We start from the raw sequence: 121,896 nt of genomic DNA on the forward strand, positions 1-121,896 counted from the left end.
TTTGGAGGAAAACTTCCCCAGCCTAATGAATGAAAACCAGGCAACCATCTAAGAGGCTGAAAGAACACCAGCACAATGGGACCCCAAGAAGAAACACCAAGGCACCTAATAGTTAAACTATCCAACTTTGAGGAAAAGGAGAAAATCATGAGAGCAGCTAGGGAAAAACAAGCAATCACATATAAAGGTTCCCACATAAGAATATGCTCAGACCTATCAGCAGAAACTATGAAAAAATGGAGAGAGTGGAGTAACATATTCCAAAAACTGAAGGAAAACAACGCAAATCCAAGAATACTCTACCCAGCCAAATTATCGCTCAAGATCGATGGAGAAGTAAAAGTCCTCCCAGACAAGGAAACACTCAAAAAATACGTTACAACAAACCCAGCCTTAAAAAAGATCCTTGCCGACTCAGTATGGGCAGAAGAACAACACTCACCAAGCATAAATAAGAGATCGCCACATAGAACAACCTCACCCAGAGCACAACAAAGAGAAAACAGACCGCAAGATAGCAATGGCTCAAGGATGGAAAGAAGTCAAGAATGATACACACACAAAACACACTAATGAGAAAGGAAAGTAGGAAAACTCCCAACACAAAAGGTATAAAATGACATCACAGAGTCCGCACATGGAGATAATAACCCTGAATATCAATGGCCTAAACTCAGGCATTAAAAGACTGAGACTAGCAGAATGGCTTAGAAAACACAACCCATCAATCTGCTGCCTACAGGCGACACATCTCAAGGCTACAGACAAAAATAGGCTGAGAATCAAAGGCTGGAGAAGGACCTACCAAGCAAACAGCAATACAAAAAAAGCAGGGGTTGCAATCCTTATCTCGGATAAAATTGACCTCAAAGTGCAAACCATAAAAAGAGATAAGGAGGGACACTATATAATGCTCAAGGGAATCATAGACAATGAACCACTAAGCATTATAAACATATAGTCCCCGAATGAGAGACCAGCTCAATATGTCAACCAAACACTCCAAAAGATTACGAAAGAAATCACAGACTCGACAATTATAGTGGGTGACTTCAACACACTACTCACTGAGAAAGATAGATCACAGAGAAAGAAACTCAACAAGGAGACTAGAGAGCTAAACTCCACAATTAGACAATTTGACCTGATAGATCTTTACAGAGCTTTTCATCCAAATATAAAATTTTTCACATTCTTTTCAAGTCCCCATGGCACATCTTCGAAGATAGACCACATGCTGGAACATAAGGCAAATCTACATAAACTTAACCACATTGAAATAATACAGACCTCTCTCTCTGACCACTGTGCCATAAGACTGGAAATCAACAAAAGGAAGACAAAGAAAATAAGAGCAAATAATTGGAGGATGAATAACTCTCTACTGCAAAAGGAGTGCATACTGGTGCAGATCCGAGATGAAATCAGGAAATTTCTAGAAACCAACAAAAATGAGCACACGACGTACCAAAACTTATGGGACACAGCAAAGGCAGTCATCAGAGGAAGGTTCATAGCAATATATGCACACCTAAGAAAGAAGAGAGACTCATGATTGATACGCTGACACAAAATTTACAAAAACTAGAGCAGAGTCAGCAGGACAATCCTATTAATAGCAAAAGAAAAGAAATTATAAAAATCAGGGCAGAGATCCAGGAGAGGGAAAATAAGAAAACTATTGGGAAAAATTAATATCACTAAAAGTTGGTTCCTTGAAAGGAGAAACAGGATCGATAGACCATTGGCAAACCTAACCAAAGAAAGGAGGGAACAAATCTCAATAGCAAGAATAAGGGATGAAAGAGGGGTCATTACAACAGACCCTAATGAAATTAAAAGGATAGTTACACAGTACTATGAAGGATTATACTCCAATGAATTCAACAATTTGGAAGACATGGACAAATTCCTGGAAAAACAATCCCTCCCTAGACTATCCTCGGTGGACATCAAGAATCTCAACAGACCCATAGTAATAGAAGAAATAGAAAAGGTTACCAAGGGATTACCAACAAAAAAATCCCCTGGACCAGATGGCTACACTAGAGAATTCTACCAAGCATTCAGGGAAGAACTAACACCAATCCTACACAAACTTTTCCAGAACATAGAAAAAGATGGCAAACTCCCAAACTCCTTCTATGAAGCTAGTATAACTCTGATACCCAAACCGGGCAAGGATCCCACAAGAATCGAGAACTACAGACCAATATCCCTAATGAACATCGATGCAAAAATCCTTAACAAAATAGTAGCCAACAGAATACAAAAGTATATAAAACAAATAATTCACCATGACCAAGTGGGATTCATACCAGGGATGCAGGGATGGTTCAACATACGAAAGACCATTAGTATTATTCATCACATTGACATGAAAAAGTATAAGAATCACATGATAATATCAATAGACGCAGAAAAAGCATTCGACAACATCCAACACCAATTCCTGTTTAAGACACTAGCGAAGATAGGAATGGAAGGAAAGTTCCTCAAGACAATACAAGTTATATATGAAAAACCAACAGCCAAAGTCATAGTCAATGGAGAAAAGACTAACACAATCCCACTGAAAAAGGGGACCAGACAAGGATGCCCCTTGTCCCCACTCCTATTTAATATCGTGCTGGAGGTTTTAGCTAACAGCATAAGGCAAAGAAGTGACATCAAAGGTATTCGTCTGGGGAAGGAAGAGGTGAAACTATCGTTATTTGCAGATGATATGATTCTATATATGGAAAATCCCAAAAATTCCACAAGGGGAGTACTGGGAGCAATAGAGGAGTTTGGCAGAGTGGCAGGATACAAGATCAACAAACAGAAGTCAATCAGACTGTTATACACATCAGATAAGACCACAGAAGAAGAGATAAAAAAAAGGTGGTACCCTTCACAATAGCCAAACACAAATTGAAATATCTAGGGATACACCTGACTGAAAAAACAAAAGATCTATATAGGGAAAACTATAGAACACTATTACAAGAAACCAAGAGCGACCTCAACAAATGGAAGAATATCCCATGCTCTTGGATTGGAAGACTTAATATAGTTAAGATGTCAGTTCTGCCAAAAGCACTATATAAGTTTAATGTCATCCCGATACAATTACCATCATCTTTCTTCAAAGAAATGGAAAACTGATTACCAACTTCATATGGAGAAGGAAGAAGCCCAGAATTAGCAGAGAACTCCTCAAGAAGAAGGACACCATGGGAGGGCTTGCTTTACCTGACTTTGGCACACACTATACAGCCACAGTTCTCAAAACTGCATGGTATTGGTACAATGACAGATACTCAGACCAATGGAAAAGAACTGAAAACCCAGAAATAAAGGCATCAGCATACAGACAGCTGATCTTTGATAAGGGCCCCAAAAATATCAAATGGGAAGCAGATTCCCTCTTTAACAAGTGGTGTTGGGAAAAATGGATATCAACATGCAGAAAAATGAAGCAAGACCCTTATCCCACTCCATGCACAAGAATAAACTCAAGGTGGATCACAGACCTTGAAATTAAACCCCAGACAATTAGGGCCTTCAATGAGGGAATTGGGACCAACTTGAGAACTTTGGCACAGGGAAAACACAGGCTATCAGAAATAGGGAAGGACACAAACACAGAGGAGGCACAAATTGACAAATGGAATATTCTGAAGATAAAACACTTAAGAGAGTAATAAGAGTGTCCACAGACTGGGAAAACATCTTTAGCAATGACACATCAGACAAAGGCCTTATTACTAAAATCTAGAATACTCTGCTAGCTTCTAAAAAGAAAAAAACCAATAGCCCACTTGAGAGGTGGGCAAAGGACTTGAACAGAAGTTTCACAGGGGCAGAAATCCAAATGGCCAAAAAACATATGAGAAAATGTTCCCAATCTTTAGCCATAAGAGAAATGCAAATTAAAACAACAATGAAGTACCACCTGACACCCTCAAAGGTAGCCCAATTCAAAAAATCAGAAAGCAACAAGTGTTGGAGGGGCTGTGGGGAGACAGGAACTCTCATCCACTGCTGGTGGGCCTGTAAGTATGTACAGCCACTATGGAAATCAATCTGGCGATACCTAAAACAGATGGAAATAGAGTTACCATATGACCCAGCAATCCCCCTACTGGGCATATACCCAGAAGAGGCAAGAAACAAACCAAGACCAGACATCTGTGCTCCAATGTTCATTGCGGCACAGTTCATAACTTCAAGGAGCTGGAAGCAACCCAAATTTCCATCAACTGATGATTGGATTAAAAAACTGTGGTATATACATACAACGGAGTACTACGCATCACTAAAAAGCAGTGATGAACGTATGAGGCACATAACAGCATGGGAAGAACTGGAGGAAATTATGCTAGCGAAGTAAGTCAGGCCCCTTCCACTTCCCCCACCTACCAAAATAAAAAAATTAAAAAAATTTTTTAAAGCGAAGTAAGTCAGGCACAAAAGGACAAGTACAACATGAGCCCGCTGAGGTAAGTATTTAAAAAAAAATGCAAAAGTGGCATAGGGGAAAAAGCTACTGTATACAAACATTTTTGGGGTGAAGACAGTGTAGTATGGCAGAGACCAGATCAAAACCAGGGATGCACATGGTAGACAACTGGGGAGGAGGTTGGAAAGGAAAATAAAAGGATGAATATAAGGAAGAAAAAGGGAGTGGGGCATGGGGCACTAACCCACCCAAAGGGAGGGTATTGTTTATATCTCCACAGGGAAAGTGGAACCAGACTTCAACCCAGTGCTGCAAGGTGTGAATGCAACATCCTGGCGTGGAGTAGGGAACCGGTGGAGAGGTCTGGGAGGCTGGCCCCAGCACCAAAAATTAAGTGGATTCCTGCCCCTCCCCCGAGAAGAATTTGTTTCAAAGGACAACATTGATTCTGTAGCTCTGGGAGATGGACATATCTGATCAGAGCACAAGGGAGCAGATGAAGGGGGAGGAGGAGTGGAGCACAGCCTGGCCCACCAGGCCGTGAGGATGATGTTTCTGACTAGAGCAGCCAGTCCACAGAGAGAACAACATGACTGGCCCCACTATGAGACATGATGCCCCTCAGTGACCAAAGGCGATACAGGGGACAGTACCGGAGACACAGTGTGTGAATTGCACCTGACCTGATCCGACCACACCAAGGCAAAGCACTGGGGGAGTGTAGCAGAACAGGAAGGGAATGGAGTGGCAATGTCCCGAGGGAATGCTGAAAGTGGACTTTGGGGGCAGGGCATGGTGCCCCAACAGACTGGACTGGAAAACACTCCTAAGGGCCAACAAACAATCCTTGAACTAACTACAAGCTTTTCTTTCTTGATGTGTTTTGTTTTGTTCTTTGTCAGTGGTTTGTTGTTGTTTTGTTGTCTGGTTGTATACTGATGCTTTGTTTTCCTCTGTCTTGTTTTCATGCATGTTATTGTCTCCACAGGTCTGTCTAAATAAGACAGGCTGGATGAACTATCTGGAGAAAAAACAACGGGACCGACAGTTCAGGGGGACTTGGGATAGGGGGAGGCGGGGGGATAAGTAAGTGATATTAACAAACACAGGAACAAGGGAACAACATGGGACCCAAAATGGTGGTGAGGGGGGAGTGGCAGGCCAGGAAGGGAATGATCAAGGGTAAGGTTACGTAAAGAAGAGGTATAGTTGTAACCCAGGTGGGGATGGAGCATGGTAGTAGGACAGGAGGAAAGTCAAGGGAGATGGAGGAAAGAGCTAGGAGTCAAAGGGCATTTATAGAGGTGTAGACAAAGACATGTACATGCAAATATATATATATGAGGATGGGGAAATAGATCTATGTGTCTATATTTATAGGTTTAGTATTAAGGTGGAGGAAGGACCTTGGGCCTCTACTCAAGCACTCCCTCAATGTATTAATACTTTCTTTTATTAAATTGGCACTCTACTATGCTCACCCTCCCGACACAACCCTGAAGCCAAAGCGGGTGAACAAGTAAATATGGTGAAGAAAGCTTATGTTGCCCAGCTATCAAAAGAGATAGTGTCTGGGGTCTTAAAAACTTGAAGATAAACAAGCGGCCATTTAGTTCAGAAGCAACAAAGCCCACATGGAAGAACACATCAGCCTGTGTGATCATGTGGTCCCAGAAGGATCAGTTATCAGGCATCAAAGAACAAAAAATCATATCATTGGCTGCACACCTCCATGATACGATTGCCGAAGACAAACGGGTGCATAAGCAAATGTGGCGAAGAAAGCTGATAGTGCCTGGCTATCAAAAGAGATAGTGTCTGGGGTCTTAAAGGCTTGAAGGTGAACAAGTGGCCATCTAACTCAGAAGCAACAAAACCCACATGGAAGAAGCACACCAGCATGTGCGATCACGAGGTGCCAAAGGGACCAGGTATAAGGCATCATTTTATATATATATATATATATATACCATAGTGAATGAAGGGGGAAGTGCAGAGTGGAGACCCAAAGCCCATGTGGCAGCCACTGGAGATCCCCTCACAGAGGGGTTTAGGGGAGGAGATGGGTCAGTCAGGGTGTGATGTAGTACCGATGAAGAATACAGCTTTCCCCCAGATTCTGGATGCTTCCTCCCCCCAACTACCATGATCTGAATTCTACCTTGCAGGACTGGATAGGGCAGAGGTTGTACACTGGTGCATACGGGAGCTGGAGGCACAGGGAATCCAGGGTGGATGATACCTTCAGGACCAGGGGTGTGAGGGGCGATACTGGAAGAGTAGAGGGTGAGTGGGTTGGAAAGGGGGAACCGATTACAAGGATCCACATATGACCTCCTCCCTCGGAGATGGACGGCAGAGAAGGGGGTGAAGAGAGACTCCAGATGGGGCAAGATATGACAAAATAACAATCTATAAATTATCAAGCGCTCACGAGGGAGGGGGGAGCGGGGAGGGAGGGGAAAAAAAGAGGACTTGATGCAAAGGGCTTAAGTGGAGAGCAAATTCTTTGAAAATGATTAAGGCAAAGGATGTAGGGATGTGCTTTATACAATTGATGTATGTATATGTATGGATTGTGATGAGTTGTATGAGCCCCTAATAAAATGTTAAAAAAAATACCAAAGATGCTATTGTTTTTATTTATTTTAATCATTCTATTGGAGGTTCATACAACTCTTTTGACAATCCATCCATCCATATGTCAAGCCCTTTTGTGCATTTGCTGCCCTCATCTTTCTCAAAACATTTGCTTTCTACTTGAGCCCTTCATATCAGTTCCTCATTTTCACCTCCCTCCCCCCCTCCCCCTTAAACCCTTGATAATTTATCAAATATTATTTTGTCATATCTTACACCATCTGACGTCATCCTTCACCCACTTCTCCATTGTCCATCTCCCAAGGAAAGGTTATATGTAGATCCTTGTCATCTGTTCCCCCTTTTCTCCCTCACCTTCCTTCCACCCTCCCAGTATCACCACTCTCACCACTGGTCCTGAGGGGTTCATCTGTCCTGCATTCTCTGTGTTTCCACTTCCTATCTGTACCAGTGTACATTCTCCAGTTCAGCTGGATTTGTAAGGTAGAATTGGGATCATGATAGTGGTGGGGAGGAAGCATTCATAACTAAAATTGTATGTTTCATCATTGCTAAACTGCACCCTGACTGGCTTGGCTCCTCCCCACGGCCCTTCTGCAAGTGGATGTCCACTCTCCCACAGATGGGCCCTGGGTCCCCACTCAACAATCCCTCTCATTCACAATACTATGATTTTGTTTTTGTTTTTGATGCCTGGTACCTGATACCTTCGACGCCTTTTGATCTCACAAGCTGGTGTGCTTCTTCCGTATGGGCTGTATTGTTTCTCAGTTAGATGGCCCCTTGTTTATCTTCCAGCCTATCGGACTCAGATTCTATATATTTTGATAGAGGGGCACCATCAGCTTTCTGTTTTTATTTTTTAAGACCATTTTATTGGGGACTCTTGCAGCTCTTATAACAATTGTATCAAACATACTTGTACATATGTTGCCATCATAATTTACTAAACACTTACTTTCTATTTGAGCCCGTGGAGTATCAGCTCCTTTTCTTTCCTCCCTCCCCCTTCCCACCATCATGACCCCTTGATAAATGATGTTATTATTATTTTCATATCTTACACTGACTGCTGTCTCCCTTCCCCCATGGTTTCTGTAGTTCATCCCCCTGCGGGAAGGGGGTTATGTGTAGGTCATTGTGATCAGTTCCCCCTTCCTCCCCTCCTCTCCCCACTTTACTGCTACCCTCCTGCTATCACTACTCCCATTTCTGTTCCTAAGGGGTTTATCTGACCTTGATTTGATGTGTCACAAACTCTTATCTTTACCTGTGTACAGGCTCCGATCTAGTCCAATGTGGAAGGGAGGACTGGGGTCATGATAGTGGGGGGTGAGGAAGTCTCAAGGAACCAGAAGAATATTGTGTGTTTCATCAGTGCTATATTGTGCTCTAGTTGACTCATCCCTTCCTTGTGACCTTTCTGTGAGGGGCTGTCCCATTGTCCACAGATGGGTTTTAGCTCTGCTCTGACCCTCCTCATTCTCAACAATGTGATTTTTTTGGTTGTTGTTTGGGGTCTTCTGGTGCCTGTTACCTGATCCTGTCGAAACCTCATGATCACCCAGGCTGGTGTGCTTCTTTTGTGTGGGCTTTGTTGCTTCCCTGCTAATGGCCACTTGTTTAACTTCAAGCTGTTACGACCCCAGATGCTGTGTCTTTTGATGCACCCTCAGCTTTCTTCACCACATTTTCTTGTGTACCCACTTTGTCTTTAGTGATTGCGCTGGGAGGGTGAGTATCACAGAGTGCCAGGTTGGTAGAACAAAGTGTCCTTGCATTGAGGGTGGGCTTGAGCAGAGGCCCAGATGCTAGTTTATCTGATAGCCAGGCACCATCTAAACTCTTTGCCACATTTTGCCATAGTATATGAAAATATGGTTATGCTCCAGGGAGATGATAGATAAGACTCGCCACCATAAATTAGCATGGAGGTCTCCAAAGGGAGCCCAAAGCAGATAAAAACACAAGCAAACATAGAGCCAGGAATAGGTTTAGGGCTTGTACTAAATCCTAGGTTCCGTTGAACAACAATTAGTTCTTACATCATGGCCCTGCTCAATACTTGCCTTCAGGAAGGAAACACAGATGGTATGGTTACTATAGCTTTGTGACAGTCTCTCAGGGGCAGTTCTACCTTATCCTATAGGGACTATGAGTCACATCAATTTGATGGGAGTGAGCAGAACATAAAAAATAAAATTGGTGGTGAAAATTTTTTCGAAGCTGCCTGACATGTTGCCACCCACTGATCTATTTGGCCTTGCTACAACCCCAAAAAGCACCTTACAATCTTAAAGTCCTACCTGGATAATCCTTCACCTTCAGGGCCTATACTTCAATGACAACTAGATTTTATTCAATTTCCCCCCACAAATAGTTATAAATATGCATTAGTGATGATTTGTAGATTTTTTTAACATTGGGTAGAAGGCTATCCTATGAATGTGCTTTTGTAGCAAAGAAGTTTCTTGAAAACACTATATACACGTGGGGAACACTAAGATTCTTTGTATTGATCGGGGACTCATTTAATAGGTCAAGTCATCCAATAACTGGGTCGTTTACTCAGATATCAAAGGCTGCAGCGCCCCTATGATCCTCAGTATTCTGATGTAGTACAGAGAACAAGTGGAATAAGAAAAAGTAAAATATCAAAACTTCTGAAACTGTAAATTATACTGACTAAATTTATCCTTCCTTTAGTTCTTTAAATCTACCCTATTTGAATCGCACAAACTCACCTGCTGTGAAATAATTACAGTGAGATCCATGGTTCTTTTCCTGCTGTCTGCAGTAACACGAGCATTGTTCCACCTGAATCGCTAAAGCAGTGCCAGTCTTTCATCTCGCTCTCTATAAATACCTGTCGCAGGTGAGAGGACCCTTTGACAAAGAGAGCCCAGACCCCTGAAAGCTGCCTATCATTGCCTCCGGAAAATAAGCAGATTGGATGACACATAAATTAAAGCCTTCATAGAGCTTCACTGGCTGGGACTATATTTAGTCTTCCTCATCAATCCATGTGAATCAAAATGAAAGAGCATAGACCCTCGGATCCATTTGTCATAGTTTTTAAAAGGCTGAGAATCCTCTTTGGACTAGCCAGCCCACCTGAAAATTGAAGGTTCCATTTAAATGCCCTGTGGATGACAGAAATGACAAGGTAAATTGCTTGGCCAGGCCTGAAAATGCTCCTAATTTAACTTTTTCTTCTTTTCACTTTTGCTACAGTTATACTTCTGCTAATATGTTCTTAGACTAGATGCATGCTTAGAATCACAATTTGTAAAAGTTTAATTGTTATATATGTGATCCCCTCCCATGCACAACTCAGTCTGGCCTTCCGTGGGGGGCTTTCCACTACAGCGATCGATCTGACTGGGTTGCTCTGCATCTGCGGATACCACAGAGGAATAATGCGTTAGGACAGGTGCAGGGGCAATGAATTATTTAATGTGGTCAAAATCCCTAGCTCCCATCAATCATGGTACTCCCTAGAAGGTGGGGGAAGATGCTGAAAGGATTAGCCAGTGAGTCCCTGTGAATGCCATCCTGCTGTGCATAAAATGAGCCCTCTGAGAATAAGGAGCAGAGAGAGCTCATTACCGGCCAGAGTCAGGAGTGGAGTGCATCCTCCAAACCAGACATCCCTGCAGATCCAGAAAACAGCTCGTAGATCCAGAAAACAGCTATAACATCAGAGAAGCAGCAGCAGAACTGGGAACTAGTGCATGGAACCGAGTGATGGATTTCCCACCCATGGGACAAGTAAAACTGGGTGCTTTGAGACAGACTTTTGAAGTAAGGTGCCTCTGGACACTTAACTGAGGAAATTGGACTTACTGACACATGGAAGTGGACTTTAGTGACTTGCGTTGAAGCTTACTAGAGTGGGATGCTTCTGGGTACTGAATTCAGGGAGTTGGGCTTTTCTGACCCTTGGAGCTTGAGCGGACTGCCTTCAGGATGTGCCTCTCATAGAGTGTATGCCCTTTGGACATGTATTAGCAGACCTGAAAGAACTTTGTCACGTGTCCTGATAGACAACTCAACCCCGAGCATGTCTCACTGGCATTACAACTTGTTAACTTCCTTAACAAACCCTTCAATCGTGAATGTTGTCAGTGAGCTCTGTGTAGTCATTATAATGGACATTAGAACCAAGAGAATTGAAGTAAAGGACGTTATTGGAATATGCGCTCTGAGCCTCAGCTGAACTCCAGGCTGTATTTGAACTGAACTTCCTGTACCAGCTAATGTACCCATATTGGGGGCTTGGTGAGCTCAGTGTTTCATGGGCCTTATCATTTTGTGGCAGTCTTCACAAATCAGTTAGGAGATTAAGATATTGTAGAGCATTTGGAAATAGTGACCGAATACATACAAATTGCCCTAATTTTCAGTGTGCGCGTACTTTAAGAGGTCAATACCAAAATACTAATGATGAAAAAATAGAATAGCTCTTGACAATTCTCAGTACAGCTGCAAAGGGTACATGCCCCATTATAGAATCTGATCTCTGTGTCAATATACTTCTGACAACTGTACTATGTTAATCATATGCAAGTATCCTGTAGTATCTCATCTAAACTGCTCTGTTCTTTCCTTAACTGAAATGACAAGGCTTCTTGTAGTGACGGCAAAAAAATTGCTACTTTGAGAACCTTTATATACCTTCTCATTCTCATTATTGTATGTATATTGGTGTCATTTTGATTTAACTTGGTGCCTTCGATTCATGAAATGCTGTACTTCAAAGCCATAAACGCATGCTGGTTCCATAGACTTTCCCTGATTGTGTTGTTTAACCGCATCCTTTTTGCCTCCCTGAGTGTAAATGAACTCATCATTCTTCCCTGATTGAGAAATGTGCCTCACACATGGCCTTCTCTATTCACATGTTCTCCATAAAACCACCTAGCCCGAAAGATGAAGTTTTTCAGTTCAGTAAAGCAAAGAAAATAATGTGTATTACTAAAAACAATGCCCTTGCATGAGAAAGGCCAGTCCATTGTAGACTATCAGCATCCTTCAACAGAAGCTTGATCAAAAGGGGGAAATGTAAAAGGAAAGTTTCAAACTGGAGGCACTCACATCAGACATAAGAATGCTTGGGCTGATAGGCATTCAAAAGGTCAGGATGTAAAATGTTTGAGAGGAATGTGTCCAGATGTAAATAATTTGTTACCAAGAAGAAAAATGTGTTCATGATTAGCATCATATGTATCCCCAAACCAGCTGACACCACTCATCTTGGTACTTAACGCCCCTTCCCAACCGAGTGGCTGGCTTTCCATTTCAAAGGCCTTTATGCTGAGAGTGATCCTTTTGACAAGCACTAGCCCATTATCTTCCTATTGTTCTCTAATTAGTGCAGTCCCTCCCCTTTCCATTTGAACACAAGAGTACTTTGAATTGTCTATCTGGAAACTGTATGTTTCCTCAACGAAACAGAGTCTGAGATTTTATTTTCTGACAAACCACCGCTAACCAATCAGGACTCATCTGCTCAGTTTAACTTACTTCAAAATTTCCCCTGGATCCCAAATTAGAAAATGCCCACCAGCCAATCCCAAATTTGGACCAATATCCCTTCCTTGCTCTAGTGCGTCTGTACGTACGAAATTCGTCCACTTTTTAATCCTGCCCAGAACTCTTTTGTGACTTCTAGCCCAGAGGTTCCCCAATCCATGGATTGAAAAATAAAGCTTATGAGTTTGTACCAAATTTAACATTGTGAGCATTTTAATTTTTAGCGTGCCTCGATAGGATAAAAATGACCATTTATAAATCCTGCATCAATTTTTTAACAAAAGAAGTATAACAACTGAGCATAAAAGATTTGCAGATAATATCAGAGTTAGATAGGAGGCATTTTGTGAATAGGAGACCCAGGCCCAACTGATCTCCCCTTCTCTGCCCCAACCACTTCATCCCTCCTTGCTGGTCTAAGAATGTCTTCTCCAGAGGAAGGGGCAGGAATGGGGGAGCATGCGTGTGTACCCAAGGAGAAGACACTGGGCGTGGAAGGCAGTAAACTGGTATTTAAGCCCCAAGCTGGGGCTGCATTTGGAGAGCAGCTTCCCCAATCTGTGGGTGAGCAGGACCAGATGACCCCCATCTCTTTTTTCAACAGCTCTCACAGCCTTGGAGCCCATCCAATCCAATCTTCTATTAATTTGTGAATGGCATTTCTTTGACCCTGGGATCACTGCCAAGGTTGCACTGCTTGCTGCAGGGGCAGGTTCCCATGCTCCGCCTTGGGCCCCAGGAGTACTACCAGGCCTGCCTGGGCTCACGGGGGTGCTCACTGGGCCCTGAGAACAGGAGCAGAGAAGTGGGAAGGCATGGGGGGAGGCGATAGAGAGACCATTATGAATATAAGCAGAAAGAAATTGAGGCACTCATCTCTGAAAGAGCAGAACTGAGGCTACCTGGCTTTGAATTAAAGCAGCAGTTCTCAACCTGTGGGTTACGACCCGTTTGGGGGTCAAACGACCCTTTCACAGGGCTCGCCCTATTCATTACAGTAGGAAAATGACAGTAATGAAGTAGCAACAAAAATAATGTCATGGTTGGGGGTCACCACGACATGAGGAACTATATGAAAGGGTCATGGCATTCAGAAGGTTAAGAACCACTGTATTAAAGGCACAGCCTGGTAGCAGTCTTTCAGGCCCAGAGCTGGCCTGCTTGGCCAGGGCCTACAGCTGCTCTTTGTCTGGAGAACGCAGCTGGAGCCCGTGTGCTAGTCCTGGGGTCCAGGAAGCAGCCTGCAGGCTGACTTGGTTAGACTCCAGGCTGTCGGGTCTGGCCAGGGAATAGAAGTCTCTGGCAGAACCTCTGGATTCCTGGGTGTGTAATGAGCACAGGGCAACGGAAGAGACTCTGCCCACAGTTCCTGCACTTCCACGTGGCTGAGACCAGAGCAACACCCAGGGATCATTCTTTAATTCATTTATCAAATTGTCACTAAGGACTGCCTCCGAGCAAAGGTTTATGCAAGCGGGCTTCAAAAGCCTGTGCGAAATTTCCACCATCTTTTCATTCCATTTTCCAGGCACTCTTTGAAACCCTCCTATTTGGCATCTTACTCAAGGAGGGGAGACTGCTCCTGGGTGGAGGGAGAGGTGGGAGGCGACTTCGGACTTCCCTGTCCAGTTCTCTCTTCTACCTCGGTCTTAGTCTCAACACATTGACTAAGACTAAGACTAAGCACATAGCTTAGTCTCCTTCCTAGTTTTCAAAGCAAGACAAGAGGATTGAGCCTGAGGGGTGCTTTATCTCTGCAGAGGCTGGAGGGTGAGAGACATGTGTTTGTTCTTCTAGAACAGTAAGGCACAAGATGGGCAAGCCAGTGTGTCGGGAAAGGAGGACCAGCCAGATTCCCTTCCAGAGTCCCTATCCTTCTTCTGAACTACAGAAGCGAGCCAAGGAACGAGGACACGGAAGAATGGAGACGTGTTTAACATCAATTTACTCAATGAAACGGCTTGTTTGGTAACTCAGAAACAATCAGCGATTTCACATGATTCACACCATGATGTGTCAGACCCATTGCTTTCTGGAACTTGTACAAGACCTGGCAGCTACTGGCCATTATTCCACATTAGACATTAAGGACTCAGCCCAAGTTCCCCAGTGGAGTATGTTCCAGAGTTGGGCATAGACCCTTCTCGTTCTAATAACCCAGTGCCAGCCTCCCCTGGGTCCTTTCAGTCCTCTCTCCTGTAGCTGTCCCACCAGGTTCCATTAAGCGCTTCTCCAGGTGACCTATGGGCCCAGAGATGGTGAAAGCTCCCTTCTCCTCTGGCACCGCTGACATGCATCATCTCTTGATGGTTGTCCCCAACCCTGCCCATTCCGTCTTTGTTCCTGTACAGACATTCCATCACTTGTCCTGTTGGGTGTGCCTTCTTTCTCACAGGGTTCCCTACAGAGATACTCAACTTTGTGTTCTCCTCTCCCAGCTTTGACACAGGTGCCTTCCTAGACCAGGTGCTCAGTGACCTCCCAGGTCTCTCCGGTCCACCCCACTCCCCCTCACTCCTCAGCGTCTCTCAACTCTATTCCCCAGCCCCCCTCCACTAGTAATATTACAACAAAGCCGCCGAACAGATCAACTCCTGACAGCTTCATGTGGGTCGGAGTAGAACTCTGTGCCACAGGTTTTCAATGGCTGGTCTTTCACAAGTAAATGGCCAGGCCCTTTGCCCATGGGGATTCATGGTGGGCTTGAACCCCCAACACGGGGCTCCCTCAGTCTTTTCCATTGCAGGATCCAAAAGATGAGGGCCCTTGAATGGCCAGCTCAGCGCTGAGACTTTGGAACTGCAGTACTTTGAGAAGCTATAACAGCTGGTCCTAGATGGAGGGGAGATCAAGTAGACCAGGAGTAGGATGCACCTCAAGTGCCATTGAAATGGTTTAAGGGTGAGGCCCCAGGGCTGAGTGGTTTCAGGGAATGGAAATAAAGAGATGGTTCTGAGTTTTTGAGACGCTTGTAAGACTGTGTGGATACGGAGACAGTGAAAGGAGGAGCCAATGGTTTGACCCAAATGTTAGAAATGATGGTGCATCAAGTCCCTCAAAAAGGCAGGAGGAAGTGTCGTTTCTGAGAAGAGGGCAGGTGTGCCTGGTTCTGGGGACGCGCCAGGGGCGCGTCGGACGCACCAGTGTGTATCTGACTCCACAACCTAAAACTTCACCTCGACTCGGGGCGCATGCACACTCCGGCTGGGAGGGGGTGTGTGTGCAAAAGGAACTGGGTCCCTGGGTTCTCCACAGCTCAGCTGCTGACTGGTCTGAGGAAAGCCACACCATTACTTTCAGAACTGTCAGGGGGAACTACAGTGTGTGCCAAGAGAGTCAGTCAGCAGAGAATAACGTTAGCCTCTGTGGGCAGGCCTTACTGGCAGGTAATGCCAGGGTGGACAGTCACCTGAGGACGCCTTTCTCTCTGTGTGTAAAGCCCCATTGGAAGAAATCTCCTGACAACTCCTTCCAATGCTTAGAAAGTCAGCCAACATGGAACATTCGCGTGAATGTGGCGCCATCTAGTGATTCCAGGTCCACTCGTGGTCCTTGCGAAGCGTGGTCCTGGCTTCTCTTGGGAAGCCAGGTTGCCTTTTCCACAGATTCTTAGATTTTGGTGAGAAAATGTACACAGGGGGCTTGCTAAAAAAATGAAGATTCGTGAGACACAGGTCTGCAGGATTTAATTTGCTTTATCTGAGATGAGATCCAGTCATCTGCTTTCCTGACTAGTGAGGGAGAATGCTGGACCACACTTAACAATGACCCTCATGAAGGCACTTGTCTTCTAAGATGTGTCCTGCTTGGCATGGATAACTACATACATTTGTGTGACATTGAGAAGGATGCTTTCCTCTAGTAAAGTGTTAGGTTCAGGCCAAATCGCCGGCTCTTCGGAGTTGTTTGGTATCTCTAGAAATAAACCCCACAGATTAAATATTTTATCTCATAATCCTTTATCCCAAGATACATCTCCAAGCCCCAGATAGCTTGTTAATCCTGCTTTTATTTCCTTTAGACACCAAACCAGAAAACTGGAAATTATCCTTAACTCTACTGTCTTCCTTATTCCCCCACAGCCACTCAGCCAAGGATTTTATACTGATTTTGCTGAATAAATTCATGTCTTCTCCTCAGCAGTCTCATTATGACTTGAGCTCGGCCCTTCTCTACTGCTTTTTAAACGTGTATTGTGCATTAGAGGGATGTTTACAGAGCAAATGATCAGGTTCCTGTTCAACAATTCATGCACATTTTGTTTCAACTCATCCTTTGTCATCCTTCATTGTATCATCAATTATCCCACTTCCTCCGTGTTTCCACTATCCACTCCTCCTCCTTTTTAAAAAAAATCATTTTATTGGGGGCTCATACCATTCTTATCACAATACATACATACATACATACATACATTGTGTCAAGAACATATGTACATTTGTTGCCATCATCATTCTCAAAACATTCGCCTTCTACTTGAGCCCTTAATATCTGCTGCTCATTTTCCCCTTCCCTCCCCGCTCCCCCTACCTCATAAACCCTTCATCATTCATAAGTTATTATTTTGTCATGTTACAAAACATGACATCTCCCCCGCCTTCTTCTCTGCTGTCCACCCCCCAGGTAGGAGGCTATACGTAGATTCTTGTAATCAGTTCCCCCTTTCTACCCTACATTCTCTCCACCCTCCAGGCATCGCCACTCTCACCACTGGTCCTGAAGGAGTCATCTGTCCTGGGTTCCGTGTTTCCTGTTGCTATCTGTGCCTAGCCAGATTTGTAAGGTAGAATTGGGGTCATGATAGTGGGGGAGGAAGCATTTAAGAACTAGAGGAAAGTTATATGTTTCACTGTTGCTACCCTGTACCCTGACTCCTCCTTCTTTCTTAACCAACTGAACTTTTCCCTTGGGTAAATGCTGGCCTTTTGATCTTGAACAGTTTGCAGAGGTGAGTTCCGTTCCAGACCTGAAACATGACTAAGGGTCTTACTCGTGGGGGTTCCATCAGGAAGCCTGCTCTAGTTTACGATTTTGAGCGACGTTCCACGTTTTTCTTCCACCTGCTACTCGGTAGACTGGAATGTAAATTATTTCCAGGGAAGTGGATATGGTAGCCAGGCTCCATCCACTTCTTTTGGATCACAGGGTTCTGAAGGTTGAGTTTGCCTGGCCCATTTGTCTATTGGACTAAGTTGTCTATCTTTTGATTTCCATCTCACTCCTTCCTTTGGGCAGGGAGAGGTCAATAGGTAGTTGCACCCTAGGCGGTGTTTAAGACCCCAGGCACTATGCACCAAAGGAGCTTGTAGAACATTTGTCTTTGTGAACCATATAATGCCCATTGACCTGAGGTCCCCTGAGTTGCCAGGACCTGTGATTCGTTCCCTCAAAATGTTTGGTTATGTCTAGGAAGTTTCCATATCTTTCCCCTTGTATGCTCCATCACATTTATGGATGGGTATATTTGTATCAAAGGTATATATTCTCTGTCCAACCTATAGTTACTCCAAGTCTCCACACCACCCCGTGTCAGCCTGTGTGTTTATCCAAGCAGCTACTGAGAGATCGTGTAAACAATATTGGTCTGTGTGACCTTGGGCTCTCGCAAACCTCTCCATGTCTTTCCCTTGCTCCATCTCATTTGCCAAGCTCGCTCCACTGCTGATGGCTTTCCCTTCACCTAAGTTAACTCTTGGCTGCCCGCTAACCCAGTGGTTCTCAACCTGTGGGTCGCGACCCCTTTGGGGGATCGAACGACCCTTTCACAGGGGTCGCCTAAGACCATTGGAAAACTCATAAATATTTTGCAATATATAATTACATATTGTTTTGTGATAAATCACTGCTTTAATTATGTTCAATTTGTAACAATGAAAATATATCCTGCATATCAGATATTTACATTATGATTCATAACAGTAACAAAATTACAGTAATTAAGTAGCAACTAAAATAATGTGATGGTTGGGGGGGGGGGGGTCACCACAACATGAGGAAGTGTATGAAAGGGTCGCGGCATTAGGAAGGTTGAGAACCACTGCCTAACCCGTGGCTTCCCCTCCTTCCCTCCCTGCCCCTCCTTTCCCGGGTAACCATCAAAGAATCATTTATTGTAGTCTGAAAACATACACCATTTTTTATAGTAGTGGTTTCATACAATGTCCTCGGTGGCTGACTAATTTCACTCAGCATAATGTCTTCCAGGTTCATCTGTGTTCTGAAGTGTTTTGAATATTCCTGATTATTTTTTAATGTTTTGTAGTATTCCACTGCATACACTAAAGTATATCTATCCATTCTTCCAGGGATATGTGGTTCTTTCCTTTTTGTTATTTATGTGATGGATTGCATTGATTGTTTTCCTAATTCTAGAACCTCTTTGAATACCTGATTTGAAAACCAGGTGGTCGTGATGATTTGTGATTTTAAACATTTATTGTTAGATTCTAATTGCTAGGATTTTGTTGAGAATCTTAGCATCTGTGTTCAAGAGAAATAAAAACTCTATACTTCCATTTGTCTCTGCCTGGTTTGGGTGTCACTGCAGAAAATGGGTTCAGACATTTTCTACCCCTTTCTACACGCTGGGACAGTTTAAGGACAACTGGTGTCAGCTCTTCTCTCAACAGCTGGTAGAATTCACCGGTGAAGTCATCTGCGCCCAGACGTTTTTGTCGTCATTGTTGTTAGTACTTTGCTATTTATTTTTTAAATGACCTAATCAATTTCTTTTTTGTTATGAGCCTGTTCAAATTTTCTACTTCCGTCTTTAGGTAGGTAGTGTAATTCTGGAAACCGGCCAATTTCCTCTAGGTTTTCAAATTTGTTGGAAGTTCAGTCTGAGAAACCCACAGGGACAGCTCCACCCTGTCCGACAGGGGGGCTAAGAGTCAGGACCAACTTGATTGAAGTGAGTTTGATGAGGAGAATTTGGTCTATGCACACAACCTAAGTACTAGTAAGCATCTCAAATTCCCATTTTTCACAATATTATTCATAATTTACTCTGATCCACACAAAGATTTCTTTGTGTAGTCAATGAAACACAGGTAAACTTTCTGACAATCTCGGCTATCAGCCAAGATCCACCTGACACCAGTCGTGACATCTGACTTGAATTTCAGGTAGTTTCTGTTGTTGTACAGCTGCCTCTGTTTTGTTTTGTTTTTTAATTCTCTTCAACAAAACATTTCTTTCCTGTGATATTAATGATGATGTTTAATAATTTCCTCACTTTTGCTAAATCATCTTTCTGGAATGAGAACCATCTCTTCAGTCAGTTTGTCAGGTAGCAGTTTTCCAACTTTCTTGGCATAGATGAGGGAGCACTTCCAGTACTGGATCCATTTGTTGGATTGTTCCCATTGGCATCCTTTCCATTTCTGCATCCTTTTTTCCACCAAACTCTCAGTGCAGTTTGGAGTTTTTCCCTCAATACTATCAGTTCTTGATCATGAAATGGTTCAATGTTGTTCCTCACTTCTTTTGGGGGATAGTGACTCTATGCATTCTCTACATCTTTTTCTTCTTCTTTTTAATGTTTCCTATGTCACTCAATAATTTTCCCGCAGGATCCTTTACATTTCACCCTCAGCCTTGTTTTTTATTCTTCTTCAGGTGTTTCAGTTTGAGAACTGCTGGGCATATCTTCCATTGCAGTGTTTACACATTCCCTTACAACTTAATTCTGTCTTCTAAAGCCACTCCCTGAAATATTCTGTTCAGCACGTTTACTTCATCATGTAACGATTCGCTTTAGCTACTCTATTCCAGAGCAAGTGACATGATCTCTTCTGACACCCATCTGGTCTTTTCTATCTTTGCTGAAGGTTTAAGTCTTTTACGTCATGCAGGATGTTCTTGATGTCATCCCACAGCTGGTCAGGTCTTCTCTCACTAGTATTCCATGCATCAGATCTGCTCTTGATGTGACCTCTAACTTTAAGTAGGATATATTCAAGGTTGTGTTCTGACCCTCACAGACTTGTTTTCGTTTTCTTCAGATTCAAAATTGACTTGCAGATGAGCAGTTCAACAATCGATCCCTGGTCTTGTTCTCGCTGATCATATCGAACTTCTCCATCATCTCTTCCCACAGTTGTAGTCAATTTGATTCCTGTGTATTCCATCTGAAAAGAGCCACGTGTTAGTGGTCATTTATGTTGTTGAAAAAGCATTTGTAATGAAAAGTCATTGGTCTTCCACCATGTGACCTCCAGCTTCCCTTCTATCATGACGACCATATTTTCCAACTACTGAGCCTTTTTTGTTTCCAAGTTTTACATTCCAATACATCTTGATTGCTTGTTAGTTCAATTGCAGACTGATGAAGTTTGGTAGAAATCTTCAATTTCTTCCTCATTGGAATTAGTGACTGGTGTGTAAATTTGAGTAATTTCTATATTAACTGGTTTTCTTGGTAGACATATAGACATAGACAGCATTACACTTCAAGACATATCTTGAAATGTTCATTTTTGTTATGAATTCAATACCATCTCTTGAATGTGTCATTCCAAGCACAGTAAATCATATTATTATTCCATTCAAACGGCCAGTTAGTAAAGTCTATTTCAGCTCACTGATGCCTAGAATATCGATTTTTATGTGATGACTCCCAATTTTCCTGATTCACACTTTGCGTTAGACAGGGTTCTTTAGAGGAACAAAACCAGTATACTTATAATGATAGATAGCTAGATAGATAGAGCATAAGATATAAACAGCTAATTTTAGTCCACAGAGCAGTACAAATGGCTCAGTTCAACTCACTTCCATGAGACAGTTAATACACTGGCAGTCTTTCAACTCATGAGGGTTGCTAGGTGCAAGTCAAGGAAGCAGACAGCTGAGTCTTCTGAAGAGCAATACAGGCAGTCTGGCCACAGGCAGCAAACAATAGGGTAGATCACCAACTCAGCCAGATGACAGGGTCTGACAGTCCCCAACTCAAGTGATGCATCCACCAGCAGTGTGGCGAAGCAGGTCTTGAAGGAATCTTAAACTAGAGGAACACAGTCCATGGGTTGGGTGTCCCACAGGTAGTGTAGCTCACAAGAGAACTAGCTGAGGTAGCTGCACACTGGTCCCATCATCAGAGAACAAGAGACAGAAAAGTGAGGCTCACTGAGCCATTTATCTCTTTTCCCTTCAATTAAACTGCAACCTTATTAACCCCACATGTGTTTATTGGCCAGGTTGGCACAATAATCCTACCTATCACACACTTTATGTACCCGTCATTGCTATTATTAATGGGTGTTTGCAGCTATTTCGTCTCATTTGGATCCATACCCCATCAGCAAATGAAGATCTGAAGGAACCAAAAACTTGGCTCCATCTACCCCATTAGTGTCAATGATGCTTTGAAGAGTAGTGTAACTTCAGTTTGAGGAGACAGTTCTTTCCCCATCATCTTTTGAGTGCCTTCTTCCACTGGGAGAAGCTCATCTTCTGGCACTATGTCAGATAATGTTGTGCAACTATCCTGATAGTTTCCTTAGAACTTTCAGTGCCCTTCCCCCCCCCCCGAAATGGGTGCCTTTACCTTCTTCCTAGTCTACTATTTACTATAGCACCCCCAAATGTTAAAACTTAAGTAGAAATCTAACAAAATATGTATTGATTCTGTATGCTGGAAATCTCAAAATGCTAATGAAAAAAAATCCAAGAATACCTAGATAAATGGAGAAATATACTATGTTGGTGGACAGAAAGACAAAATTATTAAGACCATAGTCCTCTCAAAATTGATTTACAGAGTCAATGAAATGCCATAAGGAGCTATTTTGTTACAGTTTCTCCGCAATTGATTTTTTGGTGCTTATTAAACGTCAATGAGGCTCCTGCAGCTCTGATTAATAAAATGAACCACGTTTCCCTAATGGACCTATAGAGAAGCTTGCATCTTACAGTTAAAGACGATGCATTTTCTTCATTTACATATAAAATAAATTCCAAGAAACCATAGCTTTAAAAAAATCTGAATTCTTAAAAACTTAGAAACTTATTTCTTAATAGTTCATGGGTCTAAAAGTTCATCATATGGGAAATTAGGTGTTACTTATATTTTAAGAAATCAATCTCTGTGCCTTCTCAGCTTTCAACTACCTCTTTCTTGTTCCGTGGTCCACTCATTCCATGTTGCCTCTACGTCATGGGCTTCTATGGAATATGTCGATAACGGGTAGCAGGGGAGCTTCATGAGGCTCCATGAAGGACCTGGTGATGCAGTTTGTAAATGCATGCTCATGAATCTTGGCAAATGGCAACTGAAAGGTAAACAGGAGTTGGGAAGATAAATTCAGCGCCTTTTCCTTTCATCGCTACTCTAAGGTAAGACTCCTCCATATAACCTACATGAAAGAAGAAAAAAATGCAAGTCAACACTGTGTTAGCCTGGGTAAACTAGGGAAACAAGTCCACAGAAACACATATGTATAAGAGAGAATTTTATATTAAAAGTACATTAAGAAAGCATCCCAACCCAGTGCTGCCCACACCCATAAGTCCAACATTAGTCCATATGTCCGACACCGATCTACAAAGTCCTCCTCCATCTTACAAACCACACACAATGACATCAACTGCAGGAGGAAAGTTGAATCAGTGAGCATGTAAGCATCTCAGTGCTGGCAGGGGTCTTCATGTGGCTGCTCCAGCACCCAGGGCTGCATTGGTGTCGGTCTGTGTAGCTTCTCCTCAGGGATGTCTTGTAGGAAGTGAGCCTTGCCAGCTGAAGCAAGGCACTGGCTAAGGCAGCTGCACCCTAGTCCAACCATCACAAAGCAAGAGACCTGAGAACTCGAAAGGTGAGGCTTACCTAGTCATTGATCTTGCTGCTCTTTAATTGATCTCACATGTGTTTATCGGCTAGGTTGGTGACCTGCCTTACTGTTTGATGCCTATGGCTGAATAGCCTAAATTGCTCTACAGAGGACTACCCCATGGCCCTCAAGACTTGAAGGACTCTCAGTGTGTTAGCTGTCTCACAGAAGTGAGTTGCACTGAGCCATTTGTACTGCTTTATAAATTAATTAACTGTTTATTTCTTATGTTATATATCTATCTGTCTATATAAATATATATGTAATTATTAGTGTCCTGGTTTTATTTCTCTAGAGAACCCTGTCTAACATAAACACTTCGAACAAGCACGGCTGCTGAGCATCTAGCTGCCTTTGCCTTGGGAAGCAGGGTACTTCACGGTTCACCCCACAGTTCACCCCCACTTGTCTGTCCAGAGGTGGTACTATGTTGGTGTAAAAGGTGCTGTAAAAGAAAAAATGGTCGATATTCTGTTCTTGTCTTCTGCTTATTTTCTAGTTGGATTATTTTTTTCCTCTGTAGATATTGCAGCTTACTCTACACTTTAGAAACTAGCCTTTGTCTGTTGTGTCATTGCTAAAGATTTTCTTCCTTCCATAGCCCATGGATCTGTTCTTTCCTGGTCACATAAATCACATAGATTCGTATTTTCAGTAGGTTCTAGCTGTTATTTTGGCTTTAACTGTGTGTGTTTCCTTTTTATAATTAATAGTATATGTTTGCTCTGCAATAGAACCCTTCCGCTTGCCCCTGGTTTCTCACTGATGATCTTTATAACTCTAGCATTTACATGTAGGTCTTTCATACATCTTGTGCTTATTTTTGTATATGGAGTAAGGGACATTCTGGCTATATTTCTTCTAAGACCGATCAGTTTCTCCTTTTGGCAGTTCATGGTACTTTCAATATTCTCCAGCACCACAATTCAAATGCATCTTTGGTAAATTGTCCCTTCATATCTTGAGCCCATATTTTGATTGGGTTATTTTTTCCCTTTTTAAGATGCTGTAGTTTTCTTTTTTTAAAGAATTATTTTATTGGGAGCTCTTACAGTTCTTATAATAATCCATACATCAATTGTAGCAAGCAGATTCGTAGATATGTTGCCATCGTTATTTTCTAAACATTTACTTTCTATTTGAACGCTTGGTACCAGCTCCTCTTTTTGCCCTCCCTCCACTCCTCCCACCCTTGTGACCCCTTGATAAATGATAAATTATTATTATTTTTAATCTTATACTAACTGCTGTCTCCCTTCTCCTATGGTTTCTTCTTCCCTCCTCTCTCCACCTTCCCCCTACTCTCCTGGTATCTCTACTCCCATTTCTGTTCCTGAGGGGTTTATCTTACCTGCATTCTATGTGTTGTAAGCTCTTATTTGTACCTGTGCACATACTCTAGTCTAGTCCACAGTGAAAGGCAAGACTGGGGTCATGAGGGTGGAAGGTGAGGAAACCTCTAGGAACCAGAGGAATACTGTGTGTTTCTTTCATGCTATACTGCACCCTGGTTGATTCACCCCTCCTCGTGACTCTTCTGTGAGGGGATGTCCCATTGTTTACAGATGGGTTTGGGGTCTCTGCTCTGACCCTCTTCTTCCTCAACAATGTTTTTGTTGTGGATCTTCTGATGTTTGTTACTTGATCCTATTGACCCCTCATGAAGACACAGGCTGGTGTACTGCTTCCATGTGGGCTTGTTGCTCTCTACTAGATGGCCACTTGTTTAACTTCAAGCCTTTAAGACCTCAGATGCTATATCTTTTGATAGCCAGGCACCATCAGCTTTCTTCACATTTGCTTGTGTATCCATTTTGTCTTCAGCAATCATGTAGGAGGGTGAGTGTCGCAGAATGCCAGGCAGGTTGTTAGAACAAAGTAGTCTTGCATTGAGGGAGGGCTTGAGCAGAGGTCCAAAGTCTGTCCACTTCCTCAGTGTATTGTCATATAAATATGTGTACACATGTCAATGCCTCTATTTTTATGAATTAATATATTTACATAAGTACACACCTATGTTTATAGCTCTATCCATAGCTTTGCTTCCTAGATCTTTCCTCTGTTTCCTTTTACCTTAGATATTGGACATTGCCCTTTATCTGATGTATCATTACTGAATATTTTTTCACAATCTGTGGGTTCTCTGTTGACTCCTTTGATGAGGTCTTTTTATGTGTATGAAAGGCATATTTTAGTAGGTGCCCCAGTTTTTTATTGTGTCTTCTATAATGTGGATTTTTTATTATGTTCAAATTTTGTTCATTCTTGAAAAGAACCAACTTTTTTGTCTTGTTAATTTTTCCTTTTTTTCTGTTTTCCTGTTGCTTTATTTCCACTCTTATCTTTATGATTTCCTTTCTCCTGTTGGTTAGGGGTTTATTTTGTAGCTCTTGTTCTAGTTGCTGGAGATGCTGAATAAGTCATTGATTTTGGTTCTATGCTCATTTTTCATGTGTATGTTGATTGTTATGAATTACCCTCGGATAATTCCTTTTGTTGTGTCCCAAAGGATTTGTTATGTTGTATGTTTCTTCCTTTCTTCAAGGAATGTTTAAATCGTATCACTTATTTTTTACTTATTTCTTCTATTATCCAGTCTTTTAAAAATAGTATGTTTTTCAGTTTCTGTGCATTTGATTTTTGTGCCTGTTTTTCTCTATTGTTGATTTATAGTTTTATAGCATTGTGGTCTGAGAATATGTAGTATAGAATATCAATATTTTTAAATTGGTAAGGCTTGCTTTATGACCTCTAGCATATGGTCTATTCTACAGAATGCTCCATGAACGTTGGAAAATCATGTATAGAGTGCTGATGTTGGGTGGCATGCCTGTATGTCTAGGAGATTAGGTAAGCTCATTGTGCTGTTTAGTTCCTCTGTGCCTCTATTGTGTTTCTTCCCTGATCTGTCTTTTCTTGAGAACAGTGTACTGAAGTCAGATCCTAAGGCACCTAAGATATCACATTTCACTACATATTCCTTTACCTCACTCTTTCTCTCAACTTTTAGATAACATGTTAATCTTTACCTCATATTGTGTTTTCAAAGATCCTAAAACTACATAAAAATAGATCATAATAAAAATACAACATATCAAAACTTTAAAAATGCAATGCAAATTATTTAACAGGGAATGTTTGGGCTTTATATATATTAGGAAGAAAATTAAAATGAATGAGTTCACTTTGCAATTGCTTCACGTGTCTACAAAAGTTAGATCATGAAAGAGGAAGGCAGGAAAATGCCATTTGCTGGCAAAGAATATTAGACATAATGTCAGAAAAATGAAGAAACCCATCTTAGAAGAAGGAAACAGAATGCTCCCTAGAAAGGAGGCTGGTGAGACTGCAGCTGACTTACTTTGAACACATCATCAAGAAAGATTAATTTCTGTAGAGGACATCATATTTGGTATAGTACAGAGTCCATGAAAACGAGGAATTCCCCACTGAGCTAGATTGACATATCAGTCACAAAAGAGCCACAAACATTCAAATTATCATGAAGATGGTGAAAGATTGTGAAATGTTTTATTCTCTTACATATGAACTTTCCCTGGGTTAGAAACAACGTATCAGCAGTAAACAACTATCCAGTCAAGATGACTGTTGCTGTTAGTAACCATGGAGTTAATTCTAACAAGAAAAGGAATAATCCAAAGGATAAATCCAAAGAAAATCAAAGGAAGAAAATAATAGTTAAGAGAAGGAACTGGTGGGGGCCAGCTCCGATCCCAACTACGTGGACCCCTCCCCCACAAAGAGCACTTCAGAGGACAGAGCTGAAGCTACAGCTCAGGAGAGGGAGCACATCCCTTCGGGAGCAAGCAAAGAGGGAAGGAAAGAGAATGGAACACATCCTGGCTCACAAAACCCCGAGGACAATATTCCTGCTCAGAGCAGCCGATGCAGAGAGAGAACCATAGGACTGGCCCCACCATGAGACAACACGCTCCTCACTGACCCATATTGATATGGGGGACAACACTGGCGGCAGTGAGGAAAGTGTGCCTGATCTGACCCCACCACACCAGTGCGAAATGCTAAGGGCTTGCAACAGAACAGAAAGAGGAGCAAAGTAATGAAGTCCCCAGGGAATACCAAAAATAGACTTTGGGGTCAAGGTGAGGCACCCCATCAGACTCTACTGGAAACCTTTTATAGGCTTTTCATTTTTTGTCATTGGTTTTTGTTATTGATCTTGTTTTGTTGTTGTTGCTTTGCTCTACCTTGTTTTTGTGCTTATTATTGTCACTGCATCTCTATTTAGATAAGATAGGTGGGAAAAACAATCCAGAGGAGAAAACAACAGACCGATAGTTCTGGGGGAACATGGGAAGGAGGGGACAGGGGAAAGGAAGGGGGGTGTTAACAAACCCAGGGACAATGAAACAGCAAGTAACCTAAAATTGATGGCAAGAGGGTGTAGGATGCCTGGTGGGGCTTAATTAAGGGCAATGTAGCTGAGAGGAATTACTGAAACCCAAATGAAGGCCAAATATGATAGTGGGACACGAGGAAAGGAAAACGAAAGAGAGGAAAGAACTATGAAGCAAAGGGCATTTATAGAGGTCTAAATACAGGCATGCACGTATGTCAATATATTTATATATGATGATAGGAAAATAGATTTATGTACATATATTTATATGTTAAGTATTAAGGTAGCAGATGGACATTGGGCCTCTACTCAAGTACGCCCTCAAAACAAGGATACTTTGTTCTAATAACATGGCTTTCTGTGAAGCTCACCTTCCCTGACAGGATTGCTGAAGACAAAATCAGTGCATAATCAAATGTAGTGGAGAAAGCTGATGATGCCCAGCTATTAAAAGATATAGCATCTGGGGTCTTAAAGGCTTGTCGTTAGACAAGCAGCCAACTAGCAGGGAAGCAATAAAGGCAACATAGAAGAAACACACCAGCCTGTGTGATCATGAGGTGTTGACAGGAAAAGGCATCAGAAGTTCAAAAACAAGCAACCAAGTCTATGTGAAGAGGTGTGAATGTAGTGGAGATCCACAACCCACCTGTGAGATAATTGGACAGTTCTTCTCAGGAGGGCCACATGGAAGGATGATATAACCAAGGTATGATATAGCACTGATAAACCACATAACTATCCTCTAGTTCTTTAATATTTCCTCCCTTTACTATTATGGTGTTAATTTTTTATATTAGAATTGAGTATGTTCATTTGTTTATTTAAGATCATTCAATACATGAAAGTCAAGTTAGGTAACACTTCAGAAACAGTAACAGGAGTAATGGTTCCCTACGGGTATGGGAAGAGGTGGGGAATTGGGGGTGGGTGGGTGGGGTGGGGGAAGGGGCAGAACAGGAAGCTGATAGTATTGATGATGACATAACCCCATTTGAGGGAAGTAAACAACAGAATTTAATGTGAATGTATACACTGGATGGTTAAGACACAGTCAAAAGAAGAAGAAGAAATACATTTTTAAAAAAAGGTTCTTGGGGGGTAGGGAGTGAGGGAGGGGGGTAAAGGAGAGCTGATATCAATGAGTTCAAGAAGAAAGAACATATTTTGAACCTGATTGTGGTAGCAATTATATAATAATTTCTGGTGTGATTGAACTATGCAATGTTACGGCATCTGTAAGAACTCCCAGTAAAATGATTAAACATTTTAAAACAAAAAGATTAGATGTCTAGGTACTTGTATATATCTAGTAACTTGATTGTATTTCTGAGTTCTCAATTCTAATCCATTAGTCTTCATGTCTCGTCATACCAATACCAAGCTGTTTTTATTACCTACTCTAGACTAGATTGTAAAGTCTGGGAGTGAAAGGTCTCCTACTTTTATTTTTAGTAGTGTTTTGTTTATCTTATGTTTCATTCTTTTCCATATAAAGTTGGTGATTTTTCCATTTCTTTGAAGAATTGTGCTGGGATTTGTATCAGAGCTACATTAAATTTATGAAGTGATTTTGGTAACATTGTCACTACTTTCGTTTTCGTATCCAGGAGCATGGGGCAAGGTTTCATTTGTGCAAGATTGTAGAAGTGCTCTATACTAGTCTTTGTATAAATCTTTTGTTTTGCTGCTAAAATTTATGCCTAGATATTTTTCTTTAGGTAGTATTGTAAATGGTAATAGTGTTTTTTTTAATTTCCTATTTGGTGTTATCCTTAATATACAAGAATCCAACTGATCTTATAGCCTGCTAAGTTGCCAAAATTTTTAATTAGTTCTAGAAATTTAATCAAATTTGGGGTTTTTCTATATACGGACTTATATCATCTGCAAATAAGGAGAGTTTTGTTTCTTTTGTGCCAATGTGGATGCCTTCTTGATGGCTTATAGCTCTGGCTGAGACTTTCAGGATTATATTTAATAAAATTGGTGATAGAGAGCAACCTTGTCTGGTTCCTCTGTGAAGGGGAATATTTTCTGCTTCTTTCCATTAAGTGTGATGCTAGCAATTGGTTTCAAATATATGGCCCTTATCATATTAAGGAATTTCCCTTCTATTCCTATTTTATCAAGGATAAATATTGAATTTTATTAAAATGTCTTTTCTGCTTCGATTGATATAATCATATGGTCCTTATCCTTTCATTTGTTTTGTGGTGAATTCTATTGTTTGTCTAATGTTAAATCATCCTTGCATATCTTATATGAATCCCACTTGATAGCGATATATTATTTTTGATGCTTGCTGAATTCTTTTGGCTAGAAGTTGTTGAAAATGCTGGCACCTATGTTCATCAGAAATATAGTTTTCAATTCTGGTGATGTCTGCCTGGCTTAGGTGTCAGTTATTCTTATTTCACAAAATGGCTTGTCCATTTTCATATTGTGCAGTAGTTCAGGTAGGATTGGCATTAACTTTTCTTTAGATATTTGGCAGAATTCCCCAGTAGAACTGTCGGTCCATCTGGTCTAGACTGCAACTCTGGATAGGCGTAGGAAGCGCCCGTATTTCTGATGGTTTCAAACTGCAGACCTTGCTGTTAGCAGTCCAACGTGAGACCCGCTGTGCCACCAGGACCCCCAGGATAATAGCAGCCCCCAGAAACAATCTCTCTATATACAACCTCCAAAAACAATGTAGATAAATAAGAACTAATAAGATCCCCATTTGCCCCGCCTATACTAAAAGATCCATGATATGAAAGAGAAATAAACTTAAGAAGCACATGCAATGAGGAGAGTCAGCTGTAGAGCCACTCGGGAGTAGAAAATCCGGCAGGTTTTTACAGAAAAGAGATGCACAAGACCCAGCTGGTGGCAGAATGTAAATGATGTGCACCGGAGTGCAGGTCAGAAGGGACGCGCTCCCTCCTGAGTGGAGAAACGCCAGCAGTAAGTTTGAGACCAAGTGGAATAATGCAAAACAACGGTATTCGGGAAGGTCCACTTTAGGAGCAGACGGGAGTAACGTGGACAGAAGAGGAATGCGCATCAGGAGCAGATAATATCATAGGATCAGAAGGCATGCCGCAGATGCTGCCGGGTCATTAAAGAAACGGAAATTCACTGTACCAACAGCAGAGGGCACTGTTGAATTAAGAAAGCCATAAGCCAAAGTCAGCCTGGGCTTCCATGATGGGAAGAGGGAAAAACCAAGACAGGGGTCTATTTATCACCCAACTGCTCTAAGTGACTCGGATTACTCTTGCTGGGCACCCCTTGCAGACTCTAGAATGTAACATTGTTTCCCTCGGAAGAGTTGGGAAAGCAGATGCTGCAGAGTGTTTCCATTCAGAGACACTGACATTGATTCAGGACAGACTGAGCAGCGTGGACTTTTCCATAGCTGTGACCTTCAAGTCAGATCTTTCTTCCGCGGTACTTCTGGGTGCATTTTAACTGCCGACTTTTGGGTCGTAGCTGCTGAGCGCACTACCCAAGGAGAAGGTTGTCTGAGGGCGGTGTTGAATCGACTGACTCTGTCTCTACGTGGCCATCGTGGAATTGTACCACTGGGATCTCCCTTCAAGAGAGAACGTACCACTTAGCTACAGGAAGCACGCTTAGCACAAGACATGTGCTTTCTGTTCAGTTGCAGTGTCTTCAAGAGATGCTTCCAGCTATTGAGCCAAAGACATAGTCCTTTGGGGCAACGCCAAGGTAACGCATGAGCATGACGGGGATCCCGGCCCGGAGAAGAACGTCATCCTTGGTGAAGCAGAGGGGCAGCAAAGAGCAGGAAGGCCGTCAACAAGCTGCATGCATTGACACAGTGGCCGTAAGGATGGGCTCAAACAGAAGCACATTTGTGAGGCTGGCACAGGACCCGGCAGTGTGTCCTTCTGTTGTACCCGGGTCGCCATGAGTCGGAACCAACTGGAAGGCGCCTAACAACAACACAGCCATAGAAACGCAACTTAAAGCAACAGTGAGCGGCGCTCCTGCCTCATGAGGTGGCAGAAAAGCGTGAGAGCAAGAAAAGCCAACGGCAGACAAGGCCTGGAGCCATTCTGCTGGGCCTCATGAACACGTGCCTAGCCTATCATGTCCTACTTCCTTTTTCTCATATGGAGAAAGGTAGATTGTGCTAGAAAACTACAAATTATAGTTAAGTGGTTTTAAAAAAATCTAACGCAAAATATTAAAGTTGTAATTTTATCAACTGAATTTCTTTTAAGCTTAACCATTTTATTCTGTTTACAAATCTTGTACTTATAATGAATCTTTCACATTTCTATCTGCTCTCTGATCAATGTTTAACTTTAAGAGCCCTGGTGGTGTAGTGGATAAGTGTTGGGCTGTGATCCCCATGGTCAGAAGTTTGAAACCATCAGAGTTCTGCAGGGAAAGGACTGGGCTTTCTACTCCTGTCAACACTAGTGACACATCTTGCACTTTGAAATCCTTCACATTTCTATCTGCTCTCCGACCAATGTTTAACTAGCTTAAGTTTACTCAATTAAGTCCTTAAACATTTACCCCACTTAGGTTTTAGGTAATCAATTACCTTGGGCATTTAAACCTACATGCTCAAACTCAATGTAGTTGACTCATTCCATCCAACTGCCTCTCAAGGCAGTTAACAAGCAAAATTATTGTTGGTAATTACACTACTTTTGTAAATCAAATTTGAAAATGTGACAAATTTGATTCTCTTCCCCATTTCAAACATCATAAAACATAAAGAGAGAGAGAGATCACAAACAGAACAGTGATTTCAAGCCTTGTTACCACTCCAACATAAAGACCACCCACCTGGAAGAATCAATTCTGCATTCATTTTTTATCATCTCCATTTTTGTCTGTAGGATCCCTGGTGGTGTAGTTGCTATGTGTTTGGCTGCGAACTTAAGGTCGGGAGTTTGAAACTACTAGCTGCTCTGCAGGAGAAAGGCTGAGTCTTCTCCGTCTGTAAGGCGTTAGTTCGATCCTGCCCTATAGGGTTGCTATGAGTAGCATCGACCCGATGTCAGTGAGTTTTGAGGTTTAGTTTTGCTTGTGTTCCAGTCTAGCATTACAGACTGCTCCCCTAAGCAAGAGAAACAAAATCATAATCTCTGATCCTCTCCTAGATGAAGATTGCCTAGTTTTACTGCCTTGTTTGAGATACTTCTGCGCCTTCTCTATTACTTGCTCATCTGTCTCATTGCGTACTTTGCCTGCAGTCCTGTGTTACCGTGTGCGGGTATATGTGCAAGTGTGAAGAGACTATAATGCTAAGCAGGCCTGGAGTCTCATTCATAACCACGGGCTATTTACAGATCTTGGGTTTGCATGTTCCATTAGAGTTTAATCATAAAGCACTTGATTAGGGAAAGGTTGTGATCTCTAGTGGAGTGATCTAAGTCCATTTTAAGTCTTTGACATAACCTCACATGCCATCTGAGTTCTTCATGCTACTTCCCTGATGTTCCCTACCCATTAAAGCAGCAGTGTGGCTATGCTTAAACCAGTCCAGGCAAGCCAGGGAGGGGCAAGTCGCCAGCAGGAAGAGGGTGGTTAAAAGTAAACTAGGATGCAGAAAGTGCTCACCACAAACGAGGGAACTTGTCTGGGCATTTACTGAAAATAGCCTATCCGACACATGTCCTTTAAGTTAGAGACTGGGAGTCCTGGTATTATTGTGGAGCCACCTTGTGGCGATGACTCGGTGTTGCGTGAACAGAATTTATAGCCCCGAACATCAGGTAGCCATGTGGTAGAAGCTTCAGAATTAATCATGGCCTTTCCCTTGATTCGGCCGTCCTGCCTACAGCAGTGATGCATTGACCTGTCACCCACCAATCATGATCTTGCAATGAATTCCTTGTTCTCTATTGTATGCAATGAGCACCGTGACTCGGAATCAGAAGACTCCATTGGCTGCTGCACTGTGTGCATGGTGATCGTTTCCCTCATCTAGGATGATTGTCTTTGTTTGACGCTTCCTAAATGGGTCTCTAGAAAGTATGTTTGAATCTAAGGTCTTTTCCCATCCCAACACAACATCCTTCTATTTACACTTTAACTTCTTGCTTAATTTGACTGCTTTTGTTTTTGCATTTATTGACATTTCCCCCATAAATCCTTTTTTTTTTTGGTGACAACTTCAAATGCTAACAGCACTCTTTATGTCTTTCTTGGAGAAGTTAAATTTCCACCTCATTAGTGCCTCTCAGAAAGGCCACAAATCATAGACTAGAGGATCTGGAAGTCAAAGAGCCACTTCCTTGTGTCAGCCGTTGAACTTGAAGCCAGCACTGCCTGGCGTAGCTTTGATTATGATGCAAACAAGGAGACACCCCCCTTGAGGAAAGGCAAAGGGTGATCTTAGGCAGTGGGGCTTTCAGGTGTTTGCTGCCAAAGGGAACAGGCTACCCAGCTGCTGGGGTGGTCAGGCTCAGAGTGTGAGCTTGGGAATCCATTTCTCAGAACAGTCTTGCCCAGCTCAGTAGCCCATAGTCTGCCTCCTTTTCTTGTGAAGCGCAATGGCCACCTGTTTCCATATGGGCCTTCATCCATCCCCTGTAACCAATGGCAGAAATCGATTGCAGTTTATTTAATACACGATCTGAAATGCTTGCTCTGCTCTAGGAGTCCTGGCTTGCACGCTGTTCCGCAGAAGTTGTAAGTATACCACCAGCCCGGGGCCTTGGCATTTATTCTCCTTTCTTCCCCCAGCTCTTCCCAGATTTGTCACACACACCCCTTGGCTTCCTTTCTGAAAGAGAGCGTCTTGACTGCTCCGTGTAAAACTGCAGTGACCTTCACAGGACTCCTTCCCCACTTTGCAGCTCCCCAAGCACATAGATAACAGACCGCGCTAGCTGCCACTGAGTGCCGTCCAACTCATGGTCACCTGAGAACAAAATGGAGCCTTGTTCTGTTCCCCTCTCTTGATCACTGGCAAGTTCACATTCATCACGGCTTCCACTGGGCCATTCTATCTCATGGAGGCTTCCCCTTGCCCTATTCCTCCTCTACCTCATCAGTCTCTTTCTCCAGTTACTGATCCCACCTAAGGACTTGTCCAAAGCAAGTAAGTCAGGTAGTATTTTGTGGTGATCGGTTAGGTTTTTAAAGATCTGTTAGGCTCATTTTGGGAAATAGATCACCAAACGTTTCTTCCCAGTCTGCTTTAGTCTCAAAACTCCACTGAAGTCTGTCCACCATGGACTGAGTGGCCTTGCTGGTGTTTGGAATACCAGTGGTATAGCTTACAGAGTCATAGCCACACACAAGCCACCACAAACTGACAGACGCGTGGTGGCCAAAGCCCTTGCCATCTGACATGCACTGTAAGTGTGTATGTGTTATCTATTTCCTATCACCCTGATCTAGACTATGACCCCCATGAAAGTAGGGATTTGTTTTGTTGAATGATACTTGGTAGTTGATCAATAAATTATTTGGTGAGTGAATCAACAAATAAGCGGATCTTGTAGCAGGCCAGGCACTGTACAACACATTTGATGTGCGTTATCTCATTTATTCATAACAAGCCTGTAAGATGGTATTATGGATTGAATTGAGACCACCAGCCCCACCTCTGCTACACACACATATGAAAAATACTGACGTCCCAACCCTTGGTAACTCCATTCATTGTACAGAATGGAGTTAGTTGAGAATAGATTGGACTCCTAACTCAATGGTATCCTTATCAAAAGGGGAAAGGAGATACAGACCAGCACAGCAGTCATGTGAAGACAGTGAACAAGATTGGGATTATGCTACCTACCACAGAAGGCCGGTGGGTAGGAAAATGGGGGTGGGGAAGAGGTGGAGAGACAAGGCAGAAGACTGCCTGAGAGCCATTAGAGAGTATGACCCTGCCCACACTCTGATTTCAACCTTCTGAACTGTGAGAAAATGAATTTCTGTTGTTTTTAGCCAGCTAGTTGGTGGTGCATTTTTAAGGTAGCCCCAGGAAACCTATACAAATGGGTATCACTATCTTCCATCTGCAGAGGAGGAAATGAAGGCTTAAGTGGGTTACAATGGAAAATGAAGGATCAATGTGCTCATGGCTTATAAGTGGAACAGTCAGGATTTGAACTCAATTCTGGACTGTATGAATTCCATTCTGACAACTCAGGCTCAAAGGAAAATCAGCTCAAAGGAAGAAAACATATTACCCCTCTTCAACAGATTTCCATTTTAAAAGACACAAGATAAAAAACTAATAATTTAAATAAATAAATAAATAAATAAAAGTCACAAGATGGGCAACATGCTGAAGTGCTGAGTCTCTAATGGTGAGATTTCAAAAGTCTGAAACTAGACCCTCCTCTACCTCTCAAGCCAGCTCACATGGGTGACTCGATCTTTTCTTCTTTCTGTGCCTGCAGATGAGGTGGTTCTGCCCACGCTTCACACAGCCAGCCCAGAAGAGCATTCTTCTCAACGTGGGCAGATTCTTGCGGATGTCAGATGCGTCTTGGGCAACGAGCAGAGCATGTGATCTGTGCTGAGAGCATGTGGACTCCAGCTTCTCTGCGATGTGTTTACTGGGAGACCTGGGCAAAACAGGCAGCTCCTCTGAGACCCACAGTGCTCCACCCACTCACAGCATGATGGTGAGGTTCAGGGGACGCTTAGGCAGATGCATGGTGAAGCATTGTCCCAGTGCATGCTGCGATTGTTCTGCTGGGGCAATTCTCAATCATTTGTACCTTATCTGAAAAAGTAGTGCTGATAGAGAAGACTTGTCTCTCCAGGGTTGCTGTAAACTCACAATAAAATTAGCAATTCATTGATGTCTGACTCTTTTCTTTGGAATACCCTCTGGAGTTGTCTCACACCTTCCTTTGCTGGGTTGCTCACCTTCTGTCTCACACATGCCCCCTTGCTGTCATGTCACACCCATTATGTGTATAGTTTCTGTTTTAGTCTCTGGCTATGTCTGTGGAGCCATGTTTTCCATTCATTTACATGCCCTATTCCTCCATCAAGGAGCCTTGGTGAGACCATGGTTCAGTGCTCACTGTAAACCAAAGCCCAAACCAAGCTCACTGCCATGGCGTCAATGCAGACTCGTAGCAACACTATAGGACAGGGTAAAACTGCTCCCCATAGTTTCCTAAGCTAACTGTTTATGGAACTAAAAAGCCCTGGGCTGGTGGTTTCGAACTGCCTTCCTTGTAGATCTCAGTCTAACACATATCCACTACGCCACCTGGGAACCTGCTAACCAAAAGGTGGGTAGTTTAAACCCACCAGCTGCTCAGCAGGAGAAAGACCAATCTGCTTCCCTAGCGAGTGCAGCCTTGGAAACCCCAGAGGCACTTGTACTGTGCGTGGAAATTGACTCCTTGGCAATGGGACTGTTTTCCTCTCCTCCCCTTTGAATAGGAAGAAATGTTGGGAGAGGACAGCCTTGTCAGGGTAGGGTGGGCATTTCAGGTACAGGAAGCATCTTGAAGACCATAATGGGAAAAAAGGAACGGGTGTGTTTAAGACAGGACTTCAAACTGGTTGGAACCACATCAGAAATGGTTGACAAAGCAAAATTGAGACAGACCCAACTTTTAAAATTTGAGTGAAGTGGAACTATAACCCAAACTGGGAAAATTATGGGTTTAAGTCATGGAATGGGAGACCCAGAAGTGATTAAATGAGTCCTTTTATGAGCCTGATGCAGGAGACTAACTGTATTATTACCAGAAATGTGAAGAATAACTCATATTCAAAGCAATATGGTCAGCTTCCATCTTTGAGCTATGCACCATTATTTCCAACTCTTTCATTCACGAGATTTGCCAGCTGTACAATGCACCCATTGCCCTTGTTTGAGAAGAGGGACATTAAGTGTCTACCAGGGAATCAACCCGTATATTTTCCTCTGTCTGTTCTTGTTCTAGTTCACCCCACATTTTAAAATTCGGACCTTCTCCAGTTGTACTTCATTACCAGGACTGAAGTGGTTCAAGAAATGACTATTAGTAGCCGAGGTGGATGGTTCCAGAGGGTTGACAATCGAAGGTAGTGAGTACTGTGGAAAACAGTAGAACCAGATGGTTAGTGGTGAAATACTTATTCTTTATCCCATACAAAGTGGAGAGTTTCCATCCTTCTTCCTGAATGTAGTGGAGCCCTATGATACATGCGCCCATCACAGTCATTTTTTAAAAGTTCCTGTCAAATCAATTCCAGCTCATGATGACCCATGTGTGTCAGAATAGAACTATGTCCCATACTCATTTTAGAACGGATATTTTTCAAAAAGAGAATGGCAGGACATATTTCCATGCTCCCTCAAATGCCCAACTTTTGGGTTAGCAGCCTGTTTGCACCAACCAAGGACTCCACAATACTCTTACACACCCTCCCTTCCCTGCCCTGTGCAGCTAAACTCCTGGTTAGTGATGCTTCAGAAAGGTTCGGATTAAAAAGAAAGTTCGGATGCTTTTTCTTGATCAATGGAGTTTTTTTTCCTGGAAAAAAACAGAAGCCAAACTCACCTACAGCTATCAAGTTGATTCTAACTCATAGAAATGATACAAGATAGTGTAGAGCTGCCCTTTGTGGTTTCTGAGACTCCAATCTTTCTTAACAGGCCCAGAAAGCTTCATCTTTGTCCCAAGGAAAAACCCATGGGTTTGAATCTCTGGTCTTACAGTTAGCAGACCAACACTTAGCTCAATGCTTCACCAAGTCTCCTTTCCTTTGATTGAACTATTAAGATCTCATGCCCAAGCAGTCTCTGTTTCCCATGCCCTCTCATGTCCCAGGAACCCCAGGCTTTTGCATGTAGCCTCCTCTTACCCAACCCAATTAAGACCTCACACAGTTCCAGTAACATTGGCATTCCAGTTTCACAACCAGCCAATCTAGGAGTATAAACTTTCTGGACACCTTATGTGCCTGTGTGTAAAATAGGAAGCACACTTCTTGTCATCAGAAAAAGGATACTTCAACAATACAAAAATCAAATGAAGAAATTTCTGAGAATGAAGAAAGTTGAATAAATGTAATTTCCATCCTAACAATGAGTAAAACAACTAGAAGACCCACTAAATGCAACATCCATGGATCCTATGACAAAAATAAGATTATAAAGCACGCGGGTAAGGTAATTCCAAAGAGGTACAAGTTCCCCACGGGAGAGATGGGCGTACATCAGCTCTCTCTCTCCTTTGGCAGAATATGTGGGAAAGAGCTAGCTGCCAAATGAACGAGTAAGATAACCCACCTACGACTGAGACTGCCCAAGACCAGACCACTAATCCAGCACCGAATAACAAGACACTATCCAAACTAAAAGGCAAAGGGAAACCTGAGTGGAATGAAATAAATGTGTAAGAATTGTGAGACAATATCAAATAATCTAACAGAAATGCAACCCAGATCCCACAAGGAAAGGAGGAAGGAGACAGTGCAGAAGAAATGTTTGATGACATAATTGTCAAGTATTTTCTGAAAACCATGAAGAAAGTGTTCTGAAACTCATTGTGGTGATGATTGTATAACTCTTCTTGATGTGACTGAAATAGTGAATTGTATATGTGGATTATATGCCAATAAAACTGTTGGAAAAAATAGAATAAAATCCATGACACCATAGATTTAAGTTTGGAAATACAGCAATATTCTGTTCAAAAGCAGTAAAAGTCAAAAGAAAATGGAGTGATATCTTTAAAGAATTGAAAGAAAAAAACTGTCAAAACAAAATTCTATACCAGAAAAACTATATCTCAAAAATGAAGAGTGATAATGACTTTAGGAGAATTAATATCCTTCAGATTTGAAGCATAAGAAATGCTCAATTTTAAGCTATTCATGTAAAAGTTGTATAATATCAAATCGAAATATAAATAAACTAAAAAATGAACGCATATATTAAAAGATAAACATGAAGGTAAATAGAAAAATATTTTATATTGATATTAATTGGATTAGATACTTGCCTAACTAAAGTTAAAAAAGAAGATCAGTCATACATTGTGAATTGCAACAAATAAAAATAAGATATATAACCAAAATAACATAAAAGTATTGGAAGGAGAGCTAAGAAGTACATTGTTAGAAATTTCACATACATCATGAAATGGTATATGATTTGCAGTTGGATGTGGTAATGATGTACATTGTCAACCCAAGACCCACCACAGTGACTCAAATTTTTACAATAATGTTTTGTTATGCTTTTATTAAAGCTTACACAGTAAATTAAGTTCCCACTTAACAATCTCTATGCATATTATTCAGTGGCATTGATACTTTTTTTCCCCACGGTATGCCAATATCATCATTATTTCCAATCTAGTTATTCTGTTTCCATAAGTCAATCTTCCCAGCCCACTCACTCTTTCATTTCCCTCTCATCTTTGCTTTAGGAAAATGTTGACTATTTCATGTCATACAGTTGATTTATGTATTTTAATAAAAGAGATTACAGATGATGCTGTATAATTTTTCAGTTCTATTATTTAACTGAGAGGTAATCTCTGAAAATAGTTTTCAGTTCCAAGTTTAAAGATATAAAAGAATTTTAAAAGCACCTGCCAAATGAACAAATAATACACATAAAATAAAATCATAAAGATAAGATGAATATAAATGAAAGCAGAGAGAGAAAACATGGGGGGGAGGAAACAAAAGATGCAACCAAAAGATGCATACATGTAGCAATATGTATGGTAGATGTAAAACCAACCTCATCAATAATTATATGTAAACAGTCTAGGATTTCTGCTTTCATTCAAGATGTAATAACTGACCAGGTTTACCCTCCTGCTTGATACTACAAAAGCAAAATGAAACAAAAACCTGGAAAAAATGTGCAAAAGCAATGATTTTCAAGACACCAGACATTAGGTAATAGATGACAGTGTTCCCTGAGAGACAGGGAACAACCGAACCTGGACCTATTCTTGCCCAACAATTATTGCTACAGATGCATTTCAAGCACCCCACGACTACCTAAGTTGAGTAGGCAGAGTTGAGATTCCAGTGAGAGTAGATTATCTCAAGGAAGAGCCCTGGTGTTGTGATGGCGATGTCTTGAGCTGCTAACTGCACGGTAAGTGGTGTGAAACCACCAGACGCCTAGATGGAGAAAGTCGGGCTTTATGCTCTCGTAAAGAGTTACAGTCTCAGAAACCCACAGAGGCAGTTTTACCCTGCCCTACAGTTGTGTGAGTCAGAATCAACTTGACAGCAGTGGTTGTGTTGGGTTTAGGGAAGATTATTCAAAGGAGCCTTCATGGCACATTGGGCTACTCATTGAACTGCTAATTACAAGGTCAGCAATTGAAACCCCCAGCCACTCCTTGGGAGGATGAGACTATTTCCTCCCCTAAAGATTTAAGCTCAGGAGTCCCAAGGACACCATTCTACCATGTCCTCCTGGGTTGCCGTGAGTCAGAATTGACTGAAGAGCAATTGATTTGGTTTAATTTTGTCTGAAATCTATGAATCATCTGTCAGCTTGTTTTACTTTAGTGGCTTATGTGTTACTGTGATGCTGGAAGCTAAGCCATGGGCATTCCAAAGACCAGCAGGATCACCCAGAGTAAGCAGGTTTCAGAGGAACAGAATGAGAAGGAATAGGCCATTCACTTCTGAGGAATTGACCACTGAAAACCTTATGAAGCAGTGGAACACTGTCTGATATAGTGCAAACGATGAGCCCATTAGATCAGAAGACACTAAAAATAAGACTTGGGAAGGGTTGCCTCCTCAAAGAGGCATTGATCTAGTGACTTGGATGGAGTAAAGCTTCAGGGATCTTCATTTGCTGATTGGGTCCAATTCAAAATTAGAAAACAGCATGCAAGTATCCATGAAAACTTAGAAGGTGGAATGCACAAAGTATGAATCTAGGAAAATTAAATCGGCAAAAATAAAATGGAACACTAAAGATCAATATTCTAGGTATTGATGAGCTGAAATAGACTGGTTTTGGACAAACATATGATTTACTATGGTAGCAATGACAAATCCAATGGCAAATCATTTTTAAAAGAACATTCCAAGATCTATCTTGAAGTACAAAGCTGTCTGTGATATGATAATATGTATACATCTATTAGAAAATCCAGCTAGTGCAACTGTTATTCAAATTTATGCACCTGCCTGTAACGCCAGTAATGAAGAAATGGCAGAATTTTCTAAATTCTTCAGCTTGAAATTGATCGAACATGCAATCAGGATGTATTGATGATTATTGGTGTTTGGAATGCAAAAAATGAAAACATAGAGGAAGGAAAATATGGGTTTGTGATAGAAACAAAACTGGAGTTCACATGATGGAATTTTGCAAAATCAACAACTTGTTCATTGCAAATAGCATTTTCAACAACATAAATAGTGACTCTAAATGTGGATCTCATCTGATGTAATGTAAAGAGATCAAATTGACCACAGCTGTGAAAAGAGATGTTGGTGATGCTCATAATATTAGCAAAGCAAGGCCGGAGACTACCTGCAGAACAGACCACCAATTGCTCATATGCAGATTCAGATTGAAGCTGAAGAAAATTAAAACCAATCCACACGAGGAAAAACACAACCTTAAGAATATCTCACCTCGGACATTAAATGGATCTTGGTTAAAAGCACAGAATACTAGAAAGATGAGTATACTTGTGTTTTAATGACTACGCAAAGGCATTTGACCTTGTGAATTTTAATGAACCATAGACAACATTGAGAAAAATGGGATTTCCAGAATACTTTATTGTGTTCATGGGGAGCCTGTATATTGGCCAAGAGACAGCCATTTGACCAGAATAAAGGACAAATTCATGGTGTGAAAATCAAGAAAGCTGTGCATGGGGTTGTACCTTTTCACCTTCCTTATTCAGTCTAGCTGCTGAGGAAATAGTCTGAGAACTGCACTTGAGGAATCTTTATTAACAATCTTTGAGCTACAGATGACACAACCTTGACTGGTGAAGGCAGGAGGACTCGGAGCACTTGCTGGTGGAAATCAAAGACTAGAGCCTTTACTTTGGATTACAACTCAATGTAAAGAGAATCCAAATTCTCACAACTGGGCCAATAAAAAGCATCGTGATAAATGGACAAAAGATTGAAACTGTCAATAATTTCATCTAGCTTGGATCAGCCATCAATAAATCAAATGACATATTGCATTGGGCAGATATGCTATATAAATTCCCTACCATCAAGTTGATTCTGACTCATAATAACCCAGTAGAGCAAGATAGAACTGCCCCTGTGGGTTTCGGAGACCTTTTGAGAGTACAAAGCCTTGTTTTTTTTATCTCATGGAACAGCTGGTAGTTTTGAACTGCCGACCTTGCAGTTAGGAGCCCAACATGTAACCACTAAACTACCAGGACTCCTTCTGCTGTGCAAGACCTCGTTAATGCTGAAGACAGGCTATCACTTTGAGGACTAGAGTGCACTTGAGTCAAGCTTTAGAATTTTCGATTGCCTCCATGTATGTGAAAGTTGGACAATGAATAAAGAAGACTGTAGAAGAATTGATGCATTTGCATTACGGTGCTGGCAAAGAATAGTCAAAATTCAATGAACTGCCAGAAGATCAAACAAATGTGCCTTGGAAGTACAGCCAGAACACTTCTTAGAAGCAAGGATGGTGAGACTTCATGTCATGTGCTTTGGACATGTCATTGGGGGCGATCAGTGGCTGGTGACGTCATCGAGCTTGTTAAAGTAGAGGGTCAGCAGAAAAAGAGGAAGACCCTTTCTGGCTGGATTGACACGGTGGTTGCAACGTAACGATTGTGAGGATGGTGCGGGACCAGAGAGTGTTTCTGTCGTACACAGGGTCACTATGAGCTGGAACTAAGTAGATTGAACCTAACAACAGCTCAAGTTATGGCACGGAAAACTCAACAAGAGAGAGCTCCCCCGAGACACATCTTGTAAATCTGCCGAGGGTCCTGTGAGTATTCTGCAGAGAGGGTACTGGTGAGTGCATGCATGTGAATCTGCGGAACTCTTGACTCTGGGAAACACTCTTGAGATTGGGAGGGGGTTACCTAACAGGATTATAGGAAAGAATACTCAAGCCCTGTACTGATAGCAACAGTATCTGTACCCCTCGCCAGGTTGGCGCATTAGATAGAATACGCAGAAAATGTTTCCTCAATAGTGGAAATAAGCCTGATAGGAAACAGGCCTCTACTTCCACCTAAGGTATGCTAAAATTGAGATCTGAGAGTATCAAACTGTTTTCAGGTAATTTTACTGCATCTCCAGACAAAGCTCAAGAATATGTGTGTGATTACAACAATATCCAGTACTCAACCTTTGTGAAAAACAAAATGCATTCAAAAGCCCACAGCTGTCAGGTTGATAGCAACCTGTACAACTGCCCCTAGGCGTTACAAGGCTGTATATCTTTGCAGAGGCAGATGCTCATCTTTCCCCCCAAGAGCAGCTGGTGGTTTAGCAGCGGGGAGTTTTTACCACCGGGCCGCCATCAGCCAGCAGGCATGCTGAAGCAGGAAAACATGATCAATAAAGAGGAGAGAATCAATCATTCCTTAAAACATGACCCAGATGATTTAGCTGATAAGGACATTAAAATCATTTTAATAACTGCATTCCACCGGCATGGGTTTGGATTTATGGCAGGTCCTATCCCATGGGCCTCTCAGAGTGTCCCAGGCCAAAGCAAATTGTAACCCCGAACCATTGCCTGGCTTTACCCCATGGGCTTCAGGCACTGAAGCGGGTTGCACAGTGAAAAAAAAAACTGCATTCCATATTTTAATTTTTAAGAGAAACATAGAATCTTTAGAAAATATTCTAATCAAACTTTTAGAGAAGAAAGCTGCAACATCTGAAATGAAAGATACATCCGATGGGGTTAACCACAGGCTCAGCACAGCGGAAGTAAAGACCGACGAATTTGTGGTGGTGAATTCTTTCCAATTGTTCTTGCCTGAGAAGGGGGCTTTATCTCACTTTGGTTTTGAAAGGTCATTTCACTGGGCACAGAACTATACTATATAGACTTCAACCTAAACAGCGTTCATCTTTCAGTACTTGGAATATGACACTGCCCGTTTGCTTGCTTATTTTGTTGAATTTGCAAACTAGCAATTGCTGTTATCTTTTTCTATTTTTAAGATTTTTCTTTTTATTATTAGTTTTAAGCAATTTGATTCTGATGGGCTCTTGGTGCAGTTTCCTTCATATTTCTTGTGCTTGAAGCTTTTCATACCTGAGCGCTTTTACCAAATTTGGAGACTTGAGAGCCGTATTTCTTTATTCTGACCCTTCCTGGGAGAATCCTAGTTTATGCCTATTAAAGCACTTGAGGCTGTTCACAGCTTGCTGATCTATTGCCCACTTATTATTCCTAATTCTTACTTTTCTCTGCGTTCAATTTTGCTAGTTGATTTTGGCATGGGTGGTATAATGGGTCATATGGTCTGTCTCGCTATGATCTCACCTTTCCTACCAAATGATCGGGTAGAACTATGCAGATGAAGTACTGTGCTCCACCAAGGGGATTGGAGAGCATGCTGATAATGCAAATACGGTTCACGACACCTTTGCGGGGATGGTACCACGCAATCCACGTGTATGGGACCTCTGAGAGGGGGATTGGTTGCTTTTGTCATCCTGCTAAGCTTAAAATGAGCCATCCCAGAGATGAACAGAAAGACCTTGCCAGGAATAAAGGTCAGATATTGAGAACGTCCTTTGGACTCAGAGGCCCAGTACTAAGAACTTCCTAGAACTGGGAGACAGAGAAATAAGATTGTAGCACCGGACAAGGCAGCAAGAAGCATTGGCACAGTCGCTGTCCTTAGTCAAAGCTTACGCAAAAGCAGGCGACCAGCACACGATGGTCTAGTGGGCTCCCTAGACCACAGAGTAAGGTAGCTATAGTGGGTGTGCTGACCCGCGGAATGAGAGAGCTGAGAACCTTTGGTAGGAGGCTTCCTGGAGGAGTGGGTACCCCTGGAGACTTATCAGAGAGCTAAACAGCTTTGTAACCCAGGCCTGGTTGCCAAGCAGGGCAGAAGCCAGCCCAAGGAGCTCAGGGGCCATGCCTACAGGCATATCTGAGGAACTGTCCTGACTGAAGACCTGGGTCCTGAGTCATTCTGGATCCTCAATCTACTAGTTCCCTAGTGAGTCCCATAATTGTGAGTGTGGGTTCTGAGTTCTGCGTGGACATTGCAATGAATGACCAAACCCAGCAGAGAAGCAGAGCGAACCGTGGAGAAGGGCTGGTGGAAAGAGGAGGCATGTCGATGGGACTCGACCTAGGCCTGAGGTAAACAGCTGTTCCTTCTCCTTTGAAGTTAAAGGAAGTCATACAATCAAGTTCACGACTCTTCTTCTTCAGTATCTAATCTTTCATTAGCTATATCTGGTGTCTTTTTAAAAATTTTATTTCCGACATCACAATTTTCATCTCGAGGAGCTTGACTTAGATTTATTTTATAGCTTCCATTCCTCCATGACCACATTCTAGCTTATTCACTATGAAATCAAATTAAAACTGCTGTTTTATATGTAATGCCTCTACTCTCAACTATGCCAGTTTTTCTGATAGATTTTCTCCTCTTTATGGGTTATGGTTCTCCTGCTTCTGCGCATGGGGTCCCAGTTATTGTGCGTTTAACCCGTTGGGTGCTGGGTAGTTCTGTATTCCACAATCAGTGTCGAATTTTAAGTACACCAACTAGTTGAAACCACTTCACCTTTTCAGATCTTACTGCCAAGCTTGATTTGGCAAACCAGAACTGCATTGAGAGCCCTAGTGACACAGTGGGTTATACATTGGGCTCCTAACGTCAAGGTCAGCAGATCAAAAGCACAAACTATCCCATGGGGGAAACGATGTTTTCTGCTGCTGCAAAGATGTACAGCCTTAAAAACCCACAGGGGCAGTTCTATTCTGTCCAGAGGGTCACTCTCTGTCCAAATTAACTCAACGGCAGTTAGCTTGTATTTTGGAGAACACCACATAGCGAGTGTTCTTGGTCCCCTCCCCACCCTTCCACCCTCCCACTCTGAAGCAGGGACTTTCTAGTTACAGTACCAAGTGCCCCTGATTATCAGGTATGCTAATCTGGCTGGCCGTTTGCTTCCTTCTTCAAGCTTGAGGTGTTGTTCTCTGTAATCCATTCCGAGGGTTCTTCACCTACATGTGCTGTGCATTCTCATCTGTATTCTCTATATGTAGAGCTCTGTTTATATGCAGGTCTCTCATCTGGATTACTCTTCCCTGCAAACTCTAGTCTCCCTGGTCTTCCTGGACGCCCAGCTCTGACTCTTCAATGCAGAGAGACCACGAAACTCTCCTTGGGTAGCCCATCCCTCCACTACACACATAAAGGAAGGGCAGAAGAAACCCACTGCGGTTGAGTAGGTTTCGATTCATAGCAAGACCATGTGTTATACAATAGATCTTCTCCACAAAGTTGTTAGTTTTTAATTTTAAAATGATAGATTTATTGGGATATAATTCACATATCAATGATCATTCAATCAATCATTCTTCAAGCAATCAGTAATCATTGAATCAATCATATTAAGAAAAGTTGGGCTGTCATTACCCCAATCAAATTTCAGGACACTTTCTTCTCATACTCATTACTGTTAGCTCCCCATTGCCCCATGCCACCGCCCATGCCCCCGCCCATGCCCCCGCCCATGCCCCCGCCCATGCCACCGCCCATGCCCCCGCCCATGCCACCGCCCATGCCCCCGCCCATGCCCCCGCCCATGCCACCGCCCATGCCACCGCCCATGCCACCGCCCATGCCCCCGCCCATGCCACCGCCCATGCCACCGCCCATGCCCCCGCCCATGCCCCCGCCCATGCCACCGCCCATGCCACCGCCCATGCCACCGCCCATGCCACCGCCCATGCCCCTAGGGAATTATTAATCTAGCTACTATCCCTATAGACATACTTACCCTGGGTCTCATATGCAGAAATCTTACAAACACACACAAGAAGCAAACAAACAAAACTCAACAATAATGGCAAAGCAAAACAGGAAAACTACAATTGAAAAGAAAGCAGAAAATATTTAAAAACTGAAACAAGTTTAAGATGGGTAAAAAGGGAGGTCGAATCATAAGGTGTTGCATTTTAACCTAACTATATCTGCCACAATTGACGTAAAATACCCTTTATCTGATAGCAAGGCTATGTATACCCCTGGACCATGGTCAGAGGGGATTCACTTGTTTAATTAAAAGCCTTTAAGACCCCAGATGTCATATTTTTTTAATAGCTGGGCACTATCAGCTTTCTTCACCACATTTTCTTCAGCGATCATGTCAGGAAGATGAGTATCTGATGTGTTTTTTTAAGCATTTAAGTTCAGAACATAAATTTATATTTCTTTTTATAATCACAAGAAGAAATTTTGTTATGTCTTAGAATTTAAAATTGATATATCTTTCCAATTTTCTCCTAAACTGGAAGGCACATGAATAACGTTGCAAAGAAATAATTTGAAGAAGGAAAACATAGCAAGAAAGGAAAGTGGTGGAAGCTGGGGCAGGCAGGAATCAGGAAGGAGAATAAAGAAACCAAAGGACATCCGCCTTAGTTATCTGTGACCAGTGTGGTGCAGTCCCTCAGGCTGCGTTTCATCTGACTTTTCTGGCTTTGGATACGTCCCTTAACCTACTTGATTCTTTCTTGAAATTTCCATCTGTTTACCTCATCTGTTACCTATATAATTGTCCTACATTACTGTCCCCTGCATATTAACCATATTTGTTTTAACTTCTCCATGTGACCATTTAACCTATTAGCCCCAAATCAAACCCTCTGCTATCAACTCCATTCCTAGTGACCTTCTTTCTGAGGTTTCCGAAGCTGTAAATCTCTGTGGGAGCAGTTAACCTCCTCTTTCTTCTGTAGAGTGCTTGGAGTTTACCCAAGCAGTTTACCCAACAGGGATCTTAACCTATTAGAGATTCTGTAAAATATCCCCACCACAGGGTTACCAGGAAAATATCATTAAATAAAATTATAGCTAAAAGAGTCCCCAAATGCCAGACACATAATTACAATGTAGTAAATGTTAGTTTCTTCGGTCTGGTCAGTTATATAACACGCAATCAGTAAAGAGACACTCTGATCCTTAACACCAGATCACTGTGGTGTCTCCCACCCCTCCACCCCCCATGGTACAATTCCATGGTACCCTTGGGGAATATTTGGGGCTCAAGAGAGAGTGGATCTGCCTGGGGGCTGGAAGTGAAGGTTTACCTTCCCAGCTGAGCTCTCTCCACACCCAGACCTGTGTGTGCCCAGGCCAGCAGCCAGAGGCTGGCTCACCCTTGGGAAATAACACTACTTGATGTGTGTCCAAGTCATTAGTTTAACGCTGCCTGTAGGGTGTTATCCAAGTGTCTCTCATAAATAATCAATGAATTACTGCTGCTGCTGCTGCCGCAGAAGAAATATATGCATAAGAAGAAATTTCTATGTCCCAAAGATACTATTAACCTAGTACAGCCTCTCTCCAACCCCCAGGGCTGTGACCTGACACCCTGCGTGTGGCCCTTGGCACTCCTTAGGAAGGTTTTTTGCAGGACCCAAGAAGCCCCGAAGCAGTGTGCGCTGGCTGAGGTGTCCTCACCACTCTGTGCCCTCTGCCTGTATCCCTTTCACTGATAACCAGGCTGACAAAGTTCAGGGCTTGCCTGTTGCCTTGGCACCATCCCACATCTGAGGGTGAGATCTCTACCCGACATTGTGCATCTTCCAAACCTCCCCCCTTTCCCTCTCCAAGTGACACCCTACTCCCAGCTAATCACAGTGGCTGGGGCTGGGCACAGCCTGCCTAACCAGGTCTGCGGGGCTGTGTGGCTGGAGACAGGCGTGAGGGCATCTGCTCTGCAGGTCATGTCCGTTTGTTGAGACCTGGTAGCTTTCCCCAGAGCAGATTTATGTCCTTTCTACAAACTCCAATCCCAAGCTCAGGCCAAGCTAGACAAACGGAAGCCCCCATCCTTTTTGCAGCTCTTTCTAGATGTCTACTTGAAGATCCCACCCCTTGAGCACGACCTCTAATGAAGAAAACACAAGTCAATCAATGAAAGATAGAAATTTGTTCACATAGAAGAGACTCTCCAGGTTGTGATGCCTGGGTCCCTGGCAGGGCTTGCAGGGTTGATGAACGCAGCCCAGTTGTTTGAGTCTGCTACTCACCCTCTGCCGAACCTTCTCTCAGGCACTATCTCCAAACTTCCAAACCGCAGTGTACAACCCACCGCCATCAAGTTGATTCCGGCTCACAGCAGCCTGTAGGACAAAGCAGAACTGCTCCGTGGTGTTTTCGAAACTGTAAATCTTTAGGGGAGCAGACAGCCTCTTTTTCCTCCCTCTTGAGTGGCTGGTAACTTTGAACTGCAGACCTCTGGTTAGCTGCTCAGTGTCTAACCCACAGTGTCATCTCCCCCAACTTGCATCCCCCTCCCAAAAAAAACCCCCAAAACCTCACTGACATTGAGTCAATTCTGACTCATGGCAGCCCTAGGGGACAGGATAGAACTGCCCCTTTGGGTTTCTGAGACTGTTGAAAGTCTCGTCTTTCTCCTGAGGGGCTGACCTTCTGGTTAGCAGTTGGACAAGTAGTCCACTGTGCCATTGGGAGTCCTTTACAAGCCATCTAATTTATGGATTAAAGATGTGGGATCTGTGGTCAACTAGCCTGGGTTCAAAGTTTAGTGCCACCAGCTAATAGTTGAGATCTCAGGCAAATTATTTAATCTTTCTGTGCCCCAGTTCCTTTCTCTGCAAAAAGTAGGTTCCTGTCACAGGCTGTGGAGCTATCTATTTAATATGTGCAAAATGACAGTACCTAAACCCACTGCCATCGGATTTATTCTGACTCAGGGCAACCCTATGGGCAGAGCAACCCTGCTCCTTTGGGTTTCCGAGGCTGTGAATCTTTATCAGAGTACACAGCTTCATTTTTCTCCTTCAGAGCAGTGGGCGGATTTGAACAGCTGACATTTCAGTTAGCGGTCCGATGTGCAACCCCCCTAAGCCACCAAGAGACAGTGTCTGGCACGTAATAATGTTCAGTAAATGAGAACTGATATTGACTTCACCAGCACCTCCCACAAGTACGTTATATTCAGTGTGCCTAAAACGGAACATGCCTTTCCTCTGGGAACTTCTTCCTCGTTTCCCCATCCTTGTGACTGAGGCGAGGCAACGGAACGGCATGAACTCAAGCCCATTCTTCACGACGGAGCTCTGGCGAGCAGTTATCTACTCGGCTGCTAACCTGGAGCTCAGCAGTTCTAAACCACCAGCCCCTCCAAGGGAAAAAGACCAGGTGTTCTACCCTGGTCGAGAGTGACAGTCTCGGAAATGTACAGGGGCATTTGTTCCCCTGTAAGGTCACCTTCAGCTGGAACGGACCTGATGGCAGCCCGTTTGTTTTTTGTGGTTTTTTTCACTCCTCACTCTGGGCTCTCTGGGCTCACAAGCCTCCCAGTCGGTGCCTGGCCTTTCCTTTCTCCTCTCACCGTGCCCTCTCCACACGGTGCTCAGATGGGCCTCCCAAACCCACAAGTCTGCTCAGCTGGCTTGTTCCTCTCCATAAAAGCCACCAGTGGCTCCCTGTTTCCTGGCAGGTAAACTTTAACGGTATTCCTGCTCAGAGCAGCCAATGCAGAGAGAGGCCCATAAGGCCGGCCCCACCAGGACACACAACATTCCTCGTGGTTTGGTGGGCCAGGATGTGTTGCCCTCCCTCTCCATCCCTCTTCATTTCTCCTGTGTGCTCTAATCAGACGTGCCCCTCTCCCCAAGCTGCAGTTTCACTGCTGTCCTCTGAAGTGCATTCTTCTAGGGAGTGGGAGTGGGAGGAGGGTGTCTACCTAGTCGGGATTGGGGCCGGCCCCGAAGACCTCTCTATTGTTTCCCTGGTACATGCCAGTGTGCTGTATTCACGCCTTGGCGCATCGGGTTGAAGCCTGGTCCCTCTCTCTCCTGTGGAGATATAAGCAATACGCCCCTTCCCCCTCCCTTGGGTGGGTTAGTGCCCTGCTCCTCTCCTACCCATGTCTCTTTTTTTCTCTTCCTTCCCCCTCGTATTTAGCTGGCTGCCGTATGTGTCCCTGGATTGGGTTTGACCCCTGCCGTAGTACCCAGACCTCACCCCAGGGATGCGTGCAGGTAGTGGCTTTCCCCTGCCCCGTTTTTAAAGCTTACCTCAATGGACACGCGTTGCACTTGTCCTTTTGTGCTTGGCTTGCTTCGCTTAGCCTGATTTCCTCCAGTTCTTCCCATGCGTGTCTGCTCCTCTCTTCAGGCCCCTCCCCACTCCTCTCCCACCCCAGCCCAGGCGCTTCCCTTATGCACGCAGAGGGCCAGAGCCCAGGCTCACCCGCAAGGACCCATTCCTGCTTCAACACCCTGTGCCTTCCTTTCTCCAGATTACACCACAGGCATTTGAGTTCTCCTTCCTCTCCTCTGGTGTGTCCTCTGGGCCCCTCTCTCCTTGGCCTAGGGGTTCTGTATCCTGTCGCCAGACACCTTCTGGGACATACTCAATCACATGTCTGTGCTGCTGCACAGAATGCTCCTCCCACCCCCACCCTGCTTTATCTGCCAAAGGTTCATCTTTCATGTTCTGACCCCAGGGTCACTGGCCAGGTGAAGCCCAGCTGCCTCCTGAGGGTGAGCCGGCTTAGCTCTCTGTGCGCCCCAGTCACGGCATTCTTCCTTCCACGGCAGGACCTCTGTCTACCTGGTGCTCCCACTTGTGGTGTCTGAGCTTCTCCAGGATGGTGATGTCCACCCCTACCTCATGCCCCATCTTTTTTCCCTACCTTATTGTCTCCTGAGCACACATCGGTCCCTCCTCACCTGAACGGAAACTGGTTGCAGGCAGAGGTTTTTGTCAGATCCTAGAATACTGACTGATACATAATAAGTGTTCAGTAAGTATTTGCTGAATAAATGATCGCATCACTGGGAAATGTCACATTGGGTGGTTTTATATATCCCTAGTACCTACCACACACTGTCTGCCATGTGCCACCATTTTGAGAGCATTTAGTTCTCCCAGTTGTCTTTGAATCGATCCCCGTCCCTGTCAACCTCAGGCGTGTCAGAGTAGAACTGAGCTCCAAAGGGTTTGGCATGGCTGATTTTCCTTAACAGTTTATTGACAATGCACATGCCACAAATTGCAATCCTTCAAGCACATCAAGAAGAGTTGTATAATCATCACCACAATCAATCTTAGAACACCCCTCCCCATGGATAAATCACTTTTGAAATGCATTGTGCAATCACCGCCAGTTCTGTGCTCCCTGACCCCTCCCCATGGCTGGCTGGCCGGAAGTAGACCAGCTGGTCTTTCTTCCAAAGTGCCTCTGGGTGGGCTTGAACCTCCAACCGTCTGTTAGGAGCCGAGCACTGCAACCTCTGCCTGCAACCAGTTTCCACTTACACTCCTCAGGGACTGTCTGGCATGTTTTAAGTACTAAAAATATGTTTCTGAATAGGTGAATGCCATGTTGCTAGCCTATTCGACAAGTTCAAACACTAAAGTTGGCATCAATTGTCCCTGCCTTCTGATCCTAGTACCCCAGGCTCGATCCCAATGTCCCAGCATGAGCCCTTACTGTGTGCATGTAGCTATTCTGCCCCCTGCCCATAACTCTACCCCCCCTCCCCCCCCACGTTGTTCTCCCTACACCTTTGACCACAAGTCGAAGAAAAACACTACCTGGCCATTTCCCTAACACAGCTGTATTCAGCACATACAACTGGCTGGGAGAAAGAGGAGGCTTTCTACTCTCATACGGAGTTATAGTCTCTGAAACTCCCAGGGCAAGTCTGCACTTCCCTAAAAAGTCACTATGAGGGACAATGGGAACCGACTCAAAAGGCAGCGAGTTGGGTTTTGTTTCTTTTACAATTGACCAGGCATTGCTGCAATCACTGTCCCCATCTGTGTTTGCTCCGCTCTCACTCCAGAGAAGGCCAAGACGACCCTCCCTAGGGGAACCTTCTTTGCCCGTCCGGGCCTGGGGGAGCTTCTCCTGGGCATTCATGACCCACAGCTTAGCACTTTATCACTGCCATTATTAGCCAATAAACATACATCGCACCTAGGTGGTTTTACACTCTATGGCACTTTATGGTATCGACACGTGTTAACATTCCAAATATTTTTAGATGAAAATATTTATTTCACACAGTTGAATAGGACTATTAATAACAGACATCTACTTTGATTTCATGGGAGAAAGAAATCTTGTAAGGAGAGTCTTGGAAACTCACAGGAGCAGGTCTACCCTGTCTTATAGAATCACTGAGTTGGCATTGACTTGATGGCAGTGAGATAAGTGATTTTCTCATCCATGAGACCAAATAGGAAGCATTAGAAGAGCCTGACTCAACTGCAAGCACTTGCTAGAAACTATCAGCCCACCACTGCAATAGAGTCCATTCTGACTCACAGTGACCCTTTAAGGGCAAAGTAGAACTGCCCCATAGGGTTTCCAAGATGGAAAATCTTATGGGAGCAGATGACCTGGTTTGAAGCTGTACATTTGAAGCCGTAAGTTATACTTGAACCGCGGACCTTACAGTTAGCAATCCAACACTTAACTCACTGTATTACCAGGGCTCTTACTCTGCTAGAGAGGGCTAGTCATCAAACCATAATCACCTAATTTAAATCTCAGAATGTCTCCTGCTCACAGTGGCTCGAGGGCCAAGGTATGATCAGGTGTGCCAGAACTAACCTGATTGTCCCTTGATCTTGGTGAACGGAAAACGCAGGGTTCAATTAATCATGTTAAACTTCACCTGTGGTTGACCTTCTTCATTTCTCCTTCTCTTTTGAGCCACTTGTGTTTTCTGCAATCAAAGTGGTCTGCCTACCTGCATAGGAAGCCCTGGAAGTCCAGCCATTCAGGTGCTACTCTGAACACCAGAGTCAGTGGTTTGAAACCACCAGCAGCTCTCCAGGAGAAAGATGTGGCAGTCGGCTTCTGCCAAGATTGACGCTCTTGAAAACCCTCTCGCAAAATGTGCTCTGTCCTGAAGGGTCGCTAAGAATCAAAACAGACTCTATGGCAGTGCTTTGGTTTGGTCTATGCACTTAGAAAACTTCTCAGAATACGCTTTATTGTTCAAATCCAAATACACACACACACACACACACACACTATTTCCTTTAATCCAAAACAAACAAACTCACTGCCATAGAGATGCCCACTCACAGCAACCGTACAGGACAGAGTAGAACTGCCCCAGTGAGTTTCCCCTGGCTGTGACTCTTTACAGGAGCAGAAAGCCCTAGCTATCTCCTGAATTTCCTTTAATAGAGTACAGAATATCTTCCTAACCTTTCATAGCTCCGGGTCATCTCGGCAGGCACTACTGTTCGGGAATGTGGCATGTGGACAGGCCTGAGCTCTGGAATGAGACCATGTTCACAATGACCCCTTTGTTGTCCCTGGGACCATGGGGGGTGAGACCCCAACTCCTTTGGGGACTTAATGTGTTGTTTCTAATCTGCAGAACTTTCAGAGAACTTGACAGAGTTTACAACTTTATGTCGTAAGGAAAAGTACAAATGGAAAACTAGACATTTTGATTTTCTTTTTTCCATTATAGAACAACTTATTTAAAATGACACAATTATAACATTATTAACTTACAAAATAAACTATGTGGTACTCTGCAGGAAATCTGGAACACCAATTTTTGAAGACAAATTCCACTGGCGAGTGCGAAGGTAGCACGCAGGTAGCCCTGGAGCTGGGGAACAGCTTTGATTTTGCCAAAATTTGTGATCCTACGACTTTCTGATCAGCTTTGCTCTGATTTATGAGCTCATGTTTCTCTTTCTCAGCCTTCTTGGTGTCTGGGCTTAAGCAGCTTCCTCTTCTTGAAGTTGGCGTCGGTGAGATGTGTGGGTATTTTCACACCATTGATAGTCAATTCTGGTGGAGGGGGACAAATTTCTGGTGACTTCTACGCACAGGAACTCGATTGAGGGAGAGAGGTCCCGTCACAGGCAGCGAGCCTCTGCCGGCTGCTCAGGAACTCTCTTGCCCAGGCGGCATGGCGGCGCTCCCCCCCGGAATGATCAGAATTGTCCTGGCAGATGTTGGCGGACAGTCTCCTCTCCTCTCGAGCTGAGCAAAGGGTTTCCGCCCTGGCTCGCCAGAGTCCGAGGCACGTCTTCTGCGGGTAATACATGCCGAGGCATTGTGCGCAGCTTTACCACTGGATGCCACCATGCTTGTCACCACCAACTGGCTTTGTGACCGTAGCCAGGAACTCTCCTTCTCGGCCCTGGATCTGGCCCCTGAATCCTTCCTCTTGTTCCTGGCCTTTCAGGAACGAGTGGCAGAGCAGGAAGACCGGCCAATTCCTCTGACCAGGACGGGTTTTCGGATGGGGTGTCGGCTTCCCTGGGGCTTCCCCTTCTCCAGCCTTTTGCCCTTGATCTCAGCCTTCTGAACTCAGCACTGGCGTTTGCTTTCCTGACTTCAGGCTTCTCCTCGGTGCCTGGCTTCTTCTCAGCTTTTTCACCCTCCACCTTGCAGGATGGGGACAAGTGAGGTTTTAATTCTCCATGTTGAAAACAAGCAACAAACCTCTGCCCTTGCTTTGAGAACTCACTCTCCCATCACCATCGAGTCAATTCAGACTCCTAGTGACCCTATAGGACAGGTTAGAATTGATCCATAGGGTTTCTGAGACTGTAAATCTTTATGGAAGCAAGAATGCCATGCCTTTATCCCAAGGAGTGGGCTCAGACCGCTGGATCTTGCTGTTAGCAGCCCAGTGCTGACTGGGGAAAATCTTTTGTATGGCTTGAACATGTTTAAATCTAAGCCATCTTCTCAAGGTTCTGGCCACTACCTCTCTGAGATGTAACTTCAGGTGGCCCTTCCTTACCTTCCTGTTACTGGCGATGAGCACAACATCAGGTGGCCCAGCCCCCAATTGCAAACTGCCTCCTGCCAGAAAGGTAGCAGAAAACTAAGGACATTACCTTGAGAACATAAATGTTCTGGGTTATAACCGGTTAGCTATACAGCAATTAAGATTCCTTTCTGTCCTTGCAATCTCGAGTGTATTGCCTGGGATGCATCATGCTCTGGTTTAATAATTATTCAATAATAACACTTGTCTCCCTTTTCTACTTTTTGTGGAGAGACTCTCATGGTTGAGGGTAGATTTAGGTTTTACTAACTTTTCTCAACAGTCAGTGTAAACCAAGAGTAAACAGTAACCAAGTGAGGGCTTGACAGATTCTCCTATTAATAAAGTCTATGCCCCAGTCCTGGTGCTGTTAACTGAAAGATTGGAAGTTCAAGTCTACTCAGAGGTGCTTTGTGAGACAGGTGCAAGGATCTACTTCTGAAGAATCATGGACCTCAGTTCTGCTCTGACCTACTTTGGGTTGATATGATCATGTTGGAGTACAGGGTGGATCTCCCCCCCACCCCCCCAAGACTTTGTTGATATGGGGGGGGAGCCTAGCTCACTTACACTGTAGGACAAGTGTGCTACTAACCTTGAGGTCAGCAGTTCAAATACACCCAGCACTCCTTGGGAGAAAGATGAGGCTGTCTGCTCCCATAAAGATTTACAGCCTTGGAAACCCTCTTCAGGGTCACTGTGAGTCAGAGTGGACTTGGTGGGACTGCAATTTACATCTGAGAATCAGCTAGTGAAAATGCTGCCGCTCACAATGGCTTCATCCATCATTGGTCATGGGGACGGGAAAAAGACAGGGCAGGGGTTCCATTGCCGTGAGAGAGGGAACAACTAGAGCCCTGGCAGCTGACCACAAAAACATTTTATGGACAGTGACTTTACTCACTTGATTCCTTATGTTTGTTATAAATGCAGGATTAAGTAATTTCTTAATAAATGGTCCTGGGTGTATTTCACATTTAATATATATCTTTTGTGGGTTTTTTTTAGAGAGTTGCGCATATGCGCTATTTTTTCAATTCAATTATTCTCTAGTTAAATTATTAACATCCTGAGGGTAAAGAAGTATTTTATAAACACTCATCTATTTGCTAGACGCTTTTAAAACCAAGTGTCATTTGGAAAGTTCTGTGGCAAACAAAACCGGTAAATAAGACATGGCATGTCCCCATGGCCGAGGGCTCAGCTTCTGACTAAAGGGGCGGCCATTAGAACCCACAGCCCCTCTGCAGGGAGCAGGTGTGGCAGTTGACGTGAAGATTACAGCATCTAGGCTTGTGGTTCAGGTGCACAGAAGCAGTGTGTTGGATAAGGTAAGACAAACGAGTGAGCACGCAAGGCAGAGTCCAGTGGGAATTCTTGCGGGGTGCAGAGACTGGTTTGGGCGCTGGAGAACTGGAGGACGCATGCTGTGAGCTGGGATGTTTGAGAGGGAGTTAGGCAAAGAGAAAGCATTTTAGCCGGTGGCTTTCCCGGGATTGGGGAATTGGTGAGAATTGGGCAGGGGAGGAGAGTATGTGTTTCCAAGCATTTATGGAGTGTACAGTCAGGCTGGCGCCTGGAGGGGCATCCACTGCCTGGCACCCTGCTACTTCAATTGGATTTGGAATAAATGGCTACAGGAACAATGGAGTGGCAGTTGAAGCCTGCAATATGACCGTGAACTACTGATCAAGCTGAACCTGGAGGACTCCTATTTAGGTGAGAGCTGGAAGAGTCTGTGCACTCGGCCCCAAGCGAAGTGACCAGCTCTGTGATGGGCAATGTGGGCCAGGGCAGGCCTCCAGGCTATACAGACTGTTACTCTGGGGGAGGGGGACATTTTCCAACATTTCCCTTTTAAACTTGAATTCCTAACATTGTCCGGTAGACACAAACAATGAATGGCATTTATAGATGGATTTATTATTTCAAATTCAGAGTTTATTTTGCACTGCCCCTCTTGGCCCCCAAAGCACTGCCTGGTCAGGTAGCTAGACATAATAAATGGAGATGAGGTAGGATCACTTTCCAGACAAATTCCTCAGGTATCTGGACATTCTATGGGTACTGTTTAGGAGCATCACACCTAGACGTGAGTGTTTTAACTTGTGTAAGGTTCTAAAATTTCAAGGTGAAATAGAGACATTTCTATATTCATCCTCCTGAGCACAGACTTGGAGGTTGCTTTATCTGCAGGAAGCTGGCTCCCTCCCCTTGGAACTTCAGTGCTCATGATCTCTGAGAGGTCAGTGGGCAGACGGGCTTCACCACAGATCAGGGGGGGTGGGGTGCAATGGGCCTGTGTGTATGTTGGGGTGGGGATGCAAAGATGGGCCTCACTGAACACATGGGTCTCCTTTGAAGGAAGTGCAATATGTGGAGGAGAGAGTGGAAAGTGGAAGGATTAAGGAAGAGGACTCCTTGGGGTTAAAGCTGCTGATTAAGGCAAACTGGAGGGGTGCATTTTTCCCACGATGACTCCCCACAGCACTCCCGGAGATGGCCCGGATAAATCCAGCACTTCATTGGTTGTACACCACTGCCTGCAGAGAATGCTGTCCTGCAGGCAGTTGTGGGACCAGCCAGATGGGACTGCTGCACATGATGTCTAACCGTGCCCACCCAAGACTGACTCTTCATACAGACTTCACAGATGTGCAAATATTCAGGGAACAGTGGCCAGCTGTTCCGGTTCTCCAAGGGAGAAATATGAGGCTATCTGTTCCCATACAGAGCTATCGCTTCGGAAACCCTACAGATGAGCCGGCCACGATGAGTGGGAATTGCGCGGATATGGGCGCATATGGATTGGGCTTCAGAAAGTTTGCGGTAGAATTGTATGGAACGATAACGGGACTTTGCCAAGAGCTCTTTTGAAGGCCCCCTCATATAATGGTGCGTGCGTGTGTGTCTGTCGGGGTGCAGGTGGGACAAGCTGGCCCTCACTGTGTGTCCATGAGGGTGTGTGTTCAAGGTGCATTAGGCTGGAGCACCCGAGGGAAAGGTGGGGGGGGCCCTAAAGGGTGTGAATCAATCCACAGTGAAAGTGTGAGTTACTGTGAGCGCAGCTCTCGCCGTTTGTGTTGGGACACAGTGGGGTAATTTCCTGCACCGTGTGAGGGTGCGCGTCCATATGTGTGTGAAAATCTGTGGATGAGCTAAAGGTACAGTGTGTTGGGATAGTGAGTGTGGGGGGAGTCCATTCCTGAGTGGTTTATTCATAATGAGTCTGTGGGTGTGTATGCGCGCGCCTGCACGCTCGCGTGTCAGGACAGGGTCGTTACTGGACTCTGTGAGTGTGCATGTGTATCCATGAGGGTGCATGTGTGGGTGGGCGGGGTCGATGGTCAGTCCCCGCACCCTGTAGGTGCGTGTCGGAATCTGCGCGCGTCTTCGTGTGCGCGCGTCGCGCGTGGGGAGCGGTGCGGAGGGCGGCGGTGGCTGCGCGGGAAGGGGCTGGCGGCCCCGCCCTCCCTTGCAGGTGGGCCGGCCCGGCCGGCGGCGCGGCAGGGCGGGCAGCGCTCGCAGCTCTTGGCTCGCGGCCGCGCTGGGCTCGCAGGGCTGGGCTGGGGCTGCGGGGCGGCGCCGGGACAGGAAGCGGAAAGCAGCAGTGCAGCGGCGGTGGTGGCGGCGGCGGCGGCGGCGGCGGCGGCGGCGGCGGCAGGGCTCTGCCTCTCCCAGAGCCCAGCGCAGGCCGCAGAGCCGGGGCCGCTGTGAGCCGAGACCCCGGGCCGCGGAGCCCGCCAGGCCGGCGCAGAGGTGAGTCCCGCGAGAGGCCGGGCGCGGGGTGCAGAGCTTCGACAGAGACGCCCCAGCCGGACCCCGCGTGCTCGTGCGCCCCATTCTGCCGACTCCCTTCCCTCCACCCCAGACCCCAGAGTCTGCGTTCTCAGCCCGCCCGCCGCCGTCCTGGGCTCCCTCCCGCCTAGGGGGGCCGCGCCCCATCTCCCGCCGCCCGGGACCCCAGTCCTCGCTTCCCAGAGTGATGCGTCCCTTTTGCTCCTGTCCCGCACGTTTCGAAGCATCTCGTTTCCACGGCCCGATATTCCCGTAGGACGCACTGGAGGACCCCTTCTCCTTGGACTGGACTTTGGGGTGCGCCCCGCAGGAGGGCGCGATCGGGGGGCGCGATCGGCGGCCATCGGGCAGGGAGTGGCCGAGCGTTCCCCAGGGGCCCGGGCGCCGGTGTCGTCCCCTGAGGCTCAGGGACCGGGCAGCCCCTGCGCTCTGCTGGAGTAGGGCGCACAGCGTTGCCCCCACCCGCGGCGGGGCTCCACCCGGGTTAACTGACCGCTCCCTGGGGGGGGGCCGGGGGTGCTGTCTGGCCCTTCGCCAGAAACCGAGACAGAGCTGGCCTGTGTTCACACCTCGTTTCGCAAATGGAGCCCACTCTGAAGGCCTGGGGAGGGGTGGGGTGTGCGAGTGCGTGCGTGGGAGTCGGGTTGCGCATCGGAGGGCGCAACAGGCAGGTAGGAGTTTACTTTCAAAAAATGCCCTGGCGGAGCCCAAGGCGTCCGGCAAGCCTGCCGGGGGACGCCCCCGCTGCCGGAGACCTCTGCACACAGGGCCGTCCCCACCGCGGGCAGGACCTCATTTCCGCCCGCCGTCTTTGAACTGCCCCAAGCAAAGCGCCCAGAGATGTGGGAAGCTTTATAAAAATTTAAACGCGTCGGTGCTGGAGTGGGGCGGAGCCGCGGCCTGGCAGCCTGGTGAAGAGCCCGGCAGACTTGGAGCTGGGGAGTCTGTTGCTGAATTGTTGCCCCCCCCAAACCAGGTAGAAAGCCCACGCCGCGAAGGCGGAGTGAGCGCACAGGAGGTGTTTTGTTGTTTGTGGCTGGTTGCCGTCCACTCCTGGCGACCCCACATGTGCTGCTTAGAACTGCTCCCGGGGGTCTTCAGCACAGACTTAGGAAGCGCTTGAGAGAGCAGGAGGATGATGACTGTGGGGCTGGCACGTGCATTTGTTTCAAGGAAAAAAACCACAAAAACCTTGTTATAGCCGAGCTGTGGGTGGAAAGGCAAGTCTTTTTAGACGCTTATTCCAGAACGTAGCACGCTGCAAAGAATCTGACATTTTCACTGACATGTTTATAAAATTTACATGACTCCTGAAAAAATATTATAACGTGTGTCACCCATCCACAGTGCTAATTAGTGTACTCCTTCTAGTGGGTGGGCTGTTTGATTATACAGCTTCTAGCCTCTTTAAGGGGGGGGGGCGGCAGAAACTGTCTGAATCAAGGGAGACATAATTAGCCATTTTATGTAACCACTAATTAGCGTTCTTAGAGTTGAATTAAATCAGTGTGATATGGTTGGGTTTTGATTTGTGGGAGGAAACGGTTTTATTCTGCAATTCAAAGAAATAACATACTTTACCTTCCCATGAGCATTTAGCATTCCCAAACCTTGGTGTCTCTTCATAATTAGTGAAAACATCGAGTGTGACATTTTCAGGAGCTGCTAACTGTTGGCTGTGCGTCTTGGTTGCAACTTAATTTGTAAGTGAAATGGGACAAGAACTTTTTTTAAGTGGCATCTTGCTTAGGTCAGCTTGCCAGGCAGGGAGGGCCTTCTTAGTGGATGGCAACCATAACACTCAAAGTCACTGCCATGAAGTCGATGTCCACTCCGAGTGACCCTCACGCCGAGTAGTTTCCTGAGACTGATTCTACAGGAGTAGACAGCCTCATCTTTCTTCCGAAGAGAGGCCTGCTGCTTAGAACTGCTGACCTTCCAGTTAGCAGCCCTGCTGCCCAGGGTGAGTGCAGCTATCCTCCCCGCCCCTCCCACAATTCTCCCCACCCCCTAAACTCAGACATCCAGCCTACTGCCTTCCATCTGCACAACTGTTTATCTTGGGTGAGCCTGGATCACACTGTGTTTAAATCCGCCGTCTTCACCTTGGATCTGCCAGCTCCCTAAGGAGCTAGCACCAGCCCTATCAGCAGGTTTCTTTTCTTTTTTTCTCCATAGCCACACAGTGCTTGAGGCACCTGCCCGTGAGCAGCACTGGAAACTGCACACCTCTTTGTGGGTTGTGTAGGGCTGGGAACAAGTGTGATTGTTGTCTGGTCCCTGGTGTGCACGTAAACAATTCTGGTAACTGCTCCATTGATATAAATTTCCCATCTTATGAACATGGGTTCTGGGTTTACACCATCACAGTTCAAGTCCTGGCTCCCACACTTACTTGGTGGACAACATTGATTATCCCAACTGTATACTATTTTTACCATAAAGTCAGCAATTGGAAACCCCCAGCGGCTCCTTGGGAGGAAGATGGGGCTTTCTATTCCTTTTTTAAAAACTGCCCCACCCGGGCAGGTTGTGCCCTGTCCTGTAGGGTCCCAGTGAATCTGGATGGTCTTGATGGCAGTGAGTGGGCACCGGCTGGCTCGTTGTAGGAATCGAGTGAGAAGTTACAGACAGATGGGGCTTGTACTGGTGCATCGCCACTATCTCTCTGCAAATGAACCAGCAGGACGGTTAGAAGCACAGGTGTGATGCATTTCCCAGATGTGAACTAGGTAGGATTGAGTAGATTGGACCTGGACAGTGTTTCCTCCAGCTGCCCTGCTGTGCCTGGTGCCCACGGGAAGGTGCTCCCTGAGGCCACTGTCTATTTCCATCTGAATTACAGCATCTACAGAGGAGGAGTCCTCAGGATTCCCCCCCACACACACACTTAAAATCTACCAGAGGAGGGAGGGATCCCTTAGAACAAGGAAGAAAGGGGTCACTTGGAAGCAAATGGACAGCTTAGCGCTGAGGACCTTTACCTTGCACAGCTCCTCAGAAATGTGTGCCCCATTGCTCGAGGCACCCCACCGGTAACTGATGGCTGTGACCTGGAGCAGTTATTCTGGGAAGGGGAGTTGACATCACTGGCCAGACAGGTAAAATATGGCTGGCATTTTCTTTCTTTGTGAACAGGGGGCCACGATCGATCGTTTGTAAGAGCTCTGCTCTGAAAAGAGTCCGTGGGTCTCGCAGGAATGTGACGCGCCCTGCGATCCCTGCTCGGTGGCTGGGATGAGTGTCTTTGGCTTACGGCCGCCAGGTTCAGCAGAAACGGAGACGTTGCTGTGCTTCTCGGCCGCCAGGTTCAGCAGAAACGGAGACGTTGCTGTGCTTCTCGGAACCTCCTTCCCACCCCATTGCCTTGACAGCAGAGGCGCTGAGCTAGCTGTGGCTTCCCAGACATTCACTTCCAAACTAGCAACAGTGCAGAGAGCTTTGCAAGAAACCGAGTGAATCACAGGCAAGGGGTGGTGTTGGTTCGAGGGGGACCAGAACATCCACCAGCAGAAGCTAGAAGAGTGTCTTTCAGCTCAAGGAAGACACACAGACATTGTAAGAAACGAGGGACAGTCTTCTGAACTCCAGGGGCTTTCCTTCGCAGGATGTTACAATGAAGGCTGACGTGGTGAGTGCTCACTGTATGCCAGGCATCCTAGTGGTTTTTATGAGTTACCTTGACAAGCACTCATCACCACCCTAGGTGGGGGGCACAATGTATTGTGGCTACAGTTACAGGGGCAGAGATGCAGAGAGGTTGAGTAACTTGCTTCTATCACAGTGGCTAAGCGCCAGTGCAAGCGTTTGCAAACGTCTGGGCAGCCAGCCCTTACGCCCTGTGGAGCACGATGGTCTGCCCCATAGTAGGCTGAACCCCAAGACCAAACTCACTGCTATCAAGTCGATCCTGGTGCACAGCCACCCAAGAGGACAGCATAGAACTGACCCTTACTGGAGTAGAAAGCTTCACCTTTCTGCCAGCCGATGGTTTCAAACAGCTTGCCTTGTGGTTAGCAGCCCAAGAGTAACCTGTGACGGCATCGTGGCGGACAGGGTGACTTAAAGGCCAGGAGAACAAATCTCACTTCCAGAATCTGTGTTGGTTGCTACTTTCCTTTAAGAGAATGGTTCACGCTCAAGAAAGTTATTTAAGTTGTCATTTTCCCTTTGAGTACCAGGTAATTAAAAATGGTGGGTATCTTGAGGAAACGGTTAGCTTTCAGGATGTCATAACTCTTTAAAATTCTAGTTATGATAAAAATCTACTATTCTAGACCATGTACCTGGAAGAGAACATATGTATAAACAGTTGTACCGAAGGTTCCCCTAGAAACACATCAACGTGACAAGGAGTTAAATGGCTCATTAAGTTCGCATGTGCCTCTGCACCCCTCCAAAACCAGGCCTCCCTTAATTACTTAATCGCTCTAGGCAGAGCTGTTGATGTGTTTATAATTTCCCTTTGGTGAAGGGGAGCTTGTGTGTACCACGCTCATTACCATAGCATCATATTTCCCCGCATATGATGTTTCTGAACACCGTAGTTCCCTTTAAGTAATAGGCATGTTTTATATGAGAGCACATGACTTCAGAGACAGACTGTTTGAGGCCACGGATCCTTATATTGCTTTTAATAAAGAGTGGTGAAGGAGGCTCTTCCTGATTTGGGGAGTGGGGGTAGGGACAGGCCTGGGAACTGTAGAATTTCAGATGCGGCCACCCAGACAGAAGTGTCCCGGTCACCTGTCCCAAGAGCTGTCTTGCTCTCCTGCCCTGTGCTTTGACGAGCTCCAGGTCCCACCCAAGCAGTGTGTGTGGGTCTTCAAGGGTGGGTGCCTGTAGCCGAGGGAGGGAGAAGTCAGCTAGGTGCTAGTCAGCAGGGTGCTCTTGGGCAGCGGCTGGAAGGCACTGTGGCACATTTTTACTTAGTGTACTTCGGTGAGAAACCCGGGGGTCGGAGTGAGACGGTCACGTGGGGCACCACTCTGGGTGATTCTGACATCCCTGGTGACTCAGTCTACTCTCACTTATGACATCAAAGGAGGGAACTAGACAACCTTTCTTCAGGGGTGGATATAAGGCCTCCCCATGCTGGGACAAAACCCTTCCATCATGATACATGGAGATTAAAAGGCGGCACTTGCCCAGTGATAAAGATCAGAAGGCTCAAAGGGCTAGGAGAGAAGGAGAAAAAAAAAACTTGGAAACCTAGGGCGGAAGTGGGATAAGCAATGTTACATTGTGGGGATTGTAACCAGTGACGTGATACAAACCCTATGTGAATGGAAAATGGAAAACTGAGCTGCTCTGTAAACCGTTGCCCAGTTTGCAATAATTGTTTTTAAGCAACCAACCCCCTTGCTTATTCAACAAACATTTATCGAGCCCCTTTTATATTCTAAGGGCACTGGGTGGGACAGTTAATACACGTACCTGTTATCTATAAGATTGGTGGTTCCATTTCCCTTAGAGGTATCTTGGAGGACAACTGAGGCAGTGCACACCCTGTGGGGCCCAGTTCTACTCTGACACACACACAGGTCACTGGGCGTCAGAGGTGACGTGGCAGCAGTTGGTGGGGTTGGTGGCGGCAGGTCATGTTCCAGTCTAGGCACTAGAAAGTAGTAAGCATGGTCCCGCCCCCCCCCCCCACCCCTGGAGCTTATGGTCTGTTACAGGAGTAAGCATCAAGTAATTGCACACCGACCCATAGCACTGGAAGCTGAGATAAAGCAGAAATATTATGAAGGGCATCATTTCAATTGGGGTCAGGGAAGCCTGTTGGGAACAACTGAGAGGGCTGAGAGGACATGGGGCACGGAAGAGGAGCTGGTGGCTTATTGGGCTACAAATAAGCTGCTGACCAGGAGCTGCCCCCATAACAATGGTTAACAGTCTTGAAACCCAAATAGGAGCTCTCTACTCTGTCCTGTAGGGTTGCTATGGGGCAGAATTGACTAGAGGGCAGCGAGCATGTCTGTTGAGTGAATAGCACTCAACAATAGGTGCTTGTCTTTTCCCACCACCGAGGTTGGAAGGAGCTTGGCGCCTTGGGGGAAGCCGAGCAGGAGGAGCAGGGTGTTGCTGTGGGGCTGTGGGTGGTTGGGGCGGTTCGTAGGTAGGGTGCTGTAGACCAAATAAAAGATTCTGTATTGTATTTTAGGTGCAGTGGGACATCATGTTCTCATTGCTCTTAGGTGCCGTCAGATCAATTTCAACTAGTTCCCTAGGTTGGGGGTGGGTGGGCAGGGGAAGGTGGATGTCGCCTGGTCCTGTGCCATCCTCACAGTTGTTGCAGCCACGATGCCAATCAGTCCATGTCCTTGAGGGCCTTCCTCTCTTCGCTGCCCCTCGACTGGCCTCTCCCCTGACCACATGTCCAACGTTTGTGAGACGAAATCTCGCCATCTCCACTTTAGGAAGCGCTATGGTTGTGCGTCTTCCAAGACTGTGTGCCTCCGGCAGTGCCTGGTGCTTTCAGTATTCTTCACCCGGGATATCGGAGGATTGATTTTAAGTAGGAAGTGACTCTTTCTGATGATTACAAAGCCTACCCTGTCTTGCACCATTCTGGGTCAAGTTCAGGACTCGTCCTGTCAAGTGATCAGTCTGAAGGACACTCATGTTTTAGGTGGTTCCATATTTCGTAGGGGCCGCATCCCGCAGCTGGCTATTGGTTTATTACCCAGGGAACCTGATTCCTTTTTCATGATTTTATTATCTTTACTGATAAGGGATCCCTTCTGACCTTATCTGAGTTCTGTTAATTTCTTGTGCAAACAAGGGGACCCTCCTGTCACTTTGTCACTGAAGCGATAAGCTTCGGGGAGTGTTTTCCTTCCATGAACTGTCTGGAAGTAGTTACCTTGGCTTAGCCCTCTTTAAAAAAACAACAAGACAAAATAGTTCACCTGGGTTTTATTGTTTTTTCTCTGAATGCTTCTCCTTAATCCTCACCCAGATCTTGGACAAGCGTTGATGACGCTGAGAGATAGACTGGCTGGCGCTCCATTGGATTTGATTAGGAACCTGGAGGCTTTTGTAATCGCTCAGCTGTGTGTTGAGGGGAGCCTGGAGGAAGTGGGTGGCTGTGAGCTCAGAGTCTGGGAAGAGGAGGATCCTGGGGCCAGGCAGGACCTGGTGATGGGATGAAGGTGGAGGAGAGGGTTGAAATGACATAGGGTTGGATCGATAGCTTAGATTCCCAAATTGATTTGACTTACCCAACCCCTTTTCAGGAAAAGTTTACTCCGTGCCCACCCCCAGTCCCTCGCTTTTAAAAACTTCTGTTACTGTAGCCCTTCATCCAGGATCAAGTGCAGGTATCTGCTTTTGCCGCCTCCCTGGATTGTTCTAGCGCCCACAAGGGGTGATACCATTGTTACACTTAGGTGCCTTCACGGGGCTTTGTGACTCCAAGTGACCCCACATAACAGGACTAGAACTGCCCCGTGGGAGTTTCTAGGCTGTAGTCTTTCTTAGAGCAGATTGCCAGGCCTTTCTCCCGCTGAGCCAAAGGGTGGCACCTCCTCCGCAGGTCTATGAAAGGGGACAGTCATGCATACTTTACTGTGAGTTCTGAGTCCTGGTGGCGTGCCAAACCCTTTGCCCCAGAGTCCTACCTCAGGAAGCTGCCTCAGCCCTTGGGTGGCCAGCTGGTGGACAGACAGAAGGTGGGCAGACGGTCATTTCACACAGACCTGACTGGTGACTCGCCCCAGAGAGGAAATGGAGAAGTGGGAGAGCGCGGGTGTGAGTGGATTATCTGTGCATTTCGGGGACTGGCCTTCTGCCAATCATTATTAATGCGATGAATAGATGCACCAAGGAGGCCAAGGGGAAGGTAGTTAAGGGTACGGCCTTTGGATGGGCTCACAGCAGTCTCTGGCCAGACTAGAGTTGTTGTTGCAGTGGGTGCTGCGGGTGGAGGATCCTGGGAGGGACTGGGCAGGGAAGGTGGCGTTGAGGAAAGCCTTTCTCTAAAGGTCTCCCTGGGAATCATGCCTTTCCTTTGAGGGCATGCCTGGAGATGCCCTAATGGATGGCCAAGTTTTCATGAGCACAAGGGATGACGGCCTTGTGAGCTGGCAGGGGACAGCAGGGGACAGAAATGACACTTGGGTTACTGTATGCCAGAGGCTTCACACAGAAAGTTGCTTTGATCACAGCAACCGTAAAAAGAGATGGGATCCAGCGAGCTCATTTTACAGGGCTGAAACAAGCTCAGAGAGGTGTCTGCCTCAAGGCCTCACAGATAAGAAGCACCTGAGCTGGGGGACCTGAGTTGCCTGCTCCTGAGAGTCTCTGGCAGAATTTATCCAGAAGCATAGATATGAAGGAATTGGCTAGAAGCTAGAGCATGCAGAACATGTTGAATGCGTATACACATTTCACCCAGCGAGGCTGTGCTCAAGGGTGGCTGGAGATCTCGGCAGTAGCCTGCCCTTCACTCTGGAGTCCAGCAGGTACGAAGCTGGTGAGAAAGCAGAGGCTTGGAGCAGAAACGAAGTGAGAATCTAAAGTGGCGGAAGCTTGTTTGTACCCTTGTTGAAGTTGCTCGTGGAGTTGGTGGGAGGCGAAGCAGGGAGAAACAAGATGAGCCCACTCCTTGTTTATTTATTTAAAGATTAACGATCGCAAGCGTGGTCTCAGCATTCAGGATGCCTAGTCTGAGCCTTGGGCACCAGCTCTAGGGAAGGCGTTCTCTGTCAGCTCTGGAGGAAGGGCCTTGCCCCTTTTCGACAACTCTGGCGCCGGGTTCCTGGGAGCAGTCCTCCTTCCCCTGCGTTTAGAAGGTTCTCAGCACAGGGACCCAGGGACCCCTGCTCCAGAAGACGCATTCTTGCCTTTGGGTGCTGTGCAGCTCCTTCATTGTGTAAGATCAACCAGCTCCTGAGGCCTTCTAGGAAAGTGGAGGTGACATATAGGTCCCAGAGTAATACATTTTAAAAATAAAATGCCTGCTGTTCTTGTGTTTACCTTTCATCTAGACAGTTTTATGGTTTATCTCACAAAGTAGGTGGTCTTGTTCTTAGTTCAGTTTAACAGTGAGGAAACCTCAAGCTCTAAGGCAGCGGTTCTCAACCTGGGGGTCGTGACCCTTTGGGGGGGGGTTGTCAAATGACCCTTTCACAGGGGTCGCCTAAGACCATATTTCCAATGGTCTTAGGAACGGAGACACCACTGCTCTGTCTGTCTCCAGGCAGGTCCACCCACATGCAGACAGGCCCACATGCGGAGTAACTGTATTACAGGGTCACGGCATTAGGAAAGTTGAGAATCACTGCTGTAAGGGGTAGCTGAATTTTGTTAGTTAATAAGGAGTGGCCTGAGATCGGAGCCCCTTTCTCTTGAGGACAAGCCCACAGGTGAGCTTCCTGGTGTGGTGGCAGCACTCCTGTCCTCCTCCTTCTCCGATCTGCCTCTTCCTGGGAAAGAGCATCAGGGGTTGGAGCCAGCTGCGGGCTTGAATCAACCTTTTATAGAGGTAACATGTTCTAGAGCTGGTACGGGGTGTGTTTGCTTTTGATCCTCCTGGCGTCCCTCTTATCCACATTGGACAGATGACGAGTCGGGGACTGAATAATTTGACTGAGATCACCGAGCTCATAAACGAGTAAAACCCACGATCGGAGCCCAGCTCCAGGTAGCACATAGGCTTAAAGCTTCACAGCAAACCCTCTGAGGAGGGTGGCTGCTTGATCCCTGTTTGCAGAGAGCAAACAGGCTCAAGCAGACAGGCGGCTAATGTAAGCTTACGCTGGACAGTGGGGAGCTCTAGCTGAGAGAGGGCCCCTTCCCCACTGCTGGTCTTGCCCCTTCCCTCTGGCAGAGGAGAAATGCGGTGGGTCAGGCCTTCAGGCCCCGGGAAGTCAGTCCCCAGCACGTGGTGTGCACATGCATTTCTCTTCCAGCCAGGTGGGAATGGGAAGGGCCAAAGTACCCTTGGTGTGATTTGTGCATTGGGCTGCTAACTGCAAGGTCAGCAGTTTGAACCGCCCAGCTACTCTGCTGGAGAAAGACCTGGCTTTCTACTACTGTAAAGCGTTCCGGTCTGGGAAACTCACAGAGGCAGCCCTGCCCTGTCTTATCAGGCTCACTAGGAGTTGGCATTGACTCGGTAGCAGTGAGTTTGGGTTTTGAGTTTTTTGGTGTGATTTGCAGGCCCAGCCAGGATCCTGGCCTCCCTCCTTCCTGACTTTTACAAGTAGTTGCTGGGGTCTGGGAAACTTGGGCCCCCTCCTGAGGGGCAGGAGCATGGCATTTACAGCCCCTTTGTTTTTTCTTCACACTTATCTCACTGGCTCTATTTGCAGTGGGCCTGGGGGAATGCTGGCCAGGAGCCTGCTGGGCCAGAGACCTGCTTTGAGCCGGGGACTGGGAAAGACAGAATGTGTGAACTTGTTTTCCACAAGTAAAGGCTTAGCATTTGGGGGTTCGGTGAAAGGAATGTAGTTGGAAACGTTTTCCATTTACTTGTATTGCAAACCAGTATCCCAGGAAAATGGTGGGACAGGCCCGGGATCCTGCCACTAGTGGAGCTCCTGTTTTCGGAATTGGATGCGCCCTTCTAATTGTCTTCCTGAAAGAAGTGTTTTGGTGACTAGCGTAGATGCAGGGTGTATCTGCAGTCTTACACCGGCTTTCACCATGACTCCATAAAAGGGAGCCTGAGTGGCGCAGTGGGCTAAGCATTGGGCCGCTTATGAAATGGTCGGCGATCTGAATCCACCAGCTGCTCTGCAGGAGAGAGTGTCCTTGCACAACGATTTGCAACCCCATGGAGCAGTTAGCTCCACACCATGGGCAGTAGGGTTGGTTTAGTTTATGTAATAACAATTTCTCAGGCTGCCAACTGCAAGGTCGGCAGTTCAAAACCACCAGCAGTTCCATTAGAGAAAGATGAGGTTTTCTGCTCTTATAAAGAGTTCAAGTCTCAGAAACCGAGAGGGGCCGTTTCTGTAGGGTTGCTATGAGTTGGAACTGACTCAATGGCAATGAGTGAATATGATATAATTCTTTAAGGAGCCCTGGTGGCATACTGGTTCCAAGCTGGACTACGATCCTCTTGGTCAGCAGTTCAAAACCAGCAGCCACTCTGCAGGAGCAAGGGCTTTCTACTCCTGTAAAGAGGTGGAAACTCATGGGAGCAGTTCTACCCTCTCACATAGTGTTGCTATGAGCCCGCATTGACTCGATTACAGTGGGTTTGTTTTTGGTTTAGTGGTCCTGTCAGGTAATTATTGTACTAACCACAACATCAGTGGTTCGAGACACCAGCCGCTTTGAGGAAGAAAGAAGAGGGTGGTAGCTCCTGTAGAGATTTACTATGAGTAAACCCACTCCGTGGCAATGGGTTTATGGAATAGCTACTTCGAGAGGATAAGCCATGTTGTTCTTAACGATTCCTCTGTTTGGGGGCATTTAGAGAATTCCTAGCTTGTCACTATTACAGTCTGATAATAACAATGGTTGGTCGCTGAGTCAGTTCTACCGTGTCGTGACCCTCCGTGTGTCAGAACAGAACTGTGTGCCCTACGGCTTTCAGGGACTGAATTTAGGGCAGCCGATTGCCAGTCCTTTTTTCTGAGGGATGTCTGAGAGAATCTGATCTTCTAGCCATTCAGCCCCATGGTTCAGTGGTAGCAATCGTTTTTGTTACAAAGAGGTTAGGTCTCTTCAGATAAATTTTTAGGTGTTTGTACTCCTAGATCAAAGAAAGTGAGCACTTCACACTTCCTTGTTAAAAGATATATATAAATATATCAATATTTTATCGATTTATCAATATATTAATATGTTGTTAATATATATATAAATATATCATGTATCTATGACCAAACCCCTGAAAAGGTACTTTTTGGACTGTCTGTATGGAGGAGGACCCAGCCTCTCCGACAGCCTCAGACCCAGGGAGGGCTGGGCTGGGCCTATGAGATGGGCCAGTGCAGAAACCCACCACCTCCTGTTTTACTTGCATGCAGCAGACGTGGCTTGCTGGGCCCCCTCCTGTCTCCCTCCCAGAGATCCGGGGACGCTCCTTCCTACCTACGTACGTGGACCCATTACGGTGGTTAGGTGCTTCCCTCTCGCAATCACGTGTTCTGGAACTGGGACCCCAGAAAAGAGGTTCCCCTGTCCTGAACACGGCTATGGCCATCTGTGTTCCAGCCCTGTCTACGCTGGGTTTGTCGATGACCTTTTTCGTTTGTCTTTCTCTCTTCCCAGCATTTGTTCCAGTTGAAGAGCTGTTCCTCCGCTTCTCGGGCTCCTTGAGGCTGAAGGCGTCTCCTGGGCAAAGCTCTCCAGCGCTGAAGGGAAACGGTGCCCCTCCTCCCTGCTCTCCTTGGCTATGGATACCGAATCCACCTATTCTGGATACTCTTACTATTCCAGTCATTCGAAAAAAGCTCACAGACAAGGGTACGTAAGCTGTTCCCTGCTGCCCCGCGGGGCAACGGCTTGGCCATGAGCTACTCAGCTGAGGCTTTGTGGACTGCCTTTAACCTGAGTGCTTCCAGCTTGCAAGCCTGTTGATGGCTGAGCGTTCAGCCCGCTGGTGCGTGCGAAGCCGAGCTGGGAGAGCATTTAGCCTGCGCTGGGAGTAACTACACCACCATTTACGTTTTATAGCTGCCATTACACTTGATGACCTTAATTTCTCACAATTGGTTTTAAATTAAAGTTTCTCCCCACAGTCCAAACGTTCCTCATTTCTAAGTACTTCCCATAGATGACAGCTCCCCCAAAGCTTTTTATCAAGGATGTAAGAGAGCATTTGAAAAAAGAGTGTTAATTTGGTGTGTTCCACCCAGAGCTGCTGACTCTATTGTTCTGCATTCTGAACTGGTGGGATTGGCCTGACCCGCCATCAGTCATCATTGCTTTTGTGCGGGACGCTTTCTCAGTGAACAGGCCTGGCCTTAAAAGGCTGCCCTGGGTGATGGGGACCGTCTCAGCTCTGCAGCAAAGTTCCCCCTCCTCTGTACTATATTCATGAGCCCCAGTGCTTACTCATTGCCCTGTTAATTGATAATTGCACAGTCACCAGTTCGAAACCACCAGCCACTCCATGGGAGAAAGATGGTGCTTTCTACTCCCATAAAGAGTTATGGTTCTAGAAACCCACAAGGGCAGTTCTGGGCTGTCCTATAGGGTCACTGTGAGTTGGCATCAAGGTTTTTCTTCTTCTGTACTTTAATATTAATAGTGCTTGTTGTGATACAGGCCTACAGAGTGTTTGGTGAGTAGGGGTGGGGTGGGGGGATGCATGGACAAGGGAAAGAGGGAGGGAGAAAGGGAAACGTGGTGGTGTTAGGAGTTAAGAAGGAAAAGGTGGATGTGTGGGCTAACAGAGCCCTGGCATAGTGGGTTCCGTGTGGGACTGCTAACGCCAGCAGTTCAACATCACTGGCTGTTGCTTGGAAGAAAGATGAGGCTTTCTTCTCCCTAAAGAGTTACAGCCATGGAAACCCACCAGGGAAGTTCTGCCGTGATCTGTAGAGTCACTGTCACTTAGAATCGACTCAATGGCAGTGAGTGAGATGTGGGCTAAGAATGCAGTTGGTGACATTTCAGTGCTACCGTTTGCCTAGTCTCACCTGCAAAATAGGTAGCGCGGCACACATCAACAAGGTTGTTGAGTGGAATTTGAGAGGTTATAGATCTAAAACACGGACCACAGCATGATTGGACTTCCGATAAGCTGTGGCCTTGCTAATGCTGTCAATAAGGTTGGCGCGATGTTAGCATTAGGTCTGTAGGCATAGGGGGTGGGCCCTGGCCCAAGGAAAGGGTCACTACCCTGGCACACCGTTAGACACAGCCCAGCAGGGAGTTCGCTTTGAAAAATAGGAAAAGGATATGTCTAGCTCACTTACTTATTTATGAGTGTGACCCCATGGGGGTCCACATACAGGAAGAGGCCCACGAGGGTCACCGCCCAGCTTCCCTGAGAGATCAGCCACCGGGGAGGCCACCCCAGAAGAGGTGACGGATGGAATGTTGACGTGGGGCTCTGTTTCTGCGCCGGTTCAAGTTTTCACATGTTTTACTTTGTCATATTAAAGAGTGGATTAAATGAGTCTACAAGATGAGTGTGCAAGGCTTCTTTGATGACATGAGAACTATTCCTCAGCCCATGTTAGGAAAAACAGGATTCAAGACATTGTGTATTACAAGAGTTGCGTCTGTGTCGTATTTCATATGTATGTGTATATGTGTGTCTATGTATGCATGTATTCGTGTGGAGCCCTGGTGGGCTGCTAACCACAAGGTTAGTGGTTCAAGCCCATCAGTTGCTCTTCAGGATAAAGACTGAGGCTCTCTGCTCCCATAAAGATCCACAGTGTCCAGAACCCCATATAGAGTCAATATGAGTTGAAACCGACTCAGGGACAGTAGGTTTGGGGTATACATACTGAATATCAACATACTGACCATACTCTGAGTATGGGATTAGGGGTGTTTTGGTTTGTTTGGGTTTTTTTTGCTGTTTTTTTTTCTCCAAACAGTCATTCATTACTTTCTAAATTTATATATAATGCTCTTAAAGAAAAATTGGGAGAGAAAAATGTTTCCAGCTTCTTCTGTAGCTCAGGATAGCCATTGCAGTCAGGATGGGGCACAGAAAGGGGCTGAGAATGAAAGCCTCACTGCAAGCGCTGCTGCACCGGGCTCTCGTGCAAGCCGGAGACGCAGGGTGGTGAGACGCAGACAGGGATCTGAAGCAGATGACCTGCCAGAAACAGCAGTTCCAAACGACCGACTCTGTGGAGCTGACTGGACAAAGCAGCTCCCACGGGGACAGAGTGGGAGTTGGGCCGCTTGGCAGTGGTCGAGGAGGAGGAGGACTGGGAGGACTCAGGAGGGCATCCTCACCAGGTCCCTCCACGCACACCCACATCTGCACCGTCATGCTTCAGCGCCTGCTGCTGCTCTGTTGTCTCCTCAGGCCTCGTGGGGCCGCTCGAAATGGATACTCCAGTGCTCTTGTGGCAACATTAAGAGACTTTAACGTTCAATTAAAACAGCATGCGGTACTCTTGGTGCCTTCCTGGGCCCACGTGGAAAGTGCTTGGTAAACGATAATATGAGCTGAGACTTTGAATCCATTAACAAAGGAATATTGTTGGGCGCCTGCTCTCAGGAAAGCTCGGGGGATGAGCCTTCGATGTAGAGGTGTGCTCGGGGGGGGGGGCTGGGGGGCCTTCTTAAAAACTGGCAAACACAATCCACATGGCGGTGAGGCTCTGACTGAAGGGTCGGCAGTGTCAGGTCGTTGGTCAGTTTCTTAGTGGTGGTTTTGCTACAAATACCACAAGGGGTGGCTTTTAAGGGACAGAAATTGATTTCCTCACAGTTCTGGGGGGCAGACACCCAGTCAGGGTTCTTGCCCTTCACCCTGGGCATGCCTTGGTTCCTTGGCCTTTCTTGGCATTATAGGTGGTCCTTAACCTGGTACGCACCTATACCCCACCCCTTGACCCCCTGCCACTCCCCTCCCCGGTGTCTATTACGAACTTTATATAACTCAGGAATGATGAGGTTTAGCCCCCCTCACCCCACGTCACAACCTTATTCAAAGAGCAAAAAGGAAACACTACTTCCAAACGTAATCATATTCCCAGCAGGTTCGAGAGCTGGGAAGTCCGCACATGCTCTTTGGGGGGGCAGAGGGATGGGGCACACTTGGGCCCATCACCACAGTTGTGGGGTGAAGGCTGCCGTGGAGGTGGCATGTGCGTGGAGCGCTTGGTTGGGCCCTGTGAGAACATTAGGCAGTAGCACTATGAGGGCAAGTCGTGTGCAGGGCGTGTGTGCAGGGCGTGTGTGCAGGGCCTTGGACCAGCCGGGGCTATGGTATTTCCCAGGAGTTGCCTGGTGAAACTCCTTTGCTGTCTCTCTTTTTAAAATCATTTTATTGGGGGCTCCTACAACTCATATCGCAATCCATCCATCCTTCCATTGTGTCAAGCACATTTGTACCTTTGTTGCCATCATCGTTCTCAAAACATTTGCTTTCTACTTGAACCCTTGGTATCAGCTCCTCATTTCCCCCCTCTCCTTCCCCATACCCTTCCCTCACGAGCCCTTGACAGTTTATAAATCATGATTATTTAGGCATGTCTTACACTATCGAATGGTGTTTTCTGTAAACGTTTGCACCAACAGCGAGTTTCCCACCTGAGAGTCTGCACAGTTGGTTCACTGACCTAAGTTAGGCTTCATCAAGCAGGCCAGCACGATGCCGGCCTCTCTGCCCCTCCACCCCCATCTTCTCCCCATTGCTGTGGAGTCACGGTTGACCTTTTGGGTGTCGGTTTGAGTAGAGGAGGTAGAAAGGGAAGGGCCTTGCTTTTTGCCCATGTTTGTTGAAATCCAACACCAGAGGAGTGATGAGCTGTCCAACAATAGGGGTTGTCTTCGGAGGCTGGCGAGGTTCCAAGCAGGTGACAGGTGACTCTTCCAACAGAGAGATTACTGGCCTTGTGTTGTGATGCCCGCAGTCTCCCAAGACTGTCCAGTTAACCCACTGGGACAATAGTGCAGATGCCAGCTGTGGGACACCTTGGCCCTTCGAGGGAAGAGCACCAGTGCTTGGATGGAAACACAGCTGCTGCCAGGCCCCTGATAGTAGCATCCCTGGACAGGCGGGTGGTGGTGACTCCACTGTGAAGAGAGCCCGCAGACACCACAAGGTCAGCTGCCTTATCTCTCCATCAGAAGCCCATGGAAGCCTTTTGCCCTTGGAGGACGGAGAGGGCAGAGGGAAAGTATGGGAATCAGAGAGTAACTCATGTGCCGAAGGCACTTTCAAATGCAGTGTCCAAGACAGAGTTGGTGTGGTGGGGCGGAGCTGGGGCTCTGCTTCTGAGGCCACCCCGCAGTGCCCTGTATGGTCAGGGTTGGAGGGAGCAGCTTGCCCATCCCCTCCCCGGGGGCAGCAAGCAGAGCAGGGAGAGGTGGTGTGGAGAAGGAAAGGGAGGAGTAACCGGTGGGGCAAGGTTTCCCCAAATAGAAATAGGCAAACAACAGAAACAGGACGGAATTATCTTCCCAGGAAGTGCCCGCCTGCCACGAGGACAGTCAGAACTGGCTGGGACATGGCCTGGGCGCTGGGGGTTAGTGTGGCCTCTTAGGGCTCAGCTCCAGACTGACTGGATTGGAAGCGCTCACACACAGAAGCAGGCACTGACGCTGGCTCAGGCTGCCTGCTCACCCCCGCCCACCCGCCCACCTCCCTCACACGCTCACACACGCACAGATGTAGCTTTCCTCCCACAAGCAGATGTGGAGACAGATACAGAGATACAGCGACAGGAAAGTCCCGAGCCCGACACACAGACCCACAGAGGTGATCCAGACCACTTAGGCCAGGAGACACACCTGCGGGTGCCTGTTCCCCACCCCTTTGGCATCTGGAGCGCCTTGGTCTTTGGGTCCACACTTTCACACACCAAGAGGGATCGTCTTCATCCTGGGGGAACCCTCCCCTGGAGCGCACTTGGCGGCTACAGATTGTCCTTTGTGTTACAGCACGTCTGGGTACCAGTCACAGCCCAGGCAGCCCACCTCTCGCTCAGTGCCGCACACCAGGAAGCATGAGCAGTGCTGTTTTTATTGGATATGTCACTGCAAGTCCAGGGCTGGCCCACTGACCTTCCTGGATCGGTGACTTTTAAAACAGCCACGTGACTACAGGAGCTCGCTCCTTTGAGAACCAGGGCCGTCCAGGGGGCAGCTCACGAGTGCCTGCTGAGTCTCGTGCACCAGCCGCACTGGGGTGCTCCTTGGAGAGAGGGTGGATGGAAAGCCCTGGGAACCGGGCATCACATTCAGGGTCGCTGTAGCCCTGAGCCCTTCCTAGCCTCATTCACGAAATAAGAATTTGTTAAAGGATGCCGTGTGGCATGGTCCTGCTGAGCATGATGTAGTGGCTCTGGTCCTAGCGTTCTTGCTGTGTCCTGGGCATGGTGCATCTCACAGACAGGAGGACATGGCAGGCAGTCATCCCAATGTTCCCTGCCCCCTGCCCTCATAACAGACCACCTCCAGAAGAACAAAGTTCCTGGACCAGCTGCATCCCCCTGCCCTGGGGTGCTGGTGGAATGTAGATCCCTCCTGTTCAGGAGCCCTGGTGGCTTCGTGGTTACATTTGGGGCTGAAGTTTGAAACCACCAACTGGTCCTTGGGGGAAAGACGGGCTTTCCGCTTCCGTAAAGCGTTACAGTCTCCGAACCCCACATGGGCCGTCTGCCCTGTACCGTGAGGTCCCGGTGAGTTGCCATCCCTCGATGGCAGCGTGTTTGAGTGTGTTTTTGAGTTGTCTCCTTCTAGACGCAGTTCTTTGGCCACAGGACCAGCAAGGGAGCTGTAGGGAAACCACTTTCCCAGCCCCCACCCCAGGGGTGTTCCGCACACCTGGGGAGGGTTGTAAACCACAGGGTGAGACGTGTTGGGTGCTCAGATCATAGGTCTTACCTGGTTCACCTGGAGTGTCACCAGGCAAAGTATGTAGAGTCTACATGTAGACAATTGCTCCATATTTGGTTGCTGGCCCTTTAAGAGCGAGGGACCTGGGGGTGATAGTTACGGGCTGGTGGGGAGTGGTGGCTGGCTAGGGTGGAGGGCTATGCCCTGCCAGGGGTGGGGGTGCTTCCCACCTGCGCTTCTGCCCTGCTAGTGTTCACACTCACTCGCTGGAGGAATTGGCACGCGGTGAAAGAATGCTGGTTTCCTGTGGAATTTTGGCTGTCACAGGATTTGACCCTGTGGGAGTAGAGAAGCGATAGATGGGCATGTGACTGAGCTGTTGGCAGAGGGAGTGGGAACTGCTGAGAGTAGCTGGGGTGAAGGGAAGTGGAGTCAGTCAGAGGACAGCCTCCCGCTTCTCCCTCCTTCCGGCTGAAGGTGAGGGGCCAGGAGAACAGCAGCAGATTTGCACTTAGCCGAGCCCGAGCCCTGAAGCCTGACCAGGCGGTGGCACCCAGCTCCAGTCGTGTGTCACGGTGAGTGGCTCCTGAAGCAGCTGTCACTGGACACTCAACCTGATGTTGTCTGAGGTCACCGCCATATTGTGACTCCTGACATGGATTCGGGAGCCCATTCGTGTCTGGGAGGCTGCGCCCCCAAGAATATGTCTTCCAGGTTCTCTTGAGCTCAGGGCTCCTGCCATCGAGCCCATCTCAGGCCACCACGGAGAGCGGGGCTGTCCCGTTGGGTTTCCAAGGCCGTGACCTTTTGGAAGCAGATTGCTTGGCCTGTCTTCCTCTGGATGGCTTAGAACCGCCAACCTTCCATCTAGTAGTTGTGTTGTTGGTGCCAGTGAGTTGGTTCCAACTCATAGCAACCCCGTGTACCCTGTGCACCACAGAAGAACCCACTGCCCAGTGCTGTGTCATCCTCACAATTGTTCTGTGTGAGCCCAACAACGCAGCCACTGTGCCAGTCCATCTTGTTGAGGGCCTTCCTCTTTTCCGCTGCCCCTCCACTATTTTTTAAATCATTTTATTGGGGCTCATACAACTCTTATCACAATCCATCCATCTATCCATCCATCATCCATTGTGTCAAGCACATTTCTAGCCCCTCCACTTTACCAAGCTTGATGCCCTTCTCTGCAGATGGGTCTCTCCTAACAGCACGTCCAAAATCCACGAGAGGAAGTCTCACCAGTGTTGCTTCTCAGGAGCATTCTAGCTGTATTTCTCCCAAGACAGATTTGTTTCTCCTTTAAGGAGGCATTGGGCCTTTCCGTATTCTTCTCCAGCACTATCGTTCACATGCACTGATGCTTCCTTGGTCTTCCTTACCCAGTGCCCAGCTTTCACAGATGCAGGAGGGGGTTGAAAGTCCCGTGGCTTGAGGCGGGGGCAGCTTCGTCTCAGCGTAGCGCTTTAAAGAGGGCTTGTGCAGCAGCGTGGCCCACGCAGGCTGCCGTGTGCTCTCTTCATGCTGGCCTGAGCAGCGTTGTAGTGGGCGTGTATACACGTTGCACTCAGTACTGTCCCCATTTTGAAGAGGAGGAAACTGATGTTCTTAGAAATTGAATAAGTTGTGCAAGGCTACATAACTACCGGGACAAAGCAGAGATTTGACTATCCCACTCCCCAATCCCCCAAAGTCTGCACCCACAATGCTTCTGCCCTGCCTAGGGAACCTTGAGAGTGAGGGCAAGTGGTAGCAGGAGGTCTGCTGTGAAGGCGGCCTTTGGGGGGACATGAGGGTGAAGGCACGGAATGGACTCTTGGCATGAGGGCGGTAAGCATTGGGCGGCTAGCCGAAAGGTCGATGGTTTGAATCCACCAGCACTCCATGGGAGAAAGATGAGGCAGTCCCTTTCATACAGATTCACGTCTTTGCAAAGCCCAGGGAGCTGTCCTACTCTGCCCTGTTGGCTTGGGATGAGTTGGAATTGACTGGGCGACAGTGGGTGGATGGGTGTAGACCAAGGGCTTCCTTTCGTGGGGCTTCTGGCCAGGGCCGGGCGGCAGTGCCATTTTCCGTAGGTGTTTGAAGCCTGAGTTGTGACCTCTCAGTTTCGCCACCCTGCTTCCCTTTGAGCCTCTAAGACTGACCCATTGCACGGGGTCCTCCCAGGCAACCACACGGCCATCCAGCAAGGCCACCCAGGGTAAAGTGCAGTGACCTGCTTTCCTTGGGCGGTGTGGACCTGCCACAGGCGCCCCCACCCCCCTGCTGTCATCGTCCTTGCTTTATTGTTCCTGTGGGTGTCTCTGGCGTTCAGCTCACGCCCTATGGGAATGGCTTCCAGGATTAAATTTGTGGGAACAAAGACAGCAAACCGTTCTCTCGGGACCGGCTTAGAATTCCCTTTCTTCTCTTCTCGTCCAAAGGTGTAGGGTAACGATGTGCCCTAGATTTTTTTATTTTTATTTTTGGAAGGTACACGTATTCTGTGTTCAATGTTGAAAAAGCCCTAAAACACTCGTGTAGGCAAATGGTGACCAAATCCAGTCGGTCATTTTCATAAAATGTGCCTTGGCTGCCCTATTTGGGTGCTCCCAAGTTTGGGCTCTGGAAAAAAAAATCAGGTCACTATAGATAGAGGAGGACTGACAGGCTTTGTTTTGCGTCTTGGAATGAAATGGCAGAAAGAACACACTGATAACTAGGCCTTACTTATAAACACCAGCTTACTCTCCTTGCCAAGGGGGTGGGATGGGTGGCGTGTGTGTGTGTGTGTGTGTGTGGTGTGTGTGGTGTGTGGCGTGTGTGTGTGTGTGTGTGTACATGTGTGGTGCCCAAGCTTGTCGAACATTCAAAAATTCAAAATGAAATGCATACCCTTTTTAACGACCCAGAGACTGGGCTCACTTGTGTTAGCAGGTTATCTTTTCCCCACGCAGGGAGAGAAACCGAGAGAGACACAAGCCACCCCGGAGTAAAGATGGCAGAGGGTCAGAGAAATCCGTCACTATCCAAGCTCCCACCGGAGAGCCCCTGTTGGCGAACGATTCCACTCGGACGGAGGACGCTCAGGTAAGATCAAAGGCCTTCTGGAGGCACGCTGCCACTGGCCACGGCTCCTGTCGGTAAATGTTTTTCTAAGTCTTGTTGCCATAGGTTCTCTGGGGTTTTTATCTTTGTTTTTCTTGCGTGTAAATTAGTTTCTCTTGGCCCTGTGGTTTCTTGTTGGTCTAAGGGCAGCCTGCACTGCCATTGGCTAGCCGGGAGATCCTTCTGAAATGTGATTGGTTGGCCCCCTTTGAGTGGTGGGGAAAGAGAAACCAGCAAGGTCTAGGACAGGGCAGGGAAGGGAGAAGTTATGGGCTAGAGCAGGGGTCCTCCAACTATGGCCCGCGGGCCACATGCGGCCCACCCAGGACGTTTATCCGGCCTTCCGGGTGTTTTTGCCCCATTTTGTTTTTTACTTCAAACTAAGATATGTGCTGTGTGCATAAGAATTTGTTCATAGTTTGTTTTGTTTTTTTAAGTATAATCCGGCCCTTCAACGGGTCTGAGGGGCAGTGAACTGGCTCCCTGTTTAAAAAGTTTGAGGACCCCTGGGCTAGAGTCTCAGAGACTCATCCCAAAGTGTAGCAGTGTGAGAGAGGGAAGGAAACCCGTCCCCAGAGATCGAGCCCTCGAGGGAAGGATTGTGACACCCTAGCACAGTGGCTCTCAACCTTCTGAATGCCGTGTCCCTTTCATACAGTTCCTCATGTGGTGGTGACCCCAACCATCAAATTATTTTCATTGCTACCTTCATAACTGTCATTTTGCTACTGTTATGAATCGGGCGACCTCTGTGAAAGGGTCGTTCGACCCCCAAAGGGGTTGCAACCCACAGGTTGAGAACCTCGCCCTAGACTGAGCCCTGGTGGTGTACTGGGTTACGTATGAGTTGGGCTGCTGACAGCAAGGTCAGCAGTTTGAAACCACCAGCTGTTCCTTGGGAGCAAGATGAGGCCTTCTTGTCCCACAAAGATTTACAGTCTCAGAACCCCACAGGGGCAGTTCTCTGCCCTACAGGGGCACGATGAGGCTGAATAGACCTGATGGCAGCGAGTGAGCTTTTGAGACTGAACATCACTAATAAGTGTGTGGAATCCATCTGGAGCTCACATTCAGAGAGAAGCCCGATGACGTGGTGGGTTAGGCATTGGGCTACTCCAGGGCTGGCAGTTCGAACGCACCCGCCACTCTGTGGGAGAGCTGTGAGGCTGACTCCTGCTGTGAAGATGACAGCCTTGCACATCCTGCACGGCGTCGGCACTACTCACAGTCAACTCAGAGGCAGGAGTTTGGACTTCGGTTTTTGTTATATACTCAAATCCAAAGTCAAAATCAGACCCACTGCCATTGGGCCGATTACAACTCACAGCAACCATATAGGACAGAAAACCGCGCCTTCGGATTTCTGAGACTAAAATCTTCGTGGGAGCCGACAGCTGTGTCTTTCTCCCACGGAGTGACTAGAAGCCCAGTGCATAGCCTAATACACCACCAGAGCTCCTTGTCGTCTCAGATGCCTGGCTTAAAAAAATCTGTTGCCATCCACCTGATCCTGACTCCGCAGCTCCGTGTGCGAAGTAGACATCCAGACCGACGGGTTTTTGAGGTCGGGTCCTTTTGCAGCAGACTGACAGCCTTCCGGGAACACCTCTGAGCGGGTTAGAACCATCAACCTTTCAGTTAGGGAATCCTCAGTAGTGAGGATTTTGAATCCTCAAAGGAGGGAAGAAACACCGCCGCAGGCAAGCCTGGGGGTGAATGACACTCTGTGCCACAACAGCAGGTGAGAGGACGCAGGAAGTGGGGACTCGGGGTGAGGGGAGGTGGGGTGTGGGTGTAGGGACGCAGGGTGTGGGGATGCCATGTGCCGCCCACTGGAGGTGGCATTCCCTATTCAAAAGAGGCAGTGGCTCCTTCGCTCCAAATGCTTGCTGCCAGCCAGCAGATGCACGGACTCTAGGCTACTGGGCCTTGCGGTTTTTAAGGAAAGCTGGCGGTTCCGACTGCGTAGGTGCAAGCACCCAGTTTTTAAAATCACCCAGTTTTAGTGGCAGTTCATTCATTTTGGTTTCTTTGCAAAACACCGTGTGGGTTCCTCTCGCATTCCCAACTGGCTGGCAGCCCACCAGATTTAAATAAACATCTGAGCTATACCCAGAAACATGTTCACACGCCCTCCGCAGTGCCGGGAGTAGATGCATGCCCAGCCTTGTCCCTAGGTAAACAAAGCAACGTATGCGCCCGCAGCTGCAAGGCTGTAGGAATGAGCGCGTATCTGCACAGCGGGAGGGGCTCCGAGATAAGCACTGTTAAGCAGAGATATGGACTGCAGTGGGGCTTTCTCAGCGCACACAGGACGCGGTGGGGACCCACAGCGGCTGGTGGTTTGGATGTGAGGCTTGTCCCACGATGAGCTGGGACCTTCATTGCTCTTGCAGAGCCAGCTTCCGTGATGGGTGCAGGGGGGATGGATGGGTGAGGCCAAGTCTAGGACTTTGTGTGTGGACCTCCACTACTTGCCTAAGAAGGTCAGTGTTCTTTTAGATGTAGATTGGGCTGTGTGGCCTAGGGCACTCAGCCTCTGTAGGTGTTCTTGCTTCATCAGAAACCTCGGTGTTTGTCTTAGAGGGTTTTAGCTCCTTTCTGTTCTCAGGCAGTGGTGGTGGGTGACGTGTTGGGCTAGGCTGCTGTTTGGGTGAGGCTTTCTACTCCTGTAGAGAGTTCCTGGCTCAGAAACCAGAGAGAGCTCTACTCCTTTCTGTAAGGTCCTTATGGATTGGAATAACCTCGGCGGCAGTGAGAAGGGTCCTGGAGGGTTTGTAGACTTTCAAGAAGCAAACCCTCTGGACATCTGTATTCTTAGTTCATTAAAATGAACAGCGGATGTAGTTAGTGTGTATAGGGTAAAGGGTGTGTATCTCGATCAGGATGGTGTTAGGATATTACAAATAATGATTTTTTTACCACGGATAACCCATTGATTGTAAGGAGTAGTCTAAAACATGGAGCCAAGGTGTTACGAAGTAAATGATTTTATATGAGCTCGCCTTATGTGAAATCATGTTGCATATCTTTGACTTTGTGGTTTAAACCCCCTTCACTACCGCACCCTCAGTTAAAGGAGCCCCATGGGGCTATGGTGGGCTCAGTGTTTAAGCTGCTAACTGTGAAATCGGCAGTTCAAACCCACCAGCCACTCTGAAGGAGAAAGATGAGGAGACTATCTGCTACCCATGGAGACATACGGTCTAAGAGGGTCTTTAGAGGGTCAACATGAATCAGAGTTGACGCAGTGACAGTCGGCTTGAGTTTGGTTTTTACAATCCCCTCCTCCACCTCCATTTAGTGTTTGCCTCTCTTCCATTTCAAATAGGGCCAAGTGTGTATATGGAGAAATTGGGAAATGCCGATATCTATATACCTACACCCTTAGGAAGACAACATATCCATATTCTAGAAAGTTCTCTTATGTGCTTCCCAGTCAATCTTGCCCCTGCCTTGATCCCTCCAAGAGAGTAACTGTTTTGATTTTCTCCCTATAGATTAATTTTAGATTTTAATGAGTTAAAATTATATTCTCTTATTGTAGACTTCCCCCCCCCCCATTCAGCATAATAATTTTGAGGTTCATTCATGTTTTGATGAGTACAAGCAGTACATTCTTTGCTGAGTAGTATTCCATTATGGGGCTCACTGCCCTGAAGTCGATGCTGACTCATTGTGACCCTATAGGACAGGGTAGAACTGCCCCCTGTGAGTTGTCCAAGACTAAGTCTTTGCAGGAGTAGAAAGCTGTGTCTCTCCAGAGGAGTGGCTAGCTAGTGGTTTCGAACTGATGACCTTGCAGATTGTAGCCGACCACATAACCACTCTTTGATCATAAGCATATCCCACAATTTGCTCCTCATTCTCCTGATGATGAATATCTGAGTTGTATAGCTTTTCTGGGTAATTTGAATAAAGCTGTTGTGAACATTCTTCTAGAAGTTTTTTTTATCATTTTATTGGGGGCTATCTAGAAATTGTTCTGTGGACATGTTTTCTTTTGGGTAAAAACCTAGAAGTGGGAGTGTCGGGCCAGACAGACATATTTAAATTTTGAATATGCAGACATACATTGAAATTTTCATGAAATTGCCAGAAGATTGTCCACGGCGATGAGGATCCCGGCTGCTTCGGGCTGTTGTCTTAAGCCCTCTCATGGTGCGTGACACGCCTGACTTTCCAAGTGGAAGAACTTGTTCCGCCGGTGAGGCTGTCACCACAGCCATCATCCCTTGCCGTAGCCTGTGCCATTCAAGGTTCGCACATCTTAATATTTTGATCCTTCATGGGTTTAAGGCCGTTCTGTGATAAGAGGTCTCCGTCATTAACTTGAGTAAGGCTTCTCTAGGTTGGTGTCCTGTTTATTAATTCATGCCACTCACTACTGCTGGAGTCTTGGTGGTGTAGTTGTTAAGAGTTGGGCTGATAACCATAAGGTCAACAGTTCAAAACCACCTGCCACTTTTCAGGAGAAAGACGAGGCGTTCTCCGCTCATAAAGAGTTACGCTCTCAGAAACCCACAGGGATGGTTCTACTCTGCCTGATAGGGTTGCTATGAGTCAGCATCCACTCGATGGCAGGGAGGCTGGCTTGTTTTTTTTGTTTGTTTGTTTCTGCCACTGCTGCTGGTTTGCTTTTTCCAAGTTCAGTCACAAATCGCTGAGGCAAAACCTCTTTGAATCCTATTCAACTTTTCGGTACCTTCCTGCTGTGCTCTTGTTCTGGAGTAGTCATAGGTGCCAGTGAAATAGCAAAATGGTTTAAAATCCCAACAGCTACATCCGTTCATGAAAAGAGATCATTGTTCAAACTTGAAACCACTTTAAACAGTGGAAACAAGACCAGACATTACCCTGGGTCTCTCGGTGCCCTGGCCGTGCTGTTTGTCATGAGAACTTGCGTTTCGGGAGGAACTTTTGAGCTCTTTTGGGGCTCTGGTTAGACTTTTGGATTCTCATTACTCTGTCGATAGGAAATATGATGTCAGAGTGGTACAGTTATTTTGTCAGTGGGTTTTGGCATTTCATGGAGTTTCCAAACACAAACGTGTGGACTGGCTGCAGGTAGATGGTTCCTTGTGCGGTTGATGCTCTCAACCGTCAATTGTTGCCGTTACTGCTGTGAACACTTCATTCACCCCTATTCCTAGAGGAAATCCATCCAGGATTAGGTCACAATGTTTCCATCCACCAACCAGTGTGTCCCATTGCTTTATGTGTGCTTCTGTTTAAAGACACCTAGCGACAAGAAAACAAACTCACTGCCATCGAGTAGTGCTGACTCAGAGTGCCCTCATAGGACAGGGTAGAACTGCCCCTGTGAGTTTCCCAGACTGTAACTTTATAGGAGTAGAAAGCCTTGTCTTTCTCCCTTGGAGCTACTGATGGTTTCAAACTACCGACCCCGAGGATATAATGCATAACCACTCTGCCACCAGGATTCCTGTAAAGACACCTTGTTTTTGTTGTTGGTGCCATCGAGTTGACTCTGGTCCATAGAGACTCTATGCCGTAGAACAAAACACTTATTCCTGCGCCTGAGCCCACTGATTCGGCCACTGTGTCGGTCTACCTCGTCAGGGGCCTTCCTCTTTTTTGCCACGCCTCCACTTTACTAGACATGATGTCCTTCTCCAGGGACTTGGTCTGTCTCGACAACATGTTGAAAGTAGATAAGACGGAGTCTTGCCATCCTTGCCTCTAAGGAGCACTCACTCTGGCCTTACTTCTTCCAATCCAGATCTAGTTGTCCTTTCAGCAGTGCTTTCAAAATTCAAATGCCTCAGTTCTACGGTCTTCCCTTTCCAATGGCCCACTTTCACATGCATGTGATGCAATGGAGAGTACCATGGCTTGGGTCAGGTGCACGTCACTTCTCAAGGAAACATCTTCAATATTTGAAAGAGATCTTGTGCAGCAAATTTATCCATGCAATGTCTTTGGATCTCTTAACCACTGCTTCTTTGAGCACTGATTGTGGATCCAAGTAAAACAAAATCCTTGACAACGTCCACCTTGTCTCCAATTATCTTGATGCCATGCATTGGTCCAGTTGTGAGGAGTTAGGTCTTCCTCACAGAGTTGTAATCCACCCTGAAGGCCGCAGTGGCTGGTCTTCATCAGCAAGGGCTTCAATTCCTCTTCGCGGTCAGCAAGCAAGATTATGTCATCTGCATACGGCAGATTATTAAGCCTTTCTCTAATCCTGATGGCGCGCTCTTCATCATGTAAGCCAGCGTCTCGGCCGGTCTGCTCAGCATACAGATTGAGGAAATACAAGCCTGACGCGCACCTCTCCTGACTTCAGACCGTGCCCTGTTCCCTCACTCTCTTCTCGCAACTGCCTCTTGGTCCGTTCCCATTCTTCTCAAAGTCATCCCTACTTTCTTATGAGCGACACAGTCAACTGCCTTGGCATAGTCGATGAGACCTAAGCAAACATCGCTCTGGCATTCTCAACTTTCAGCCCAGATCCATCTGACATCAGCCGTGATCTATAGCCCTTGCTCCATGTCCTCTTCTGAATCCAGCCTGAACTGCTGGCAGTTCCCTGTCAAGGTGCGCCTGTAACCATAGTTGGATGGTCTTAAGAACAGCGTTACTTGTGTGCGCTATCCATGACAGCGTTGTAGAGTGTGAGCGTTCTGGCGGGTCACCTTTCTTTGGAATGGGAACAAATGTGGATCTCTCCCAGTCCGTTGGCCAGATGGCTGTTTTCCATATTTCCTGGCATAAATAAGAGAGTGCTTCCAGTGCGTCTTGAGATTACGGAAACATTTCGCTGGGTGTTCCATCCATTCCTGGAGCCGTGTTTTTCGCTAATGCATTTCGTGCAGCTTGAACTTCGTCCTTTAGCTCCACTGGTCTCCTGGCATGGTGGACGGTTGAGTATTTTTTCTGGTGTGGTGACTCTGTGTTCTTTCCCTTTTCTCTTCATGCATCCCCGCATCCTTCCATATTTTGCCTAAAGACACATTGCTTAATATATATTCTTCATTCCTGAACATTAAACTCGTTGCCAGTAGCACTCTTGCATGCCTGAAGAAATCTTATTCCTTGCCATCGAAATCACTGCAGCCTTCTTGGGCTGGAGACCATTAGATAGCACTTCAGCACTATCATTGGGGACCATTTTAAACAACAAAATCGCCAACAAACTACAACAAAAAGGTGAAAACCTTCTGAGAGGAGAATTAACCACCCTGGCGATGCTGTGGATTAGGGATTGGGCTGCAAACCTCTAGGTCAGCAGTTCAGACCCAGCGGCCCTGCCACCGGAGACAGGTGAAGATGAGGGCTCCCACGGGGGTAGCTCTGCTCTGCCCCACGGCATTGGAGTGAGTCAAAATCAGCTCCAAAGCCGTGGGTTTGGGCTTTGGGCTGGGTTAATTAACAAATGGGGACTCTGTGAATAATGAGGACTGAAGGGGTATAGGCATATCGGTTCCCTTGTTTCATTAGCTCGTGGGAGCTTTGGCGGGCACAGGAAGACTCCCCAAGCATAGAAGTTGGAGGCTGTAACTCTTTATAACCCAGCCATGAATTGAGATGGCATGAGCTTTTATGCTACAGATGTGTTTTCACACGGTTACCATAGCAACGGGGTTGTATATTGCAGGGCAAATGGCCCTAGCTCTCTCAGAGCGTCTCGGGAATTCTGCAGGGCAGGGTCATAATCAATGCTATAGAATCTGCTGGTCATTAATTGCCAAAACAAACAAGCCAGAAGGTGAGGTAATGCTTTCTCCCGTCAGATGGAACTATAATGCATCTTGCAAAGTGTCAATGCATGTTATTAAGGTTGACAAAAACCCATCTTGAACGAGTGACACTTCCATTTCCTGATAAACCCGTAGTCTGAGATTTGTTAAGGAGGCTCTCCGCGACGTCAGCTGCCTTGGGTGGTGGTGGTGGGGTGGGGTGTGCTTCACGGGTCCCCTGTGTGCATCGCTCCTCATGCTCCCCGTCTCCTCCCCGTCAGGATGACAACTGGGGAGAGACCACCACGGCCATCACGGGCACCTCGGAGCACAGCATCTCCCAGGAGGACATTGCCAGAATCAGCAAGGACATGGAGGACAGTGTGGGTCTGGATTGCAAGCGCTACCTGGGCCTCACCGTTGCCGCCTTCCTGGGACTTCTGGTTTTCCTCACCCCCATTGCCTTCATCCTGCTGCCCCCGGCCCTGTGGCGGGAGGAGCTGGAGCCCTGCGGCACCATTTGCGAGGGGCTCTTCATCTCCGTGGCTTTCAAACTCCTCATCCTGCTCATCGGGACCTGGGCGCTCTTCTTCCGCAGGCAGCGGGCCGACGTGCCACGCGTGTTCGTGCTCCGCGCCCTCCTCATGGTCCTCATCTTTCTCTTTGTGATTTCCTATTGGCTTTTCTACGGGGTCCGGATTTTGGACTCGCGGGACCGGAACTACCAGGGCATCGTGCAATATGCAGTGTCCCTTGTGGACGCCCTTCTCTTCATCCACTACCTGGCCATCGTCCTGCTGGAGCTCCGGCAGCTGCAGCCCATGTTCACGCTGCAGGTGGTCCGCTCCACCGACGGCGAGTCCCGCTTCTACAGCCTGGGACACCTGAGGTAAGGCGGGCCGTGGGGAGGGGGTCAAAGGGGAAGGGGGGCATCCTGGGGCCTTGATAGAAAACAGCTGGGAGAGTTTCTACAGCGGCCACATGCAGGGGATGCTTCAGGTGCCCGACTGGCGCCCTGAGTTCTCAGCAGACTTACCTTAGCTGGCTCACCCACAGGTTGGGTTTTGCCAAGCCTCGCCTTGGCAGTTCCCAGCAGGGATGGAGACGAGCTCTCCCTATCTCAGACTGCTGAACTGGCTCTGGAGATTGGCTTGTGGTTGGTGGGTAAGATCAGAAGCCATGCTGAGTGTACCCGACTACCCTAGTGTAATTCCCAATCACCCCGTTTCGTCCACTCTCAGAAGTCCTCTTGTTTGGCCAGTCATTATGCAGTCACCTCCTTACCTTGCCAGGAAAGAGTTGAGTGTTCAGTAGGGGCTTGACGTGAAGGGACAGCAGTTTTTAAAAACATGTGCAGGAGAGAAGCATAATGGGAAACTGGAGGCTCAGACTTTAAATCTCTGCATGAATCTCATTATTTTTGATGCTTCATTAAGAGAGTGCGAGCGGCTGGTCTAGTGAGTTATGCCAATCGGTGGTTCAAATCCATGAGCCGCACCGTGGGAGAAAGTTGAGGCTGTCTGCTGCCGTCAAGATGTACAGCCTGCGAACACACGGGGGGGGGGGGGGGGGGGTGCAGTTCTACTCTGCCCTGAGGGTGCTGAGTTGGGATCAGCCCATGGCAATGAGTTTGGAGTTTGAATAATAACTTCAGTCTGGTTCACCCTGAGCTAAACACTCTTCTTCCCGTGTTTCCCAAAGTGGGGGACACCCTCCCTGGGGGAGCACTGAAAGGATGCAGGGCTGGAGGACGCATACCTGTGCTTCCCCTGTGGTGTGCCAAAGTGACAGCGCTTCGGATTACCAGGAGGCCACTGAGTTAAATTCTCTTTTCTGAAACAGGGTGTAGACCAATATGTTTGGGAATCTAGGGCTTTCACAGAATGCTGTGAGGTAGGCATTATTCATCCTTAGGCTACCGATGAGGAAACTGAGACAGGAGAGACTTACTATAGCACGCTGGCTTCACTGATGTGTCACCCCAGTTGTCATGGGAGCCTTGCGCAGGGGTCAGGCTTCAAAGTCTGTGCCCCACCCATTGGGCTCCCCCGTTCCTATGTGGCGTCTGCCTATCTGGATAACCTGCTTGGTGCGTGGTTAAGTGAGAGTGTAGTCAATTGTGTCCCTGCTGCAATTCCGGAGCACTCAACGCAGCCCAGATTGGCAAGGACAGTCCAGTGGGCATCACAGTAGGTGTCTTTGTCACCATTTTGACTGGGACCCCTGAGGCAGAGGCTGGTTACACTGCCAAACCACCTCTGTGACAGACCGCGGCTTTCATTCCTATGACCCCACTTGTACCACTGGCAGGCCAGGGGCTTAGTGTTCCAGGGAGCTGCCCCTTTCCCCAGGGAATCGCTCTTGGAGTCAAGGCACTCTGCAGCCCAAATTGGCATTCGAAGCCATGGGTGGAAATGCCCACAGTGCTCTGGAGCCTGGCCATTGCCACTTATTCATTCCCGCACAGCTTTCTTCCCTTGTGTTGCGTGGTGGGGAATGGTCAGCAGGCTTGTGCTATGCATCGCCCTCAATGAAAGGTGTGGTTCTACCAGAGGCCACGTGGAAGAAAGGCCTGGTGACCCACTTCCCGAAAATCAGCCATTACAGAGAACGGCTCTTCTCTGGCACAGCTGGGTTTGCCATGAATCAGAGCCACCTTACTGGCAGCTGGGCCTGATGAAGTGCGTGGATGGACCCCAATGGGTAGTGCATGCAGCAGCATACCCCTGCTGGGTAGGCGCTGCACCACGCCTGCGTCCGGGGCCACAGGCACATGCATGGCAGGGCGAGTTTCAAGCAGTGGCGGTGATGAACCCACCAGGAGATCCTCTGTCTCCAGGAGAGATTTTGGTGGGGGTCCCAGAGAGGGAGTGGAGTGCAACTCTGGTCACAGTGGAGGTGAGTGATCTTTGGTGTTAGTCTGGGTGGACTAGAGAAACAAATTCATAGACGCTCATATGTATATAAGAAAAAGCTTTATATATATGAGCAATTGAATGTTGAGAAAATAGTCTAGTCCAGATCAAGTCCATAAGTCTGATATTAGCCCATATGTCCAATATCAATCTATAAAGCCCTCTTCAGACTCCCAAAGCACACCCAATGATACCAAATGCAAGAAGATCACAGGCCGGGGGATGGGAAGTCTTGTGGATCCAGTGGCGGTATACACATCTCGGCACTGGCACCAGTCTCTGTGTGGTTCCTCGAGGTGAGGGCACTAGTGTAGTTCCATGTGTCTTGTCAGCTGCAATGTCTCCCAGAGAGTTAGCCTAGAAAGAGAATGTCTCCCTCCTCCAAGGAGGAAATACAGGAGTTCCCAGAGTTCTCAGGAGATGGCCATGCCCACACAGAGGCCTCATTGGCTATGACCTGATTGACAGGCTAGGCTCCACCCCTTCACTCTTAATCCTCTCAAAGTAACAAATGATTCCATAACTACCACATTTGGATTCTCTGTAAATATAGCCAAGACCCTGGTCTGCTTTGAGGCCACCATGGTTGTGTGCGTCCGCCTGAGAGGCAGGGGGAGCACCTTCTCCCCGGGTAGTCCATGGGTGGGACTGACTCCAGGACTCCCACCACAGGCTCCCACCCTGCTGGGGTTGGAACTCTGCTGCGTGGGAGTGGAGTTCATGTTCGAAGGAGCTGCCATGCCCATGGATCCAGAGGCAGAATGGGCTTGGGGTTCCTATGGGCTCCTCGGCAGATCTGAGTGGGTGCAGGGAGGTGGGGAACAGCCCCAGGGAGGTATACCTGTGGTATGCTCTTGGCAGCAGCCTGGCCCCTCACCGGGCAGCGCTGCTGCAGGGGGCAGAGGTGGGTGGGAAAGGCAGGACTGGTCCTGCAGCAGGCCCCATCCGCGCCAGCTTCTCCCGAACTACACTGACAACTGCCCATCCCCAGCTTTCTAAGGCCAGGGCCAGCAACTCCAGAGAGCCTGCGACCCTGGAGGTGGCAGGCTCCCAACAGCCATGGGGGAGAGCCTGGGGTCAGCAGGACCCTCGTTTGCACTCCTCTTTAGGGCTGTTGAATTTTCTCCTCCCCCAGCCCTTAATAAAGCCCCTTTGGCCATCGCACGGACTCCCTGGTGGGTTATGGGATGGAAAGAAGAAGGCACAAATGCAGTTCTCAGGCAGGGTTGCTGCAAGCAGGACAGCCAGTCTGTGAAGGTTGGCACCATGCCCTCATGGCATTGTACGCACTCGGTCACCTGCCGGCCCTCGGCCTAAATCTGGTCTAAACCCAGCGGTGGTTGGAAGAAGCGCTGAGCCAGAAATAAAACTTCTGAGCACCGTTTGTAACGTGTCGAGAGAGACAGACAGGCAGGGGGCTCCTAGAGAGACAGGTCGGCTCAGGAGGATCTGCATGGCCCCAGGTGGGGTCACAAAGGGGCCCTCCCCGCCTTCTGTGCGGCCCTTCCCTTCGCGCCCCCATGGGGGCCGAGGAACAAACCCTGCCACGCTCCTTCTTCCCTTTCTGTTTCCAAAGATGGTTTCATTGAACCAAACGACTGAGCTATTTTTGCGAGTGGTCAGATGCCTTTTTTTTAGGGGTTTGTGAAAGGAACGTGCTTCTCGTGAGCTCTGATAATGGGCACCTGCTGGCACCCTGCTTGGTGGCAGGAAGCCTGGTCTCCTTTGAAGACTTTCAGAAATGGGAAGCCGTCGGAAGTCAGGTGCCACCAACTGGTGTTGCTACCCCCTTGCCTTTACACAGCCCCTGGGGTTGGCAGGGTTTATTTCACAGGTTTAGCCTCATTGCCTGCTCCTTCTGCCCTCATCCCCGCAGCAGTCCAGCGAGGTAGGACGCCCATTTTCAGATGGAGAAACTGAGGCAGAGAAAAGCTCTGTGAGGAGGATGAGCAGGACTGGAAGAAGACACGGGGACAATGTGTGATGCGCAGGTGGCACATCCTTGCCTGCTGCAGCGAAGAGGATTCTGAAGCACTTAGTGATGAACATCAGCGACTGCCAGCCTTCAACATGGATGACTCAACGTAAAGAAAATAGAAATCCTCGCCAGTAGAGCAGCAGCGGTGGCAGGATCCTTGGGAGACATATTGAAGTAGCCCCTCGTTTCATTTTGCTTTGGCTGCTGCAGTCAGTGCCCGGGAAGCAGCAGTCACGTCAGGAAAGCAAGCAAGCTATCCCGTTTGGTGGACCTGCTGCCAAAGATCTCTCGAAAGTGCCCCGAAGGGAAAATGTCATTTTGAGACTTGGGTTGCTCCTGACACAAGCCATTTTCATTCACCCAGCCACGTGTGAAATCTGACCAGCGCATGAAGAGAGCCAAAGAGTTGATGCCTTTGAATTACGGTGCTGCCCCCAAATATTGTGTACACTAGGAGCTGCCAGAAGAAGTCAACAAGCCTATGGTTCTTACAAACAAAGATAGCAAGACTTTGCCTCCCGTGCACTGGACGTGTCTTCAAGAGAGGCCACCCTCGGAGAAGGACAGACTGATCGGGAAAGCAGAGGGCCAGTGCGACAGAGGGAGACCTTGAATGAGGTGGATTGACACGGCGGCTTCCACATGGGCTTCAAAGAGCAATGGGTGTGGGGAAGGCCCAGGACGGGGTTGTGCTTTGTGCTGTTGTACAGAAGGCAGCTATGAGTTGGAAGTGGCTGACGACAACAAAACCCACGTGCCAGGCTTGGTGTGCTCCGTGTTTTCGTACACTGTGTAGTTTCACAACTTGGAGGCTGGAAAGGAGAAATTGGAGAGGTGGTCAGAGACAGCTGGCTCTGTCCTCTGCACTTCCATTCTTAGCTCCATTAGTCTTTCAAGGAGCCCTGGTGGTGCAGTGGTTATGTATTGGGCTGCTAAGCACAAGGTTCGGTTTGAAGCCCTAGCCGCTCCACAGCGGGAAGGTGGGGAGTTCTACTCCTGTGACGAGTTAGAGCCTTGGAAACCTACCGGGCAGTTCTACCCAGTCCTACAGGGAGGCATCTAGCGACAGTCGGCGCCGTGGCAATGAGTTTGCTTGTTTGAGTAGCTCTGTCTTTCAGTCGGGCCACAAAGCCTGGTCCTTCTCCCCACGGCCGTAGGAGCTTCCTTTGGCCAGTGACATTAGCCATCTGATGCTTTTTCATTGTATGTCCTTCCGACGTCTCGTAGGAAACCTCTGTGACAACCGTCCTCAAATTGAATGCCTGAATGCAGCAAGTGTCTTCTTATTTTTCAGGGTTCTATCAGCTTGGTGTGGGCTCAGCTGGGCATTCGTCGACAGCGATCACTGTGTGATTGCGCTCACTCGTTGAGTGAGCTGTATGTTTTGGGTCTCGCTCTCCTCCTCCTGGTTCCTTCCTGGCCTTCTTCCACGGCACCTCGGGGCTCCCAAAGGCACAGCAGCAGTATGTTCCAGGGCATTGCCTCCACGGCATTCTCTTGCTTAGAACAAGTCTTGTAGGCAGGCCAGGAGAGAGGCCTGCATGGCGGGGAGGGAGCTGGGAGGCATAGCTTATTGGGGAACAGTGCTTTGCCTTAGACTTCCACCACCCCCACCAACCGCCTTCGACTCCCATCCTTAGAGTCTGTGCACTCTTGCTCGGTACGTCGTCCAACACCTTTAATTGCCGACTTTCTATTTCCCCAAATGAAGTAGCGTGACGAGGAAAGAGTAGCCAAGGGGGCGTGTGAACAGCAGTGAAACGTGGTGCAGTGAGAGCTGTCAGCAAGGAGAGTCCCGAGAAAGCACAGGCGCTGACAGCGCCTCAGCCATCGGTCGGGAAAGGTGGGTGTTCACAGTGAGAGATTGTCTGTCCTGGGGCTGCACACCCACTTGTCCTCGCTCGGCAGCAGCTCAGTGTGCACACAGTGGGCCTTCCAGGCAGGCCTCGGCCATCGAGACTAAGCTGCGAAGGACCTGGTGGTGACCACGGACCTTTCTAAGAAAGATCCAGAAACTGAGCTCAGGCCCACCCTGCCGCTGTTCCAGAAGACGTGATTCTTGGAATGGCGACCACGCTTCTGCCGGGGCAGGATTGCTGTCACACTGCGGTGCTCCAGAGGGGGCAGGACGCACCTGGTGAGGTCTGGCCCCACAGGCAGGAAGCCGGGCCCGGCCCCGATAGAACAAAGCTCGCATTGTCCCCTTCCCATGCAGCCTCCTGGCTTGCATGGGGGGACCTCGCTTCTCATGCTGGCAGTTTGGTGTTCTAAATCGAAGTGAGAAAGAGGACGTCCCCTCGGGCGGCTAAAGTCAACTCCAGTCCATCCCGGGGACCTCGGGCTCCCCTTGGAGCCTCAGGTCTGTGCTTCTGGGTCATGTAATAGCCAAGTTGATGATTATACCCCTCCTCGGACTCGTTGAGCTGCCCCCCCTCCACGTCCATTCTTCACTCCTGGTCCAGCCCAACGCCAACGGCCTTGCCAGGGCCCAGAGCCGCCAACGTCCCCACCGGGGAACACATCCAAATGGCCACCAGCGACCGTGACGGCGACCGTGACGCTACAGATAGTTTCTGTTTTAGATACGTGTGCTTCCACTCATGACACTGCCTTTCAGTGGAGATGCTTCACCACCGCACGCACCTCCTTACAAGAGCGACAGACGAAAACCAGTAAGAAGGTAAAAGTCGGCACGTGGGGATCTTGCCTCAGAGCAGGCTTGTCTGGGGCGGGAGCGGCACTGCCCTTTGTGGTTTGGTCCTGCGGTGCTTGCTCGAAGTGGCTTTAAGGGGGCTGTAAAGTGCTGGGCTCTGTGCCCCTATGTTTGTACAGCTGCCGTGGGCCAGAGCCACACAGCTGGGAAGCCCTCCTCTGCGGGTGGTCTCTGCCCTCTACATGCCTGAAGTCTCACCTCCTCACAGAGCGCCCTGGGTGAGGAGGGAGCCAGGGAAGGGAGCCCTCCTCAGGGGCTGACAGCCGATGGAGGCGGGCAGTGTCCCCTGTCTCCCCAGCAGTGGGCCCAGGAGTCGCTGAGTCTGTGAGATGGGAGTGTACTCGTTCTAGGGAGCATCTAGGGAGCAGCCCTCTCCCTGGTCTGGAAAGGCCCCGCCCCTCTCTGCTCGCTCCCTGGTCCTTGTGAGCAGACGTCCGGATGGACGTGGGAGGAGGCACCTCAGACTGCCAGTGGGTGCTCCTGCAGGTGTCTAGGAGGCCAGATAGCATGCTCAGGTCGAGGAACCCCAGCCTGGATTCGGGAAGGCCAGCCAGGCATCCGGGCAGGATCCAGAGTGCTCCTAGTGCACAACACATCTGAATGTATTTCTCGGGGAACTTACATCACCAACGGTTAAGAGCAGCCTTGGATACCGTGTATCTGATGTTTATCTTCCTATGATTCAGCGCAGTAATTGAACACTCTGAGAAAGCTGCGTTCCCACTCAGGCAGCAAGGCGCAGCCCAGGTTGGACCTTACAGGAAGGTCCTGAGCTGAGGCCTGTGAGTGGGGTTGCTTGCCGAGCACCCAGAGCCAACTGTGGCAGCCCTCAAACCTGTTCTGGAGCAAAAACATCTGCCACAGGCACCTCCCCTGGGAGACCATCTCTCTGCTGTGGGAAGGGACCCAGAGGGACCACCAGCCCTGAGAGCAGCCTCCGCTGGCTCAGGAGGAAACTGTCTCATCAGTATTGTCTTTGAGGCTAGACAGAGTGTGCAGAACCCCTCTGGGGTCACAGGGTGTGCCCAGCAGGAGCACACGTGGCTAACAGCTGTGCCTAAGACCGAAAGAACCAGGCTCTCGCCTCTCGCTGATAGGCACGTCCGGTTGGCCAATACCCTCCAGGGCTGATAGAGTGGACTTCCCAGGCACACCCCGTAGTCTCAGGGCACTTTGGGTGGGGGATGGGGGGTCCTTCTCCACATTCTCAGAAACTAGAAGTAGAGGCAGTAAAGACAAGAATAAGCCCTCTGGGAATGTTTCCCCCAGCCTGCGTGTTGGAAGCCATTACCGACTTGCCAAGTCTTGTTGATTCTGCCTGCCTTGAACTTTGGAATTGGGAGTAAACCAGTTGCTGTCCAGCGGGTCCCAACTGAGAGTGACCCATGCGTGTCAAGAGTAGAACTGCTCCGTAGAATTTTCAGGGGCTGATTTTTTGGAAGTGGGTCACCAGGCCTTTCCTCTAAGATGCCTTGAAGTGGACTTCAGCCTCTAACCACTTTGGATTGGCATTCAAGCACGCTAACCATTTGCACTACCTAGTGATCATGGACCCAGATCTACCAGGGCTCAGATCCCAGCGTGCCTGTCTCTCACTGATGCTACCCTGCTTGTCTGCAGCTGGAGATTAAGCGCATAGGCAGAGCGACTCTCCGGCTGGTGCACGTTGATTAAAAGCACTTGGTCCAGAAAACTTCTAGAGACATCAGTAAGCCAGAAGGACCAGCCTCTGGGCCTCACCTGCAGTCCTGAGTTCATGCCAGAAAAGCCAACATCTCCCCTAGATCTTTCTGCAGTTTAACCCCTTCCGAAAGCACAGCTCATTCCAGGGTGCCCCTCCTCGTTTTGTGTGGGATGTGAGTGCTGTCTTCCAGAGCACAGCTGGGAGACAGGCATTTTAATTAGAAGGCAAAAGGGCCAGGCGATAAGAGCGGCCATGCCCTGGTTCTCAGCAGAGGCGGCGGTGGTGTGCAGGTGGTGATTATAGTTGCTTCTCCGGGCTCACTCACCTGTCTCCCAATCCAGGCAGTGGGGGCGCCACTCATGCAGGTAGATCCAGCTCTTGTGGAGTCCGAGGAGAAGTCACGGTCGAGTAAAAATGAAGTCGCCAGGTCTCTCTCGCAGGTCTCCAACACTTTAAAGAGATTTTATGCAACAGGTTTATCCAGTGCAATGTGTCCTTGGAGTCTATGCTTTTATGAAATGTATGTTCAGGACGGATCCTAGACTGTGAGAATTCTAGGGGTCCATGAGTGAACAAGATGGGCTAACACTGCTATGACCCCATGAGGCGATCAACGGTGGAGTGATCTCCACCTTGTGCATGCGAAACGCACCCAGTGAACTTATGAAAGAAGTGAGACCAGCTCACCTGCCAGCTTAGGAGGGCATCCAAGTCAAGCATGGTGGCTGCTGACACTGAGTCGAATAGTAACTGGGACTGGGTGTCACTGCCAAGTAAGTGTTTGCCTGCTAACCGTGAGGATGAAGGTTCAAACCCACAAGCCTCTCCTTGGGAGAAAGATAAGGCTGTCTGTAAAGGTTCATAGTCTTGAAAACCCTATAGAGGTTGGAAGTGTTGAGAGTTGGAATCTACCTCATGGTAGTGGATTTTCCTACAAGAAAGGATTTGGTCTTATGTCATATTTGGGGGGTATGATAGTTACATAATTTCATGTAGGGGTGGAGTCTAGCTTGTCAACAAGGCCACAACACCCACTGGAAGAATCCTAGGAACTTTCCTCTTTCTCTCCTGGGAAGAGGACCACACTCTCTCTCTGCTTCACATTCCTGTTGAGCAGCCACATGCTGATGGCAGCCAGAGCCCTGGAGCTGGAGGAACCATGTGGAGACCCCTCCCAGCACTGAGATGCTTCCATCACCACTGGACCCACAAGACGTTCCACCCACTGGCCTGTCATCTTCCTGCATTCAGTGTCATTGCATGTGTTGTGTGCGTTCGAAGAGGAATTTACAGACTGGTATCAGATATATGGGCTAATAACGGACTTAAGGACTTGATCTGGACTGGGCTGGGATATTTTCTTAATATACAATTACTCTTTGAGATAAAGCTCTCTTTGCACACACATGAGTGTCCCTGGATTTGTTTCTCTAGTCTACCTAGACTAAAACAGGCGATAAAGAAAGAGACACTGGAAGAACACTGAACCTTAATGTTGAAGTAGAAGGACTCCCCGCTTTCTCTTATTGAGAGGCCTATATATTAAACCAACGCAGCTATTCAGGGGCTCCAACCCAAAACTAAAACCAGATCCACTGCCACCACGTCCATTCTGACTCTTAGCAATCCTGTATTGGGCTTCTTGGACTGTGCCCCTTTTGACCCACAGATAGTTGACTTTCTCCTTCACAGTGGCTGGGGGATTCAAATCACTGATCTTCCAGTGAGCAGTCCAATGCTTACCCGGCAGCGCCACCAAGGCGCCTTCTACACTGTCCAAAACCGACCAGACTCACTGTCACGGAGTCAGTGTCGACTCAGCGACCTCCTGTGGATTTCCAATGCAGACCAGAGTCAAGCGTGCCTAACTGGTCCCATGTGTGCAGAATCGGTCTCCTGCAGAGGGTTTTCATGCCCATTACCTCCAGAAGTAGATCATTACGCCTTCTTATGAGGCTCCCATAGGCAGGCTCAGACTGCTAACCATTCCGCTGGTAATCTCATGCCAGCCCTGGGTCCTCATTAATTAGTAATGCATGAGTAGTATAGTATCTTTATCTTAAACCTGGTTATCTCACAAACATCACTACTCCAGAGCAGGGCTCAGGAGCCATGAGAGAAATATAAAGGCCTTATATTCTGAAAAGAAATAGGCCACAGCCCCTTTTCCTATAGCATACACCACGTAGAGCACTCAGTAAGCCCAGTCTCTCTAGTCACACCAAGTTGGGAGTAGATGAGAGCCGTTTGTGAGAGGCAGGTAGGTGGGCAGGGAGGGATATAGAGAACACATACAAAGCAAGACTTGACCAACCAGACTGCAACGCAGCGTGGGGTCCGTTGTTTTCACAACAAACTGTGGCAAGTGCCGAGTCAGACTCCCTTCTGTCTCTTTAAAAGAGGCGAGGAATGTGCATGAGGCTGCAATCCAGAATCGCATCCCTGCACTCTTCAGTGGCCAATGGAGTGATGTGTTACCTTCCTCTCGGTGACGTGGGCGCGCTCATCCTCTGATAGCGCAAGCAACGGGGAGTGTACAGCAGGCCGTGTCCTGCAGGCGAGCCTGTGCACAAACCTCGGGGGGCTGATCAAGTTCTCCAGCGATCCCTTCTGCTCCAGGTTAGGGCTGCCCTGGGGAGACGGCTTCCTTATCTCTGTTGTCGCTGTCCTTGTCTATTCCCTTTCTCCGTGCTTGGCAAGCACGGGGTCTCGACTCTGAGGGTGATGAGTGAGTGGTTGAGTCAGCGGACGACTAGGACTTTCCAAACGGGGTTTGTGGTGGGGAACCGTGTGCTTCCAGGATGCTAGCTGGGCCTCGCTGGCGGACTCCTGGTGGTGATCGACGGCCGCCTGCAAGTGGCGTGCGCATCAGGTCACTGCTGAGCACCAACTCGGAGAACGGACACTTTTCTCAAGGCAGTCACTGGTGGACTGGTTTCTAGATTTTTAAGTCTCCAGGGTAAACTCTGGAGGCCAGAACCCAAGGAGGGTAGTGGGCAGGGGGGCAGGTGGACAGTGTCTCCAGCCTCAGATGTAGACACGAGGCCGTTCCCATGCAGAGTGCAGCCCCGGAGCCACTCAGTGCTCTGTCTGAGTCTCAGGCCAGCACCGACTTAATGCCGCTCGCTCGCAGCTGCTCAGCTCGCTGTTAGTGTGAGCTGTGGTGTGGTGTCAGCTAGTCCTGTACCTCCATTTCCTGCATGTGAAGTGGCCTGATGTTAACTGATACTTCAGAGGGCTGTGATGGCTGCAGGGGATGACAGAGGAACATACCCTTGTTGGTGCCACAAGCTGCTCTTTGAAGTGGCCAGTGCCCTGCATGGGTGACCTCAGCTGGGTCACCCAGGCCGGACCAGAGGCGTCCCAAGACACAGCTTCGAACCAGGCCTGGTGCGAGGCAGCCAGCCATGCTTCAGAGCAGTGAGCGAGAGCCTGCAGTGAGCTGAGACGCCCCCTGCCGTGGCAGGGGACAGAGGATTGAAGACTCATGCATTGTTTCCAGCTTTGAGTATGTGGGCTTCAGGTTCCTCTCTGACCTGCCTGCTCCCTGGCCCTGTTCTCCACACTGGCCTCTCCCTGGTCACCTCTCCCTGCCTTGGGCTCCCCAACATTTGGGTGAGGGGAATTCCTCTCTGAAGCTTTGCTCAACATCTGGAGTGAGTCGCATCTGCACCCGGAACGGAGCCCATCCCCCTGCAAGGCCGAGGGGCGCAGGGAGCTCACAGAGGAGGGACGGCAGCATCAGTGTGCAAGCTGGAATGGCAGTTTCCAAATGTATGCACTGGTTTGAGCCGCTGGAATGGTCGTGGATTGAATTATGTCCCCCAAATATCTTGTGTTGTAAATCCCAACTCTCGTACACTTGTAATGTGCTGAGAATGTGCTGTCTTTGTTATGTTCACGTGGTGGGTCCAGAGTAAGATGTTTGTGTAATTCTAGTCTTTTGCAATATAATCGAGATGAAACAGGAGTGGAGACAAGGACCAGGCTCCAGGAAGACAAAGTCTAACAGACCCTTGTAAGATAAGAGGCCCCTGCCTCAGAGCCCACACAAAGAGAACGCCTTGCTCTCGGGCAGGACCTGACACCTTCTAAACTGTGAGAGGATGCATTTCTCCCACAGCACAGGATTACTAAGACAAGAATCAATGCGTATCCCACATTCTAGCTCTGAGGGTCCAAGGAAGGAGTACATTGGAGATCACAGGCCATTGAGGCAGTTCCCTTCACCTGTACTGAGGGTCAGAGATAGCCGTTGGTCCAAGGGGCAGAAAGAAGTGTGGACCAAGAAAGAAAAGACAGCCTCAGCTGAGAGCTCAGGGCGCTTAGACTGGCGGAGGGGGTGGTAGGAGGGACAGACAAAAAAGAGGAGGCAGGATCAACCCATGCCTAATGCCTCCCAGGACGCCTGGACTCTGCACCCAACAGTGGCAAGGTCAAGCTACCCAGGGGCACTGCGGGAGAAAGGCCTGGCAGTCAGCTCCTGTTGAGAGCTTCCAGCCAAGAAAACCTGTGCTGCAGATCTTCATCATGCACGAGGGTGCTGTGCATGTGAGCTGCCTGTGTGGCTCGGGTTTGGTTTTAGATGCCGGTGCCTGCCTCCTGCCTCCTGCCTGCTGCCTGCTGTAGGTGGGCCCTGCCCTGTGTGGCTGTAATGCTTCTTGATCAACTAGACATGCCCAGGGGTGCAGGGAGGATCCACTGTGACGTCTGACCCAAGACACGTGGCTCCAGCTTGTTCTCTGACTTGTTAGCTCTGTGCCCATCATATGTTCATCTCTTGACCCCTCTGGGGCCTCGGTTCCTTCTTTTTGCAGATGGAGGGAATAAAGAAACAAAACCAAACCCACTGCGGTGAGGTTCATTCTGACCCACAGTGACCCGATAGAACAGAGCCGAATGGCCCCTCAGGCTTTTTCCCGAGACGCCCAGTCTGTACGGGAGCTGAGACTTTGTCTTTTTCTCTCGGAGCAGCTGGCGATGTTGAACTGCCAGCCCAGAGGCTGGCGGCCTTGTGCTTAACACACGGCACCACCAGGACTCCTTTGGTAAACGCAGAACGGGAAAGCTTGTGAGAGTTGTACAGATGTTAAGTGATGCGGCGACGTCCTCTGGTCACCCTGGGCCGGGTGAGATGCAGTTGGTCACGTGGCTGGGGAGGCACTGGGGAGCCACTAGGCCACGGGGCTTGGTTCTGTCTTCAGATCCTCCGCTGGGGATAGAGTTGTGACATCCTCCTGGTGTCTCCCGACCGGACCCACCACAGATGGGAGGCTTTCTCTTTGGACCAGCTTCGTCCGTCGAAAAACTCTGCACTGAATGCCCTGCCTTCTCTTCTCAGCATCCAGCGCGCGGCCCTGGTGGTGCTGGAGAATTACTACAAGGACTTCACCATCTATAACCCCAGCCTCCTCACGGCCTCCAAATTCCGAACAGCCAAGCACATGGCCGGCCTCAAAGTCTACAATGTAGACGGTAGGTGCCGGCAGCCTCCGCCATGGGTGCAGGAAGGACCTGGGCGTGGTTTAGATGCGGTCACTTAGCTTCAACATCGCGGTCCCATCGGCCCTCCTCCTCCCCGGGGCTTGTCTACACGGTGCGTTCCCTTTCCCGACAAGAGCTGTGTGGTTGCAGGCCGCACGTTTTCAGAGGGAGGTTGACGTAGATGCTGTGCCTGTATGGGAGGGGCCCTCAGCCAGCGGGGTTTATGGTAGAGAGCAAGCGTAGCATGTCCCTGACTCCTGCTTCGGACATCGTAGTAGAAGCTGCTGTTAGCGAAAGGGCTGCTTTTCATGTGGACGAATTGACCAAAACCAACCAAACTGACTGCTGGCCACTCAGTTCCGGTGCACAGTGACCCTATGGGACAGAGCAGCACTGCCCCTGTGGGTTTCCCGGACCGGAACTCTTCACAGGCGTGGAGAGCCTCCTCGTCCTCCCGTGGAGTGGCTGGTGGGTTTCAGCTGCTGGTGTGGCACTCGGTGGGCCGTCCACTACACCAGCAGGGCTCCTTCAAATGGCTCCAAGACTTAAGAAAGCTCCCCAAGTCAGGGAATACTAGAAATCTCAATGGGCGAGGCATCTGGTTGGTGCAGGCGACTGCTCAGTCCTGGCGAGGAGCTGGAGGTGAGCGGGTGCCCAGAGGCCGGGGCCCAGGAGGGAAGGCCAAGCTGTGTCTCAGGGTATCAGATGGTTCCGTGCAAGAAACAGGATCCGGGGCCATTTCTCCCTGGGCACCTCAGGTCAGGGCAAGAGGCTTACAAGCCTTCGAAGAGGGTCATGTCAGCAAGTCAAGTGATTTGCCGGCAGCACCCCATGTTGGAGACGCGAGCCTCACCGTGGGGTGCTTGGAAACCACCTGAGGGGTGTGCCCCTCATAAATCCCGAAGATTTGGTTAACGGTGACCTGTCGGCTAAAGCCTTGGTGACAATCCCCAGTAGCAAAACCAAGTCACTAAGTGAAGGAAACATAAGAAGGTGTGGACTGCGCCTGCCCAGACAGGGTTAGGTGACGGGTGTTCGGCACAAACACAGGCGTCAGGAGCGTGTGCTCACCAGTGGAGGGCAATCCTGGAGGCGAGGTGCCCTGGCGGTTAGACATTGGCAAACTGCAAGGTCAGTAGTTTGAAACCCCCAGCCGCTCTGGGACAAAGATGTTGCTGAAGCCCACAGGGGCAGTTCCCCCCTGTCTTGTAGAGTGGCTGTGCGTGAGTGGTCGCTGGCCTGCCCCCCAGCTCAGGTATTTCTCTGAATGCCGTGGGGCTGCCGTGAGGCTCCTGCAGAGCTTGTTTGTCCTGTGTGTGCCCGTGTCGCCATGTCCCCTGACATGCTCTTTTCTCTGTCTGTCCTTGTTCCCCCATCCCTCTCATCCTCTCTCATTGTCTTGTGACTGAAGTGGGATGTCCCAGCTGCCCTTATGGCCAAACTGACACTTTGTGTAGCAGATGGTAAGTGACATCTCCTGCTGACTCTGTACTATTCTTGGCTGGCATCATCTTTGTCAAGCACATGTCATCCCCTTCAGAACCCGAGTTCCACTACCTCGGATCAGTCCGTTCCCTGTCCTGCCTGGGTTGTAGTGACGGAGGAGGCAGGCTCAGCTGCCTGGGAACTCTGTGTGTGTGTGCGCACGCGTGCACGTGTGTGTGTGAGAATGAGACAATTCATGGGGGTGCGGATGGGGATTGGCAGCCTCCAGTACTCATCTGTGTGGCATTCATGCTGTTCTTCCTGCCCTGTCCTCCCCAAAGGCCCCAGCAACAATGCTGCTGGTCAGTCCCGGGCAATGATTGCCGCAGCGGCTCGGCGCAGGGATTCGAGCCACAACGAGCTGTATTACGAAGAAGCAGACCATGAGCGTCGGGTAAAGAAGCGGAGAGCAAGGTACGGCCTGCTGCCTCCTGGACACAGCTCCCACTCTCTAGCTCTGTAAACGCTCCCCTTGGGGGCGGGGCCTGTCTCTGCCCTTGGAGGAGGGGCCTGCTGCAGGTGTTTCTACAGTTTCAGCAGGTCAGAGCCTCACCTGAGGGAGCTTCTTAAAAGACAGGTTGTGAGTTCTGGGCCTGGCCCCCAAGGTGAGTGCCCAGCAAGCCCAGAGTTGGACCAAGGACAGGCTTCTGAGGGGTCCCGGGGGGGTCGCTGAGTCTACTGGTCCGAGGCTGCACTGCCCAGCCTTACTGGTTCCCAGGGACTGCGCTGAAGGGGTGCGTCTAGGTCCATTCATTTGCCATGTGCACCCTGCCACTTCTTCCCCATCTCTTTCTCTGGGGGTGGAGGGGTGGGGGGGGGTGGCTGAAAGAGGCCACACCTCGGAACCTTTTAAAAACGTTCCCCTGCGCTTCTTGATAAGGCTGCTACCGTACCACCCGCCTCCTCTCAGTGCAGGCAGAGCCTGACTGCAGCGTTTGTGGGGCTCTGGAACTCTGTGCTCCGACCGCTTTGGGGTACAGATGGAAAGAAGGTGGCCGTGAGCCACCCGTGCTGGTGAGTGAGAGGGATGAGACTTCATCGCCCAGTTCGAGGGCTCCTGGCTGGTCACCATGTCACCCCCCCCCCCCCCGCCGCCACATTCTACCTGTTTGGGCGACCACTTTTCTGCCTTAGCTATGTAATACTGCTGTAGCAGAACTGCTAATAAATCGCTTTAAATAACAGGGATGGGTGTCTTACAGCTGTGGGGGCTAAGAGACCAAATGGTGGGCAACGGCAGGGCCCTCTCCATTCTCTCTTTCTGCAGACTCCAGGCTCTAGGGCAGTGTTTCCCAAAGTGGGTGATTGCACCCCTGCATGTACTAGAGAGATCTGTGGGGGCGGGGAGAGTCAGGAGGGGCGGTGGTGCTGCAAAAGCAGGTGCCTACACTTTGTCCTGAATTACAGGCGACAGCACAAATGCTTGTCACTTTACAGTGGGCGCTGAGTGATTTGAGGGGACGGTGGGCTAAAGAAGCTGGGGCGCCTAGGAGAGGGCCCTTACCTCTGGCAGATCCCGTCGCCCTGGGCAGTCCTTGGCATCTGGGCGCTTGCCATGGGCCCTCATGTGGCCTCGGCCCTTTGTGTTTTCAGGTTTATTGACCCTTTTTGTAAGACCTGCCCTCTGAGCAGCGATTAGGTCTGGGACCCACCTCCACTCTGCCATAGCCTTGTTAAGCACGTCACAAGAAAATCCACGTGCCCCAGCAGGCTCGCTCACAGAGGCCCCCAGGGCTAGGACTTCAGTGCATGTTGTGGGCGACTCAGTTCAGTCCCCCACCCCTCCTTCCTTCCTCCCTGCCCTCCCCTGCACCTTCTGGAGCGACAGCTAAGGGAAAGGGTGCCACAACAGGCCTCGGGTGAGCTGGTGGGAGACCGACCAGAGCAGGCAGGGCATTTCGTGGGTCCTGGGTGGCGTGGTGGGTTCTCGAGTCCCATCGTGAACGCCATGCCACGCTGCTCACTGGGTCGCCATCTGCCTCCCCAGGCTGGTGGTTGCTGTGGAAGAGGCCTTCATTCACATCCAGCGCCTCCAGGCCGAGGAGCAGCAGAAGGCCCCCGGGGAAGTAATGGACCCCAGGGAGGCCGCCCAGGCCATCTTCCCCTCCATGGCCAGGGCGCTGCAGAAGTACCTGCGGACCACGCGGCAGCAGCACCACCACAGCATGGAGAGCATCCTGCAGCACCTGGCCTTCTGCATCACCAACAGCATGACTCCAAAGGTACACCACGCGGCTGGTCCTGCCCACGGGGGCGGGACGCTCAGGGCTTCAAAAACCACAACTGTGGGGTTTTTCAAGAATGATAAATTCCAGGGCTTCCCCGAAACTCTGGTTAATACGAATCTGCAATTCTCACTGATTTAGCATTAGCTTGGTACATCTTGCTTTGAACATGCCTTTGGAAAGCTTCTAGATTGGAGCCGAGGAAGTGGGTTCACTTCTGAGACAGGGCGAGAAGTGGTTTTCAGATCACTCGATGGACCCTGGAGCCGGGCAGAGCCAGAGGGCTGTGTTCCCACCTGACGGTGCCACCAACTAGCAGTGTGAACCTGGGCGGAGAACTTTCCGGCTGCGTGTCTTGTAAAATGGGACGAATGCTGATACCTCTTTCATGGGGTGGTTGTAAGGACCAGGAGAGTTAATTGATGTGACGTATTTTTTTTAAAAACTCCCAGCCTATGGTAAGGTCTCCGTAAGTGGCTTTAGCAGTAGAAAGAACGCCGTCGTGTCATTGAGCGTTTGAATGCTGTAGAGTTCTTTTAATCTGACTGGTCGTCTGAGTTAGGAGATAAGAGGAAACAGCTAGGTTACTACTAGAGGGGTGGGGTCACGGAGGCGAAATAGAGTGAGAGAGTATGTAGCACACCACCTCGCTGCGTACAAAGGTGGATGCATAACCTGGGCTCCACCGCTGACTTGGGTGGTGGCTTGGAAGAGGGTGCTCTGCACCTGTCCCTCGTCTGTAAACTGCACGTGGTGAGAGCATCTACCAGGCTGGATCACTGTGTGGGAACCACGTCAGCTCTTTAGAGTTGCTGTGGGTCGGAATCAACTCAATGACAGTGGCCATTGTTGAAAAGGGAAAAACCGTTTTTTGGGCTAATGAGTCGAAAAGCAGTAGAACGCAAAATAGTAAGGCACCGTACGGCTTGCAAGGGAGCAAAATACGAGGATCCGCCAACACGTTTGTGGGAAAAGTTTCGTTTCATTTTCCCATGAACTTTTTGAAGCGCCCCCTGCATGTCTGCGTGTGCAGGAAGGTGGTTTGCCCCACTGCGGATGAGACTCTTCATGTCCCTACACCCTTCGAAAGCGTTGGGAGTTAGAATTCTGTTCACCCATGGACTATTTGGTTGGGGAGGATACAGATTTTTTAAAAATCATTTTTATTGGGGGCTCGTACAACTCTTATCACAATCCATACATACATCCCTTGTGTCAAGCACAATCATCATTCTCAAAACACTTGCCTTCTACTTGAGCCCTTAATATTGGCTGCTCATTTTCCCCTCCCTCCCCACTCCCCCTACCTCATGAACCCTTCATCATTCATACATTATAATTATTTTGTCATATGTTACACTGTCCGATGTCTCCCCCCACCCTCAAAATACAGATTTTTAATGGTTTTAAGTTACATGTCCTTATTGTTTAGTGGAGCATCTTTTCGTTTTCTATCTGCACGAATTACTTATCTATAGATACCTTAATTTTATTTCTTTACATTTTGAGTCCTTTTTCTTACGGATTCACCAAAGCTTCATTTACAGTCGACATGTTTTGTTCTATAGACTCAGCCTGCTTCCCAGAGATCAGAAATAACGCAGACTCAAGGAGCAGTGAGGTGTGGCTCAAAAGGGGTCACCACTTACAAATTACCCCTGACCTGTGCCTAGGGCAGGAGTGCCGTGTCCTAGCGTCGCCCTGTCTGTGTTAGTGGTCTGCTCTTCTCTGTGCCTACATTAAATCAGCATAATTACTGCTTAATGCACATGCTGTTGATGCCTCATCTATGCAGCCCACGCGGGAGAGCCTAGTAACTAATGTAACAGCCCAGCTCTGCCCTCTGTGAGCACGAAGACTGGTCGCAGGCACTGAATGGTCAGAAGTAAACCCCCCATTAGCGTCATGCCCAGTGATCCAAGACACTTATACAAGGGTACCCTAATCTCTGTGAGAGGTTCAAGGAGGCGGCTTGAGTGAAGGTAGAATGGTAAGGAACAGCAAGAGCTCTGGTGGTGGTGTGGTTCCTCGTAAGGCTGTTAACCACAAGGTTGCTAGTTCGAAACTACCCGCCATAAGAAAAAAGGGAGGCTTTCTACTCCCATGAAAAGTCACAGTCCTGAAAGCCCACAGGGGCAGCCCTGCTCTGTCCTGGAGGGTCGCGATGATTCGGAATGGACTCTGTGGTAGTGAGTGTCTTGAGTGTGGAGCAGGAAGATCAGCACAGGGAAAACTGGGTCCACAAGGCGCTCGGTGCTGTGAGAGGCAGGTCGGCCTTGTGCCTGCTCTCCCCTGGGACTCGCCTCGGGTGCTCTCATTTCAGCCTCTCATAACCATCCCTCATGCTGATCGTTTGCTCACTGTGATCCTGGGGTAGATGTGCATGCTCTATAGGAGTGCGCTTGTTTCCTCCTCATAGTACCCCAGTGAGCTGGGGGCTGTCATCAGCTCCCCTTACTGCATGTTGACCCACAAGCATTGAAAGCAGTGACTGGCTCCCACCTGACCTGAGGACTGTGCAGTGGGGTCCATCTGTGCAGTGGGTGGCGGGTTCTTGATAGCTGCTAGGGAGACTTGGACCCCAGCCCTCCCGCCCTCCACTCCCTCTGGCTAGCAGCACCCGCTCCCTCCCTAACACCAGCTCCTCTGTGAGGGGTGGGCTTGCCCCTAAAGCCTTCTTCTGCCTGCTGGCTGGCCCCTGGAGAGAGGGAGGCAGCACTTCCTTCACCGGCTCTCTCCTCTGTTTGCAGGCCTTCCTAGAGCGGTACCTCAGTGCAGGCCCCACCCTGCAGTACGACAAGGACCGGTGGCTCTCGACTCAGTGGAGACTCGTCAGTGACGAGGCAGTGACTCACGGGTTGAAGGACGGAATCGTTTTCGTCCTTAAGTGCCTGGACTTCAGCCTCGTCGTCAATGTGAAGAAGATCCCCTTCATCGTCCTCTCGGAAGAATTCATAGACCCCAAGTCTCACAAATTCGTGCTTCGCTTACAGTCCGAAACATCGGTTTAAAAAGTTCTATATTTGTGGCTTTATAAAGAAAACAAAAAGAGTATATATAGATATATATGTTTGTGCGTGCGTGCGTGCGTGCGTGCGTGTGTGTGTGTGTGTGTGTACCAGAGGGGTGTCTTTCTGTGTGATTCCTCATTGCTGACTGAAACTGGCAGGTGATAGACCAGTCCCCTTTGGCCATCTGCACTTTATCCGGAAGGAGGGGGGAGGGTGCGTGGTGACTACATCTCACTCTTGTTGGTGGGACTTCTCAAGACACCCTTCCCCGGAGTTTCTCTGCAGCTTTTCACCGAACTGGAGCTGGTGGCGCATTCTTGGGAACCTTGCCTTACAACTAGTCCCTGCCTTTCTCTGGCCACGTCCTCCCATCGCTTCCAGGGCACCCAAGGGCCTTGGCTCATTCAGGAAACCAGACGTTCCATGTCCACATACGTCTGCGTGCAAGTGTGCTGCTCCACAGGCCCCTTGTGGAGCCCTGGGCAGCTCAGAAAATGCCTTGCTGTCTCTCTTCTCGGTTGCCTTAGGTCCTTCAGAGAGAGGTTTCAACGACAAGGAGTGTGGACACTCAGTTTACATTGATCAAGTGATTGGATAGGATTTTCCCAAAGAGGAAGCCACCCATCCCTGTGTCTTAGCCCCTGGCTGTGATTGACTCCCGGGTCTCTACTCCATCCGTGACCCGCACCCTGCGCTCCTCACCCCACACTGCCCATCTGCTGGAAGCTCTGACTAGGAAGGGCCCTTCTTTCAGGGTTCATCGGGACCTGGCTCATGCTTTGGGCCCTTGGGCCGGTTGCACAAGACAGGCCCTCCATGTGAGAAGTGTAGAATGCCCACCGGGGTACAGAAGCCCAGCCTTTCCAGCCCCGCCCACCTGCCCCGCCCCTCCTACACTGTCCCACACCAACCAGGGGAGACCAACGCTGTGACCTTCCACCGGCTGGTACAGCTTGGTGCCGCCTTAGTCCCCATGGACAATGAGATCCTACAAAGCTTACCTACCAAGCCACTCTGCCGCGAGAGACCAAGCATTGCCTGTTTCCATGGTGACGATGGATGTCCAGTCCCTGTGCTCTCTCCCCCCTCTTGAGCAAGCCCTCTCCTTAGCTACATCCATCCCTGACTTATAGTACTTTCAGGAGAGGATAGATGGGGGAGAAAGAAAAACTGTAAAGGCCGTTAGGTTTAGAGAAGAAGGATGGAGCTAGAATTGGGTCCAGAATGATCTGTTTTTAGTAGCATAGCAACTGTTTTTAGCAGCTTCCCCTCTGGCTCGAGAGACAGATGCTACATGGGGAAGGAGCTGCCCCAGAATTCTGCAGTCACCTCTCAGGGCGACTTCCTTGGCCTCTTGGCTCCACAACAAACCTTGAGAAACGCACTCTTACTTCTGCCAGTTGTCAGGGATCCACGGACCTTGCTTGAGTTCAGGAGGACGCTGGGGAGTGCTCTGTGTGTGCGCGCACACCTGCTGCCGATGCGTCTTGCATGCGCAGCGGTGTGTTCTGTATCGTTTTATAAATCCAAATTGGCTTTGGGCATCTGTCATACACCTGGACCCGACAAAGTGAACACCAATCTAGAGTGAGCAGCCCACAGTTCCCTGACATGTGCTGGGGGAGAAGGAAGGAGGATGGAGGGGCAGCTGCCTGCAGCCCAGCTATCCCACAGCCATGTTTCCATTTCTGAAAGAGACGTGCCACCTACCTACCCATAATGCTCTTAGCTTTCGCCGTAGGCCCCTTCTAGGCTGGAAGTTCCTTATGGAGACGTCTTTCTCAGGAAATATCTTTTGGAAGATAGGGTGAGAGGTAGTGGCCACGTGTGAGGCTTTGGCTACGTAAAGGTGGTCACGCCTGGAGAGTGTGCCCAGGGCCGCTGCACCACAGGACAGTTGAGTTGGAAGTGTCAGAAGTTTATCCTGGATGTTGCTGTTGTTTGCCCGCATGTGGAGTCTGACTACTTCCGAGCCCGTTGGGCAGAGTAGAACTGTCCCAGTGGGTTTTACATGGAGTCGCTGGGTGGATTTGAACCGCCAACCTTTTGGTTCACAGTTAACAAACGGCACAGTCCCTTGGGGCACCACATTCCATATAGTGAACTGAGCTCAAGCAGAACAAAGATCGCGAAGATGACGGGCCCGGCATCGATTTGTTCACTATGAGTTGATGGTTCGCTATGCCAACGTGACGGCACCTAACATCAGCAACCTCCTCGACGTCACTCTCATCTGCATTCAGCAAACGTGCTAGAGACCCTCTCTCCAATTACCATCCCTGAAGGGGTGCAGGCGGAGTCCCGTGTCCTCCTGGGAGGGGGAAGGGGCGTGTCATGTGTCCTCTCCAGCAGAGTGGGGCAAAAGGTTGGAGTGAAGGAATGTATTCTCTCCCTCTCTCCCGCACATCATCCTTTGCCTGGGAGGACAGCAGACTCTAGAATCAGTCTGGTGTTCAATCAAATGTCAATTTTTTATACTGACTTTGTATCAAGTCCATTTTAGAAGAATCACAAAATAAAACACAAGATCCTTGTCAAGCTGTTGCCCTTCAGAGCTTGAGTCAATGAGTCATGGTGCAGTGGGAGCAAATGCAAATAGCATGTAAAATTTTTATGGTTTCACCCAATTGAACTCAGTGTATTTTTATTTCAGTGCTTGGGACCAATAGACAATATTCCTTTTAAAAGAGGTGAAACTGTGCCTTCCGCCTAGCAGGATATATGCTCATATTCCAGGAGACAGGACTTCATTTGCCTTCAGTGTTTATCGATTTCTCTCTAACTTCCAGCCTACATCTTTAAATTGGGGGCATTTAATGGCTAGCAAGCAGGTGAGCTTAATGGCTAGCAAGCAGGTGTGTCCCTGCGCATGCTCCCTTCGCTGCAGCGCTTTCACCAGTAGATGCTCTTTGCTCCCAAGTCTGTCCTTGCGAAGAGGTGAGCTTTGGGTAAGTAGTCCATGAACGGAATTGTTTAAGTTCTGCCTCCCTAGACTTTGAAGGGGTTCTAAGAAGTTGTAGCTCATCCGCCCTTTGCCTTCCCAGTTGAGTCAAAAGGCAGACACTTTTGTTCTCATTTCTAGAGGAAGCACCCGGAGAGGCGCTTAGGTTGCCACGATTGCTTGCCCCCCTCTGGCTCGTTGGTTCATTGGGTTGGTCAGCCAGTCAGTTTTTGGTTACCAACCTCATTTTATTGAGCTTCACAGCCTGCTTCATTGATCAATTGAAGGGTTGGGGGCCACTCAGTGTCTAGCTTTTCTTACCTGCTCCATTTTCCCAAGTGTGGCGCCATGTGTCTTTGCTGTTGCACACTTAACAGTAGCGTGTTAGCATCCCTTCCGTATGCGCTGGGGAACCAAAACCCTCTGCAGGTTCACTTTATTGTGATTCTCACGTTATCGCTCTGCACTAAAACCGACCGAACCTGCAGTCCACACAGACAGATCCTATACTGCCCATGGCCTGGCTGCGTGGTCCCGTTAGACCTCGCTCGGCTCGTTGGAAACCCTTGCTGCTGTGGAGATTGTGGCTGTGTGGGTGTGTGGGGTGGGAATGATGCGGTGGTCCTTCCCCTCAACCAGAGTTGGTTTTAGACAAGGACCCTCACATTTTCCCATCTCACCCGCACTTTTGAATGCTGACTACCTTTAGATGTGGCTTCAGCTCTGGGATGCCCTGAGCTTACTGGCTGACTGAAATGGGTTACCCTGCCCCTCCCAACCCCAAAATCACAAGTCCTGCCATGTAAGTCTCCCGACACGGAGGTTTATTTATGGGACTTGTTTCCATACATGTGAACATGTCTGAGTGGATAGTATCAGGTCGACAGCGCACGTAGACATTGGGCAGCCTAACGCCTTTGTTGTCTGTAACAGGTGGGTGTGCATGCCAGCACATTTGTGTGTTTGTGTCTATATAGATGAGTGTGAGGGTGTGTGGTACTTGTGTTTCCATGTGAGCCCTGTGGTTTAGAGACTTCCCAGTAGACCCTGTCTTGGGGCAGGTTTCTCTAAAGCCTGAGGAAGGGGTGTCTCTCTCTGCTCCTTGAGTCTGTGTCCTGCGTTTCTTTTGACGGCTCCTCCCGAGTAAATGGTGGCAGCACAGAGAATTCTTCTGGTGAGTCCCCTGCCCTACAAACAAATCCCATTGCAGCCTTTCTGATGATTCCATCCCATGACCCCAGAACAGCAAGTGACAGAAACCAAAGTGAAGCTCTGTGGTCATTATTGACCAAACTCCACTACCCTGGAAGTCTTCCTGTATCTCACAATACACCTGAAAAATTGTAAAAACAAAAATAAAAGCAACTGACTACTCAAAGCACCAAATCTTAACACGTGCCTTTCAGAACTCAGCAGGGAGCGGTTGGCTATGAAATGGTGTCTTTCTCAGCAGTGTTTGGGCTCTGTGGTTCATATTACAAGAAAATACATCACTATCGTGAATTCTGTGTAACCTGGTTACATTCCATTATAAACACAGCAAACCGGCAAGCCTGTAGGGTCGCTCTTTTGTAGCGCTCAGTGCAGCAGGCATTGATGTAGCCTAGACATTCCACTGAAGTCCTTGGGGTTCAGTTAGTCAAATGGGGTGTTCAGGAAATTACAGAGTTGGGGGTCACGTTTTTAACAGAGCCTTACACGTTGGTCAAAAAGGGAGGGAATGGATATAATATTGATCAGGTGTTGTATGCGAGACACTATATTAGGCAGCCACCCAGTCCCTGTAGATAGGGATTCATTCTCTTTCTATAGTTAATGAAAATGATACATCAGAGCTTTTCAGTGCCTAAGCATTGGAATAAAAGATGAGCTGCGGTGGCATTGGGAGATGAGCTGCAGGGACCCAGCGATACTTGCCGTTGAACCCGATCCTGGTGTGGGGGCTTAATGGCGACAGGTTCCTCTAGTTTTGTGTGAGAGCTGGGGTTCTGCCTTCAGGCTGATTTCCTAGCAGTGCCGTTGTAAGCATTCAGAATCCTCTGTGGCCTTGGCCAGCTCCGCCCTGCCAGGGATGCTCCTGATGGGACATAGGGGGACCATTGTTCCTTGCTACTTCCCTTGGGCTTTGCCTCCCTGGGGCCTGGACACTGAGGTGTGGACAGGCTTACCTTGACCTCTGATGCTAGGGAGGACACCCCTTCCAGGCACTGTGACACCATCACAACCCTGCCTCTGTATGGGGAGGGGTGGGAGAGGGCCTGTCTGCAGGGCCAGCTCTAGGGAGATCTGGAACTGGAATCTGTCCTTGACATGGGTGTCCTCAGCGGGCGGCGTGCATTCCCCAGCGTTCCCACATACTTGCAGTTGTGAGAGATGAAACATAAAGTAGGACTTGTGAAGTGTGGTGTCCTCGATCTCAGTATCTTTACGTCGATCCCGTCATGCATATATTCATTTGTATCCCCCCCCCCCCACGGTTGACTTTCATGGGGAAACAGGCAGGGAAGGGGTTACTCATATCTCTGTGTTGCTCCTCTGAAATGTGAAACTACTGAATAAAATTCAATTCCAGGTCATGGGAAGTCCCTTTCACCAGGCCCCGCCCCATTTCTGCTGTGAACTGCTGGTATCCCTGTGAGACCAAGGAGAGCGCTGTGTGTGCCTTCCAAGGTGTAGCCATTACGAGATCTGAAAGATGAAGATGGGTTGGCATTTGGGAAGGAGGTGGAGAAACTTAGGGCCACCGAACCATATTCAACCAGATCTTTCTCCCTCGGAGCTGCTGTGGGGGTTCAAACCACCTACCTGTCAGTTAGCAACCAGAGTTTTGTTTCCTGGGTGAAATCACTCTCACCAGGGGAGTGTTGTAGACTATCCCCAGCACACCAGGTTCTGACGGCCTGAAGCAGCACTGTGAGAGGTCACTTACGGTGGGAAGTTAAGAATCTGCCTGCTTGAAGGTTTCTCCCAACCAGGAGCGACAGTACTCTGTTCCATGTCCCAGAGGGAAAAAAAACAAGACAAAACCCACCCCAGTCTTAAGCCTCGAGGGCAACTATGACAAGCCTTCGAACTTTTAAGCCTGACTTTTCTAATATTTAGATGAGAAATGTTTGACCCTACAGTGGTCTGCTTTTGTACCTTAGCATGTCAGTGTTTCATCTCTGAGGACCAGAGATTGTTGCTCAGGGATTTGTCACGAGACTTAGGCCTTTGATCTGCAGGTGACACACCAACTCAGACCACAGGGGACTCCGGGACAGTCACACATGCCATTCCCAGGACCAGGTGGGAGAGGTGCCGGAGGTTTGTCGCTCCACCATAGAAGTAATGCACTGTTCATTGACTCCTGATTTTTATTTTTTAGGGAACATAAGAAAACCTGAGTTTTGAAAAGGTCTTCCCTTTAGAATGGATGTAGCTCTGATGTAGGCTAATGCTGAACTAAATTTGACGCCCAAGCAATTGTTCATCGGTGTAACTAACCGTATTACTGACCAGGAGCCAACAGGATGGTACCTCACAACACCACCACCACAGAACTCTCCTGGAGTGAGGGACACCTATCCCAGTGCTGTGCCAGCAGGCGGGGGTGGCGGTGGATACTCGCCCACTGTGTGGCGAGTTCCATTTGCCTTGTCGACAGACTGCTTCCTCAAAAAACAAAACAAACAGACAAAAAAAACATGTTAGGGAGGGAGATGGAGAGGTGGGGCCCAGATCTCATGAGAGAGAAACTTTGTGTTGGAAGAACTTCCAAGGTGTGGATTTGGAGCCCACCTCCACTATCTCTATCTATCCGTCTCTATCTATCTGATAGAGTCCTGGTCAGTGGTGCAGATATGTGGTCATCTGTCTCTATCTGATGGAGTCCTGGTCAGTGGTGCAGATATGTGGTCATCTGTCCCTATCTGATGGAGTCCTGATCAGTTGTACAGATATGTGGTCATCTGTCTCTATCTGATGGAGTCCTGGTCAGTGGTGCAGATAGGTGGTCATCTGTCTCTATCTGATGGAGTCCTGGTCAGTTGTACAGATATGTGGTCATCCGTCTCTATCGATATGATGGAGTCCTGGTCAGTTGTACGCATATGTGGTCAGGGACTTTTGTGTTCTCTCTAATTAGCTAATACCGTCCTTGATGCCCAGGAGGGGCAGTTTTGCTAACCAGCCTCATTGTGGCTACTGGATGTTTATGGCCAAGCCTGAGTGTGCTGTCCTGTGTGGACTGGGGGGCAGACTCCGTGGAGACATGTTAAAACATGTAAATGAATGAATTCCACAGCCAGCAGCTCTCCGCACGAGCATGCCTGCTTACATCCTGAGTTATGCGTGCATCTCTTCAGTGTGACACCGGTGACAGTGTTAGCCTTTCTGGGGGACATAAAGTAGACCTGCCGCCAAAGAATTCCCGCTGGTGCTCCAGTGGTAGCCCTCCCCCATCCCAAGTAACTGTAAAACGTTTCTCACTACATTTTTTATACTGTAAACTCGGAAAATAAACAGATCGCAAACCATCCATCTTAGTGTGTTGACTTCTTAGGGGGCATTTTTGCTTTTGCATCATTTTGAAAACCCTCCTGAAGGTCTGCAAGGCAATCGTCATGATAGTTGAATGACAAAACTTAGTTGTCATTGTATCACATCGACTTGACCATCATTCCTGTAGTTACAAAGCCTATTTTAATTGAATTGATGACCATCACCATCCGCAAAAACAAAACAAAAAAAAAATCAGGCTATAAAACTTGCAAGTGAAGCAAGTCTTCTGAATAAACTCAGAACCAAACTCAATCGCCATGGAGTGGATTGTGCCCCGTAGGGACCCCACAGGACAGAGGAGAACTGCCCCGGGGTCTCTGAGACTGTAAGTCTTAGGCGACCTGTAAGAATGGTACCAGCCCTCGAGTGGGCAGAGTCCAATCGTTTTTTGTGACAGGTTGTGTAACTCAATTTAGAGTATTGATTCTTTTGAGATGTTTAAACCATTTTGAGCGATCTCTGGAAAGTGGAACTATTTGCAGGGACCATTCTTATGCTGCAGAGCAATGTAGCGCTTGCTTTCTGTGAAGCACGGCTGTCCTTACCTGTGTTGGGAGCTGATGGCACACATGTTCTGACCTGTTGCGTGGGTGGCAGAGAATGTTGCCGATGTGCAAAGATTTGTTGTGTAAATTAGAAATCAACTCTGCCCTTGATGATCCCTTCAGGACCAGTGGTGAGAGTGGTGACACCTGGACCGTGGAGGGAGGGTGGGTTGGAAAGGGGGAACCGATTACAAGGATCTACATGTAACCTCCTCCCTGGGGGATGGACCACAGAAAAGTGAGTGAAGGGAGACGTCGGACAGTGCAAGATTTGAAAAGATAATAATTTATAAATTATCAAGGGTTCATGGGGGGAGAGCGGGAAGAGAAGGGGGGGTGGAATGAAGAGCTGATGCCAGGGGCTTAAGTGGAGAGCAAATGTTTTGAGAATGATGAGGGCAATGAAGGCACAAATATGCTTTACACAATTGATATATGTATGGATTGTGATGAGTTGTATGAGCCCCTAATAAAATGATTTTAAAAATAAATTTAGAAAAAGGAAAAAATAACAGCTATACAAGTATATTACAGCAAATACACATAAAGAGATACTGTTAAATGATTTGAAAGTAGTTGCCTCTAGGAATTAGACCTAGGGTATAAAACTGGTGTTTTTGTTTTTGGTAATAAAGATTTTAAATTCTTTTGGAAAAAAAATCAACTCTTCCCCTCTAGTCTTTCTGCTAAAATATATATCATTAATAAGGCACAAACCTTATAAGAGAGAAGATGAGATCCTTGTTTGTACAGCATAAGTAAAAAACTCTTTTTTCTTTTTTCCCATTCAATACCTGGGATCCAAACCAAACCAAAACAACGGCTGTCGAAGCCTGTTTGGGCAGATGGTGATCCCACATATCTCAGTGAACCTGTGCTCGATGGAGCTCCCAATGGCTGAGAGTTTGGAAGGTGGGGTAGTTGGGTTTCATGTCCATTTGGCCCTGTGTGAAAGGGTAGGAGTGGAGCACAACCTGTTCATCAGATCACAGCCTGATGATGCCTCCATGTGGGAGCGGCCCTTTCTGTGAGAAAGACAGTGTGAAATCCTCTTCCTTTCTCTGGCCGCTCACCTTCCTCCTCCTCCTCCTCACAGGGACTCCACGGGTGCCTCCAGGGGTGGCCCCAATTGGGCCGCTGGGCCCTGGGAGCTGATACCCGGCTGTCTTCCTACCAAGCCTTGGCTCTGCATGACTCTGCCTGCAGCAGCCCGTGGTCTCCCTGCATCCCACTTCACACTTCTGCCCCCGTGGTCTCCCTGCATCCCACTTCACACTTCTGCCTCCATGGTCTCCCTGCATCCCCCCTACTTCACACTTCTGCCTCCGTGGTCTCCCTGCATCCCACTTCACACTTCTGCCTCCGTGGTCTCCCTGCATCCCACTTCACACTTCTGCCTCCGTGGTCTCCCTGCATCCCACTTCACACTTCTGCCTCCGTGGTCTGTGGCTACCTGAGTCTGAAAGGGCTCTGACTAGCACCACGCCCGTGGGCTTGAGTTGAACTGGGCTGGGGTGCCTTCTTGATATAAAATTACACCCTGATGTGAAATTATTTCTTACACGTAAGGAAGTGTCACAAATTTGGTTTCTCTAGACAACCCAGCCTACACAAAAGGAGCTTGCCATACCTTCTGAGGTGCCTCTGAGTCAACTCAAACCTACAACCTTTCAGTTAGCAGCCAAACAGGTTAGCATTGCCACCACCCAATAACTACGTACCCATGATGGGCTGCGGAAATCTGGAGGGGCATATGATGACTCAGATGATAAGGCATTCAACTATGGAGGGGGAGTGATGGGTATTGGCATGGCACCAGGTAAGGATGCGGCCTCTCTTCGACAATTCTGGATGGAGATGGAACCACCCAGGGGTAGTGTGGACATGAGCCACGTGTCTGCTTCAGAGAGACATGGTGATTTCCTACTGATGATAATGTGTCGTAGAAACATCTTCACGAAGCAGGCTCCAGTTGGTATGGGCAATCCAAACCTGTCTTTGCTTGTGGCTGTGTTCTCTGTGCTCACACCTGGATATGTAGCTCAATCAGTCAAAAGGATTATGGGAACTCATTTCAGTCCATCTTTGCACTCTGGGGGAAAATAAAGGAGACTTCCTTTGTCTTGGTTTAAGTGTAAAAATGTGGCTACACGTGTGCTCCTTCAAAGTTTGTGTGTTCCTGGGAAAATTAGTTGATCCTCCTGTATCTCAGTCGCCTCGTCTGTAAAATGAGGGCAATAAAAAGACCCACCTGCTAAGACCATCATAAGGATTAAATGAGATAATACACATAAAGCATTCAGCACTGTGATCTAGGCATGCAACGAATGTTCCAGAAACATCTGCTTAGAATATTTTATACCAATTTCTAAGCAGCACTCCTACTCGCAGACAGTCCCAGCTGACCATCTAGTCCTAGCCACGGTTCCAAACTGGTCCTCCGAGTTTAGTCGTGGCCTAGGAAGTGAGACCAGAATGGACCTAAATTTGTAAAATGTAAGTGAACTGGAGTCATTAGTTTGGGAGAAATTACGCGTCAGTCTCCTGCAGACACGTAATCTCCTTCTTAGAAAGCAAGGACAGAATGTAGGTGGCACAGCAACCAGATCTCTTGATTG

At 48.0% G+C, this 121,896-nt stretch overlaps 1 protein-coding gene and 1 non-coding gene across 2 annotated transcripts; both read left to right on the top strand.

Annotated features, from left to right (window-relative positions):
- Nucleotides 1–44,378: 44,378 nt before the first annotated feature.
- Nucleotides 44,379–44,512, top strand: LOC142437722 (small nucleolar RNA SNORA42/SNORA80 family). The gene has a single exon (XR_012782248.1). It is a non-coding gene; the product is annotated as a small nucleolar RNA SNORA42/SNORA80 family (small nucleolar RNA).
- A 15,818-nt stretch (nucleotides 44,513–60,330) lies between these two features.
- VANGL1 (VANGL planar cell polarity protein 1) lies at nucleotides 60,331–118,708 on the top strand. Its single transcript, XM_075559776.1, has 8 exons — nucleotides 60,331–60,488; nucleotides 72,759–72,953; nucleotides 81,902–82,034; nucleotides 90,037–90,644; nucleotides 104,387–104,520; nucleotides 106,296–106,428; nucleotides 108,002–108,236; nucleotides 110,990–118,708. Exons 2-8 carry the CDS (start codon nucleotides 72,883–72,885, stop codon nucleotides 111,248–111,250), a joined length of 1,575 nt encoding a protein of 524 aa, XP_075415891.1. The 5' UTR covers nucleotides 60,331–60,488; nucleotides 72,759–72,882; the 3' UTR covers nucleotides 111,251–118,708.
- The last annotated feature ends 3,188 nt before the right edge of the window (nucleotides 118,709–121,896 follow it).

Source organism: Tenrec ecaudatus, chromosome 1 (assembly GCF_050624435.1).
Source record: "Tenrec ecaudatus isolate mTenEca1 chromosome 1, mTenEca1.hap1, whole genome shotgun sequence".
Classification (NCBI taxonomy): Eukaryota; Metazoa; Chordata; class Mammalia; order Afrosoricida; family Tenrecidae; genus Tenrec; species Tenrec ecaudatus.

Excerpts from the sequence above, each read along its gene's own strand:
- VANGL1 (XM_075559776.1), top strand. The coding sequence starts at position 72,883 with ATGGATACCGAATCCACCTATTCTGGATACTCTTACTATTCCAGTCAT. Across the intron at positions 82,035-90,036 it reads CTCGGACGGAGGACGCTCAG|GATGACAACTGGGGAGAGAC; the intron begins GTAAGATCAAAG and ends CCTCCCCGTCAG. Across the intron at positions 108,237-110,989 it reads CCAACAGCATGACTCCAAAG|GCCTTCCTAGAGCGGTACCT; the intron begins GTACACCACGCG and ends CTCTGTTTGCAG.